The sequence below is a fragment of the Chiloscyllium punctatum genome, chromosome 15 (genome assembly GCF_047496795.1).
Source record: "Chiloscyllium punctatum isolate Juve2018m chromosome 15, sChiPun1.3, whole genome shotgun sequence".
Classification (NCBI taxonomy): domain Eukaryota; kingdom Metazoa; phylum Chordata; class Chondrichthyes; order Orectolobiformes; family Hemiscylliidae; genus Chiloscyllium; species Chiloscyllium punctatum.
This window is the reverse complement of record NC_092753.1, coordinates 63,441,675-63,585,853: the sequence shown is the minus strand read 5'-3', so window position 1 is coordinate 63,585,853 and position 144,179 is coordinate 63,441,675. Positions and strand designations below refer to the sequence as shown.

The window sequence follows — 144,179 nt, the reverse complement described above, 5'->3', positions numbered from 1 at the left end:
GTGCAACTCCAGGGCCAGTTGTGGTCAAAGACATTTTTGATTATAGTTGTGGTTTGGAAACAGTTAATGCACCCTACATTTTAGCAGGGAGGTGTCTAGAAATAATGTGAAGAAGGGCGAGTACCCTAGACTACTGGATTTTTAGCTCTGGTGCAGCTGAGTCCGCTGAATGGTTAAGTGTCTTTCTGTTGTACTTGTTTTGATAACTTACATTGGTAAACCTTGACGAAGCACATTTGCATCTGAATCCTGAGTTTTAATTATTCACTCACTGGGTGTGAGTGTCACTGTCTGGTCAGCATTTATTGCCTGCCCTTGGTTGCCCTTGAGAAGATAACGGTGAGCTGCCTTCTTGAACTGCTACAGTCCATGTGCTGTAGTTGTTACCACATGGGGTAAACACCTCTGCTAATTTAAACCAGCAACACACAAAAAATTCACCCAATGCTGTAATCTATTAAAATTCAAGAGGACAAGAACTATCCCAAAGGTCACTATTTAAAGTAAAAATTAACAACTTTTTTTTTAAAAGACATCTAACAGAGAATAATTAAATAATTATTTACAGCTCCTTTCTTTAACCTATCTTTTATGTTCCCTTCTATAATACTAGCCTGATAAAACTCCCTAATTAAGATTTAGCAAAAAATTTAAATATCAAAACCAGCCAGCTGTCAAATCTTCTCTTTTGTATTTTCCTCAATCATCTTTTCTTAGGGTTTCTGTTTCACAGGTCATTGATAGATAAAGGTACCTTTTAAGAGAGCTATTCTGTGGGCAGTCTGCATGTGTTGGTAGCTTGGCAGTTCTCCCCCAACTGTTTAATTTTTCCTGGTCTTATACTCAAAAGCATCTGATCATTTCATTGGTTTTAATATTCTCAAAATACTAAATTCAAGCTTGACTGGAGTTTAGTATCTTGGGGCATAATTTAAACTGGCTGCATTTGAATCTGTTTTCATCTCCTAGCCACCCAGATATTGTTAGCTGCCGGACCAAATGTTACATTGTAAATTCTCCTGCATTCTGTGTGCTTGCCAAGTCTTTCAACTCTCTTAAAGGTACAGTACCCCTTACACCTTTATAACACCTCCCACCTTAAAAAAAAGAACAATCATAATGAAAAGATGACTTCATTTTTTTCACCCTTTAAGCACATTGCCATAACACACAGATAACATTAATATAAGAAGTTAAGGTGAACTTATAAAACATTGGATAAATACAAATCGTATCTATACTTTATTCTGCGATAACCTATCTATGATTACATTCTTACAACCTGCTACATGTACGATTTTAAAATTAAAAGTCTGTAACATAAGATTCCAATGAAATAGTCTCATACTCTCATCTTCAAAATATTCTAAGAAGGTAAGAAGATTGTGATCTATGTACACAATTGTCTCCGACTTATTGTTCATGACATACACATTAATATGTTGTAAGGCCAATACCAAACTCAATTGTTCTTTTTTGATCGAGGAGTATTCCCTCTAGTGGATTGTTATTTTCTTTGAAAAGTAACCAACTGACAGTTCAATCCCATCCTCATGTTCCTGTAGCAGTACAGCTCCAACTCCAATGTCACTAGCATCGATGGTGACTTTAAAAGGTTTTGAAAAGTTTGGTGTAGCTAAAAGTGGTTTGATAGTTAATCTTACTTTCAAATGGTCGAATGCCTCCTAGCATTGTTTTGACAGTCAAAACTTTGTGTTCTTCTTCAGTAAATCAGTTAATGGTGCCATTACACTGCTGAAGTTCGGAACAAACTTCTGAGAGAATCTGCTGAGTCCTAAGAATCGAAGCACGTCTTTCTTCGATGTGGACGTGGAAATTCCTGGATATCCTCATCATTGCATTCCATGGGGTCAACCTTCCATGACTAATGTTATGTCCCAAGAATGTCACCTTGGCTTTCACGAATTCAGTTTTGTTTAAGTTTCTCACCAGTTTTGCTTCTTATAGTCATTGCTAATTGTACCATGTGATCTTTCCAGGACTTACTGAAGATCACTACATCATCCAAATAGACTGCAAGGTTTGTTAACCCAGCCACAACTCTGTACATGAGTCTTTGGAATGGGTTGGGTGTGTTCTTCATTCAAAGGGCATCACTTTAAACTGATATAGCCCTTTTGGAGTTACAAATGCAGAAATTTATTTTGCCAACTCTGATAATGGTACCTGCTAGTAACCACGCAGTAAGTCCAACTTGATGTAAATGGCTTGTCTGACTTTCTCAATACAGTCCTCCAATCTGGGAATTGGGTATGATTCAGATTTTGTAACTGCGTTGACTTTCTGACAATCCTGCGTTGACTTTCTGACTTATGATGGTGCGATCTGGTTATTTCATAGTCTGGGAAAATACCAGGATAGTTCTGTTTTAACTCTTCAGTTTTTTGGTCTTCCTTGGGCTTCTCCATAACAAGGGGTGTCACTCCCACCTTGGATCCTGTCTATTCATTCCCAAGAACAAACTGAATTCCTGGAACTGACGCTCTGTCAATCCCTCCCACTGTTAGTTCCCCAGTCTTGAGTTAGCACTCCAGCCTGATCTTACATAGGGGAATGCTAAATTACTGTCCATCTGTCCCACAGATTACCACACTCTTGGATAACAGATCAGAAAGAGTGCATAATTGCTCATCCCTTACTCTTAGCAACTGGTTAGATCCTGTGTCTCTCAAAATTATAACTATTTGTCGTTCTCTCTCTGTTCTTTCTGAATGAACTTTACGCACAGGGGTAATCTTTTTGACAAGATCAGGAACTAACTCCATACCAAGCCCCTGCCTAGGCTGTGCACTCTCCTGCAGCTGCTTGGCTCTTCTTGGAGTCTCCTTTACTATCTTCACTAATGCCACTGGCTTAGCTTCTTTGACCACATCTTTTCCCACAATGCCTTTCTTTAATGACCAGCACTGTGACTTTGTGTCTGACCTTCTGGCAGTGAACACACCTTTTCCCAGTGCCCTTCTGAAACCACCAGCTCTGTAAATTTCTGTGTCCCACTCCACCACAATGAAAACACCTGAGGCCTTTCACCTCCTTTCCACCTTTCTTGGGCTTCTTTCTTATCCTGTGGTAAATTCTTACAGTGCTCTCTACTCTTGGTTTCACAGTATAGGATCTCCCCTTCTCCCAACTTCTATCCTTCACAGGACAAACTCTGGCCACAAGCTTGTCTTACGCACCAACGTGTATTCCTCTGCTAATTCTGCTGCCCTTCATTTCTTCAACTTTCTGTTCCTCCACATTAATTCCTATCATCTCTGGAAATGAGTTTTTAAACTCCAGCAGAATAATCTCTCTTAGAGCCACAAAGGGCTTATCTATTTTTAAAGCACACACCCATCTATCAAAATGTCTGCGTTTAATTCTTTTGAACTCAACATAAGTCTGACCTGGTTCCTTTTTTATGTTTCTGAACCGCTGTCTATACACTTCTAGTACCAATTCATAAGCACTTAAAATAGCCTGTTTGACTACTTCATAATCTCTTGACCCCCTCATCTGACAGCACGGCAAATAGCTCACTAGCTCTGCCTATTAGTTTAGCCTGAACTAGCATTGCCCATAAATTCTCGAACCACTCCATCTGCCTCGTCAATTTTTCAAATGAAATAAAGAAGGCTTCAAGTCTTTCTCATCAAAATGTGGCAGAGTTTTGATATATTTGTAGATATCACTACTGTCTCTTTTAATGTCCATCCTGTTAACTTGACTTTGCTGACTAAGTCATTACTTCTCAAGTTCAAATTCTCTCTCTTTTCTAGATTAGATTAGGTTACTTAGTGTGGAAACAGGCCCTTCGGCCCAACAAGTCCACACCGACCTGCCAAAGCGTAACCCACCCATACTCCTACATTTACCCCTCACCTAACACTACGGGCAATTTAGCATGGCCAATTCACCTGACCTGCACATCTTTGGACTGTGGGAGGAAACAGGAGCACCCAGAGGAAACCCACGCAGACACTGGGAGAACGTGCAAACTCCACACGGTCAGTCGCCTGAGGCGGGAATTGAACCTGGATGTCTGGCGCTGTGAGGCAGCAGTGCTAACCACTGTGTGTGTCTCTCTCTCCCTCTCCCTCTCTCTCTCGCGCTCTCTCTCCCCTTAGCTAAGAATCTTCTCTCCCTCTCTCTTTTCCCCCCCCCCCCCACCGACTCTTTCCTCTCTCTCACTTTATTTATCTTCTAACTCCATTCTCCTCAATTGTAATTTGTTTTTCTACCTCTACTGCCCTTCTCTGTTTCTCTGACACACCTAAGTGTTTGAGTAACTCCTTTACAATTTCAGCTTTACTTTTGTCCTTGCTTAAACCCAAATCTAACTTCTTTATTAAGTCTAAAAGTATGGCCTTTTTTCTTTCCTTCGAAACTTTCTTGGCAAATTTGAGAATCATTTTCAAATCCCAGAACCTCTTTAGCAATTTTAAGAGCCATTTCTCTCATTTTTAATTTAATCAACCACAAGTCACCAAAATTAAACTAATTGCCTCACCTACGTTTTATTTAAAGATCTGGGACACTAACCTGCAAGTGTTTAAATCTGCTCGGATATTTTGTACCCACAAATCTGTTCGAATCTATCTAAACCAGTTCATATCTCAGATGAAAGCCCCCAAATTGTTATGACACCAGGTAAACCCTCCTTGCTAATTTTAAACTAGCAGCATAGAAAAAATTTACCCCGTGCTGCAGTCTGTTCAAATTAGAGAGGCCAAGACCTGTCCCAAAGGTCACTGTTTAAAGTAAAAATTAACAACTTTATTTTTTTGTAAAGTCTAACAGAGAATAATTGACTAACAACTATTTATAATTCCATTCTCTAACCTATCTTTTACTTTCCCTTCTATAATACTAGTCCAATAAAATGCCCTAATTAAGATTTACTAAAAAATGCAAATTTCAAAATCAGCCAGCTGTCAAATATTCTCTTTGTATCTTCTTCCACCTTTTATTTTCTTCTTGGGGTTTCTGTTTCAAAGGTCATTGATAGATAAAGGTACCTTTTTAAGAGAGCTATTCTGCGACAGTCTGCATGTATTGGTGGTTTGACAGTTCTTCCCCCAACTGTTCAATTTTTCCTTGTCTTATACCCCAAAGCATCAGATCGTTGCTTTGATTTCAATATTCTCAAAATACTAAATTCAAGCTTGATTGGAGTTTAGTGTCTTGGGGCATAACTTTAACTGATTTAGCTGAATTTGAATTTGTTTTTATCTCATAGCAACCTAGGTACTACTAGCTGCTGGACCAAATGTTAAATTGTATATTCTCCAGCACTCTGTGTGCTTGCTAACTCCTTCAGCTCTCTTAATGGTACAATCTCCCTTGCACCTTCATAACATAGGGGATTAGTTATCCATTGCAGGATTCCTATTCTCTGAATTGTTTTTATAGCTGTAGCATTTATATGGCTAGTCCAGTTCAGTTTCTGGTAACCCTCAGGATGTTGGTAAAGGGAAAGTTCAGTGATGGTAACGCCATTGAATGCCATGGGTTGATGATTGCATTTTCTCTTGTTGGCAGTGCTGCTTGTTTGGTAGTTATGCGCCACAGATGGCGCATTGGCCGAAGGGATGCTGTGGTTCAGAGTATGAAATGAGGGACAGTGGTGAATGCAGGGTTAATGTTGAGATGGACAAATTGTTGAAGTGGAGACTGTCTCCGAATTTGCATTCTCTGTCTGTCCACTTACACCTGGTCCAGGATGCTCCTTCCTTGACCTATTGTGCTAGGTCTTCCTCCAACCTCTATCCCTTTCCTCCTTGCAGAGCTTCCCCTATCAATATAGGGGAAGTTTGCTGACTTTCGGTTGAGCAAACTATGAACGATGTTGCAGGATACCCTTGAGAAGCTCTGGGCCTGCAAGCTGATATAGTAGCCACTGAATGCTGCTTCACAGCTAGGTCTAGCTATGTGGTCCTGGAGCTAGCCAGTACTTGCACAGCAAAAGAATTTGTAAGCTCTGAGTGAAGCCGTGTGCATTGGAGCTGGTCTTTGCTATGGAGAGCAGGTGGTTTGACAGAACCATCAGTGCCTCTTGTATCACAATGTACATCAGCACACTCTAAGACTAGATTACTTAGTGTGGAAACAGGCCCTTTGGCCCAACAAGTCCACACTGACTCACCAAAGCGCAACCCACCCAGACCCATTCCCCTACATTTACCCCTTCACCTAACACTATGGGCAATTTAGCATGGCCAATTCACCTGACCTGCACATTTTTGGACTGTGGGAGGAAACCCACGCAGACACGGGGAGAATGTGCAAACTCCACACAGTCAGTTGCCTGAGGTGGGAATTGAACCCAGGTCTCTGGCGCTGTGAGGCAGCAGTGCCGCTCCTCTGAGTGAAGTCCTCATCAGCATTCTCTGCAGTAAAATTAATTGGTGACATTGCCCACTGAGGCACACTAGTGATCCTTTTCGCTGGCATAGCTGTTGGCCAATTATTCCTGATAACATGTACTCACCCTAACTTCACAACCTCAAACACTTGCAACACCCCACTATCTGTGTTGACACCCAGGATGTAAGATCCACATTATTGTGAAGTTTCTACTGCTCCTTCTCCCATCTGTGCCAAAGCTGCCAGGCAACTGGGCTAACAGGTCCAAAATAAGGGGTTGCCCATTGAAGGCAGAGATGAAAAATTTTGAGAATTGTGCATCTTTGGAATTACTTCCCTCAAAAGGCAGTGAATGAATATGATTTTCCATATCTCTGCCTTAAAAATACTTAGGTTCTTCATTACCAAGGGATGAAAGATTATCGGGGGATTGAAAAATGATGGTGTTCAGGAATGTGATTTTTAAATTAGATCAAGCTCAAAGGACTGAGTGCCACCTTCTGATTTCTTGTAGGTATGTTCATAGCTCTTCTCCAGATGACAGCATTCAAGCAGATGGAGTGTGTTGGGAAGAGGAAAGAGTTGGTAGAGAGAAAAGCAGGAAGTCTGTTGTACCTCTGTTTAGTTCACGCTTCTCTTGAAGCCACATTTTAGAACGAAGTGACGATAGTCCCCAACTAGCATCCTGAACAACTTTTAAGATGCCTCTGGCTGCAGGCTGTTATTCCTGACCCAGGATCCCCAATAATGTCTCCACAAGGGACCTTGTGATGTAGTCTTGCAGCCCTCTCCTCACCACCTTTTAATTTGCTGGGTCTCCCTGATGTTGTACTAGTTCCTTTAATAAAAAGAGGGATTGTCAGTGATTGGGGATATAGCTGTGATAGCTCTCCAGCAGGAGGTGTGCTGGAACAGCAAGAAATGGGAGTTTGTTTGAGGTGTAGAATGTGAATGTTAGAGATAGGGGCTGCTGTTGGGTAAGTGATAGTTAGGAGACATTAAATCAGGTTTTTAGATTAGATTACTTAGTGTGGAAACAGGCCCTTCGGCCCAACAAGTCCACACCGCCCCGCCGAAGCGCAACCCACCCAGACCCCTACATCTACCCCTTATCTAATACTACGGGCACTTTAGCATGGCCAATTCACCTGACCTGCACATCTTTGGACTGTGGGAGGAAACCGGAGCACCCGGAGGAAACCCACGCAGACACTGGGAGAATGTGCAAACTCCACACAGTCAGTTGCCTGAAGCAGGAATTGAACCCGGGTCTCTGGCACTGTGAGGCAGCAGTGCTAACCACTGTGCAACCGTGCCGCCCACAAAATCACGCAGACACTGGGAGAATGTGAAAACTCCACACAGACAGTTGCCTGAGGCGGGAATCGAACCCAGGTCTCGGGTGCTGTGAGGCAACAGTGCTAACCACTGTGCCACCGTGCCACCCACATGCTATTTGGTGAGAGGCTATTTGTGTATTAAACATGACATGTATTGTGGGGATGCATTTGCTCCTATTGACATGAGATTTGCATGTTTTCCTGTACTGCTACCAGTCCTTCATACCTGATTCTAACAAGTGTGATCCTGACAGCATTCTCTCATTTCCTTGTTTCTGGTGGACAGGAAATGTAAGTGGTGATGAGAAGGGAAACTAATTGGTCAACAGAACCTCCAGGAGAAGCTTGTTTCCCTGTGGACTCATCTAAACTACTCTCTGTCATCTGTCCAGTTGATTAACTGGCAGACATCACTTCAGCAGCACAGTTACCATGAATAATCCAGAAAAAGGGCATCAGCTCCATTGGTCTCATTCACTGCTGTTACTTCATTACATAAAAAAATCAGTGGGTTACTGCTTCAGTTTCCCCACCACCAAGATTAAACTGAAAAGCCTCTGACTGGCAGGTTTATCTGATGAAGGGCTTTTGCCCAAAACGTTGATTTCGAAGCTACTTGGATGCTGCCTGAACTGCTGTGCTCTTCCAGCACCACTAATCCAGAATCAGGTTTATCTCTCTCTCTGATTAAATTAGATTCCCTACATTATGGAAGTAGGCCTTTTGGCTCAACAAGTCCACACCGACCCTCCGAAGACTAACCCACCCAGACCATTCCCCTATTTTTGCCCCTGACTAATAACCTACACTACGGGCAATTTAGCATGGCCAATTCACCTGACCTGCACATCTTTTGACTCTGGGAGGAAACCGGAGTACACTGAGGAAACCCGTGCAGACGTGGGGAGAATGTTCAAACACCACACAGACAGTGACCCAAGGCTGGAATCGAACCAGTGTCCCTGGCATTGGGAGGCAACAGTGCTAACCACTGAGCCACCATCCTACCCCCTGTCTATAGCACTAGATGAGAAGAACTGGAAGTTTGTGGCCAGTGTCTTTGCAATTTGTACCTTCAGCAACATAGAATGAATCTCATCCTGACCTGATTACTTATTCACTACCAGTGCTGTCAGCCTTTCTGGTGCCTCTTCTATCTATTTTTAACTCATCCATTATCCTGACAACCTCCCTGTAGCTTTGGCATCTTATCATCTTTTGGATAGTGTTTCAAATTATGGAGTAAGAGTGCAACAGATAGGAAACAAATAACACATTAAGAAAATGTATTCATAGATGGCACTTATTTATAACTTTTTGCTTGAAATTAATGTTCAGTCACAATTGGAATGTATCCAACACAAAAGGTTTCCAGTATAATCTTGATTTTTGTTGCAGTGCAGATGCAATTAGGAAATAAGATATACAATGGAAAAGTAATATCTCATAAGTACCTTCATTACTTAGCAATGTATCTCTAAGCACAGTTCACTGAAATGCTTTGCCATTGCACTGTGGCAGTATATGGAATTTAGGTAGATGTAGATCATGCAGTTCTTTGCTCTTTGGTGCTGCCTTGAAGCCCTGAGAAGGACAAGCCAAACTAAACTGAATGTACAAAGGTATAAAAGATAAGTGTTAATGCTGTCTTAACACACAAAACAGAGATACAGGCTGTATCCACTTCCTCCTAATATCCATTTGGCTTGTTATCATAACTGCAGCATTCATATCTTTTTCTGTGAACTACGTACTCATCTTCTTAGATATTTGTTCTCCCTTCCTTCACTATCATTCACATAACCTCTCATTCTCCATTCACTATATCATTACTTGCCTCAACAGAAGGTTGAGGGAAGTAGAAAGAGGTCCTCTCACTTTCATTTATTTATATTTTGAGAAGTCAGTAGGCATTGCTCAAGTGCCCTTGAGAAGATGGTGTTCAATCAATATCTTGATCCTGTGTAGTCCATATGGTGGATTGGCTACACCACAAGGTTTGGATCCAATGATTGTGAAAATATGACAATATCAAACCAAGTCAGGGTGGTGTGTGACTTGGAGGGAACATGCAGGTGATGGTGCACCCATGTATCTGCTGTTCTAGGTGGTAGAGGTCATGGGTTTGTAGAGTCCTGTTGGAGAAGCCTTGGTGAGTTGCTATAATAGTTTGTAGATGGTACATATTATTACCACTGTGCATTAATGGAGGAGGGAGTGAATGTTTAAGGTGATGGCTGGGGTAGCAACTATGCAGACTGCTATTTATTGTATTTTGTCAAGGGCAGTTATTCTCAACACAACTCTGGAATTTTGCTCATTTCTCAACATTTAGATGAAGACTGAAATTAGGGCAGAAGTTGAATGACTCTGGCAGAAATCAGACTGAGTGTTAGTGAGCAAGTTATTACTGAGTCAGTGCCCCTTGTTCCTTCTAGCCTTCTATCATTTTGCTTATGATCGAAAGGTAGTGTGATGGAATCTAATTGAACAGGTTTGATTTGTCAGGTTGAACATGAATGGGACATAGCTGGGTAATTTTCCACATTGTTGAGTATATGCCAGTATTTGAGCTGTATTGGAGCAGCTAGCTTATGAGACAGCCAATTCCTGAACACAAGGTTTGGCATACTACAGGGAGATTTTCAGGGCCTTTTCTGTACTTAATGCATTCTTCCACTCCCTTGCTATCTCCTTAACAAAGTGTTGTCTACTTTAGAGAAAATGTGGAAAGATATGTCTTATTTGCTTTTCCCTTCTTGTATCATTCTTTGTCTCATTTTCTTTTTTCTTTGTCTAATAGATATAATGACCCAAAACTTCCAATAGGAAGGTAGTTTCCTAAAAGTGTAGACATAAGTTGTGTGTCGGGACCGTCCAAGCATCCCACTGATTACTGCTGAGGAGCAGCCCTGGAATTTGTAAGTTCCAAAGGATAATTACCCAGTGTCTGGAACATCAACCTGGAGATATGAGATGATTTTGATGTACTTAGCTTAATAGTTACCCAGGAAACTTTTTAGAGGAATTAAAACACGATTTAACTCTTAGGGTTATTAAACTAACCTATGACTCGTCACAGACTGACTCCTCCCCCAGAGACACTCAACACCTTGTCCAGATTTAACACCATGTTTCCACCCCTCCACAAAATCTCCCCAAAATACACTCCAATGCACCACTCCCCTCTGACATCACCCCTTATGTCCATGCCCCAAACGCATACTGACCAAATTCCCTCTCCTAACAGTCCCTGATCAGATCCCTACTTGCCTCTGACCCCAACCCCCTGTCAGCCAATATCCTGCCCTAACACCCCACCTTTACAGTGTCCCACCTGATCTGACTCCAAACCTACCAACATTTATCCCAGTGCCCCTCGAACTCAACCGGACTTCTCTGATCCAAATGAAGCATTTGTCCACTTGACCCATCTGCGACTCTGCCACCTTACCCCTATCAAAGTTTGCTATAGGCGGGGAGGAAGGGTGGGGGAGGAAGTGGTAATGTCACTGGTCGAGTAATCCGTAGGCCCAGACTAATTCTTTCGGGACACAGGTTCAAGTCCTACGAAAGAACTGGTGAAATATAAATTCAATTAATGCATATGGATTAAAACTCTCATCTTTTCAATGGTGCTTTGAACCCTACTATCAACTGTCATAAAACCATCTGGTTCACTGTATCTTGTAGGGAATGGAATTTTCATCCTTGATCTGGCCTACATGTGACTTCAGATCCCCAGCAACATGGTTTACTCTTAACTGCCCTCTGAAATAATGCAGCAAGCCACTCAGTTCAAGGGCAATTAGGTTTGGGCAATAAATGCTGGCCTAGCCAGTGATGCCTACATCCAATGAACAAAATAAAAAGCCTAGAAAATGAGGCTAGATCGGTTAAAAAGCAGAACCTCAAAGATAGTAATCTCTGGTTTATTTCCAGTGCCATGTTCTAATGAGAGAAGGAATAAAAAGAGGGCAGATAAATCAGTGGCTGAAGAGAGAATGCAATGTGCAAGGATTCAGATTTTTGGATCATTAGGATCTCTTCTGGGGCAGAAAAGACTGTTCAAGGGGGACAGGTTTCACCTAAACTGGAAACCAATATCCATCCTGGTGGAGAGATTTGATCATTCTATTTTGGCAGCCTTTGATCTAGTAGAGAGGAGGGCATGGGGGTTCCTAAGTATAACTAAAAATAGAAAGACAGACAAGGATAGTTCTGAATCAGGAAAGAGCAAATTAATTTAAAAAAAAACAGATGAGTCAGTCTGAGAACAAGTTAACTCTGAAGAATTAAACTGCATTTGTTTCAATGCAAGGGGTCCTACAGGTCAGGTTGATGAACTCAGGGCATGGATGGGAATATAGGATTGGGACGACATGGCTATTCCAGAAACATGGCTGAGGGAAGGACAGGACTGGCAATCAATAATCTGGGGTTTAGGTGCTATAGGAAGGATAAAAAGAAGGCAAGAAAGGAGGGGACATGGTACTTTTGATTAAGGAAAATATAACTGCTGTATTTAGGATTTTTCTGAGGGATCATTCCATGTAATTATATGTGTAGAAAATAGAAATAAGAAAGGGATGATCACCATTGAGTATAGAAGTTGAGAAGTCATGCTCTGATTGTACAGATGGTCAGTGAGGGCTCTTCTGGACTAGTGTGTACAGTTCTACTATAGAAAGGATATTATTAAATTGGTGAAGGTTCAAAAAAATTTACCAGACATGGAGGATTGCCAGGAATGGAGGATTTGAGGTATGAAAATTGACTGGATGGATGGGACTTATTTCACTGGAGTGTAAGAGTCTGAGGGGTTACTGTACAGAGCTTTTTAAAATCCTGAGGAGCATAGATAAAGTGAAAAGCCAGGGTCTTATCCCTAGGGCGGAGGAGTTCAAAACTAGGGTGTATATTTTTAATGTAGGGGAAAAGTTTTGAAAAGGACATGAGGGGCAACTTTTCTTTTTTCAAAGTGTGGTTTGTGTGTGGAATGAACTGCCAGGTGAAGTGATGGATGCAGATACAGTGACAACATTTAAAAGACATTTGGATAAGTACATGAATGGGAAAGGTTTGGAGGGTTATGAGCCAAGTACAGGCAGGTGGGACTAGTTTAGGGAACGTGATCGACATGGACTAGTTGGACTGAAGTGTCTGTTTCCATGATGTCTGACACTCTGATTCTATCAAGTAAAATGGCATTAAATCTTTCAGAAGTTTTAAAATTATTACTCACAATTCAAGAATAAACATCTAATTAAATGTTTAAAATATACTAATAAAATAAGAAGCTATTTAATACCTACAGAAGTCACTTACCATTTCCCTGTTAATCTCCATATGGTTTGCTGCTGCCCATAAAGACATCTCCAGCTCTTGCTGGAGTTGAGAGAGCTTTGCCTTCATTGCTCTGCATTGTATGTTAGTGGGTTGTAATGGAGGTGTGTAGGAATGCCAGACTCTAGTCTTGCTGCAAATAGCATGAAAAAGACAGTGGGTGTATTTTGATACGATTGCTGTTGGACAGATCTGCTCTAACGTTAATTTAAAGTTCTGGGCCAACATAGTTATTTGCTCCACAATGTCATCTTTGCCAACTTGCCTCTTCCATTTAGGAATGTGAGGAAGGTACCCCTGTTGTTCCCTGGAACGACACCGAGGCAAAGAGGTGAAAACAAGATGATTCCATTGTTTTGCTTAAGGACTTTAGTAAGTCTTGTTGCAAGAAATTGCAGAGGTCTACAGCAACATACCCGAAAAAAATGGAACTCCCTCATGCTGCTCCTCTGACAAACACAGGAAACTTACTCCTGGCCTGGTTTCCCATGCCCCCTGAAAGGAACTGGGAATATTGAGGCCTTGGATGAAAAATTGGAATTTTCCTTTCCAAAACAGCTCCATGCAAATGTGCCACTGGTGGGAGGTCATCCTGTTAGTGACTCTGATCACAGAACCTGCGATGCCAGGGTCAACATTGACAAGCCAAAGGGAGTTTTTATTTCATGTTGTCCAGTAAAGGTAACGTCACTAAAGGACTATAGGGCTGCTCTCTCATGAGACCACTAGTGGTGGTTTAACCCAAGGGTCACCATACCTCAGACAAGGGGAAGAGGTTCAGAAGGATTGTGTTTCATGGTAATCTCAGCAGGTATGAGGATTGAACCCACACTGTTGGCTTCACTCAATATCACAAACCAGCCTTCCAGCCAACTGAGTTAATAGATCCTGCCTTAGCTGCTCCCCACTTCGGTATGTCCTCTAGTTTTCTCATTGGGTAGATAAGGAGAGTTCAGGAACCATGTTGGAATACTGCTGAGGAATGGGAGTTGGAAACATTCTTTTAATTGTTAAGTCTTTTGGCAAGTTCAAATCTTGTTATTTGAGTTAATGCTGTTTAGCAAAGGTGAATTGAGCATTATATTGACCAGTGTTATGAAAATGTTTGAAATTTATTTGACCACTCTTGTAAAACTTCGGTGCAAGACTGCTTGTATATCAACAGTGTAAGCAGCAAGTGATGGAGATAAGCAATCCCACAAGTTATGGATAGGACCTAAGCTTTACAATCCTCCCAAATCTAGTCATGAATGGTGGTGGACAGATTAACGATACGTTAGAGTTGCAACAGGATGAGGCTGAAGCATTTTCAACAATTGGATGATCCAACTCTGCCTCTTCCAGAGGTCCTCAGTATCACATGCCAGTCTTCAGTGAATTCAATTCACTCTGCATGATATCGAGAAACAGCTGAAGGCACTGGGCTCTGCAAAAATGATAGCCCTGACAATATGCCAGCAACAGTACTGAAGACGTTCTCTAGAACTTGCTGCACTCCTACAGAAGTTCCACTACAGTCACCACATTGCATCTCTAGTGATGTGAAAATTTGTCCAGGGATGTTCAGTGCATAAAAATTAGGACAAATCTAATCCGTCAAATGCGACCATATCAGCCTACACTCAATCATCCACTATCATGGTTCTAAGGATTACCATTGAGTAGAAACTTAGGTGGACTACCCGTGTATATACCATGGCTACAATAGCACTTCAGAGGCTTGGAATCTTGTAGCAAATAACTCGCCTCCTGAAGGCACAAGTCAGGAGTGCAATAGAATACTTTCCAATTGTCTGGGTGAGTGCACCATCCATGCCAATTTGCTAGGCACACTATCTAAAACCTTCAACATTCACTTCCTCGGCCATTTGTGCCTAGTCAGATGTATGATCAGTGTTTTACCATTGACGAGTCACACTGTAACAACTCAACAAATCTTCTTTGTCCCTTTAGGTGGCAGAAGTTGCAAGTTTGGAAGGTACTAAGGTAGCAGGTACATGGGAGTACCACCACCTGTAAGATCCCTTCCTAGCTACACACTGGAACTGTGTGACTTGGAACTATATGACCATTCCCATGTAAGTTATGTTGCAAACAGTGGGGAAAGCTGTTTGTAGGCCAGCATCAGGCGATGCGTACAAAATGGGATTCTGCCAGCAACAGGTTGCTGATTGTGAGACAGTTTATAACCTTAAAACTCGGTAGTATCAAAAGCCTTGTAATTAATTGTCAGATTCTGTCAATTATAATGGATTCTTATTACCCCTTGCAAGCGGGGCAGACACAGAGAGAAAAACATTTTTGCTGTTACAAGAACCTGACTTGAGAGTTCAAAAGGACACTACTGGCTGTTGGAGCCAATAGAAAATTAACTCTTAGCGCTTATCTGCTATGGATTGAATTTAATTGCATGTTGGGACTTTATGATGATATTGAGTAGCCATTACTGGTTATTAAATACAAACTCTAAAAGGTAATATTAATGAAGCTTTTCTTGCAGACCACTCTACAGACCTTGCAGACTGCCCCACTGTCAATTCTAATTAATCAGATCTTGTCTTATTTGAATTTGAATCACAACCCTGAAAAGAAATCATGTTTAATTCAAAGACTAATGAGTCAGTTTAAATACAACCTTATGATAACACATCAGCCTCAGGTACAGAATGATTCAGTGCTTAAAAAGCAGGAGTCTGCTCCTAGCTTAGAAATTATTCTAAGCCTAACATTAAAGAGATTCTGGCACAATGTGTCAGGAAGCCATTTTATGATCAAAACTTTGCCCTCCTTGCTAAGAGGCCATTTTGTAAAACAATTGTATCTGACGTGTGAGCTGTGCAAGGTTATCTTACGAACTCTCCAATTAACTCCAACTGGTACCTCTTTATGATAGGAGTTTCTCTCGCTAGCAGGTGCCTAAGTCAGCTGGGTAGGTTTTCCCCACCTGATGAATGGCTGAGGGCCTGTAGCAGTGTACACAGACCTGTCAATTAACTTTTCTTCCTTACAAATTATTGTCTTTCACTGTTATCTGTCTAATTAAGAACATGCAATGTTTTTGTAAACTTTGTATAAAGGAAGCCACTTTGTATCAGTACATCTGAGTAGCCTGCTGGGGTACATGAAGAGCTGGTACCCTACTCTCCTAGGTTAGTTTAGCTTATCGGTATCAGTGTTATGTTGTAACTGTGATGCTATTAGTAAATAAGGGGGATGACTAAAATTAAACTAATCTATCTGTAAGAGTTTTTTTTATTCCAGACTTCCAAAGAGTATGATCTCTGGGACGAACCAAGAGCAGGTCTGAGTCCATAAGGAATTCCCTGGGCCATCTCATATCTCTACTTTAAGAATTAGTCTGTGGAGTTTTAGCCAACTGTGGCTGTCAAAGGCTATCATCCTGACAACGACGACCTGGCTCCTGAGTAGCTGATGAATGTGAAGGATACTGGCAGAAGCTTTTGGACTGTTGGTGTATTTTCTCTCCAGTGAAATACCTAAAGCCTGAAGAAAGTCACTTTATTTTCCCTCATCAGTTATTGTAAGCTGTGGCCTCTAAGCAGTGACTAAGAGACTTTGAGGTTAATGGACCAATCACCTGTGGTTCCTGCGAAGTAGTGAAAGAACCTGGAGAAAAGTGAAACTACATGGACCAGAGCCATTGAACTGTTTCCCTAATTTGTTTCCTTCTGCCATCACACCAAGTATGTGTGTGGATGTTAGGCACTTTGATAAAATGTTTAATTATTGTAATGACTCAAGGAATAGCAGGGATGATTTGCAGTGTACTACCCCAGTGAAGCATAACAACAGTCTGACATCTTTACGTTCCTTTAATGTTTTGGGTATCGATCACAAGATATCTTCCCTGTTAAACAAGCAATTTCCTCCATGTAATATCTTGCATTATTGGATATTTGTCATCCCTTCTCATTGGCTTACATGAAGTTGTGTTTTTTTAATTATTTGTTCATGTGATATAGGCATCCCTGGCAACAGCACTTAATGCCCATCACTAAATGTCCAGAGGGCAGTTGAGAGTCAATCAAATTATTGTGGGTCTGGAGTTACACATCAGGCAAAATGAATATGGGCAGCAGCTTTCTTTCCCTAAAGGTTACACTAGTGAACCAGATGGATTTTACAACAATTGACACTAGTTATATGATCACCATTAGGCTAGCTTTTTATTCTAGACCTTTTATTGAATTCAAATTTCATCTGCCATGCTAGGATTCAAACCTATGTTCCCAGAACTTTAGAATGGGATTCTAGATCACTCCATATCTTTAATCATTGACAGCAGATTTTTTTATTCTCCATCTGCCTGTAGCTTTGTGATGAATCAGGTAAACATTTTACTTTGACTGATGTTGTTTGGATTTGGATTCTCTCATTCCCCTACTATGATTTGCATTATTGGTTAAACTAACATGTTTCATTCCACACTTCTGTGATTTCAGGATTGTTCTGACTTGGCATCATTTCTATCACAGTTGTTGAGGATTCTTCCTAAGAAGATAAAGAAGTCAAAAATTCTGCCTGAACTTGCTTCTTCCAAGTCAACTCAGATTCCAGTCTGATGTTAGATACTGTCATAGGTGTTCATGGAGCTGTGTTGCATTCTGATGTACCTCAATTATAGTTTTGTCAATTGGCTCAAGTGGGATAGGGCTGTTCAGTGACTATCTCATTTCTTGTTCTTCCTTACAAACCTGCTGGGTCTTTTAGTCTGAGTGCTCCTCAGTGTCAATATCAGTGGAAAGCATTTGCGCCAATCCAGTATAATCACAATTATCTATCTTGTTGACAATATGAAACACGTGACTAATGTTGCCATCATTAATCTCAATGGGTTCTGCCATGAATCAATAGTCAATGAAATCTTCAACTTCATACAGTTTAATTCCTTCTACCATTTCAGAAAGATGTCTTCCAATTCTGACTGAGAAATACATGTAGGTTTTCTGTAATTTGGAGTTCCCTTTGTTGAAAAGTTGCTTGTAGTATACCTTTAATCTCAAATGTTATGTTTTCTGGACCATGTAGCTATACTGTTGCCAATTATAGACCATCACGGTTCACTATCTGATAATACACTAAAACTCTCCCTAGGGTCTAACTTGTAATTGGGCATATATGTGAACACTTTAAGTTTTCCTTCTGTTGTAGACTGTTCAAACTCATTAACCTAGGTGTAGGTAGCTATTTGATTTCTTCTATTTCTGACACTGGGACCCTTTCTGCACATTTTGTGCATGTGACCTATTGCGTGACAGATAAAATGATTTTTTTAATACTTGTGCATAATTGTTCCGAAGAAACTTCATTGTTCCATTGTGCTGACAAGTCTTTTAATGTCTAGCGCTATCCTAATTACCGTACTAGATTCTCGGGTATCATTTGTGCTTTTGTACCTTAGTGTTGTTGGAAGTATCTGTTGATCTCTTCCGAGGTTGATCTGCTCCTCTTAGCTATGAATTATTTGTTTCCGGACTTCTGCTACATTCCATATCTGAATGGATTTAGTTAAGGTCAAATTGTCTCTGAACTGTAATAGATCATACAAATGCTCACCCACAATTCTGTCTCTTATGAATTCTAACTTGAAGTCACCATGGTTGCATTCCCCCACTAAATTGTAAAGATCACAATTAATGAAATCATTGGCTGATTCCATGAATACTGTACTTTTTATTTTAAAAATAAATCTTGTTCTTTCAAGAATGTCTGGAGAGGTAAAATAATTGTCAAAGATTTTCATTACCTTTACCACTTGGAAAGCTATAACAATATTAGCTGTACTCCCAATTGTGTATAGAATGGAACTGTTTTGAGTTTATGACTTAGTATCTAATTTGGATGATATTATTTATAATAGAAATTGTTTTTTTCCAACAAATCTGATTCTATGTTCTGTTGGACCATCTCTGAAATTAAATCTTGCTGACAATATTTCCAATGCCTTGTCTTCCCAATATGATTATATATTTTACTTGCTTAAAATACTTTTATTTCACATCAACAGCAGTTCTGCTCTTTATGCTTTACTAGCACATTTTCCATATATTGCAGCCAAAAGGTGGACTCCTGCCCTACACAGATAAATTGAAGGATTTCCACCATTCTTGCAGCTTGTTTGTTTAAGCCCCAAACAGTGATCTTCATACAATTTTCTGCTTTAAGGATTTTGCTGATTTACTATTGCTCCTTGAGATTTAAATTTGATTTCTATTTTTTTTGTGGCTCTAATTAACAATCTCCCACCTTTTTTGAAGCCTAAGTTATCTCAAGCATTCTTTCTCTGTTAGAGCTGGTCTGCTTAGGCTTTCAATCTGTCTAACATTTATTGCTTTAATCAATGACTTTGCCCACATTTGCAAACTTGTATTAATATTTCTTTCATCTCAATCACTCACTATCTGTAGCTATCATTTACTCTTCCCTCCTCTCCCCACTCCTCTTTAATACATAACAATCTTTTCCTAGCTACAGTCAGTTCCTTAAAAGGGACACTGGACCCAAAACGTTAACCCTGCTTTCTCTCCACAGATGCTGCCAGAGTTGCTAAGATTTTCCAGCAATTTCTGATTTAATTTTAATATTTCTTTACTTCATTTCCTGTATTCATGCCTCATGGTGCCTGCTTGTTTTGACATCGACACTCTGTGAGCTGGAAGTAAATTTTAAGGAAGTAATAATAAAGTACATTAGCCAGAATTACTGTGCTATATGTGTGGAGCTGTATTTTACATATAAAAGTCACCAGTATTTGGAACTTGGGGGAGAGCCGTGGAGCTGCTCCCCTCATGCTTTTGAATAAACCAGTTTTGTCTTGGACTTGACTTTTGTATCTAAAGTATCTACTTAGCCTTTCAAGTTCATTCTCTATTTAAGTGCTAATGCGAGTAGGATGGGCATTTATTTGGGAATTTCATAGGAGAACATAGAAGCAGTTTTAAACCCTTCTATCATAGAGTCAAATTTAGTTTAATTAATCCAAGGAGCATGACTACCTCTTGAAACAATGTCCTCCTTGATGTGTTGCAGTATCAACATTGCAGACTCCAGCTCATTAACTCTAAATCAACGCTCCTCCACTTGCTGCAAATGTGGTCATCATGTATTGCACTGGCATCCATCAGCCCCCACATACAGCAGCTGCACCACATCATGCCCACCTATCTCAATTCTATTGTGCACCCATCAGTGAACATCCCTACTTCTGACCTTATGACGGAGAGAAGACATTTGTGAAGCAGATAAAGATGATTGGGCCGAAGACAATAGCCTGAGGAACTCTTCCAGAGCTGTCTTAGGGCTGAGAAGACTGACCTCCAACAAAGATAACCATCTTGCTTTATGCCAGGTATGACTCCAACAGGTAGAGAGTTTGCCCCTAAATTCCATTGACTTGTTTTGCTAAGGCTCCTTGATGCCATACTCAATAAGATGCTACCTTGAAATCAAGGCAGTCACTTTCAGCTCACCTCTGGAATTTAGTTCCTTTAAACGTGGACAAACGCTCTATTAGATCAGGAACTGAGTGGACCTGATGCAATCCAAACTGAGCAAGTGCTTTTTGATAGCAGTCAATTACTTCATCGATAACTTTACTGAAAATTGAAAGCTGACTGGTGGGGCAGTAATTGACCAGGTTAGACTTGACTATTTAATTACGTGATACACATGGGAGGTTTTCCACAGCATTGGGTAGATACTGGTGTTGTAGTTGTAACAGCTTGGCTAGCAGTGTGGGAAGTTCTGGAGCATGTCTTCAATATTATTGCAGGTGGAAGTAAAGCACTCCACTACCTGTGGTGCCCATCTCTCATTAAAGAGGTTAAAGAATATTGATAGACACCATACTCCATCTCCAGGGACACCCAAGCCAGAACATAAACACAGGCGAAAGCAGTCGGCCAGAATGACCACCCTCCACAACCTGCTACCTGGACCTATTAATGGCCAGCTGGCCCGGCCCAGGAGCAGATCCGCAAGGAGATTCTCTGACCTGTCCGCTGCCCTCTGCACAAGGTGCTCAATGACCAGGAGCATGGGACTGAAGTGCAACCAGAAACAGAAAAGATCCTTCCGGTAACTAAAAATGAAGTGCAAATGCCCACATACAACATATACATGGTCCATAGACTCCACAGTGCCACAAAACAAACTTTTGGGTTGGGAGTCTGAACCACTGCAACTTATGTGCAATACCCTCCACACCCGCATAGAGAGCCCTCCCCTGGGATCTCCACCATCTGATCGAAAGTGGGCACACCAAGGCATGTTAGTTGGTGGATGAAGGAGGAGGAGTGGATGGTGTGCAGCAGCAGTCTGTACAAGGCTTGTCTTTTTATTTCCCTAAAAGGACATTAAGAAAAATTATGGAGGTGGCTCAGGTTGTGGGGCACAGCCTCCTGGGGGAAATGCAGGATCCTGGGGCCAATGCACGGATGGGATTCCACTGCAAAATAAAAGAATTGGCTTAACTATAACAACTGGAATGCTTAATAAAATTATATTAAGTATATCATATATATTAAATATATATATTATATATAATAAATAGTTCGTTCTTTCGTTCTTTCTTACGTTCGTTCTTTCTTACGTACGTACCTACTTACGTACATATAATGGTCGCTACCCCCTGATGGAGGGTGGGAATAACATGAGTGGACCATGTTCCAGACAGTGATCAGGTCCTGGTAAAAGACAGGCAGCATCCTGAGGATGAACTCTAAACTGTAGGGGATGTTGCTTTTTTTTTTCTCTTTCTACCAGTTAACAAACAGGCTATATAATTCAGCCAGTTCAGGAAGCAGGTTCTCCTCCCCCACCCCCCAAAAAAAGTAATACACTGACTGTAGCACCAGTCAGTGTCCTAAACTGAGGAGACCCTAAATCTCCTGGTTATATATTTTTTCTGTCTCTTTTACCCCCACACTGCCGCCTAACTGCAATAGTGCTTATATTTTTCCCCAGCTTCCATGTTGTGTGTGTGCAGGTGTGAGACACAGTGAGAGGCAACTTTCAAATCATTATTCAATTCTCACCACCAGGCAGGAAGGAAACACCCAAGTGGCCAGTGACAAGCAGCACCCTTCTCAGAGGGCAATGCTGCATGATCAAATAGTGAAGGACAGGGCAGGGATTAAATCAAAATGGTTGAAGGGGGAAATAATACACTCCACTCCCTTCAGTGCCCACCTTTCCCTGAAAATCTCAAGGCTGTTGGTGGACACCGCATACTCCTTCTCCAGGGACACCCGGGCTCTGACATAACCGCAGAAGAGGGGCAGGCGGTGGGCCCTAACGACCCCCTCCACAGCCCGCTGCCTGGACCTGTTGATGGCCAGTTTGGCCAGGCCAAGGGGATGTTGCTATATTGAACAGTTAATTAGTAGTAGTTTATATATATTTTGTTAAGCATTTCAATTGTTACAGTTAAACTAATTATTTTTACTTTGACTTTTTAACTGTAGTGTAAAAAATAGTATGTTTTGTTTAAACTCAAGTAATCTGACAAATCAAATTGCATCTGGAAGGGAATGTCTTGCACTCACCTTTTAAAAATATGAAAAAATTATGGTCTAGGCTAGCTTCTTAATATATTTTGAGAGTTTGGTCTGGTCCATAATAGAATCGACTTAGCTGAAGACTGGCATTTGTCAAGCTGGGGGAACTACAGGAAGATGCCAAAATTGATCGTTCACTCAGTAATTCTGGCTCTCAAGATTGTTGTGAATGTTTCAGCATTGTCTTCTGCACTAATGTGCTGGGCTCCCAATCATTAAAGATGAAGATACAGAGGAACCTTGATTATCTGAATATCAATTATCCGAATATTGGTTTATCCAAAGGAGATCTTGAGGTCCTGATAGAAACATTACATCATTGCACCTTTTGTCTACAAAAAGCTGACTGAAATGCTGCCGAGAAGAGTCTTGGACATCAATGGGAATCCAGGCACCGTCTCCAAATGACTGCCTGCCCCCTCTCTTTCTCTCTCTGCTCCCAACACCTTCCCCAGATAATCTCTCTAACATTGTCCTGTACAGGGCAAAGGTGGAACTTGACAAAACGTTGTAATAAAAAGTTGTGTGTGTGTGGCTGAGTGTGTACACGCACCACTTGGAGACTCACCCCACCCCAAGGCAGCAGCAGTCTTACTGTTGAGGTTCAGTCTGGCTGCCCTGAGGGATGGGGGGGGGGGGGGGGGGGGGGAAGGGGGCAGTGGAGCCAGCCAGATGAGTTGGACGGGGCAGTGGTGCAGAGGGGGACCGAATGTAGGTGGGGGCGGACGGGGAAGGCAGCACGGACGGGAGCAGGGATGGGGGCACATGTAGATGGAGCAGCATAGGTGCATGGGTTTGGGGGCAGACGGGGGGGTGCTGGGGCGGTCGGGGGTGGGGGCAAATTAGGGCCGGGTTTGATGTGTGCACGGGGACAGAGGTGGGACGCATGGGGTGTTGCTGCCTAGTCTCCTGAATGGGGAGCGAGCTTAGCAAGTGCTCGCTTTGTCAATCCTATTGAACTGTTTTGGAGGTGGAGGGGTTGGCAGGAAGGCTTCAGCAGTGTTGCAGGTCCCTTACACACAAGCGTGTGTCTGCCCAGAAACAAACCCTGAGACAGGGAGGGAGCAAGGAAAAAGGAAATTTCAGAAAATTCCGAGCCCCAGAGGAGAGGTATTGAATCAATTAACTGAACAATCAATTATCCATATAAAATAGTGCCTGCCCATTTTGTTCAGATAGTCAAGGTTCCTCTGTATGTGTGGAGCTTCTCCTCCAGTGAATTGTTTAATGGTCCATGATTCACAACCATAAACGAGATTGCAGAGCTGAGATGTGATCTACCTTTGGAGAATCACTTCGCCCTATCACTTGATGCATCTTCTGTTTGGCATGTAAGTAATCTTGTTTTGTAGCTTTACCAGGTTGACACTCATTTTCATGCATACCTTGTGCTGCTCCTGGAATGCCCTCCTGAATTGTCCAGGACGGATTTCCTGGGCTCTATGCTAATGATGGAGTGAGAGATGCCAGACAATGATGTATGGGAGTACAATTCTCCTGCTAATGACCATGGATGCCCAATGTAGCTCTATTCAAAATCTTTCATATTTAGCACAGTGGGAGTGTCATGTATGGAGGATATCCTCAGGGTGAAGATGGGACTTTGTCCCCAAAAGAACTGCAGTGGTATTTCCTACCACCAGATGAATTTGTTGCAGACAGATTGGTGAAGGTTAGGTCAAGTATCTTTTCCTTTCATTGGTTCCCTCATCACCTACAGACCTAGTCAAACAGATCAGTCTCTTAGGACTTGACAAGCCCAGTCAGAAGTGGTGCAGCTAGGCCTGGTGATGGACATTTATGTCCTCTAGCCAGAGTACAGTTTACAGCCTTGTGACCCTGGAGGAGCATCCTAATTCATCAGCCAAGGGTGGGGAGAAGGCAGAAGGATGCTGTCATCCTTGATATTCTCAGTAATTATTGGATGCAGCCTATGTTGATGAGATATTTCTTCAAGAGGCACTGGCATCCTTAGCCCTTGCCAACTCCCTTCTGTTGTTTGCCCCCCAAATGCTGGCTGCACGATGAAAGATGAAAGATCACAGACCTGAAAAGTTAACTCTGTCTCCACAGATACTGCAAGACTTGATGAGTATTTCCAGCATGCTTTTATTACATCATGCATGAATAACAATGAAATAACCAAGAACAAGCTGAAAGATTCCTCCGAATCTTGCTTGATTCAGGATGTTCAATCAATTCAGAACAGCAGTTAATAAAACCAACAGAATTCAGAATTATACTATATAGCTAAAATACAGAATACAAGAAGTCATGATCAAGTTTATGCAGTGTGTTGGCCAGTTTCAACCTTGAGGAATGTGTCCTGTTCTAGTTGCTGAGAAACAAGGGAATCAGTCAAGCAAGTACAGTAAAGAACTATGAGGCTGATCTATGGTGTCAGATCTGAGATATTGTGAAGACAAGAAATACTGGTTTTCTTAGCCTGTAATAAAGCATCTAAGACATGATTTTATCAAGTATGAAGAGATAAGTAATTTGGAAATAATTAATGATGTATAGCATGTAAGAATAAGACAAAGGGACAGAGTCAAACTCATGAAAGATAACTTTAGGACGCAGAGAGTGAACACAAAATTGAATTCTACAGGTTCAAATGCAGAAATTACAAAGAAATATCTAGATGTAACAATGCAGTAAGGATAAGGTAGCTCTGGATGGAAGAACAACCATTCACATCTTTTATGTGATCTTGTGATTACATTAGACAGACCCCAATTTGGTCCTTGGAACACTTCAACCCCAGGGCATCAATGTGGACTTCAACAGTTTCCTCATTTCCCCTTCCCCCACCTCACCCTAGTTCTAAACTTCCAGCTTAGTAACTGTCCCCATAACTTGTCCGGACTTGTCCTACCTGCCTATCTCCTTTTCCACCTATCGACTCCACCCTCTCCTCCTTGACCTATCACCTTCATTCCCTCCCCCACTCACCCATTGTACTCTATGCTACTTTCTCCCCACCCCCACCCTCCTCTAGCTTATCTCTCCACGCTTCAGGCTCATTGCCTTTATTCCTGATGAAGGGCTTTTGCCCGAAACGTCGATTTCGAAGCTACTTGGATGCTGCCTGAACTGCTGTGCTCTACCAGCACCCAATTTGCTGGCATCTACTTCACAGTCGGTTTGAGGTAATTAACAAAAGACTTTATTTGTAGAGTGGCGATAACATGATAAATCGTCTTAAGATACTTCACAGGAGCATTTTAAAACAAAACATGAGACCAAGCAACAGCTAGGTGGTATCCAGGACTGGCAACAGTTCCTTTCTGTACATGCCACTGGGAATAGTAGCAGCTATAGTAATGCATCATGCAGAATCTATAAGGAACAACAGGCCAATGATTAGTGAAGGCACGTTGGCGTTAATGGAGCTGGGGTAGCAGAGTTTTGGAAACAAGGGGACCTTTGATCATGCACGGAATGCTTAATAAAGAGGCATTTCACCCAGAATGATTGGTTTGCTGGGTAACTTTGGGAAGTGTGAAAAAATATAGTGACTCTCATCTGAGATGCCAAGGAACTGCAGTGCTAACTGGTGTCAACTGGTTCATTAGTGAAACTAATTGACATTCCATTTTCAGCCTCATCTGCCACCCAACTTATTTATGGGTGGTTTTGCTACCAGGAGACTGATGGATGACCTCACTTGATTAAATAGGCTCAACTTGATTAATTTTTGCTCAATAGGTCAGATGACCAAAAGGGTGGTTAAAGAAATAAGTTTTAAGGAATGTCTTAGTGAGGTGGAGAGATTTATGAAGGGAATTCCAGAATTTAAGGTCTGGGCAACTGAACATATGGTATAATACGGTGATTGAACTGAGGATAGTCAAAGGGTTGTGGGAAAAATGTAAACAACAGAAAGTGAAGTGTGAAGGTATAATGATGATGAGTATTTAAATATCAAGATACTGCTTAACAGGGAGCCCATATAGGGAGCATATGCATGGTAGGTGGAAGAGACTTGCTCTGGGTTAAGACTTATACATTTTTGGATAACGTTAACTTTACAGAGGACAGAATCTGAAGTATAAGCCAGATTGTATTACAGTGGTCAATTTGGATAAATAAAAGGTACAAATGGGAGCTTCAACAGAAGAGGAGTTGAGACAAGGCAAAGTTGGGCAGCATTACAGAGGTGAAAATAGGTGGTCTTCTGTGTTTGTTACACCTCATCTAACAAGTGCACAACAATGCTAGTTAAACATTTAGCTTTATTTTTTGTTCACATTCAGTATAATTATCAGAAACTTATGTCTACCTAATTAAGTATTGTGCAGTAGTGATAAAGTGCATGTGAGAAAAAAGAAATTATTATAGTCACTTCTCAGATTCTTCCTTTTTTCTTAAATATTCACGGTAGTGAATAACATTGTCACAGTATATATCTGAAAGAAAAGAACAGTTTCAATAACATTTTAAAATGCTCAAAAACACTTGCATTAATAAACTAAGCTGCAAATATGTAGCAATGATATCTAATATTTAAAACTTTTTTAAAAAAATTATGCTTTCCTTTAAAATCAGTTGAAAACTGTGTTTCTTTTTATTAGGAGTTATGAAACTGTAAATCTAAATTGAAAGCTCAAATAACACCATAAATGTTTTTTGTAGGATTATGGAACTCCCTCTTGAATTTTGCATGTGACTGGAACATTTTGTCTTGCTTTCATCATAATAAGTGCAAGAACATCAACTTTCAAATGAACAACAATTTATACTGCATGAAAAAACAATAGTGATAGTTTGACAAGTCAACTCTGGTTGAGGTTTTTCATTGAAAAATGTGGCAAGAAAATATTGTGCCACACACTGGTTTAATTTTGAAAAAAAAGACAATGCCTGGACATGTTCCTTTTTCCTGCAGAGAATAGGTTCTTGCATATGAATACATGTTTCTGAAACTTTATGAGCTTTTAGCCAATGATGAAGTGGTAAGCGGTGGGACAATTCAGGAAAATGAAAATTCAAAAGCAGCAAAAGGAATATCAAGATTATAGGATACAGGAACAATTTAGGGAAAATTAAATAGAGCAGAGGTCAGGAAGGGCAGAAAGCTTGACAAAGGTAAAAATGTACCAGTGACTAAGGTGACATTAAGGGCAAAGAAACAGGAAAAAAACTTTAAAACTTTAAAGGCACTGAATCTGAATACACTAAATAGTATAACAAAATAGACAAATTAAAAAAGGAGAATTATTGGCATTGAACTAATACACATTTGATGTGGCTGCACTGCCGGCAAGGTTGGGAACTAAATATCTCATGATGTTCAAACCCTGGAAAACATTACCATCATTGTAATTTGTTGAAATGACCATATCTCAGCAATCAATGTGTAAAATCAATTTGTGTGGCACCAAGAAACAACAAAGTGAATGAAATACTGGTGATTACTTGCCCGTAAAAGGAATTGCAATGTTGGCCAGAATTTAAATCAGGGAATTAGAGGTCCATGTAACAAGGGAAATATTCATGAGAACTTTAATTAAGAAAAATTTTCTCAAACCAAATTTGTATTAATAATGTGAAGGGGAAAAGCTTATGGAATAGGTATATAAAATGTTTCTAGTGTTCTATATCAATATGTGAAGGAGTGAATTATGAAACGGGCTATTTTATCTAATATTGTACAATGAAAAATAAAATAATAAATTAAGTACCTAATAAAGGAGCATCTTTATCCATCCAGGGATAAATATTTTCTGTAAACTCGTTCATGGAAATGTCATGGGTGTTGCTGGTGAGGCCAGCATTTATCACCTCTCCCAAACTGCCCAGATGCAGTTAAGAGTCAACCACATTGCTGTGGGGTTGAAGTCACACATGAGCCAGATCAGATATGAACAACAAATTTCCTTCTCTAAAAGGCATTAATGAACCAAATGAATTTTTAACACCAGGCAGCTATGGTTACATGATTAGTTCAGTTTTTAATTCTAGACATTTTTTCATTGTTGAATTTAAATTTCACCATCTGCTGTGATGGGATTTGAAACCATGGGCCCAGAGAATTAGCCTGGAGCTGTGGATTATCTGCCCTCTTAAACAGAATTTAATGAGTCTGATAATGATTTAGTTAAATCAGATACTAAGGTCTTCAATCTGAACCAAGCAAACAATGTAAATATAAGGATCGAATTAGCTGAGGTAAATTGACAACTCCATTAAAAGGTGCAGTAGTAGATAAGCAATAGTGAACACTTCAGGAAGAGTTATTATATAGACCAGCAAGTGAAACATGTACAGTAGGTGTGAGAGTAGGAAGATTTTAGAATTCAAAGGATGACCAAGAAATTAATAAATGAAAACAGAATGAGTAAGCAAGAGGCAGCAAAATATTGGAATGGTTTCTATAGCAATGTAAAAAGGAAGAGATTTGAAAATGTAAACACGGACGCATTAGATAAACCCCTTTAATGCTATAGAAATTCATTTTTGTTGCCCCCTGCCACCTCCCACCACCTGAGCAGAGGATCCTAAGTGGGTCTTTTTAAATGCCCACCTCAATATGTGCTGCCCTGGATGCAGATTAGATATACCACTCTAACACATAATCGCTCCCACCCTGACTGAAGGTTGCACCATTCACAGTCATCTTGCAAGGCAGGAGTGACAAGCTGGGAAATTTCCTGACTCGTGCTAATTGCCATGATTGTGCTCTCTCTCTCTCTCTACAGGTGGTGCCAGTCCTGACAATCATGCTTTTTCTGAATTTTCTGTTTCAGTTTCAGATTTTCAGCATCTGCAATATTATGCTTTAGTAAAACAAAAACAAATTCTATAAGCTACTTGTCATACCACAAGTGAAAATTGCACGCTATTCCCCTTTCCTCATCTCAGATGCAGATTTAAAACTTTATTGTACCTCACTTAAGATCCTTGTGTCTCCTTCATCATCTCTTTTTCAACTTCAGTCAGTACTTGGTCCAGGATGTCTGTTGCAGCACTGCTGGATGCTGATACAGCTGGAGCTGCATTGGTCATGATATGTTCAGCCTCATTATGAATAATGCGGTGGGCAACAAGGAGATGCCTACTTTGAAAGTGCTTTACTGTTGGATGAAAAGACCAATTATTCTTGTTTGAAATTCTAAAGCAGCATGTAACATATTTATGAAATGGCAAAAACCTTCCTTGATAAAAAAAAAATCTCAATTACATCCAGTTAAGTTTACTGCATTGGGAAAACTGTCCACTTCCAATGGCATTTATGATTGCTGATCCTTTACAAAGAAAGCAGCTGCTTATAGTTTTACCTGCTAATCTCTTATAAAAGCCATCCAATGATATAAGTAGTACACAACACTAAAATAAAAACACATTCTAGTGTTTCATTTTCAGTCAATTCTCATTAATTTTACTGGGACCATCAGCAACGATATAAAGAAAAATATTTAGGAATGATAATAGTTTCCTAATGATATTGAAATAAAGAAAATAAATTGCATGCATTATAAAATGGTCTCGCTCTCAAAATCACAATGTAGGATTCTTGGATCTTATACCAAATAGGAAGATAGGAGGCAAGCTATCGAATTCAAAAATCCTTTTGTTAATAAATCCAAACTGAATGATTTTCAAAAATAAACAGGTATATAATGTGACAAGTAAAAGTGCAAAATATCTCAGGAAAAATTTTAAACAGTACGGCTCATGAACCAGGAAGAGCAGGAGTATATCCCTCAGATCACCTGTAGTCCCTGCAGTAGACAAACTCCACCTTTGGACTGATTTCTTTCTACACGTATCCTCCATTGGTACTCCTACTACTTTCTCTCAATTTCTACCAACCGCTCCAAAGAGCCCCTTGTTAATGGAACCTCAAGTCTCCCATCATTCCCAATTTTCTGTCCTGATGTCCCTTTGAACTAAAATCTTTCTCAACTTACTAATCAATATCCTTTCAGAAGGTTACCTTGCCAGCCCCACTGACCTTGTTGCTCCCCAGCCTCTTGTGACTCATCCCTGTAATCTTTATGCCAAGCATCTCCCCTATGATGTTGTATTGCGTGGCACTATCATATGTTCAGTGGATTCATAACACACATTGCAGCTCAAAGTTGAGCAAACCATGAAGTTCTCAGGGCCATCGACAGCAGCAAAATTGTATTCAACCACAATCTGTAGCCTTATGGCTAGATATGATGGTAATGGTTGAGTAAAGGGTATGCGAAGGTATCAACCCTCATCAAAGAAGGGTGCAGGAGGATATGTCAGTAGTAGCCTTGGTCATACCTGAAAATGAAGGGTCAACCTGGTGAAAGTACAACACAGGATTACTTACACATCAAAAAACAGAAATACTATGCAACAGAAAGAGCTGACAAGTACCCTACCAATGGATCAGCTCAAAGTTCTGAATAATGATGGACAATTATAGAAGTAACAGCAAAAAGAGGCTCCACAAATATCCTCACCTTCAATTATGGGGGGGGCAACACTGAAATGGAAGGTACAAGCCTGAAGCATTTGCAACCACCTCAGCCAGAAGTGTGGAGCAGATAATATCTGTCCGCCTCTTCCTGCAATAATACAGCTAGTGCTGAAGACTTGAACTCCAGAAGTAGCTACACCCCTAGCTAGATTGTTCCAGCACAGCTGCAACAGTGGGAGCATTCAACAAAAATATACCTGGACTATACATTCAGGGACAGTGGCAGGTTCAAGGTTGAGAATTTACTGCCTCCACTACCAATTCAGTACTGTCCGATGAAGGGAGGTGAGACAAATGGAGTTTTTCTATGGAGTTTTGAAGAAAGATGGTGATCTTATTGAACCCCACAAAATAATTAAAGGATAAATTCTGAAGATGCAGGTAAGTTGTTTCACATTGTTTTAGAATCTAAACCCAGGAGACGCAATTTAAACATAAGGAGGATGCCACTTAGGTCCAAGATGAGGAGAAATTATTTTACTCAGATAGTTGCAAATGTTTGGAATTCTTGCCACAGAAGGCTGTGGGCATTCAGTCTTTGTATACGTTTAAACTAGAGCTTAATAGATTACTCAATACCCCTGACATATAAGGTTATGGGGATAGGATATGAGGACACCATCACTGACAAAATCTCCACCAACCTGCGCAGTATCTTGACTGGGAATCATAATCACTGTTACAGGATTATAATTTTGGAATTGCTTTTCCACCTAAACTGTGAATGTTCTACACAATGACATGGGCTGCAGTGGTTCAAGATGATGGCTCACCAACAGGTTTTCAATGGCAATTAGGGAACGGTAACAATTGCTGTTCCAGCCAACCTACTCACATGCCATGAAAGAGATGTTTCAATGTAAAGGAACACCTCCACTTTCTCCCACAGTTCCAGTTAATATGAAGGCTAAATTTCTCAGTCTCAATTTACACAAATGAACATTTCTTACCTCTTTCCCTCATTATTATTTTGTGTGCTTCTGGAATTAGAAAGCCATGGACCAATTCTGAAACAATCTCTTCCGCTTGTAATTCAGTTCGGCTAATGAAAAAATAAGACCAGATTTCTGTTAAGCAAAATAAATCACTACGATAATAAAATTCAGACCCACAGTGCCACCCGAAGAAGGTGAAAATCACATGGCCAGTGACTGTGAAGGAGAATGTAGTCATTAACCTCCATGTGTTGAGCTCCTGCTAGGCCAAAGCTAGAATATTTGCAACATTTTATAGTTTTCCACCCACTGTTATGTAAGGGAGCTAACTCTAGTGCACAATTCAAAGACAGCCAACAACAATTCACTTTCTTTTGCTAAAAAGCAGCACGCAGAATAAACAAGCCTGGAGTAGGCAGGATTGAGTACATCACATAATCTCTAGAGCGTGGAAAGAGGCCATTCGGCCCATTGAGACATCACCAACCATCCAAACAGCATCCCACCTAGATCCAGCCTCCAACCTTAACCCCCCCGTAATCTCACACTTACAATGGCTAAACTATTTAATTTACACATTCTTGAACACTGGGGCAATTTAGCATCGCCAATCCACCCAACCTGCACATCTTTGGACTGTGGGAGGAAACCCACGCAGATACAGAAAGAAGGTGCAACCTCCACACAGACAGTCACCTAAGGCTGGAACCGAACATCGGTCCCTGGAGCTGTGAGGCAGCAATGCTAACCAAGTTCAATGCAGAGAAATATGAAATAAAAAAAATTATATGAACCAAATCCTAAGTGATTAAATTAAAGAGGGATTTACATGAGCAAACAGATTTTAAAAGTATGAATGCAGTAGAAAAAGGTAAACAATTTTCTGATCTAACTTTTCAGTTTGTCTTTCCATCATAATACAATACACAGCTGAATTTTAACGAACTAAACAAGTAATAAATAACTACATACTGTTGTTCAAGGTTATAGGCAATATCATTGATTTCATCAGCCATTTTACGGATTTCTTGGCGTGCTTGATCCTCTGCTGTATCTTGCACAGACTTCAATAAGATATCCTCTAAATATGAGTCCACTGTGGTCTGGTGTACTTTAACAACCTGCTCCAGATAAAGATAACAGAAAATTACTTGAATTAAATGCCATAACTTGGCAAAAACAAATGAGTGAAAGGTTATATTCAAAATTTCCTGATAGAATTCTCACGTTTTGACCATGAAGATTGACATTAAACTTTTAGGCTTGGGAACTAGAATGTGTAGCATTCTGCAGTGGAAGCTTTAAGGTCAGCAAATGTCCCAAACAATACTTCTGGAGTGTTGCTCTATGTTGAGATGAGTGCTAGAATGCATCTGCCTGAATCATCAGAAGGAAAGCTTAGATTGTGATGTTAGTCAGCAGTTTTAACTGATTTGACTGTTGGATTGAAACTTGGAACTGTGCACCCCTAAAAATGATAGTGGCAATTACTTATAGCTGAACAGACTGCACAAGAGATCACCACCTAGTCTTGTTATTTAAAGGCACTGTTATTCAACTCTCAGATGAGATGTTTTCTAATTGATTTTACAGGTAAGCCTTAGGCATGTAGACAGTACATATAATAATATTAATTGATGATCTAAAAATAAAAATTCAAAATGACATTAATAATTACTTTGTTGGAATAAAGTTGTATATTACATGTGCCTGACCTGTTTGAAAATTTCATCTTCTTCCCTTCTGCGTCTTTCTTCTACTTGACGTAAACCACTTTCTTCTGCCTCTCTGATCCGACGGCGACGCTCAGCCAACATAACAATTGCATGGATGCGTCGTTCCTCTTGCAGCCGCAGCAGCTCCTTATTCAGGAAGTCAAACATGTCTGCGAGTATATGACCTTCGACATGTGAGAGATAATCTTCCATTGTAGAAAGCTGTAGCAAGAAAAAAAGCATTCATAATAATTGTAATAAATTAGTACAAGTCTGTTACAAAAGCAATTAACAGTACAGATTAATAATCTATGTTAACAGAATTTAACTGACTCTGACCCTTGTTTTTCTTGTTTAAATATCAATTTTAAATGAGCATTGTATGAATTGCTCATAAGAATTATGTATACACACAAATGTACTTGATAATTTATAACAGAAGCACCTGAAATAGAATAACCTGGGAATTCAATAATGAAGCATTCATTCTACACACTTAACATCGAAATCAAAGCCACCCAACTTGTGAATGGTGCTTGCATGTGTATTCTACATAGGAAGTGTACATATTGATATTGGCACACCTAACTATAGAGTGTATATAGAGTTCACACCTAAAACAGGATTAGGCACTTTGCATTTGCAAATACTGTGCCATTTCGTGTCTCTCTTACCAAATTGGTTTGTCCGGAATGCAACTGGTGCATTTCAGATATCTGTGGTCAAACCATAACCATAAAGGGTTCACAATAGACCACAAAATTATAATATTTTAAAATATTATTTAGCCTAATGTGTAGTCTTTATTATTTTCAACATCATTTAACAGATTTCATAAATATTTGCACCAAATAAATCAATAAGCCATTCATATTACATGACCATTATTTATATCTTTGTGGTTGGTCACCTAACGATAAAAAAGAAAGTATATCAATGTCTCAATAGAATTTATTTTCACTAAATATTATAAATATTACAAATCTGTTTGAGTTACCTTTTGCTGCTGTAGATTTCGTTCATATTGCAAGGCCAATATAGCCTGCATTTCTGCTTGCTTCAGAAGTTGTTTGTCCTCTTGGAGTGCATGGGTGGTGCGGAGTTCCTGAATCAGCTCTATACGCTTCTCTTTGCCTTCAAACATCTACGAGATTACGGACTACATTACTATTACTTCTTTTGATTTAGCCCCGGCTATCACATGTCAACATATTGGATGGCTGGAACAGCCAAACTGTGCAGACCAGCGAAACTTTCAGCATTGATGCCATTGTCAGAAATAGAAGTTAAGTGAAATAAGTTGGATGCTCTTCACACCCATTATGCAATGTTTTACTGCTGCATAGCTTTACCCAACTTCAGAACTGAAAATCCTCTTGCTTTTGTTTAAGTAACTAAGGCACTAAGTAGAGCACATGCCCCTGCCATGTTCTGTTAATTTAATGTTTTTAAAATTACACAGATGTTTGTGGAGGATTTCCCTGCCTATGTTGATATTCTGTAATCAAAAAATCTAAAAACAATCCAGTGTTTCCATTTCACTGAGGAAGCTACAGGCAGGGCAACCTACAACCAACAACCTGCTCTGAAAATTCTACTGAGATTTGACAGCTGTAACAAATTCTAACAGCAGCTGAGAAAATCCTAAACATTCTAAAACAATGACATTCTAAATCAAACAACACGTAACATTCTAAAAGATAAAGTCAACTGGCCCTATTTCCTAATATTAGCAAGTGGATCATTTAAAAACGGAATCTAGGATCTGGCTCCCGATCAGTATAAACGTTTGCCAAAAACTAACCACTTTTCCTTGGGCCACATTTTACCTGTGTACCAAGTTTTATTAAAATCCATCCATTTCTTCATTTTTTTGAGATATGTTATTTACAGTTAAAGATAATGAGACAGGAAAATGTTACCTCCACTTATTTCAGTGACAGAGGTAATAACATGGCACACAGATCTGCTGTGCTCTTACCTCAGTTTACAGAGTTCACTTCCTCAAAGTACACAATGCTACATGAATTGATAAATTTAGTTCATGTTTATTTCAATCTATAAAGACTCCATAGAAGACTTACCATATTCTGAACAGTCCTTCCTCTTATTAATTTCTGCAGATAAATGATAGCTAGATATCTTTCCTCTTCACCCTTAAATAGAGAAATTAGAACAGATACTGTATGTCTCAGTGAAGGTGTTGCCCATCATAGTGAATCTCTAAACAATAGCATGGAGTTTAAAACAGCTTGCAGGATCCACTCTGATATTAACTGGATTTACTTATATTAATTTAAACATCATTAAATATTTGCCAATATGCTACAGTATTGCAAAACTACATTGATTATAAAAAGAGGAATAAAGTAGTAGAAGTTATTATTGACCAGACCAAACCACTTCAAACTATTCAGAAGATAGGGTGGAGATTAACACTTTCTTATTTTAAAGGTAAATGTAAGGTGTTGTGTTCCAGATGCAGTTCAATTAGTTCAAACTATTGGATTTAAAGCAATATTTCAAGCAATTGGATTTAAACACATTTTATTCATGCACTATAGCTATAATACAGTAAAAGGAAGGAAGGAATTGGAATAATTTAATTCTATTGAAAAACTTAACAGAACTATAGATACAGTAACTATTATTAATTAGCTATTCCAATATAGAAACATCCTGTAAACAAGCCATTGGCAAAAGCCAAATTCAGAAAACAGATAGTCTCACATGTTCTCCAATCCAGAAGGAAGGAACATTAAAAGATGATTCTGAGAGAGAGAGAGAGAGAACTGCAGCTTGCAGCTGTAGCAAAGTGTTATGACACGGTGGTGAGTCCTTCTGTTAATTAAACCAAGCACCCAGAATAGCTCATCTCGCCTTGTTACCTGTTAAAGTATGAGTGACAGAGAACTCCCAAGTTCCACTACCTAAAGAAAATAATATCAATTTATTCTTAAACTCTCATAGTGAACATTAAACAACTATTCACAACTTTAAGCTCCCCTTTCTCTGAGCTGCTATTACCTGCCTCCAACATTATAACAATATACTGTTCCAACAAAACACTTAAAATTACATCAACTTAATTTCAAAACCATACAACAGCTGTCATCTGCAGTATCTGTCTTCTTCTGGCTGAAGATCTCCCGGGGTCATCTTCTTTCTTTTTACTATGCAGATGTTTAATATGAAAAAGGTACCTTTAGAGAGACTTCTGAATTTTTCCCCATTTAGAAAATAGTCCATGCTTCTATTCATCTTACCAAAGTGCATGACCTCACACTTTCCCACATTGTACTCCATCTGCCACTTCTTTTCCCACTCTCCCAATCTCCAAATCCTTCTGCAGCCTCCCCGTTTCCTCAATACTCATGTCCCTCTACCTATCTTTATATCATCGGCAAACTTAGCCAGAATGCCCTCAATTCCTTCATCTAGATTATTAAGTGTATAAACTGAAAAGTTGTGATCCCAACACTGAGCCTTGCAAAACACCACTTGTCACTGGCTACCATCCAGAGAAAGAACATTTCATCTCCACATTTCATCTTTGCTTTTTGCCAGACAGATAATCTTCTACCCATGCCAGCACCTTGCCTCTAACACCATGGGCCCATATTTTACTGAGCAGCCTACCCTGTAGCACCTTGTCAAAGGCCTTCTTGAAGTCCAGGTGGATAGTATCCATTAGAATTTCATGGCCTAAACTGCTCTTTACCTCCTCAAAGAATTATAGCAGATTTGTCAGGCATGACTGCCCCTTGATGAAACCACGCTGATTTTGCCCTATTTTACCATATACCTCCAAGTATTCAGAAATCTCACCCTTCACAATGGACTCCAAAATCTTACCCACAACCAAAGTTAGGCGAATCAGTGTGTAATTTTCCATCTTTTGCCTTACTTCGTTATTAAATAGGGGTATCACATTAGTGAATTTCCAGTCCTCTGGGACCCTTCCTGACTCTAGTGATTCCTGAAAGATCACCACTAATGCCTTCACTATCTCTTTTAGGCCCCTGGGGTGTAGTCCATCTGACCCAGGCGATTTATCCACCATCAGCTCATTCTAATCTTGCAAGTTTGACAGTGTTTGCAAAAACTTGCTTCCACAGCCATATCTCATTCCTCAGTTCTTGCCTCCAGCTCAGACCCACTGCATGTGGTTTCCAACTGAAGTTTTATCCTACGTGTTTTGAATCTGCTCAGGATTGTAGGAATGCCCATGACGTATAAGGTTCCTCAGATCACTGTTCTTGCTGCATCCTGTGATTCATACTCAATGTCATGTGTTGCCATATGCTCACTCTTGACCTCTCTCTGTCCATCAACACTACTTTGTGCTATCTCAGAGCTGCCATGGCCCACCAATACAGTGGAGAGTATTGCAAACAATTTGACAATGAGATCTGAGGCCTAATGTCAGGACCCAAAACTTATTTTTAAGTAATAAGATTTATACAATTTGTCTTCATCATTTAACCCTTTAAACCAGAGAATAGTGCTTGTGAATTTATGTCTCCTCTTCTCAAAGCCAGCATATCTTTCCTCAGTATCTAGTGTATGACTGAAAGATCTCATTCACATTTGCAATTCAACCTTCTTAAGTTAAAGTAGCTGAGGAAGGATATGAGTGGAGTGATGTACAGCACAGAAACACATCCTTTGGTCTAACTCGTCCATGCCGACCAGATATCCTAACCTAATCTAGGTCCATTTTCCAATACTTGGCCCATACCCCTCTAAACCCTTCCTTATTCATATACCCATCCAGCCTCCACCACTTCCTCTGGCAGCTCATTCCATACAAGACTACCCTCTGTGTGAAACTGTTGCCCCTTAGTTCCCTTTTATATCTTTCCCCTCTTACCCTAAACCTATGCCCTCTAGTTCTTGACTCCCCCACCACAGGGAAAATACCTTGTCTATTTATCCTATCTATGCCCCTCATGATTTTATATATTGCTACAAGGTTATCCCTCAGCCTCTGATGCTCCAGGGTAAACAGGCCCAGCCAATTCAGTCTCTCCCTATAACTCAAATCCTCCAACCCTGTCAACATGCTTATAAATCTTTTCTGAATCCTTTCAAGTTTCACAACATCCTTCCAATAGGAAGGAGACCAAAATTGCACACAACATTCCAAATGTTGCCCAACCAATGACCTCCCAACTCCTATACCTAATGCTCTGACCAATAAAGGAAAGCATACCAAACACCTGCTTCACTATTCTATCTACCTGTGACTCTACGTTCAAGGAACTATGAACCTGCAGTCCAAGGTCTCTTTGTTCAGCAACATGTCCCAGGACTTTACCACTAAGTGTATAAGCCCTGCTCTGATCTGCTTATTCAAAATGCAGCACCTTGCATTTATCTAAATTAAACCCCTCTGCCACTCCTTGGCCGATTGGCCCATCTGATCAAGATCCCATTGCACACTGAGGTAACCTTCTTTGCTGTCCACTACACCTCCAATTTTGATGTCAACTGCAAACTTACTAACTATAACTCCAATGTTCACATCTAAGTCATTTATATAAATGATGAACACACTGATTCTTGTGGCACAACACTGGTCCCAGGCCTCTAGTCTGTAAAGTAATCCTCCATCACCATCCTCTGTCTTATACCTCCGAGTCAGTTCTGTATCCAAATGGCAAGTTCTCCCTGTATTCCATGAGATCTAAACTTGCTAACCAGTCTTCCATGAGGAACCTTGTTGACCGCCTTACTGAAGTCCATATAGATCTCATCTACCGCTCTGCCCTCATCAATTTTCTTTGTTATGTCTTCAAAACACTTAATCAAGTTTATGACACATGATTTCCCACGTACAAAGCCATGTTGACTATCCCTAATCAGTCCTTGCCTTTCCAAATACATGTACATCCTGTCCCTCAGGATTCCCTCCAACAACTTGCCCACCATTGACATCAGGCTCACCGGTCTATAGTTCCCTGGCTTTTCCTCATCACCTTTCTTAAATAGTGGCACCACATTAGCCTATCTCCAGTCTTCAAGCGCCTCAACTGTGATTATTGATGATACAAATATCTCAGCAAGGGGCCCAACAATCACTTCCCTAGTTTCCCACAGAGTTCTAGGGTACACCTGATCAGGTCCTGGAGATTTATCCACCTTTATGCATTTCAAGACATCCAGCACCACCTCCTCTGTCATATGAAGAAGGAAATGGATATGGAAGGGAATGCTGTAAGAGGATGACCAAAGAGTTAAAGAGAAATGGAGGAGATAAAACAAGGAAATACCATGTGCCCCAAAGCCTGTTTAAATTCCAGGCTTCGATTGTTATGTGGCAAATAATATTTGTGCCATACAAGTATCAAGCAATGACCGCTTCTTAAAAATAGAGACTCTAGGCACCACCTCTTGACATTGAATGGCATTTCCATCACTGAATCACCCATAATTAACATCCTGGAAGTTATCATTGACTAGACACTGAACTAGTCCAATCACAAAGAACAGGTTAGAAGCATAGAATTTTCCCAGAAGGGAATTCTCCATGCAACTCACCTCCTGTCTCCCAATGTCTGTCCACCATTTGCATGCATGAGTTCCGAATGTGAAAGAATATTCGCCACTTGCATAGATAACTGCAGCTCCAAGAACACACAAGCTTGACACTGTTGAGCAGGGGTCTGTGTTGAGACCATAACTATTTATGTTACACATCAACAATCTGGACAAAGGAACCAAAGGCATTGTTGCTGAGTTTACAAATGACACGAGGATAGGTGGAGGGAAAGGTAGTGTTGAAGGACTTGGAGAGACTAAGAGACTGGGCAAAGAAGTGACACATGGAATACAATGTGGGAAAATGTGATATTATGCACTCTGATAGGAAGAATAGAGGCTATTTTCTAAACAGGGAAAGGTTTCAGAAATCTGCAACACAAAGAGACTTGGGAGTCTTAATTTAGGATTCTCTTAAGGTTAACGTGCAGGTTTGGTTGGTAGTTAGGAATATTATGGACTCCGCCAGACCACATTCTTAAGCAGGCAGCCCAGACCATAACTTTCCAATTTATTTCAGTAAGTGTACAATGAAAATTACCCGGAATAAGTTAGCGAGGTTGACTACCAGATTTAAAACAGACAAAAATTTTATTCACAAAATTACACAATGAAACGTGAAGAATAGAATAAAGAACCTCTACAGGACTCAGTCTATCCAAATGAGACTTAAGTACACTGTTCCAAATACAGTGGAAACTCAATTATCCAAACGAGATGGGCGGGCACCATTTCGTTCGGATAATCGATTATTCGGAAAATCAATTAAATGCCTTTGCTCTGAGGCTCGGAGTTTTAAAGTCTGCTCTCCATTCAGGAAACTAACAGCAGCAACACAGCGTGCGATATCCCACCCCCAACACCGGCCCTCTTGATTCCCCCCACTCCCCCACCAAAACCTTCCAACACCACCCCTGAACCCCCTCCAACCCCGCCCCCCTGCTCCCCACCCGGTCCAACCCTGCCCCCTGCCCCCACCCCGCCGCGCCGCCCCCACCCCCCCCCCCCAGCACTAAGCACGCGAGCTACCGCTCCCCCGTCCCCTCTCCAAGGCATCCAGACTGGATACTAACAAGACTGCTGCTGCTGCCTTTGTGGGGTAAGTCTCCAAATAGTGCACAGACACGGGGCGTGTTAGGGTACAGCCCTATATAGAACTCCAGAGAAAGTGTGGGGAGAGAGGGAGGGCAGGGGATCAGTCATATGGAGACTGTGCCTGTTTAATCACTGTCAACAAAAGATGCGTTCACTGCTAGAAGCACATCTTTGATGTAATGTTTCTATCGGGACCTCGAGATCTCCTTCGGATAATCCGATTTTTGGATAATTGGTATTCGGATAATCGAGTTTCCTCTGTATACACAACTGTCCCAAGAAGCAAACCCCCTTTAAAACACAGTACAACAAAAGGATCAGATGCTTACAGGTTGAAGGTAGAAGAGCAAAAGAGAGAGTTTCCACACAGCTCACTGTTGAACTCCCAACCAGTACAGGACTGAACTAAACCGCTCAGCTAGAGCGCTGACCACTCCCCTTTCATTCTACAGGTCACTTCTAAAATAAGACCACTTTGGTTTGAAGTCTCATCTGTTTACATATAAACAAAGGACTTAAACATTTAATGGTAAGGTCCTAGGGAGTGTTGCTGAACAAAGAGACCTTGGAGTGCAGGTTCATAGCTCCTTGAAAGTAGAGTCGCAGGTAGATAGGATAGTGAAGAAGGCATTTGGTATGCTTTCCTTTATTGGTCAGAGTATTGAGTACAGGAATTGAGAGGTCATGTTGCAGCTGTACAGGACATTGGTTAGGCCACTGTTGGAATATTGCATACAATTCTGGACTCCTTCCTATCAGAAAGATGTTGTGAAACTTGAAAGGGTTCAGAAAAGATTTAGAAGGACATTACCAGGGTTGGAGGATTTGAGCTATCGGGAGAGACTGAACAGGATGGGGCTGTTTTCTCCGGTGCGTCGGAAAATCAGGGGTGACCTTATAGAGGTTTACAAAATCATGAGGGGCATGGATAGGGTAAATAGGCAAAGTCTTTTCCCTGGAGTCAGGGAGTCCAGAACAAGAGGTCATAGGTTTAGGGTGAGAGGGGAAAGATATAAAAGAGACCTAAGGGGCAACTTTTTCACGCAGAGGGTGGTACGTGTATGGAATGAGCTGCCAGAATAAGTGGTGGAGGCTGGTACAATTGCAACATTTAAGAGGCATTTGGATCGGTATATGAATAGGAAGGGTGCGGAGGGATATGGGCCGGGTGCTGGCAGCTGGGACTAGATTGGGTTGGGGTATCTGGTCGGCATGGACGGGTTGGACCGAAGGGTCTGTTTCCATGCTGTACATCTCTATGACTCTATAAAAGGCCTCATAAAATCCTTTACATCTCAGTAGCAAACCAGACTGATCAGAGCCCAGCCTGGTTTGTTACCCCTCTGAAGAAAATCAAGAATAGAGCATCCTTGTGCCAAGGAACAGCTTTTAGAAAAAAAAGGAACTAGCTTTGTGTCAGGAAGGCAAATGCAATGTTGACTTCATTTTAAGTGGGCTAGAATACAGGAGCAGAGATGTACTGCTGAGGCAGTATAAGGCTGGTCAAGCTGCATTTGGAATATCGTGAGCAGTTTTGGGCCCCGTTTCTTAAGGAAGGATGTACTGGCCTTTGAGGGGGTCCAGAAGAGGTTTACAAGAATGGTGCTGGGGATGAAAGACTTGTCATTTGAGGAGCAGGTAAGGACTCCAGGTCTGTACACAATGGAGTTTAGAAGGATGAGGGGGGAATCTCATTGAAATTTACAGAATACGGAGAGGCCTGGATAGAGAAGATGAGTAAAAGAGACTAGAACCTAAGGGAACAGCATCAGAGAGAAGGCATGACCCTTTAGAACTTCAATGAGCAGCCATTTCTTTAGCCACAGGGTAGTTAATCTGTGGAACCCATTGCCAGAGGACTGTGGGGGCCAAATCATTGAATATATTTCAGCGAGATAGATAGGTTCTTGGATTGGTAAGGTGATCAAGGGTTATGGATGGAAGGTAGGAGAATGGGGTTGAAAAATATTTTGATTGAGTGACGGCCTAATTCTGTTCCAATGTGTTATGGGTCTTCTGGTCACTTGACTGGCACTCCAGTCAACCCACCTTCAACAATCACTTCCTTCTCCACCAACATGCAGGAGCAGCAGGATGCACCATCTGCAAGCTGCACTGTTGTAACTCATCAAGGCTCCTCCAATAGCACCTTACAAACCCATGACCTCAACCGCTTAGGGCACAGATAAATGTGAAATCTATTATCTGCAAGTTCTCCTCTAAGTTACCCACGATCCTAATTTAGAACTATATCACCATTCCTGCACTGTCACTTGGTAAAACTCCTTGAACTTTTTTCATAACAGCGCTGATGATGTTCTTGCACCCCAAGGACTGCCTCGGTTTAAGAATCAGCTCAATACCACCTCCTCTAGAGCAATTAGGGATAAGAAATAAATACTGGTCCAGTCATCAAAACCCACATCCCACACAACAAATAAATATATGACATGTAAATAATGTAAAATCACCATAGCCTTACCAAACTATAGAGCTGCTCTCTCAGAGAGGCATGATAGGTAGTGGTTGAACCCAAGTGTCAGCAAGAGGGGAGACTGAGAAGGACAGTCCTTCAGAATAATCTCAGGTGATGTTGGAATTGAAACACTCTATCACTCTGCTTCGCAAACAGGGAGTAATTCCCCAGTTCTTCTTTGAAGTTCTAACTCATTACTGGATTGGAACATTATTGCTTAAGTACTGGTGTGAGATTTGGAAGAGGATGAGGGGAAAGCAGAGATGATTAGGGGGGCAGAGATGATTAGGGGGGCAGAGATGATTAGGGGGGCAGAGATGATTAGGGGGACAAACATGGGAATAGAACAGCAAAGTTGGAATGGGGGAGTGATCAGATTTTACCTTGCAGTAAACTGAGAATCTTTTTGGTGCTGCTTTCAGTTTATTGTGAACATTATTTGCTTCTTCCTTTCATCTGTTCAGTATGTTTAGAAGGGATTTCAAATTACTCATCAGATCCTGTGGTTTCCTGTGCTCATAAGGCATAATTTCACCTTACCTACAACTTCAGTTTATCTTTCTGAAATCTCTTCTGAGTTCCTTATTTTGCTTTGCTGAGTTCATGTCACCATCCATGTCAACTAGTTTTAAAATTTTTAATTAATTTGTAAGATTAGGCATTTTGAGTAATTTTTAAAAATGGCTCCTCAGATTGACAGTCACAGAGCCATACAGCACAGAAAAAGATCCTTTGGACCAAACAGTCTACACTAAGCATGTTCCCAAACTAAACTAGCTCCACCTGCCTGCCCTTGGTCCATATCCCTCCAAACCTAAAAAGGGTGTTTTAAAAATTGTTGCATGGATCCAAGGTGAATTACTATTCCTTTCCTTAAGGTGGCCCTCTCATGCTACATTATGCCATATGATATTACAGTTCTTCATCAACTGCAATACCTTTAGAGTCATGACTGATGTGCATTTTAAATACAGGTATACAGTAAGAGATTCAGGACTCAATTAAGTATTTCCTAAATGTTTTTCGAAAAGTTTTGCATTATTTCAAATGATACCACCCTGGAGTACAATCAAAGGACCAAATGGCCTACTCCACTTCCTAAGTCCTATCTTCCTAAAATACAAATTTAGTGGTAAGGTGCAGTTTGCTGAAGAATATTAGGGAGAAGAAAGGTAGATGGATTACAAGTTTAGAAATTACATTAGTTGACATCAAACAAAAAATTAGCACTTTTATCAATAATGGATGGTTGATCTAGTTATTTTGAAATGGCAAATAGATTAGCTTGATATGAATGTATTGCATAAGATCACTTACAACCCTAGTAAACCCAGTTAGAAATTAAAACCAAGAACTGTGAATGCTGAAAATCTGAAACAAAAACAGAAATTGCTGAAGAAACTCAGCAGGTCTGGCAGCATCTGTGCAGAGAAAGCAGAGTTAACCTTTCAGGTCCAGTGATCTGGAAATCAAGTGTTGTGAAGAAGTATCATTGGACCTGAAAAACTTGCTCTGGTTTTTCTTCACAGATGCAACCAGACCTGCTGAGTTTCTCCAGCAATTTCTGTTTTTGTTCCAGTTACAAAATATCCAGATTAACTACCTCAGTTTCCTATGGATTGATGGTACCTTTATCGTCTGGCACAGGATACAATGGGGACCATTTTACTCTCATTTTCAACTGAACAACAATGCTCAAAAAATAATTTTTTGGGGGCTCTTCTTGAGATTGTTCAAGATTACATTTTGAAGTTCAGTAGCCACATTTTCATTCTCATTAACTCTGCATTAAATGAAACGCAGTCATGGATTATCATTATCTATTGTATTGGTGTTGATAAATGGACTGACAGGAGAAGAACTAAAATAATTAATTAATATCTTCAGTAGTTATCAACCTGCCATCAAATTTATAGCCACAGCAGACAAACAAATCACAAATTTCATAAAAAAACAATATTTAAATTGGCACAGGACAACACTCAGAAGGGGGCAAAAGTTTTTCTCAGTAATTGACATTCATTTTATATAAAATACATTCATTTGTAAACAGTTAATTGGCTGTGCCTTAATGTTTTCCTGGCACCAAGTTTTGCTATTCCTTTGTTGACACTCCAGACACCCCCCACATCCCCTTTGTAACTACTCGCCTCTTGCCTATTTCCCTCTTTGCAGTCACCTGCTTTCCTCCTCCCCCTTTTGTAACCACTCACATCTCTTCTATTCACCCCCTTTTTGCATGTACTCGCTTCTTTTTATTTTGAGCCACTTGCTTCTCTGCCTTTCTCTTTCCAGTCCTTTTTCAACCTTGCAGCATGTAGGCCCTGGTCAACAGGTTCACTTGCTGTCCCCACCAACCACAACCACAACCCCACCACCCCCTCCGCCCCACCACAACCCCACCACCCCCTACCACACTACCCTAAACACAACCACAGCACCCCCTCCATCCATCCACAACCACAGCACCCCCTCCACCCAACAGCCACACCAAATCCCAACCCAACCACAGCCAAGCCCACCCCACCCCCTCCACCCGACCACAGCCACCCCCCACCCCACCCCCTCCACCCGACCACAGCCACCCCCCACCCCACCCCCTCCACCCGACCACAGCCACCCCCCACCCCACCCCCTCCACCCGACCAGCCACCCCCCACCCCACCCCCTCCACCCGACCACAGCCACCCCCCACCCCACCCCCTCCACCCGACCACAGCCACCCCCCACCCCACCCCCTCCACCCGACCACAGCCACCCCCCACCCCACCCCCTCCACCCGACCACAGCCACCCCCCACCCCACCCCCTCCACCCGACCACAGCCACGCCCACCCCACCCCCTCCACCCGACCACAGCCACGCCCACCCCACCCCCTCCACCCGACCACAGCCACGCCCACCCCACCCCCTCCACCCGACCACAGCCACGCCCACCCCACCCCCTCCACCCGACCACAGCCACGCCCACCCCACCCCCTCCACCCGACCACAGCCACGCCCACCCCACCCCCTACCCCCCACTGAACCACAACCACCCCCTACCCCCCACTGAACCACAACCACCCCCTACCCCCCACTGAACCACAACCACCCCCTACCCCCCACTGAACCACAACCACCCCCTACCCCCCACTGAACCACAACCACCCCCTACCCCCCACTGAACCACAACCACCCCCTACCCCCCACTGAACCACAACCACACCGCCCCTCCACCCAACCACAACCACACCGCCCCTCCACCCAACCTCATCCACCCCACCAGCCCCTCCACCCAACTGCAACCATCCCCACATCAGCCCCTCCACTCTACCACAACCACCCCCCATGACCAACCCCTCCATCCAACCACAACTACCTGCCACAATCACCCCCAACCACCCCTCCACGCATCCACAACCACCCCCCAACAATCCTGAGACTTGACCTGCAAACCTGCACCACCAGCAGCCCCTCAATGCAACCGCAACCATCCCCAACCATCCCCACACCAGCCCCTCCACCCAACCGCAACCACCCCCCACCACCAGCTCCTGTACCCTACCACAACCACCCCCCACCACCAGTATCTCCACCCAACCACAACTACCTGCCACAATCACCCCCCACAACCAACCACAACCACCCCCCAACAATCCTGAGACTTGACCTGCAAACTTGCACCCTTCTGGACTCATTCTACTGACACACACTCAACCAGACTTGGCCTCAGAAGACCCACTCACTTAGGCAGATTCACTCTCCACAACTGACCTCACACTGTAGACCTGTTTCCCTAGCTTCACTCTACTACCCCACAACCACTCACCACACCCCCTCTTCTCCTCCCACCTCACCTCCGTTCCCCCTCCCCCCCCACAAGATCCTAGCCTTATACACTCTCCTCCTGCCACCACCCTATAGGTTCCTTCCCCAGTGGACCCCAGCAGGACAGACTCCCTCCCCTCACCCCAGCCTGTTCCTGCAGACACATTTTCACCAACTTGTTCAACTGCTGCTACTCACCTTCTCATCTCGATGCAGCTGGTGATTAGAGGAACAGCTCCTTTCAAAATTTCTCAGTTCCATGTAGGGTGACTTGTGTTTCTGATCAGCCTTTCCTGTGATAGATTTTTCCCTAAGTGATTCTGCTCAGTGCCCCATGTATTTTCAGTGCTTCTGAACACCATGACATACATATAAATTATCAGCACATTGGTGCATCTTACAAAATACAGAGTCATTTGCACCAGCATCCATCAAATTGAACTTACTTAAATCTACTGAGCTATTACGTTCCATAAAAGTCAGCAGGTCAGTATTACATCCAATGTAAGATGTGGTATGTACTAAAATATGAACAATCATTAATTTGGGACCCCAACTGGTGAATCTTTCTAAAGCCACAATTGAACCTTCTGGACAGTCTTTTCATAGACATGCATTAAAATCCATTTTAATTTTTTTATTCAAGTTGAAGATGAACAGTAGAAAATAAATTGTTAAAAACATACTTTCTTCTTTGAAAGGTAACATTATTTCCCTTACCTCAGGTGGTTGCTCAACAGTTGGCGTTGGGGGACGACGAACAGGTTTTAAAATCTTAAACAGGAAGCGAAGTGGCTTTTCTGGTTGTGCCCCTTTAAATTTCGCTTCCCGTATTGCCTGAATATTTTAGATATAAGATCTGTAAGTTTACAGTCTTTACTACTATTCTTTAAATCATCTATTCATAATTAGATTAAACAACAGTGATTCTTAAGGTATTTCTACTTCTTAATGTAAAAGATAAATCTTTTAGTCAATGATTAGTAGCACTACTAATATTTTCAAATCCTTTTTCACATGTGGTTATTAGAATAAGACAGACTGAGGAGAATAAGGAAATCTACAGAAGTAGATGTAAAATTAAGTGGAAACAGTGTTGGTGTCATGGTGCAATGATGACACACCCCTATCTGCATCAATGGAACTGAGGGGGAGAGGGTCAAGACTGTGAAGTTCCCAGGAGTGACGATAATCAACCATCTGTACTGGACCGCCTACATAGATATGATGATCAAGAAACTACAACGCCTGTTCCTCCTCAGGCAGCTTAGGAAATTTGGCATGTCCATTAAGAACCTTCACCAACTTTTATAGATGCACCACATGCATTCTATCTGGGTACATCATGGCTTGGTACAGCAACTGGTCTGCCCAGGACTGTAAGAAACTACAGAAAGTTGTGAACACAGCCCAGTCCTTCACAAGTGCCAACCTCCAGGTTGGGAGAGTGGTCCAGGAAATGGCTGATGGAATTTAACGTGAGCAAGTACGAGGTCTTGCACTTTGGCAAAAAGAATATAGGAATGGACTACTTTCTAAATGGTGAGAAACTTAATAAAGCCAAAGCACAAAGGGATCTGGGAGTGCTAGTCGAGGATTCTCTAAAGGTAAACATGCAGGTTGAGTCTGTGATTAAGAAAGCGAATGCAATGTTGTCTCTTATCTCAAGAGGGTTGGAATATAAAAGCAGAGATGTACTACTAAGACTTTATAAAGCTCTGGTTAGGCCCCATTTGGAGTACTGTGTCCAGTTTTGGTCCCCACACCTCAGGAAGGACATACTGGCACTGGAACGTGTCCAGCGGAGATTCACACGGATGATCCCTGGAAAAACAGGTCTAGCATATGAGGAACGGCTGAGGATACTGGGATTGTATTCGTTGGAGTTTAGAAGATTAAGGGGAGATCTAATAGAGACGTACAAAATAATACATGGCTTTGAAAAGGTGGATGCTAGAAAATTGTTTCTGTTAGGCGAGGAGACTAGGACCCGTGGACACAGCCTTAGAATTAGAGGGGGTCATTTCAGAAGGAAATGCGGAGACATTTCTTCAGCCAGAGAGTGGTGGGCCTGTGGAATTCATTGCCACGGAGTGCAGTGGAAGCCGGGACGCTAAATGTCTTCAAGGCCGAGATTGATAGGTTCTTGTTGTCTAGAGGAATTAAGGGCTACGGGGAGAACGCTGGCAAGTGGAGCTGTAATGCGCATCAGCCATGATTGAATGGCGGAGTGGACTCGATGGGCCGAATGGCCTTACTTCCACTCCTATGTCTTATGGTCTTATGGTCTCCCATCCATGGACTCCATCTACACCTCTCGTTGCTGTGGAAAGGCAGTCAACATCATCAAGAACCCCTCACCCCGATAATTAGATTAGATTAGATTAATTACAGTGTGGAAACAGGCCCTTCGGCCCAACAAGTCCACACCGACCCGCCGAAACGCAACCCACCCATACCCCTACATCTACCCCTTACCTAACACTAGGGGCAATTTAGCATGGCCAATTCACCTGACCTGCACATCTTTGGACTGTGGGAGGAAACCGGAGCACCCGGAGGAAACTCACGCAGACACGGAGAGAATGTGCAAACTCCACACAGTCAGTCGCCTGAGGTGGGAATCGAACCCAGGTCTCTAGCGCTGTGAGGCAGCAGTGCTAACCACTGTGCCACCGTGCCGCCCTCCATAATACTCTCCAACCTCTTCCATCAGGCAAAAGCTTAAACACACAAATTAATGGATTCAAGAACAGTTTCTTCCCTGCTGTTATTAGACTGCTGAATGGACTTTTCTAACTTCAAATCTAATATTAATCCTGCTTTTGTCATCTCCTGTGCCTCCCTCTGTCTAAACACCCCATGATCTGCATGTCCTTGTTTGTCATGATCAATCTATACTGCATGCGAAGAACAACTTTTCACTGTACTTAGGTGCATGTGACAACAATAAATCAAATCAAACCAAATGACAAGCCGACTCAGTGAAATGGTGTTAAGGTCGGAGGGGAGGCATCCCAGAATCCATTCCTCGTTCTGGCAATATTCACCACCGTGACAGTGAACAGGACATTGGTTTTGCTTTCGTCCTAATGAAGCCAATTAAATTAGAATAAATACTTGTTCAGAGTTTGACTAAGATGACAAGGGGTAATATCCCTTTAAGAGTTTGCTACTCGTCCTCTCCAAGAGTCTCAGGCAGAGGCACAGACCTGTCCAAATTCCAAGTATCCTGTCATACAAACACTGAACAATTCATTGACCATGTGTAGATGCAAATCCAGTGCGGCTGCTCAGGCCACACTTGTCAATAGCCTCCTGCAAATGGTCCTGCACAACAGTCAGAAGAGTATCCCTCACAGTTGGTGTCATGTTAAAGCAGTCACGGAAGGGTGTCCTCAGAGTCTGCATCATGGTGAAGCTGTCTAGGACAGGTATCCTTGCAGTCAGCATTACAGTGAAGCAGACTGGGAAGAGTGCTTTGTAAAGAAGCTATGCCAGGGAAATGCCAACCAATCAAGGTTTTGCCCCCAATTCAATTGATTGTAGTTTTGCTAGGACTCCTTGATGCCACACTTAGTCAAACACTGTCTTGACGTCACTCGACCTCAATTTGGGAATATCGTTTTCAGCCATGCTGAAACCAAGGCTGTAAGGAGGTCAGGAGCTGAGTAGCCTGGAGGAACCCAAACTGGAACTCACTGAGCAGGTAGTCACTTAGTAGGTGTTGCTTGTTAGCACCTTTGATGGCACCTTCCATCACTATTTGTCCTTCTTTTTGTGTACAGGACATACCTGGGCAATTTTCTACATTGTTGAGTAGATGCCAGTGTTGAAGCTGTACTAGAACAGCTTGGCTAGAGGTGTAGAGAGCAGCAGGTCAAGCAGCATCAAAGGAGAAGGAGAATCGACCTTTCGGGCATTATGCCCAAAACGTTGATTCTCCTTCTCCTTTGATGCTGCCTGATCTGCTGCGCTTTTCCAGCAACACATTTTTAAGCTTTGATCCCCAGCATCTGCAGTCCTCACTTTCTCCTTGGCTAGAGGTGTGCCAAGTTCTGGAACACAAGTCTTCAGTATTATTGCAGGCACTTAATAGATTATTGAAAATGGACAGCTGGCCATGAGAGCACTGTTACAACGAGCTTTGAGAAACAGTATCTCAAGCAAAATATAAATGCAACAGGATGTTCACAGTTCTTGAATAGTTCTATCATTGAAAATCAGTAGCCTTCCCTCAGCCATTCTATAACTTCTGGAATAATGGGGAGTAACAGCACAAGATCAGACAAGAACACTCACTTGCAGGACAGGCACTTAGGAATACTTAGGATGCCTAAAATGGGCAAATGTATGGAAATCAGGGGGAGGGGGGGTGTTAATCTGAATCAAAACTTGATATAGCCCCTCTTGCTCTTTTAATGTGATAGATTTGTTCCCTTGGTTCTCCCCCATACCCCTTTCCCTCTTCCTACACCCTCTCAGTGGCTGGCTCCTGAATAGAACATTGCCCTTCATAATTTGAATTTGTGGAGAGTATAGCATATTGTCACAAACATGTCTTTAAAGTGATCTTTGCAGCAAATCTCCACTCTGGGAGGTGTAGGTAGGATGGGCTGAATACAATCATAGAAACAGACACTACATCCATATCAACCAGGAATTCTAAACTGAACTTGTCCCATTTGCCTGCATTTTCTTTTAATTATTTTCCTCTAAAGTCATATCCCTCTAAACCCTTCCTATCCATGTACCTGTCCAGCTATAATTTAAATGTTGTAATTCTACCTACATCTAGCACTTTCTCTAGTAGCTCATTCCATATACACACATCTGTGAAAATATTGCCTCCAGATTTATTTTAAATCTTTCCCCTCTCACCTTAAACCTATGCCCTCTAGTTTTGGACTGCCCTACCCTGGGGAAAAGAGCTAGACAATTCACCTTATCTATGCCCCTCATTACTTTATAAACCTCTCTAAGGCCATCCCTCAGACTCCTACGCTCCAGGGGAAAGAAGTCCAAGCCTATCCAGCCTCTACCTATAACTTAAACCCTCCAGTTTCAGTAACATTCTTGTAAATCCTTTTTACACCCTTTCCAGTTTTACCCACCACATCTTCCTATAGCCGGGCAATAAGAATTGTATGCAGTACTCCAAATGTTGCCTTATCAATGTCTTGTATATGATGTCCGACTCTCACTGATGAAGGCAAAAGTGCCAAACACCTTCTTCACCATCCTGTTTACCTGTGATGCCACTTTCGAGGAACTATGTACCTGCACGCCTGGGTCTCTCTGTGTGACAAGATGGCCTTACCATTAACTGTGAGAGTCCTGCCCTAGTTTGTTTTACCAAAATGCAACACTTCGCATTTATCTGAATCAAACTCCATCTGCCATTCCTCGGCCCACTAGCCCAGTTGAACAAGATCCTGTTGTACTCTTAGAAAACCTTCTTCACTGTTCACTATATCATGAATTTTAGCATTATTGCAAACTCACTAACCATGCCTCCTATTTATTTATTCAAATTGTTTACATAAATGACGAACAACAGTGGACCCAGCATTGATCCTTGCAGCACATTCTGGTTTCAGGCCTGCAGTCTGAACAACAACTCTCTACTGCCACTCACTCTCTCCTACAGTCAAGCTCTGGAACTATTGCTCCCATAGCTATGCAAACCATTTTATATGTTCTTCCCATCATTGTTAGCAGAAACCTTAAAAAAAGCTACTAGCAACTCAACATAATGTTTGCGTCAACTTAGCATCAGCACACAGGTCAAATGTACCTCAGCTGCAACCTATTGTTAGCATTTTAAATAGCCCAGAACAGGACCCATTGTGTGTTCGGTATTGCTTCAGGAGTGAATAAGGATGACAGTTGCTGGACTTTCATTAGTCAATCTGTGCATTGCATTAGCCTGTTGAAGATAGAATGGGCTAGAAATGGCTAATTATGAATAAATTGCATTGTCAGTCAGTCGGGTAGATATAACCTATTTGGGTAAGATTATGCAGACAGTGACACCTTCCAGCTGTAGTTCCAAACAAGTGTGTTCCAATCATTTTTAACAGGATATGACATCAGTATTAACTATTATTTTACTCATATATTTCTCTAAATTTATAAACCAAAATTCAAAAACAAAAGCCAGCAATTTCTATGACTCTATTTATTCATGAACATATACCTTGTGAATTTTAGCAAGCTCCATCTCTCTTCGTGCAGCATAATTCAAAGTGCCATCTTTTGTTGTTTTTTTTGGTCTCTGAATTCGTATTCGTGGTTGAGTGACAAAATCTGGTAGAGTTTCCTCTAATTCTAATATACCTAAAAAAAAATTGAAAGCTTAAAAGAAGTCTAAAGACAATTTTAAGTTGTAAAAATCCCTTTCAATTTTTTAAAAGAGGAACTTGCTTGCATAAGTATACTTTAGTGTAACTTTTATAATCACAGATTAGACCACAAAACATATGCTCTGATCTGGTTCAGGACCAGAAAGCTTCTTCTTTACAATAAGCAAAGTTTGATATTTTGGATACTTACTAAGAAAACAAAAGCACAAAATTTTGGAAAAAAATCAAACTAACTGTTACTATGCAAAGTTACAACAGCCAGACAATCCACAATATTATACACTGGGTGGAATCTTACAGGGGCCTGAGCAATATTGGCTGTGATGGGATTTGTGGCAGAATTGTACAAGAAGTCAGGCAAGACTTATCTCAACATTGGGACAACTCATTGTATCTTTTATGCATTTGCTGAGCGGTGAGGCGAGTTTCTTGTTACATAGCAGCAAGTTGCCAAAGAACAGGGATTATTATAGCTTGTTAAATGCCTGATTAAAGCCACAACTTGCCTCATTAATTTTCAGCTTTCTATCTTACCAAATGTGGCAAAATTTTCCACAAGTAAGTCAGAGCAGAACCTGGTGATTTCAGCTTGCCACTTGCTCCAAAGGACTTTCATGTTGAACACTGGGCACAAACATCTCATAGAAACAGAGTAAACACAAACAGTAATAGTCCAGTCAGTCTTCAAGCCCACTCCACTGTTCAACATGATTATGTTGATCATCTAACTCAGTACCCTGTTTCTGCTTTCTCTCCATATCTTTTGGCCCTTTAGCCCTGAGAGCTATACCTAACTCATTCTTGAAAACATTCAATGCGTTGTTCTCAAATGCTTTGTGTGGCAGAGAATTCCTCAGGCTCACCATTCTCTCTGGGTAAAAAATATCACATCTCAGTCCTAACTGGTTTACCTCATACCCCTAGACTATGATCCCTTGATCTGGACTCTCCATTCATCAGGATCCTGAGATTTGTACTAACTAGTCCATTTAGAATTTTATAGGCATTTTATATAGCATTCCTTCCTAGCATTTCCTCACCTTGCCTTTGTGCATTGTGTCCCCACAGCCAGAGAAAACAGGCACATCTTCTCCTGTTTTTCCTTGCTATTTAGATCAGTTACATAACCAGGAAGCTTAACATGGTTGTCAGTAGTCCTCAGCTGAAAATGTGTTGCTGGAAAAGCGCAGGTCAGGCAGCATCGAAGGAACAGAAGAATCGACGTTTCGGGTATAAGCCCTTCTTCAGGCTGCGCTTTTCCAGCAACACATTTTCAGCTCTGATCTCCAGCATCTGCAGTCCTCACTTTCTCCTGTCAGCAGTCCTCAGTCAAGGGAGATAGCCTTCAGTCAGGGCTCACGATACAGTAGCCAACAACAGGGGCTTGGACATGGTCAATCAGCTGCTTGGGGTAGTCAAAGCCAGGTTGCTCTCCATGTAAGGGATGAGAAGCCAAACATCTGGCAGTCCTCCACCTGTCTTGACTCTTTCTGCTGTTTTCCTACTGGAATAAGGATAGCAGAATAATAAGGGAGATAGAGGTGGGAGATACAGGTGCATGTAGGGATGTGTCCTAAGCAAATGAGTAGACAGTGCAGAGAGCATGCAGCATTAGTGGTATCAGAGATTGGGATTGGTGACACTGAGCAAGGAATGATGTTGCAGGCAATAGTAAGATAAGTATAAAATGAGCCCAGATGGAAGTGGGTATAGTTGCAGGGATAGAGTGAAAAGTGTACTGGAAAAAAGTTATGGCATACGCTGGAGAAGTGCAGAAGGTCATCGACCTTCTCCATACATTGCTGTGCATTCCTCCAGATAGCTGAAACTGCACAGGTTACTTCAGACATGGTCCATTGCCTCCTTTGCTGGTGCTGGGACAAAAGGATGGTCCAGCCTGTGCACTACTCCATCCAGCAGGAACTACCCTGTCTGCAAAGTAAGGACCAAATTTCCTTGACTGCCAAGACAGGAGAAACTAAGAAAACACACAAAATCATGCGGCAAAAAAAAACCTCCATTAAAAATCTCAATGCAACTCACGCTTAGGCAATAAAACATAAGAATCAGCCCAAAGTTTCTACTCCAAAGTCCAGAAACAACATGAGATAAATATGGGTAACAGACAACCAGTGATCAAACATCCAACAGAACAAATTAAATAGCAAATGCAATAATGTCAGATCCTCAAAAACCTCAAAACATTTGAGATATTGTGGGTCATTAAATCTTTACAAAGGATTCCAAATTCTTCACTTTCAAATGTCTAGCTTCAGAAATCTCTCCAAAGCCTAATCTTTGTGGACATCAATACCCCTTAGAATAATTGATTCATCCAGTACAGAACAGCCCCATTGAATCTACATCAACAAAAAAATTCAATCTATATTACCTTCCAGCACTTAGACCATAGCCATGTATGTGATGACATTTCAAGTGCTGATCAAAGCATTTTTTTAAAATTAAGATTTCCCACCTCAACTACCCTCTCAATCAGTCTATTTCAGATTCTCGCCACACTGAGTAAAAAAATATTTTCCTCAAATCCCCTCTAATCCTCCTGCTTTTCACTTTAAGGTAATACCTCTTTGTTAATGACTCTTCAATGAATGCAAACAGCTGCTTATCGTTTATTTTCTCCTGGATTCACTCATCTGCATTCTAGAAGCAACACAATTCCAATAAATGCTCAGACAATAGGTTTTGCCCCTGGGTTTTCCTGAACTTCAATCATTTTCAGTTGCCTCTACCAAATACTACTCGTGAGCTTCCTTGACCCCACTTTCAGCTGTGTATTATTAACTCATGGGCTTCTACTGAGACCCCACAGTTTCAAGAGCTTTTCCTGAGCTTTAAGCCAACATAGCAACACCTACTGGTGCCCAGCACTTCTCCAAGCCTTAACTACATGGGTTGCTCTTCAGAGGGTCAGTGTGGACTTGTTGGGCCGAAGGGCCTATTTCCACACTGTAGGGAATCTAATCTATAAAATGGTTTCTGGGACTTCTTCCCAACAACAGAGAGCTAATGATCTTAGCTACCATCTCAGCAGCTCATCTAACAACAGCACCTTTCTAGCATGGTGCTTATTCCTCTGCTTCTGGCTCTCTCTCTCTCTCTCTGAATAAGATCCTTTTAGTAAGGTTTGAACTATTCTGAGTGACCTATTGAAATTTTTCTAACAAGCCTCACAGTACAATTGGACACACAAAAATAGATTTCATTACACAACTTTGTACTGTTCATTTGTACAAAGTCGAAAAATGGGTTGTGCTTTGTGCTCTCTCCCACACTGAAATAAGATGATGAGGGCATTTAATTAATAAAGACGGCAGCAGAAAAGTACATGCGACATTTCTGCCTCACCCCAAGTTAATTCCATGGAAGGAATACCCTTGAGTAACATTCCTGTGCCACCACCAATTCAGGCCTATAAATGAGCAATTAGCATATATTTAAGGGCTTCATTCCACTGTCACTGATATTACTCCGGCCTGTTTTGTTGTGGGCTCCTGCAGTTGGGTGGAGGCTCGTTAAAAGACGCATTGTACCTGAACTAGGTTATGAGATATTGAACGCCACCCCGTATCCTTACTGATGGCACCCATCCATTTCCCCCTTTAACCCCAACTGCGATCTCCATCCCTGGACCTACACATATCAACACTGACCTGAACCTGGGTCCCTCCTCAGTTCAAAACTTCAGATAGTTACCAGAAAGTCACCACTTCCTTAGTGATGCTGCTGAGTACAGCAGAGCCTCTGGCTACAGATTGGCTGGCAGCTATAGGTGAGGGATCCCATTCTATGAACCTTGATCGCAGGAGAATGCCAGCCAGTGGTCTGTTAAGTGTCTGAGTAGGAGAAGGTGCAATAGACCAAGGGTAACCACTATCCCATATTTCACAGGTTAGTCCTCAAATTTTCCAATTTGTCCTGGGCCACACTTTTGCTCCTTGAGATGCCACTCTCTTGAATTTCTCTGGACAGTGACTTGGAGATTGCTAGTGTTTCCTTTTGCTAATGCCTGAGCATCTTTGGTGCATTTGCATGTGCACTGCTGCTGTGTATGCAGAGCCCACTCCACTTATCCAACAGGAGCAGGGGACTGGTAGTCTGGAAGCAGGCCTGAGTACTTGGGGGGACAGTTAGGTAGAGAGGCTATTGATTAAGTGAGGGCAGGGGTTTTGGGAAAAGGTGTTGCTGGAGTGAGTGTGGCAAGTGGGTTCTGGAAGAGAATTTCTGAATGGGAGGTTGTAAGGAATGGTTGAGAGGCTTCTGTATGTGTTTGTTGGGAGAGAGGAGTTAGACAGAGATATGTGTTTATATGCAGAGGAGTAGTGAGAAGCATCTGGGATCAAAGTAGAGCTATGAAATAGCATGCATTGGCTCATCAAGGTTTTGGGACAGAATATTGCATACTTTTGTACAGTATATGGGCAATTCTTTTTGGGTTTCTTTGCATCTGATTTAAAAGTTGTTCCCTCTGACCTCCCTGTCTCCCCTACAGGTCTTGCTCCCTCCCTGCTCCTGTCCTGAGCAACATCTCACAAGAAACCAATCTTTACTTCAGACTCTGGTCTCAGCCAGCTTTCATGATCCCTGTTGTCTCTACAAGATTTCACCCCTTGTCTTTGGCAATTACATTTGATGAAAACTGGAATAATTTTTAAACTAATTTATGAGGGATTATTTCAGTGAAAACTTGTATGCAATCTAGCTTCCACGGTACAAGTAGCATGTACCTATAATGCTTCCCAAGATTCACCTTCATATCAACCATGGTTATGCAGCAACAAGATACCAACCTCTCTTAGTTAAAATGGATAAAGTTTTATTTCCAAATATAAGGGTTAATACTGAAGAATGTTTTGTGGACTAAAGGCAGTACAAAGAGATTTGGAACTCATTGTAATTTTTATAAAATGATTGTATTGTGTATAGTTGAAGATTGCCTGTTGGATATTCAGCTGACAAAGAAACCCAAAACAGACTGCAAATTATACAATTTGGTAGTTTCTGTAGCACTAAATTACCATTAAGCGTGGAAAGAAAATGACTTTTTACAATGAAACATTCTGCATTCTGGTCTGGAAACCGGCCATTTCGAGAGACTGGTGCATAAACTTGTGATCCATAATTGGCATAGTCCTGGATGCAGTTACGCCGCTCAAGCTTCCCTTCCACATTTCTTCTTTTAGCTGTTAATTTTCTTATTTCTGTAAGTACATTTGTTAAAATGTTAATGCATACCGGTGTACATGTTTATATAAAACTTTTATAGTTAAGTAATATTCAGGCCACACAAGTGCCAGGCAAAAATCATCTCCAACAAGACAGAATCCAACCATTATCCCTTGAGATATAATGGCATCACCATTCACTAGCAACATCCTGTTGTAGAAACTGAACTGAACGAACCATTCAAATATTATGGTTAAAGATGCTGGGAATTCTACAATGAGAAATTAACCTGTCGCCCTAGTGTGTCACCACAATCTACAAGGCACACATCAGGAGTGTGATAGAATAATCTCTACTTTTCTGGATGGATTCTTCAAACTATGCTCAAGAAGCTTGACATCATCCAGGTCAAAGCAGCCCACTTGATTGGCACCTAATCCACACCCTCAACATTCACACCCTTTCCCATCGAGGCACAGTGACAGCAGTTTGTACCACCTACAGGATACATTGCAGTAACACCTTAACTCTCTCTAGACAACATCTTCAAAACCTGTGACTTCTACCACCCAGAACAACAAGACAACCAGATGCATGGGAACACCGCCAACTACATGATTCCATTCAAATTACATACCATCCTTATTTGCAATTAAATTGCCTTCACTGTCAATGGGTCAGAATCCTGAAACTCTCTTCTCAACAACAATGTGGGGATCTCTACAGTCCAAGAACTGAAACAGTTTAAGGAGTGAGATTATCACCACCTTTTCTAGGGCAATTAGGGATGGGTTAGGGCAGAAAGTGATGCCCACATTCCGTTACTGAATTTTAAAAAATATTCAATTATTAAACTTTGATAAGTAGAATTTAACATATGTAAAACTGCACTGAATGGGAAAGCTGGTAGTGGGTCAGGAGTCTGCAATTAAAGCAGGCTTTACCATGGTTCATCAATTCAGCCACTACAATAGCATCCATCTTTTAAGTTCCCAATCTAATCAGGGGAGGTCCACGAGGAATGGTCTATCAAATCTTTCAAAGGAAGGATTTCTAATGAAAGGACCCTTGGTTGTTAGAAGAGTCATGAGAGACTTGAAAATTTAACTTTGTTTCTTTCTCCACAAATGCAGCCAGATCTGTTGATTTTTTTTTCCAGCATTTTGTTTCTATTATGTTAAAATGGCTGACTTGTATTTAGATTCCAAAGGCTGCTGCGATCGAAGAAATGGAAAAGAAATTTGTGAAGACTTACCCCTGCCTCGTACTACAACTGCTTTGCTTCCTCCCTCCACCTCAAAATCCCCAGGTCTCTGATTCTTACCTGGAGGTCCTGTTCAGAGTCTGAGAAACTGAAAAGTAATGACCTTCCTAGAATTCTGCAGACAAAACACTTCTCAAACCATGCAGCTGCATTCATTCCTCAATTACATTTCCTCTAATCTTTGCATTATTTCACAAATGTGTGTCACAGCCAGTCAACATAAATGTTGGCCTTCACTCCTATCCACACAATCCATTTGTCACATTCACAAGCTTCTGCTTTCTGTCTTTACATTAGAACACAATTCTAGGCTGAGACAGAAAATCAGGACAGGAAATGAGAAGGAGGCGTACTTTCAGGTTGGCACCTTTACAGCCATGGAAAATGCATTCCCACCTGTTCAATGGGAAGCAGGTCCTGTTCCAGGCACAGCAGATAATGACTTGCCATGAAAACATAAGACTTCTGAAGAACTTGTGCTCTCACATGTTGAGTGAATTGACTCTTTGTCCACCTGCACAGGTACTGTTGAGGTTTTGCTTCTTTTGAGCCATACCTCTGTAAGCATCCCTCTGGAGTAGCGTGTTGTTGAGGAGAAGGCAGCTCGTGCTGTGTTGGCTCTCCTCTTATGTCTCAATAGAGATAGTTAGCACTGCTTGAGCCAATGCCATGTTGCAGTGAAGGCTGGCAACAAGGAATGTAGATCAAGTTGAGTGAAATCCAAGATAGGTGAACTGACTTTCAACAGTTTACAACGTCTCCATCAGTGAAAGTACAACCTCTGAAGAATTGCTCTGAGCAGTCTCCTAGGCATGGCCGCAGGTATTCAGTTTTGCTATTTGAAGATTCCCGTCTGTCACATTCACTCAAGAATGATGTCTCTCCCCCCCCATCGCGTTCTCTCAGCTGGGCTCTCACTAGTTCTCAGCAACTTGAAAGACTCATGCACTGCCTTTTAAATCCAGACTGCTCGGTTAAACTAAATTCTAAGTTAATTGGGATTTAAATATTTTAAATCACTTCCTTGACAGCTTCACAGATGTTCCCAATCCACCCAGGTTAAATCTGGAAATGGGAGGGATCTAGTCAGGCTCCCAACCATAACTCATTATTTTTAGGGATTTAAACATCCAAGACTCTTTCTATCCACTTTCCACCTTCCATCACCCCTTGACAGTTAGAATTCTGTCTTCAGAATCATAGAACCATCTTCTCATCAATTCTTGTGCCATCACCAAAATGGTCCCAGTGTAATTTTGGTTCTTTTCCCAAAATTAATTCAAAAGATACCAACTCCCCAAATCAGCAATATCTAATTCAACAATTATGTAGTATGAAACATTTTGTATGACTAGTTGAACCTACTTTTATGGTGTCCTGACTTCACACAGAAAATGGAAGCTTAGTAAATTTCATTATCTCCTTGTTTCTCTTGAATTCTTATTTCATGCTCTGATCTGCATCAGACACAACCTATAGCTAACATTCGTAGTTTCACCTCACCATTAAATGCTTAGCACTGCTGCAAGTCTCACACCCTTGTCTCATACACTTAACTATTCAATCATGAGAGCCGCATCACCCAAACAGATTGCATCACACTTCCCTTTCTCTTGCGGGACAAGTTGACTCAACCAGAGGCAGCAGGAGCTCATCAGTGGGGGAGAGGACCAGGTGCAGGGCTCTTCCCTCATGAAAGAGACAATTGGTACCATCATTGAAGCAGCCATGGATGAAGTTGCATACAACAGTGGAGCTGAAACCATTGAAGATGACAGTATCCTCAGACTTAACCCTCTTTCTCACCTCTGTTTTCTTTTTAGCATATCTCTGAATTTTTACCTTCTTGCCTCACCACAGCCTTACCCTTCTACTCTTTTCTTTTCAGTTATCAAAAATAACCAGTGGTGGAATAGCAGGAGGTACAAGAACAGCAAATCAATGATAAAGAAGAAAATTTATCAATAGTTCTCACACTTGCAGCGATCAACACAGATAGTGACACTGCGTGAACTTCAGAGGTTGGCTTCTAGGGGTATAGGCATATGATAGACATTGGGCACTATTGACCTTCAGACAATCGGAGACAAGAGTGCTGTAGGTGCCAGCTCACAAGGGTGAGGTTCTACACAAATTCTTCTGCAGAGATCTCAGAGGAGGACTTCACTGGGGCAATTAACATAAGGTGGCTGATGGCTACACACAATTACATCTTGGCATTTGGTAAGTGATGATTAGAACCAGGTGGATCTCATTAATGAGATTCTTGATTAGCCCAGGTTAACAACCCCAATCATGAAAGTCTTGGTTGACAAATATAACTATGAGATTAGAATCTCCTCAGTTAAGGACTAACACCAGGCTGGCTGGCTACAGCCGGTGTACTGTGCACTAGAAAATAAAGGGTGATGAGACACCAGTCTCTGTGTACTTATTTCAGTGGCAATGGGAGAAAATGGGATGGGCCTGAAGAATATTAGTTTGCAATTGTTGTCTTAGAGTTGGTGTAAACAGTTCTGGTGTTGTGCAACTATTTGGGAATCTTGACCCAGTTGGCCCTGCTGTTGAAGTTTGGGCCCAGTATGTCGAAAGAATGCAATATTTCTTCTGGGCAAGTGACATTGGGGCAGACGAAAAGCAACGAGTAATCTCTCTGACTGTGTGGACCCACTGCATTTTCAGTTATAAGGAGCTTAACTTCCCCTGAGGCACCAGAGACTAAAACCTTCCAAGAGTTGACAGAGTTGGTTAAGGAATATTATGACCCCAAACCTCCTCTAATCCTGAGACACTATCTGTTTTATTACAGAACCCGGGGAATGCCTTTGACGGGATTACATTGACTGGCAGAGGCACATGATTTTGGGTAAACACTGAATGAGATGCTGAGACACCATTGGTTTGTGGGAATAATGACATAGTCATGTAGAAGTACCTATAGATGAAGCCCAACTTGATTTCCAACAGGTGCAGTAGCTGGTCTTGTCATTAGAAAATATAGCAAGGGGAGTATGGGGACTGCTAGAGCATCCCAAATGGAAGTGAACACCCTCACCTGTCCAACTGAGTTTGAGGAACACCACGCAAGTGTAGCAATCACAGGGCTCATGGAGGGCACATCATGAGCAGAGCGACCCTAGGCAGTCCACAGCAGAACTCCATAGCAAAGCCGAGACTCAGCCAAGCAGCTGAGCAGTTCTTCAGGAACTAGGCCAGCGAGCCATTGTAGTCACTGCCAGTATGTGGGTTTGAGACAGCAAAGGAGTCCTACAAGGCCTGACTTGAGTAAGAAACAAGGAATTTGCCAGAGTTGAGGACTTGAGCTCTCGGGAGAGGTTGAATAGGCTGTTTTCCCTGGAGCATTGGAGGCTGAGGGTTGACCTTATAGGAGGTTTATAAAATCATGAGGGGCATGGATAGGATAAATAGACAAAGTCTCTTCCCTAGGGTGGGGGTGTCCAGAACTAGAGGGCATAGGTTTAGGGTGAGAGGGGAAAGATATAGAAGAGACCTGAGGGGCAACTTTTTCACAAGAGAGTGGTACGTGTTTGGAATGAACTGCCAGAAGAAGTGGTGGAGGCTAGTACAATTGCAACATTTAAAAGGCATCTGAAAGGGTATATGAATAGGAAGGGTTTGGAGGGATATGGGCAGGTGCTGGCAGGCGGGACTAGATTGGCATTGAGATATCTGGTTGGCATGGACGGGTTGGACTGAAGGGTCTGTTTCCGTTCTGTACATGACTGAAAGCTCAGAGGCCTGTACCCAGGAGAATGCACACCTTAGAAAGGTTCCCTTCATGTGGATTGGAACAATGAAATCACTTCATGATACCCAAGTCAGAGTCAATTAAAATTAATGTTTGGTTAAATGGTCAGCCGGTTCCCAAGGAAGTCGATACTGGTGCAGCTGCATCTGCGGTTGCAGAATCTGTCTGTAACTCCAACCTTTAAGTTTATGCAAGGTCTCAGCCAGACTGAGGACATAGACTGGGGAATCATTGCAAATTAAGGGTACGACTTCTGTTCTAGTCTCCAATGCACAGTTACCACAGAAGATATTAAAAGGCTCAGGCCCAAGTCTCTTGGGGTGGAATTGGTTGAGAAAGATTCACCCTGATTGGCTCAAGATTTTTAAATGAGACAATGGCTGACTCAGTGAAGTCCGAGCAAGATACCCAGGAGATTTTCAAGAAGGATGTGGGACTATCAAAGGGGCCAAAGCCTCTTTATACATTGACCAGCATGCAATTCAGAGATTTTGCATGGCTCGCCCAGTGCCATTTGCCTTGCAGGCTAAAATAAAAGTAGAAATCAGGAGGCTGGACAACAAAGGAATCATCAAACCATTGGCTGTTCACAGAATGGTTAACAACCCCAATCAGGAAAGCCTTGGCTGACCAATATAAGTAGAAGGTTAGAATTTCCTCAGTTAAGGCCTGACCTGCTGCGCTTTTCCAGCAACACATTTTAAGCTCTGATCCCCAGCATCTGCAGTCCTCACTTTCTTCTGACTGGCTATAGCCAGGATACTGTGCACTAGAAAATAAAGGGTGTTGAGACACCAGCCTCTGGATAGTTATTTCAGTGCCAACAGGAGAAAACAGGATGAATCTGAAGAACATTCATTTGCAATTATTGCCGTGGAGTTAGGGTAAGCATTTCTGGCATCATGCCTCTATTTGGGAAGCTTGACTCATTTGACCCTGCTGCTGTACAGATTATGAAGCCTGACGGCTCAGTTCATCTTTGTGGGGATTTCAAGGGAACAATAAACTGCTTCTCACAGCTAGATAAATACCCAATCCCTTGCACAGAGGACTGTGCTAGAGGACATGGGGGAGGTGTCCTTTACAAAGCTAGACATGAGTCACACCTACCTGCAATTGTTACTGGATGAGCAGTCCCAGAAGTATGCTACAATTAATAACCATAAGGGTTTATATCAATATACAACATTGATCTTTAGGGTATCATCAGCCTGTGCTCTTTTCCAAAAGACCATGGAGAACATTTTACAAGGACTACCCCAGGTGGCCATTTATCTGGATGATGTACTAATAACCGGGAAGACCAATAAAGAGCACTTAGAGAATTTGGACAGTGCTTAAACATTTCTCCCAGACTTGTGTAGGCCTTAGACAGGAAAAACATGTGTTCTAGACGCACCAGGTGACCTACTTGGGTTATAGAGTCGACAAAACCGGATTACAGCCATTGGAAAAGAAAGGAGCCCCATCTCCCATGTCTGTCTATACCAGAGCTTTAGGTCGTTGCCTGGGTTAGTGAATTATGATGGAAATTTCATGTGTAATCTGGCCTCCATCTTGGCATCCTTACTCCCTTATTAAAACATCAGCCATGGAAATGGTTGTGAAGCCAAGAAGCAGCTTGGCTTAACGAAGTGAAAAAGTAGCTATCGTCATCCAAGGTGTTGGCCCACTACAATTCGAAACAATAAGTAGGGCTCCCTGGTGTGGTATCGGAGTAATGTTGGCTTACCAGTGGCCCAATGGAGATGAACACCCAATGATGTATACTTCCTGGACTCTGGCTGATGCTACACCCAAGTATGCCCAGATAGAGAAGGAAGGTTGGTAGGTCATCTTTGGTGTGAAGTTCCACCAGTACCTTTTTTATGGAAGGAAATTTGTCATAGTAACAACTTGCTATGGCTACTGAAGGAACACAAGACAGTGCCACTCAACTTCTGTTAGAATTCAGCTTTAGGCCCTTATTCTCAGCATGTACTGGTCAGAACACCATCTAGGATGCAAGTGGCTAATGCAGATGCCTTCAGCCACCTCCCACTGGCAAATACTCTACCAGTGATGTCTCCCTGGGAAGAATGTTTTGATTTTAAATTTTCTGGACACACTTCCAGTCACCGCAGACAATATCCGACTGTGGACACAAAGATCCCGTCCTAGCGAAACTGAAACTGGTGGTAATGGGGGCAACAGAAGGTCCATCACAACTAGGATTGAAACCTCTTTGGACCTGGTGAGACCAGATCACCGTACAGGTAGTTCTTGGATAAAGCGCATTCCAGCAGCACGATTTGCTTATAATATCGCTGAGGAATTAAGGAACTATATTTTCGAGAACGCTTATCACTGTATGGAATAGCGCAATTCCAGCAATGACCGTTTTGCATGATTTGTTTTGCAAATATTCTGATGTCTGTGCCATTTTAAGCATACGCTGATGTCTATGCCAGTCTTCATACCATTCTGTGCCTGCACTGACGTCCTCTGCTGACAGAGCAGCTTTGAGAGAGGTACAATACAGGGAGCGGCTTTCTGAGAGACACATTGAGCAGCTTCCTGTGAAAGGTAAACTACTCCTAGATTATCCCTGTCTTGAAAAAAATGAGGGGCATAGTGACAAGAATATTAGCAAGAAGCATCCTGGTGAGAAAATTGCAGGCAAAAGAAAGGCTATAACACTGGAAGAGAAGCCAGATATTATAAAGCATTTTGAGCGTAAGGATGTGATATAGCTCACTTAACAGGAATGAGGGAATCTACCTTATGCAACAAGATGATTCTCTGTCCCTACATTAACATTTCTTTTAAAATATGTACTGTGTTAAATTTACTTTTGTTTCATTTTATAAAAATGATGCATACCTTTGTTCAGGCTGTGCTATTCTTTGTGTTAGAGTTAATGGTGATTTTTGAGCGATAGTGAGTGATATTTTCTGCTGGTGTCCCTAATCCCACTTTTTCCATAGGTCCCATTATTTATATTAAGTTTTTTATTCTATTTAAGCAAGGTTTTGCTGGAACACAACTATGGCATTCCATGAGAGCTACCTATATAGGACAGCATACTATTTTGGGAAGCAAAGGTGATTGTCCAAGGTAAAGATCGCCACCAGCTCCTGGCCAAACTCCACCAGGCTTCCAAGATGAAGATGCTAGCAAGAAGCTAGGTCGGGTAGTCAGGGTTGGATGCCAGTGGACCAGTGTGCAAAGTGCCACCAAGGACAAAAATTGCCACCAACAGCACCCCCACATTCGTGGAAATGGCTGGGTAAACCATGGACTCTGTCGCATGTTGACTATACCAGTCCTTTCATAGAGTCATAGAGATGTACAGCATGGAAACAGACCCTTCGGTCCAACCCGTCCATGCAGACCAGATATCCCAACCCAATCTCGTCCCACCTGCCAGAACCCGGCCTATATCCCTCCAAACCCTTCCTATTCATATACCAATCCAAATGCCTCTTAAATGTTGCAATTGTACCAGCCTCCACTACATCATCTGGCAGCTCATTCCATACACTTCAGAGCATTAATGTTCAATGTTCCTGATCTTTGTGGATGCCCATTCCAAATGGTTGGACATGCATAAAGTTTGTTCAGAAAACTTAGGTATGACTATTGAAGAGCTGCGAGCGACGTTCACGATACATGGACTCCCGGAAGACAAGGTTAACGTGAGGTCAGGTCCCGTGACTTACAAACTTCGGGTAGGTGATATAGTCCGGAACAAACACACGGATCACCTGAAAATCATTACCTCACAAGCAGGGCAAAAGCAAAACATACCTGGCCCCTCGGAACAGCCTGACGGCCTCTCAGAAACTGCAGGTGTTTTCCCTCCGTCTAGTGTCAAAGAAACCTCAGAGTCCAAAATGGATGCAGCCTCAATATTGGTGCTGCTGGAAGCAGAGGAGGAGACTCTTCTGAGACATTCTGGATGCAAGAGATGGGCCACGGTCTGGTACACACTGCCTGTGTCTGAATCTAAGTCGGAGGAACCGGTCCTGGGGCGAAAGCGTCACAAGAAGCTACAAGCGAAACACCAGGCCTACAAACCTGGACTTAGGGAGAAAGGGATGTAGTGACCAAAACCAGGTTGACCTCTAATTATGAGATTCATAATTGACCCAAGTTAACAACCCCAATCTGGAAAGCCTTGGCTGACACATAAAAACCAGGAGATTAGAATTTCCTCAGTTGAGGACTGTCTCCAAACTGGCTGGCCATAGCCAGCATTCTGTGTACTAGTAAAATAAAAGGTGTCTTGATAACAGGACCCAACCTCTGTGCTGCTGTTTTAGTGTAGGCCCCAGGCTATGCCAGCCAGTGTGGACCAACACGTGTGTGTGTGTGAGAAAGTGTGTGTGTGAGTGCGAGAGAGAGAGAGAGAAGACTGAATATTCCTATATGGGAAATACAAGTAAACTCCATTCATTTGATGATGATATTGTCAATACCATAGTGATTCCTTGTATTTTGTTTAAAAAAAAGGTGATAATGAGCAAGAATAGTGAAGGTCGCATGCCAAGTACATCAGAACCACCACAAGGACTATGAGCATATTGTCAACAAGCATTTCAACCTGGACCTCTTTACCTCTCCATGTCCTCCTTACTTTTGACCAGGATAATGTTGCCCTGCATCACTTTGCTAAGTTCTTCAAGGAGTATTCTCATGAAGATTGGGAACACTGAGAAACTGATGGCATTCCAGAATAAACGTGAAGGCAGAGTACTCCTGCAGGACATCATGGAGCCAGAGCAAGATGAGTGGAGCAACGTTTGAGGTAATTCAGAGAGCTCTGCAAATGGAGAAGCATGTGAACCAGACGAATCTGCACAAAATCTCCTCTGACCACAGAGATCTCATCTTTGTGACTTCCTGAAGAGACACTATTTGGACGGGCAAGTGAAGATCATCAAGAAACTGGGAGATCACATCATCAATCTGAAGAGACTGGCAAGCCTCTGAGAATGGCATAGGAGAGTACTTCTTTGATAAGCTCACTCTGGGAGAGCAGTGACAAACCTGTCTGCAGGGAGCCAGCTTCTTTATGTGCAAGATGGAGACCAATTTCTTTGGAGTATCTGAGACCTGGGCATTATTGTGATTGTGGATAAACTGTAAAAAAGCTGCTCAATATTGGACTACAAAAAAAAACAGGAGATTAGATTCTCCTCAGTTGAGGATGGACTTTGAGGTGGATAAAGGGTGACTCGGTGACAGGACACTTGCTTCTGCGCTGTTATTTCAGTAGACCTGTCAGAAAACATGATTAAAATGTTAAGAAACTGGGAGTAATCCAGCCCCAACTTGATATAGGACTTTGGGACTTGAGGACCCAGGTGTCACTTCAGATTGTCCTGCATGGCTATCTGCAATTTTCTCATTAAACTCAGCAGCTGTCTACCAGCTATGCTGAAGCCAATGGAATTATTTTGTCAGTTCAACTAACTGTATTTAAATTCTCCAAATAATAACAAATTTAAAAACAATTTACACAAGAGTTAGAATTGAGCCATATGTCGGTGGATCATTACTTCAGGCCTTTGGGTTACTAGTCCAATGACATAATTACAATGTTATTATAATGCATAATGGGCCTGTACTAAAATTAGAAGGATGTGATTCATGCTGTACAACTGTACTGAGCTCTCAGCTATTTGTAATATTTATTGTCATAAATAATTCAATATAGCCAGTACTCCAATTTGCTAATGACAAAGACTAATGGTAAATTAAGTAGAGTCGACTAATATAAAATTAAAAAGAACTTTAAATGCAGATAATAGAATAGTCTAAGCTGTGGTAGATTAAAATGCCAGTGAGAGGTCTTCACTCTGGAGCAAAGAATGATAGATTCAAGTATTTCTTGTTAAAATGGTGAAAAGGTAGGGGTCAGTTGGAGCCAAAAGAAATTGAGGTCTTTGTATAGAGATCACTAAATTGTAAATGCAGGCACAAAGGAAAATGGAAATGCCTAAATGGAAAGTTATCCTTTATAACAAGCAGCTAAAGAAAGCAGCTTGAAGATACACATTTAAAATAAGAGCCAGGCTATTCAGAAGAGATAAAGTGTTCATGCAAAGTGTGATAGAAATTTCGACCTCGCCCATAACAAGAGCAAGGGAAGCTAGTTCATATCAATAACGTTGATTTGATAACAACACTTGTTTCCTACTCGAGGATATTAAGGAATATGTAACAAAGACAAGTGCACAGAGCTCAAGCTATTATGTCAGAGATTGGTGGAATAACTACTGGAGTCTGAATAACCTACACCTTTTCCTTTGTTCCCTGATGCTCAGTGGAGTTAATAAATATTAGTAATTTAAGTAATTAGCATGATAACGTGTACAATTAGGTGTAACCGGTTCCTTCATTATGTGATGGAAAATTTTTAGCATTACCTTGTCACAGTGAGGAGGAAATAGATAACCTCAGTTCCTCATTAAGCGGAACAAAACGGACAGTCTTTTTCCTTCTTGGCACACCGTGCCTTTAATAGCGTGAGCCAAATCTAAGATCCAGAATAGAACCCATGCTTGCCAAGAGCATGCATGGAAAATGATGGATATTAAAAGTGAAACCTTTTTGTAATTCCCAGGAGAACACTCCAAATATACCCTAAACTACCAATTGGAGATAGGGAGAGCAAATCCAAACTCTAAAATCACATTACCCCACCACAACTACATTATTTCCGCCTTCCCTACGTCTGAGGGGTCATAATTATTAAGCTTGCATTTTTAATCATAGTCTGCACAAAAGAGTAAACATTAAAATTCAAATTAGAAAGGAAACCAATTAATATCTATTTTCTAGATAGGCTCTTTACAGAGATAAAGAAATATGCCAATGTGCAACAGAATACATTTAACCCTATTATTGTCAGGAAGAGGATTTTATTATATTTCTGTTGTACTTAGGGAACATTCAGCCCTTTTGACTTTGCTTTAATATTCAATTGAATGATAACTGGGAGATCTGTAACTCCTTCATTTGATATTGCACACATTTCTCAATAATTAGATGGGACTACTCTCATTATCTCAGATATTGTTTCATTGCAAATAACACGGCACATATTCTTCAGTTGCATAATTACATCTGTAGAATAACTCTACCTTGCAAGTGATGAACACCGCACAGCAAACCAATGTTTAGATTTCCAGTCTCTCTTGTCAGTGGGGCATTTTGTTACAGTAAGTATTCAGTAAGGATTCAGAGGAGATTTACTATGATGTTGCCTGGTATGGAGAGAAGGTTTTATGAGGAAAGACTGAGAGACTTGAGGCTGTTTTTGTTAGAGAGAAAAAGGTTGAGAGGTGACCTAATTGAGACTAACAATCATCAGAAGGTTAGATAGGGTGGACAGTGAGAGCCTTTTTCCTTGGATGGAGATGGCTAGCACGAAAGAATATAGCTTTAAATTGAGGGGTGATAGATATAGGACAGATGTCAGAGATAGTTTCTTTATTCAGACAGTAGTTGGGGCATGGAACATCCTGCCTATAATGCCAACTTGTAAGGGCATTTAAATGGTCATTGGATAAACGTATGGATGAAATTGGAATAGTGTAGGTTAGGTGGACTTCAGATTGCTTCCACAAGTTGGCACAACATCGAGGGCCCAAGGGCTTGTACTGCACTGTGATGTTCTATGTTCTATCATTTGGAAACGGCGAACAACTAGATTAGATTAGATTAGATTAGATTACTTACAGTGTGGAAACAGGCCCTTCGGCCCAACAAGTCCACACCGCCCCGTCGAAGCGTAACCCACCCATACCCCTACATCTACATTTGCCCCTTACCTAACACTATGGGCAATTTAGCATGGCCAATTCACCTGGCCTGCACATCTTTGGACTGTGGGAGGAAACCGGAGCACCCGGAGGAAACCCACGCAGACACGGGGAGAACGTGCAAACTCCACACAGTCAGTCGCCTGAGGCGGGAATTGAACCCGGGTCTCAGGCGCTGTGAGGCAGCAGTGCTAACCACTGTGCCACTGTGCCGCCCACGAACTGTGGTTCCTGCATTGATCCTTGCATCACACTGCTAGTTACAGGCTCCCAGTCTGAAAACACAACACTACCACCAGCCTCTGTCTTCCATCATCAAGCCAGTTTTGAAAGTTCCTTCAAATAATACCATCAAAATTGGCTTTGCCCAAATTCAGAACTTTAAATTATGGACCAGACCAATGCTACTGAATTAACGATCTTCCATGGTCAACAAAAACATGAAATCATTGCCAAAATCCAAAAAACATACAAATGTCACCTCAGTCCACCTTTTGTGATTTGGGGCTCTTCCTTCACAGAATTTGTTTCTTTTTGCCTACATTTTCCACCCTAGATATTTATGCAGAACTGTGACATCTGTCCTATTTGTGAATTAATTTCTGCATGTTTGGTTTTAAATTTGGTATAATTTAAGATCATTTTGCTGACTTGTGGGATATGGTTGTCATTGGCTGGGTCAGCATTTATTGCCCATCCCTAGTTGCCTTTGAGAAGGTGGTTGTGAACTGTCGTCCATGTGCTGTAGGTAGACCTACAATGCTATTAGGGAGGGAATTTCAGGGTTTTGTTCCAATGATACTGAAGGAGCAGAAATATATTTCCAAGTCAGGATAACAAAGTGGCTTGGAAAGGAGCATAATTGCATAGTAGTTAATAACCTGATTTGCCACTTGTGAAAGGTTAGGTTTTTTTATAGTAAGTTTTGCTTTCTTGTTTATTGATGAAACCTAGCATGAGTTTCTTAGATATTGGTCAAATTCAGGGAAATTTAACAATCATAGTGATTCAATTGGTCACCTAAGCATCTGGGATAGCTCACGGAATATTACCACAGCACTCTTCCCATCAGAATCTTGACAACATAAAGCAGCAGTGACAGAAATGTCTTATGAGGATATTACATAAAATTCACAAGATAAATTGATAAGACTTTGCACTTCATGGGCAATGTTTTTAGAAAGAAACAAAAGAGCAGACATTGAGGTCAGCAACAAGAAAACTATAAAAACTATGTTAAAGTGATTTGACAAGATTATTTTCTGCCGTTGTTTTTTTAGATTAGATTACTTTTCTTTTAGATTAGATTACTTAGTGTGGAAACAGGCCCTTCGGCCCAACAAGTCCACACCGCACCCGCCGAAGCGCAACCCACCCATACCCCTACATCTACACCTTACCTAACACTACGGGCAATTTAGCATGGCCAATTCACCTGACCTGCACATCTTTGGACTGTGGGAGGAAACCGGAGCACCCGGAGGAAACCCACGCAGACACGGGGAGACTCCACACAGAGTCGCCTGAGGCGGGAATTGAACCCGGATCTCTGGCGCTGTGAGGCAGCAGTGCCACCGTGTTGCCCACGGTGAAGAGTGATAAATGGCAGACATGCAAAGATTGGTGACCAAGGCCACACTACTTCTCCAAGATAAGTTGAATGATGAGTCCAATTTGTTTTGTGAAAATTGTGGTGAAGGGAAACCAAAGAAGAGAGAAAATATAAGACATCTGGTAACTCATCCTCATCTAAATGAATCTAACAATACCTTTGATGTGCTTCAATCTTATCTTCTTTATAGCCACTCCTTTCTTCTGCTGAAGTTTTGACCAAATTGAATCAACCCGTTTTACATTCATTTCCTGTTGCTTTGCTTCACGTTGGCTTAACAATTTCATCAGAACATCCAGTCGAATTTCCTGAAGCCTTAAGAAAAAGTGGAAAATAAAAAAGGACACATTTATTATGTACAAGGGTAGCCAAAAATGTAACATGTGGGGGTCATAATTCAATTTCTTTTCCCCCCAGGTGGATGGGTGAGCAAATTTCAGAAAGATATGGTTTGCTACAACAATACACATTAACTTTATTACTTTTTTTGATGAACTGTTCATTTAAATCAATAATTAATAGAAATTACCACTAAATTGTGCAAAGCAACAAAGCTTCATTATAGTCTTTGGCCAATACGATTCATATCAAGAAATGGTTTGGAGGCACTGGATACTGCAAAGGCCCAGACAACATTCTACCAATAGTACTGAAGATATGTGCTCCAGAACTTGATGCTCTCCAAACCAAGCTTTCCAGTACAGCTACAACTTTGGACTCTATCTGACAATGTGGAAAAATTGCCCTGTACACAACAAGCAGGACAAATTCAACCCAGCCAATTGTCACCCCATTAGTCTATTCTTAATCGTCAGTCATGTGAGAGAAGGTGTCCTTAGGGGGAGGTGATGGCCTAGTAGTATTATCGCTAGTCTATTATTCCAGAAAGCCAGCAAATGTTCTGCGGACGCAGGTTCGATTCCCACCATGGCAGATGGTCAGAAAAAAATCTGTCTCACTAATATCGCTCAGGGAGGGACATCTGCCATCCTCACCTGATCTGGCCTATACATGATTCCAGACCCACAGCAACATGATTGACTCTCAATTGCCCTCTGAAATAGCCTAGCAAGCCATTCAATTGTTTGAATAGCTACAAAGTCTCAAAGAAATGAAACTGGATGGATCACCTGGCATTGACCTGGGCTGCAGAAAAGACTTCGGCAGAAACAGCCTTGTCAACCTTGCAAAGTCCTCCTCACTAACATCTGGGGGCTAGTGCCAAAATTAGGAGAGCTGTCCCACAGACCAGTTAAACAACAGCCTGACATAGTCATACTTAGGAACTATACCTTACAGACAATGTCCAAAACATTATCTTCACCATCCCTGAATATGTCCTGTCCCATTGGCAGGATAGACATCACCAGGGGAGTGAGGGGGTAAATCATCTTTATCCCATGATTACCAAGTACCATTCTCCCTCAGCTGATGAATTGGTACCCCTCCATGTTGAACATATAGAGGAAGCACTGAGGATGGCAAGAACACAAAATGTACTTTGGGTGGGGGATTTCAATGTCCACCACCAAGAATGGCTTAGCAGCAGTACTACTGATCAAGCTGGTCAGGTCCTGAAGGACATAGCTGCTAGACTGCATTTGCAGCAGCTGGTGAAGGAAAAACATACTTGACCTGCTCCTTACCAATCTTCCAGCTTCAGATGCAAATACGAATGATAGTATCAGTGAGAGTGACCACCGCACAGTTCTTGTGGGGACAAAATTCTGTCTTCACATTGAGAATAATCTCCAAGATGTTGTGTGGCACGATCACAGTGCTAAATGGGACAAACTTCGAACAGATCTAGCAACTCAATACAAAGCACTACAGGCCATCAACAGCAGCAAATTGGTACTCCAGCACAATCTGTAACCTCATGGCCTGGCATATCCACCACTTAACCATTATCATCAAGCCAGGGGATCAACCCTGGTTCAATGGAGAATGCGAGGGCATGCCAGGAGCAGCATCAGGCATACTGGAAGACAAGGTGTCAACCTGGTTAAGCCACTAAACAGGACTAACTTGCATGCCAAATAGCATAAGCAGCAAGTGGTAGATAGAGTGAAGCAATCCTACAACTAACAGATCAGATCTAAGCTCTGCAGTCCTGCCACAGCTCGTTGTGAATAGTGGTGGGCAAATAAACTACTCACTGGAGGAGGCAGCTCCACAAATATCACCATCCTCAATGATGGGATCGTCCAGCACATCAGTGCAAAAGATAAGGCTGAAGCTTTCGCAGCAATCTTCAGCCAGAAGTGCCGAATGGATGATCCATGTCGGCCTCCTCCAGTGGTCCTCAGCATTACAGATGCCAGTCTTCAGCCAATTTGATTCACTCCACACGACATCAAGAACTGGTTGGAGACACTGTATACTGCAAAGACTATGCATTCTGACTATCCCGGCAATAGTACTGAAGAGTTATACTCCAGAACATGCTGCTCCCCTAGTCAAGCTGTTCTAGTGACATTACAACATTGGGATCTACCCGACAATATGGAAAATTGCCCAGGTACATCTTGTACATAAAAAGAACGACAATCCAACCCAGCCAATTACCGTCCCATCAGTCTACTCTCCATCAGCAGTGAAGTGATAGAAGTGCTGTCAAACAGCACCTGCTCAGCAATAACCTGCTTACTGATGCCCAGTTTGGGTTTTGCTAGGGCCACTCAGTTCCTGACCTCATTACAGCTATGGTTCACATATGAACAAAAGAGCTGAATTCCAGAGGTAAGAAAAGAGTAACAGCTCTTGACATCAAGACTGTATTTGACAGAGTGTGGCATCATCAAGGAGATCTTGGAATCAATTGGTATTGGGAGCAAACTCTCCAGTGGTTGGAGTCTTAGCTGACACTTAGGAAGATGCCAAACAGTGTGGTGCTGGAAAAGCACAACAGGTCAGACAGCATCTGAGGAGGACAGTCGACATTTTGGGCATAAACCCTTCATCGGGAATGTCATGATCGTTGTGATTATTGGAGGTCAGTTATCTTAGCTCCAGCACATCTCTGCAGGAGTTCCTCAGGGTAGCATCTTAGGCCCAATCATCTTCCGTTGCTTCATCAATGATCTTCTCTCCATCAAAAGAACAGAAGAGGGAATGTTCACCAATGATTGCGAAAATGTTCAGCACCATTTGTAGCAACTCAGATACTAAAGCAGTTATTGTTCAAATGTAACAAGACCTGGCAATAGCCAAGCTTGGGCTGGACAAGTGGCAAGTAAAGTTCACACCACACAAATGCCAGGAAATAACCACATAATTGTTGCCCTTTGACATTCAACAGTGTTACCATCACTGAATCCCCCATTATCAACATTCTGGGGCTTATCATTGTCCAGAAGCTCAATGGACTAACGATATAAACACAGTGCTGACTCCCCAAAGCCTGGTCACCATCCACAAGGCACAAATCAGGAATATGATGGAATTATCCCCACTTACTAGGAGGAGTGTAACTCCGACAATACTCCAGGAGCTTGACACTATCCAGGATAAAGTAGCTCGCTTGATTGGCACCACATCTTCAAGCAACTACTCCCTCCACCACCCATGTTCAGTAGCAGCAGTGTGTACAATCTATGAGAGGACTGCAGAAATTCACCAAAGATCTTCAGGCAGTATCGTCCAAACCCACAACAAATTGCATCTCGGAGAGCAAGTGCTACAGATACTTGGAACACCACCAAGTTCCCCTTCAAAATCACTCACCGTCCTGATATGGAAATATATTGCCCTACCTAAACTGTCACTGGCTCAAAATCCTTGAATGCCCTCTCCAGCAGCATTGTGGGCGTACCTACAGAAAATGGACTGCAGTGGTTCAAAAAAAGAGGCACGGGGCAGCATGGTGGCTCAGTGGTTAGCACTGCTGCCTCACAGTGTCAGGGACCCAAGTTCAATTCCACATTCTCCCAGTATCTGCATCGGTTTCCTCTGGGTGCTCCGGTTTCCTCCCACAGTCCAAAAATGTGCAAGTTAGGTGAATTGGCGATGCTAAATTGTCCATAGTGTTCAGGGATGTGTAGGTTAGGTGTATTAGTCAGTAGTAAATATAGGGTAGGGGGAATGGGTCTGGGTGAGTTACTCTTCGGAGGGTCAGTGTGGACTTGTTGGGCCGAAGGGCCTCTTTCCACATTGCTGGGATTTTATTCTATTCTGAAGCAGTTCACCACCACCTATTCAAGGGTAACAGGCTATAAATACTGGCCAGCCAGCAAAACCCACGTCTGCTGAGTGAATAAAAAAAAGACTTCCCTGTTCACAACTCTGTGTATCATATAAACAATTCCCTTAAAAAGCCTAAATAAATCTGATTATTTTTGGTACATGGGTTGCCCACTCAACTATAACTCCGTGGAAGCACTAAGTTTTAGGGTACATTTTAATGCTTACTTTTCAATTTCTTGTTCCCGGAATGCCCACTCATTTCTTTCCATTGCCTCCATCATCCTCTTCCTCTTCTCAAGTTGTGAGCGATCACTCAGTGGAGGCAGAGTAGCTTCCCAAGCACGCTTTGCTCGTGCACGTTCAATCATCTCCACTTCTGCTAAGCCTGCTGGTAAGCCTCGGCCTGCAGTCACAAGAAAATTTAAATTCATTAAGTAGCTGAAAGAAAGTTCTAAATATCAAAGCTTCTACAAGTATTAAAGGATTCATATGACAAGATTCCTCTTTGCTTTTTGGAAGCTTAATGTATACTTATTTATACAACACTGTACGTAAGTTGTACCAATATAATTTACATGGAACACGGGGTAACAGATATCTGTTGAATAACACATTTTCTATTCTGCAGATCAGAAACATCTTTGTGAAATATATGCTAATTTATGTCATTCAATTAGTAATTTTATACCACTCTCTTCAGTATGTTTGTTCTTAATTTTTTTCTATTTAAATTAGCCTTCAAGTAGTTAAACTGCAGTTCAGAAACTCATTATATAGCATACTTCTCAAGTGTTTCATATTGTCTCGTACAGCTTATTCCAGCAGTCAAAAAATACTTGCCCCACCTGTACAGACTGCACCAATAATTGCAAGTTTCACAGTCTGACATTTTCTTTCCTCACTTTCTTTCTTCTTCTCTCCAAGCCTCGTAGTTTTAATAAAACATTATAGGCAGGCTGTGAAGAGAGAAAGAAGATAGAAAATAAAAGGTAAAGAAAAACAGAGAAAAAAAGACGGTTGTTGTAATGTGCAATATTACCATGTCAACATTCACAAGGCAGGAATGCATAGAGCTTTACAATGAGCTACTCTATTTAGACAAATAAGAAAGCTACAAGCGGATATTAACAATTCGCCATTGCCTGTCACGTCAGCCTAAGAGGTTTAAAATGATATACAATAATAGGAGAGGTGTCTGAGAAATTACCTGAATGCACAATTTCAGTACACAAAATATCAAGGTTTGTGAAGGTTTGTAGCTCAGGTCGAGGTTTAGGGTGTAGGTTTGCTCGCTGAGCTGTAGGTAACAGCATCAGTGGCGACCTCCAAGTGAAGCGAAGCTGTTGTCTCCTGCTTCCTATTTATATCTTTCTCCTGGGTGGGGTTCCTGGGGTTTGTGGTGATGTCATTGCCTGTTCGTTTTCTGAGGGATTGATAGGTGGTATTTAGATCTATGTGTTTGTTTATGGCGTTGTGGTTGGAGTGCCAGGCCTCTAGAAATTCTCTGGCATGTCTTTGCTTAGCCTGTCCCAGGACAGATGTGTTGTCCCAGTCAAATTGGTGTTTTTTTTCATCCGTGTGTAGGGCTAGGAGGGAGAGAGGGTCGTGTCTTTTTGTGGCTAGCTGGTGTTCATGTATCCTGGTGGCTAACTTTCTTCCTGTTTGTCCTACGTAGTGTTTGTGACAGTCCTTGCATGGAATTTTGCAGATGATGTTGGTTTTGTCCATGGGTTGTACTGGGTCTTTCAAGTTTGTTAGTTTTTGTTTGCGAGTATTGGTGGGTTTGTGTGCTACTAAGATTCCGAGGGGTCTTGGTCGTCTGGCTGTCATTTCTGAAACTTCTTTGATGTATGGTAAGGTGGTTAGGGGTTCTGGCTGTGTTTGGTCTGCTTGTCGTGGTTTGTTCTTGAGGAATCTGCGGACTGTATTTTTTGAGTATCCGTTCTTCTTGAATATGTTGTATATGTGGTTCTCCTCTGTTTTCTGAAGTTCGTCTGTGCTGCAGTGTGTGGTGGCTCATTGGAATAGTGTTCTGATACAGCTTTGTGTGTGTGTGTTGGGATGGTTGCTGGTGTAGTTAAGTATTTGGTCAGTGTTTGATGGTTTTCTGTATACGCAGGTTGTAGTTCTCAGTTGTCCTTTCTTTTGACTGTGACGTACAGGAATGAGAGGTTGTTGTCAGTTTCTTCCTTCTTGGTGAATTTATGCCTGTGAGGGTGTTGTTGATGATGTTAAATGTCTCTTCCATCTTGTTTCGTTTTGTGATGACAAAGGTGTTATCTACATAGCGGACCCAAATTTTTGGTTTGATGGTTGGTAGGGCTGTTTGTTCTAGTCTTTGCATTATCGCTTCTGCTATGAATCCTGATAGCGGAGATCCCATAGATGTGCCGTTGGTTTGCTTGTAGATTATGTTGTTGAAGGTGAAATGGGTGGTGAGGCACAGGTCCACTAGCTTCATGATGTTTTCGTTGGTATTGTGACAAAATATCAACTTGGATTTACCAATTAGTTTAGCATTATAATTAATAAATATAATGTATGACTACTTCACAACTCAGGTCAAAAGGAACAAGAACCAATGCTTACCTCCATAACTTTAGACAAACATGTGTACACGATGTTGCTACTGGCCTCATTCTTCATTAATTTATTTTCTTTACTCAAATTTTCTCTCCACCTATCCTGATTGTATTAACTCCTTGGTGAACAATAATTACAGATATATCAAGTGCCTTTTGCTGTCTGGCCCAAAGGAGCATTATTTATTTGTGATCCTAATTGCAATTGTTGGAAAGCTACAGAGTGTGTAGACATCACACCCAAGTTTAATTCTATCCACACTCAAAGGTGAACTACATGCACAGTCAGCCAGAACCATGGAAACAGCAATGAAAAGCACAGCTGTCCCTGTAATCTAACTGTTGTTTCAGTATAGTGAGAAGCACCAAGTTCAAATGAAGTATTTCTTCCCTCAGCTTGCTTGAGATAAACCAACTCAACATAAATACAGAATCAATCTTAAGAACTTCCTAATCTGTATGGTTCACTGATTCACTACTTGAATATTTTCAAACATTAAAATATATCTCATTTTAAGTTTTGAAGGGATACTTTATTTGACAACACTCACATCAGTTGCTTTTAAATCAAAACTAAGTACTCTCCCCTTTTAATGGGGCATTGAGTGAGTTTTGAGAAGATTTGTAGCTCAGGTTGAGGGTCACCATGATGCCAAGGAGCCTGAGTACTCTCAAACCCACCAACACACTAAAATAGCAGCTAATGAACTTGAAAGACCCTATACAGACAACAAGCAAAACTAATGTCATTTACAAAATACCATGCAGGGACTGTAACAAACACTACGTTAGACAAACAGGCAGAAAACTAGCCACCAGGATACATGAACATCAACTAGCCGCAAAATGACATAACCCTCTCTCACTAGCATCCTTAGATACAGATAAGGAAGGACTCCACTTCAATTGGGACAACACATCCATTCTAGGCTAAGCCAAACAGAGACATGCACGAGAATTCCTAGAAGTATGGCATTCCAACCGGAACTCTATCAACAAATACATCGAATTAGACCCCACCCTTGAGAAAAAGAACAGGAAATGACATCACCACAGGCAATGACATCACCATATGAAATGACATCACCAACCCAAAGAAACCCAAATATATAAATAGAAAGTGGGAATCAGCAGCAGTACTTCACCCCGAGGCCAACTGAAGATGTTACCTAGTAGAGTTACGAAACATCTGGAAATGAACCTTCCAGCTCAGCGAGCAAAGCTACATCCAGAATGGTGCATTGAATTACATTTCTTTATTTTATGCTGCACATTTGATATTCAGCTACTGATAATGACTGCATTGCAACAATGCAATGAAAAAGCAAATCAACTGACATTATCAGAAGTCAGAGTTATAAATGAACCGGAAGCTTAACAGAACAGTTACCACACGACAAAGAGATGAGGGAACAAGATTTAAAATAGATATGAACTTGCATGGAGTAAAAACAAGCGTCTCTAAATTTTTCAGACATGCATTATGGACCGACTCTAGTTAGTGAGTTGAATACTAATTAGAAAGATGAACCCCTAGGGGTAATTACTTATACTAACTTTGCTTATTAGAATTAAATAAGCAGCTTTGAGGGCTTCTCAAATGATCAGACATTAGTACATTGCTTTAACTGTTGTGAATTTATTATGTATTTACAGAAGTTGGTCCAGCTTATGACTCACCAAATTTCAATGCAGCAAGTGTAAGGAGTTCAGGAGCTGAACCAGGTCGCACAACATATTCTGGAGAGTATGGTTCAGTTTGCGTTTCACTGTCCCTGTAATCTGTTTGCACGGCCACAGTCCGTACAGGTAAAAATTGATCATCAAAACTTATAATGTTGGCTGGTGTGCCACCCCTGAAAACAATTACATAAAAATAAAGAGAAGAACAGTCATGGCAATAAACATAAGTTATATCCTTTATTTTGACTTAATGGTGCACTTAGTTAAACCCAGAATGGAACTATACTATTAGTTGGCTCTCTAGATTCCTGAAGACCCAGGCTGTCTAGTAGCAGATAAATGTTTAAAAATGTATTGCTGGAAAAGCACAGCAGGTCAGGCAGCATCAAAGGAACAGGAGAATCGACATTTCGGGCATAAGCCCTTCATTTCCCCTCCCTCCACCTTTTCTCAGTCCCAATCCTCTGACTCAGCACCGCCTTCTTGTCCTGCAATCTTCCTCCCGACCTCTCTGCCCCCACCCCCTCTCCGGCCTATCACCCTCACCTTAACCTCCTTCCACCTATCGTATTCCCAATGCCCCTCCCCTAAGTCCCTCCTCCCTACCTTTTATCTTAGCCTGCTTGGCACACCCTCCTCATTCCTGAAGAAGGGCTTATGCCTGAAACACCGATTCTCCTGTTCCTTTGATGCTTCCTGACCTGCTGTGCTTTTCCAGCAACACATTTTTAAACTCTGATCTCCAGCATCTGCAGTTCTCATTTTCTCCTAGCAGATAAGTGTTTCCCCATTTTATTCAAGAAAACCTGCATTCCTAAAACAGTTTACAAAGCCTAGGATATCCAAAAATGTTGAGCAGGCCATCAAGTATTTTTGAAATATATTCATTGTTTTAATATATGGAAATATAACTGCTAATTGTGTATTATTGCAATCAAATAAATTAACAGATAATCGGCTTTATTTTAATCACATTGTTTGAGGACAAATAGTGAGCAGGTCACACGGAATTTCATTAAAATAAAAAGCAAAATATGTTTGAGATCTGAAATAAAAGCAGAAAGTGCTGGAGAATTTTGGCAGTCTGACAGTATCGATGAAGGGACAAACAGAGTTAATGTTCCAAGTTCAATATGGCACTTCTTCAGAACTCATCAAACATCTTTAAAGGGTAATTGGACTTGAAACACTGACTCTTTATCTTTCCACAGATGATGACAAAACTGCTGAGATTTTTCACCAGTTTAAGTTTTTATTAGACAGAATTTCCTATTCTTTTTTACATAGTATTCCAAGATCATTAATATCCAAACTCAAAGGGGTGACTGGGTCTTGGCTGAATGTACCACCTAAAAGATAGAAACTCCAAAAGTCCAGCAGTCCTTGAGTACTACATAGAAGAGGAAGCATAAACTATATGCTCAAATCCCAGGTGTGGTATGAACCCTCAATTTCAGACAAAATCATGAGCCTTACAGTGAGGCAAGGCTGACAAATACAGGCAAAACTCCACAAAAGAAAATAACTGCAGCAGAAGTTAACGCTCTCTTGTGACAGCTTTGGTAGGAGGGCATTTAATATGCCAGGAAAGTAGCACATGGGGGCCCCAGCATACTCCCACCTTTGCCTTGATCAAGTCAATTGCAGGACCTTAAATGGATAGCCTTGTTGCCACACCACCAATTGAGACCTTTACTTAATGGCACTTCCCATCTGCCTTCACTCATGTGGACTGGATTCATTGGCAATCCTGGGCCTCTGATGGGTGAATTATTGGCAAAAACCACTGCTGAGCAATGAAGAGCTGCCTTTGATTGGCTGGCAGTTCTTGGCAGATAAGCCTTTCACTCCTGAGTACTTGATTCTGGGAAGGTCCACTACTGTTCAGCTGAGTGCCTGATTGGCATTTACTACTGTGGATCTTCCTAAAAGGAGTTAGCATGGGGATTCTCATCTGCTCTGCAGCCATAAATGTCATTAACTGGAATAAATTCATCCCTGTGTTTTTCTCCTTTTAAAGGTTAAGATAAGTAACCATTTCATTCTTTTGCTGAAAGACTGATTGTTTGAATCTCTCCAAGGATAATGAGTTAACATACTGTCATTTTCCCTATTAAGTTTCCATTCCTATTTTCATTATATTAGCTATTATGTAAGAATTCATTGCTAACTTTTAAAATCTACAGGAATTTTAACATTTGCACCAACATCATTGTTAGGTTTTCACTTCAAAGCAACAAAGTATTGTCGATGTATGAGTAAGAACAAACTGGTCAACCTTGATAGCTTTGCTATAAGTAGCAATTCTTCATGTCTGAGCGGAGACAGTAGAAATGGGATACTGTTCAGCTGTGGAGTATAGCATAGCTACACTTTATGCTCTGTATTTGTGGGAACAGGTACACTTTTCAGAATAAACATGTTGGACAGCAATCAAGTTCTTACAGTAAATTAAGATTTTTCCTCTCTTTAGGCCTGTGCAGTACCTGCCCGTGCGCATGGTGGCAAAATAACAGAAATAATGCATATATCACCACTAATTTCCTTTGTCAGTCACCTTAAATCTGAGTACTCTAAATAACAACACTTCAAACAATTAAAAGCTTCTGAGTTTGTTTAACATAATAAATATTACTATAGACAAGAGTTTAATCATGTTCATAAAATATTGATGAATCATTTACTTTTCATTTTCATTAATGCCAATCAGGCACTCAGCTGAACAGTAGTGGACCTTCCCAAAATCAAGTACTCAGGAGTGAAAGGCTTATCTGCCAAGAACTACCGGCCAATCAAAGGCAGCTCTTCATTGCTCAGCAGTGGTTTGGATGAGTTGGATCGAAGGGACTGTTTCCATGCTGTACATCTTTATGACTCAATGACTATATCTGCTGTGATCTGGTTTAAACCTTCAGCCTTATCTTTGCTAACCTAATGACATTGCCATTACACCACCAATCCTCCTCTATAGAATCCCTACTGTACGGAAAGAGGTCACTTGGCCCATCCAGTCCTCATCGACCGTCAATATAGCATCCCACCCAAACCTTCACCCCTATCGCAGTAACCCCTCAGCTAGTACCATGCCTACTCCACCTACCCTACCCTGCACATCTTTGGACAATAAGAGGAAACCTGAGCACCTGGAGGAAACACAAGCAAATTCCATGCAGGCAGTTCAATTCCATCCAAGGCTGGAGTTGAACCAGTGTCCCAGGCATTGTGAGGCAGCAGGGTTAAACACTGAGCCATCATGCCACCATGTTCATTGACTATTGTACAGCACCAATACTAAAATATAGCTGTAGCTTGACCAATTAACCAACATGCAGTAGGGGAAGCAACAGTTTAAAGGCAATAGCTTCGAATAGGCTAAACCAGCATGAGGAACTGCCATGCAGACAAAACCAAAGAACAAAGTTACAGCTACAACCACACAAGATGACATATCACAATACTCCAAATGGGTAGGTGATTTGATGAAGAAATACACAATGTTCCAGACATTATACACTTAGTGGTAAGCTCCTGAGGAATGTTGCTCAACGAAGAGACCTTGGAGTGCAAGTTCATAGTTCCTTGAAAGTGGAGTCGCAGGTAGTCGGATAGTGAGGATGGCATTTAGTATGCTTGCCTTTATTGGTCAGAGCACGGAGTATAGGAATTGAGAGGTCATGTTGCAGCCGTATAAGACGTTGGAATACTGCACGCAATTCTGATCTCCCTGCTTTAGGAAGGGTGTTGTGGAACTTGAAAGGGTTCAGAAAAGATTTACAAGGATGTTGCCAGAGTTTGTGCTTTAGGGAGAGGCTGAATAGCTGGCGCTATTTTTTCTGCTGAATCAGAAGTTGAGGGCTAACCTTATCGAGGTCTATAAAATCATGACAGGTTTGGATAGGGTAAATAGACAAGGTCTTTTAACTTGGGTGGGGGAGTCCAAAACTAGAGGGCACATGCTTAAGGTAAAAGGAGAAGGATTTAAAAGGGACCTTTGGGACAATTTTTTTTCCACACAGAAGATGGTGTGTGCATGGAATGAAATGCTGGTACAATAACAACATTTAAAATGTTATCTAGATGGGTATATACATAGTTAAAAATCACACAACACCAGGCTATAGTCCAACAGGTTGAACTATAACCTGGTGTTGTGTGATTGTTGACTTTGTGCACCCCAGTCCAACACCGGCATCTCCAAATCAGGTATATAAATAGGAAGGGTTTACAGGGACATGGGCCAAATGCTGGTAAATGGGACTAGGTTAATTTAAGATATCTGGTCGGCATGGACAAGTTAGACCAAAGGGTCTGTTTCCATGCTGTACAACTCTATGACTCTATAACATGTGAGTGATTAGATCAAAAAGTAGTCTGACCAAATTATCCATAGTTAGTTAGTACAAAGTGACCAGAGAAATACAGGGGTACAAAAGAATGCTTTATCATTTAAAACCGGAAGGAACAAGCATAGTAATAGTGAGGACCTAGCATCAACATAAGGATAACCCAAGTCAGGGGCTCAGAGAAGACAGTGACAACTTAAGAACAACTGTCAATCATGTGCCCTAGGTCAGGGAGCTAGGGAACAGGAGTACCCTCCAAACCAGAGCCTGATAATCTGTTGACTGGTATGTTCTGTACAAGTAGTAAGGATGACACATTAGTGATTCTCATAAGTAGTTAGTATACCTGATATTGCCTCTTAAGCATTTATTTGATCACTGCCATTTCACTTTGTGCAAAGAAATATTCATAAAAGGCACAACACCCTGTTATCTCTTTATGTGGCTCAATACTAAATTTATGTCTGATATCCCATTAACTCTCCTTTAAAGCATCTGGGAAAGATTTTGCTTTATGAAAGATGCTACATAAATACAAATTATTGGAGAAATATCAGGATTTCACTTTAATCTAGAATTCACAAATACTAGTTAAAACCAATACAGTACTGAAATTAATAATTTTGGTTCAGTAACTATTTCCATTCTGAAGAAGAGTCTTATCAGACTTAAAACATTAACTCTGTTTCTCTCTCCATAGATGCTGCCAGACCAGAGTTTCTCCAGCACTTTGTTGATTTTCCCGCATCCACAATATTTTAATTCTATTATTAAGTCATTTTCCTTCCGAACAGCATCCTCCAGAAAGCAGGTTACATGCTAAATCAAAGTTTATCATGAATGTCTATAAAAAATTAATATGAACTTACTTGGAAACGTCCAGAATTGCATTCACAGGTAACTGTTGAACAAAGGGAATAATAGGTCTGTAAAGCAACAGCAAAATATTATTATTAACAATTACAATTTAAGTCAACTGATAGTATTCAAAAGTCATTTTCAAAACTTTCTCTTTCATTATAGCCTCCTGCCACTGAATTTATTTATTCATTCAAGAGAAAAGAAAACAAAAATATTATTTGACTTCTATCAATGTACTGCATTCTGTGACCATAGGACAATAAAACACAGGAACAGTACTAGCTCATTCAGCTCATCAAGTCTGTTCTGCCATTCAATGTGATCACATCTGATCTGACAATCATCAATGCCACTGTTTGGGCATGTTCCCTGTATTTACTCCATTTATTATGAACCTGTCTATTTTACCCTACAATATACGCAACAACTCAGTCTCTATAACCCTCTCAGGTGAAGAATTCCAGATTCACTCCACCCAGAGAAAAAATTCCTCCTCAGTTTTGTCCTAATTGGGTGACTCTCTACTCTGAGATTACACCCTTTGGTCCTAGGATCGCCCACAAGGGGAAACAACACCTCAGCATCTACCTCTAACTTGTAGTCCCCTAAGAATCTTGAATACTTCAATAAGGTCAACTCACATTATTCTAAATTTCAATGAGGATAGGTCTAATCTGCTCAATCTCTCCACAAAATCCCTCCAAACTCAGGATCATTCATGTGTACCTTCTCTGGGCTGCCTGTATAGAAAATAAAGAGCATGAAAGCATAGGAAGGGTTAAAGCATGAAGACCACTGGCAATCTGTGGTCTGTGGAAGGCAGGATGGGATAAGAATAGTGGAATGCTCTTACACCAATTAGGAGAGTAAGGTTAAGGCTGAAAGGTCATTATGGCGAGATGAGATAACACAAGTAATAAGCTGAAAATGTATTGCTGGAAAAGCGCAGCAGGTCAGGCAGCATCCAAGGAACAGGAGAAATCCTGAAGAAGGGCTGATGCCCAAAACGTCGATTCTCCTGTTCCTTGGATGCTGCCTGACCTGCTGCGCTTTTCCAGCAACACATTTTCAGCTCTGATCTCCAGCATCTGCAGTCCTCACTTTCTCCTCCAACACAAGTAATAAATCAAGTTTCTCTGTTAAGTGTTATAATGACAGGATTGGGACCATAAATATTTGGGACATGACAGTAAAATATCTAATTAATAGTTAGTAGAGTCAGCTTGAGGCAGGAGATTATTGTAATAGATGGAATAGCTAAATATCTCTCATGAAAGGTTAGTCTGGAATGGAAGTTCACTGTAGCAGAGTTAGCAATAAATATTTAACCGTGACATTAGAATAACATTAAGTAGAATGTACAACTAAAGAGATAATGGGAACTAATATCACTGGTTTATTGTGTAGCTAGAGTGAGGTACTTTGATTAATATAGTTGGACATGCTGATAAGCTAACAGAAACAAGATATAAAAATCCACGGACCCTGAGGTTCGTGGGCATTCGAGAATCTGCTTTCTCAGTGTCACGGTTTTTTGTTTGCAAATAAAAGACCTACTTCTTGAGGAACTCTCTGCGTCTCCTGGTGATTCTCTATATTTTCTCCACAACACCTCCATATATCTTTCCTTAGATAAAAGACCAAAACAGTTTCCCACATTGTAGGAGTGGTCTAACTAGTACCTTGTATAGTTTTAGCAAGACTTAAACATGTTTATATTCTATTATATTTGAAAGAAGGCCAACATTCCATTTGCCTACCCTATTACCCACTGACCTTATCATATGTTCCATTTATGTTTCATTTCAATTAATATCTGAAGATTTGTCTGAAAATGTAATCTGCTGTATACTGTATAGGGTAACATGGTGGCTCAGTGGTTAGCGCTGCTGCCTCACAGCGCCAGGGACCCAGATTCGATTCCAGCCTCAGGCAACTGTCTGTGTGGAGTTTGCACATTCTGTGTCTGTGTGGGTTTGTTCCAGTTTCCACCCACAATCCAAAGATGTACAGGTCAGATGAATTGGCCATGCTAAATTGCACATTGTGTTCAGGGATGTGTAGATTAGGTGTATTAGTCAGGAGTAAATGTAGAGTTATAGGATAGTGAAATGGGTCTGGATGGGTTACTGGGGAGATGATTTGGATGCGAGCATAAGAGGTACAGTTAGTAACTTTGCAGATGACACCAAAATTGGAGGTGTAGTGGACAGTGAATAGGGTTACCTCAGATTACAACAGGATCTTGATCAGATGGGCCAATGGGCTGAGAAGTGGCAGATGGAGATTAATTCAGATAAATGCGAGGTGCTGCATTTTGGGAAAGCAAATCTTAGCAGGACTTATACACTTAATGGTAAGGTCCTAGGGAGTGCTGCTGAACAAAGAGACCTTGGAGTGCAGGTTCATTGCTCCTTGAAAGTGGAGTCACAGGTAGATAGGATAGTGAAGAAGGCGTTTGGTATGCTTTCCTTTATTGGTCAGAGTATTGAGTACAGGAGTTGGGAGGTCATGTTGCGGCTGCACAGGACATTGGTTAGGCCACTGTTGGAATACTGCGTGCAATTCTGGTCTCCTTCCTATCGGAAAGTTGTTGTGAAACTTGAAAGGGTTCAGAAAAGATTTACAAGGATGTTGCCAGGGTTGGAGGATTTGAGCTACAGGGAGAGGCAGAACAGGCTGGGGCTGTTTTCCCTGGAGCGTCAGAGGCTGAGGGGCGACCTTATAGAGGTTTACAAAATTATGAGGGGAATGGATAGGATAAATAGACAAAGTATTTTCCCTGGGGTCGGGGAGTCCAGAACTAGAGGACATAGGTTTAGGGTGAGAGGGGAAAGATATAAAAGAGACCTATGGGGCAACTTTTTCATGCAGAGGGTGGTATGTGTATGGAATAAGCTGTCAAAGGATGTGGTGGAGGCTGGTACAATTGCAACATTTAAGAGGCATTTGGATGGATATATGAATAGGAAGGGTTTGGAGGGATATGGGCCGGGTGCTGGCAGGTGGGACTAGATTGGGTTGGGATATCTGGTCGGCATGGATGGGTTGGACCGAAGGGTCTGTTTCCATGCTGTACATCTCTATGACTCTAGAATCTCTACAGCGCAGAAGGAGGCCATTAGGCCCATTGAGCTTGTCCCAACCATCCAAAGAGCATCCCATCCACATCCAACCTCCTACCCTCTCCCTGTAGCCCTGCATTTACTATGGCTAATCCATCCAGTGTGTATATTCCTGGACACCATGGATAGATTTATCATGAACAATCCAGCTACCCTGCAGATCTTTTCGTTGTGTGAGGAAACCACAGCATCTGGATGAAACCCATGCAGACATGGGAAGAACTTGCAAACTCCACACAGACAGTTACCAAAGGCTGGAATTGAACCCAGGTCCCTGGCACTTTAAGGCAGCAGTGTTAACCACTGCACTAAGATAGGAGGTGTAGGTCATGCAACTCTGAGTCTGCTCTGCCATTCAGTATTATCTTGCATTCTACCTTTTTATGATTTATAAATGAGAACACAAAATCCTTCGATACAGCCATGCTCTGCAGTATTTTTCAATTTAAATAATATTCAGCTCCTCTATTTTTCTAGCCAAAGTAAATAACCTCACAATTTCTCACATTACATTTCATTTGCCAACTTGTTGCGCACTCAAACTGTCCACATTCCTTTGTAGGGTTGATGTCATCCTCATCATTTGCCTTCCTCACTATTTCTGTATCTTTTGAACAACCCTACCCCCACTAATTGTGAAACAATTCCCTTCACAGAAGGGCAGAGGCCTTAATTGTCTGCTTAAATGGGTCACTTGGGCTCTCTGTTGTTGGCAGATCTGCCATCTTCCCTGTCACAACATTAATAAAGCAAACTGCCAGTATTTCTCTGCCTCTCAGTCTCCAAATACCTCGTACAATTTTGCTCACAATCTCTGGGTTGTTAGTTCATTATCATAACCACATTACTATGCTTTGTCATTATGCTGGCTTCCTTTTTAAAATGGGACAAATATCAGTTCATTGTCAGACATTTCACTGGTTGGTGTTGATAATTGATAATCTATTAGATGTTTCTTTAAGTGATTAATAGAAACAGAATAAACATTTATGTTGTTTATCGTAATTTAGAGCAGAATCTTCTTAGCCTTGAAGGAGGTGGGCAATGACAAGCTAGTTAGAAAATACTGAGAGATTGGAAACATTAGCTTCTCAATGTAGAGAAAGAAAACAACTAAATTTCCCACCCAGGTTTTTACAGGAAGTTGAGAATCTCACTAGTGAGTGGAGAGAAGTCTATTTGCATTTTTTAATTATTCATATGGGGAGTACTAGCTCGGCTAGCATTTATTGCCCATCTCTAATTGCCCAGAAGGCAGTTAAGGGTTAACCACAACCAAAGATACTAGACAGCAACAATTCACAATATGAAAGTCTAACAGGTACCTGGTGGTTCCAGGTTGGACCAGATATTTTAGAAAAGTAAAGAATTACTAAAAGGAGGGAAAAATTAGAGTATGAGAGAAAATTAGTCAAACATATAAGAACAGATAGGAAATGATTTTTTCAGATATTTAAGAAAGAAGTTAATAAAATTAGTGTTGGTCCTATAGAAAACAGTCTCAGAAATTAGTAATGGAGGAGAAAAAGATGGCTGATGAATTGAACAAATATTATACATTGATCTTCACTACAGACAATACAAGTAACATCCTAGAAATAACTAAATCAGGAATTGAAAGGGATGGAGGAACACAACAAACTACAATTTCCAGGGAAGTTTTACTGAGTAAATTGTTGGAACTGTCCATTGAGAAGTCCCAGGGCCTTTTGGATTTCATCCTAGAGTCTGAAAAGAAGTAGCTAGTGAGATCTTTTCTGAAACTCATTCGATTAGGAAAATGGCTAACATGATTCCTTTAATGAAAAGAGGGGAAGTGGAAGAAATCAGGAGTCTGCAGGCCATTTAGCTCATTATTTGGCAGAGGGAAAATGTTTGAAGCTATTATGAAAGACATTACAACAGGGTAGTGGGTTGGTTAGCTTGGTTGGCTGGACAGCTGATTTGTGATGCCAAGTGACAACAAAATATGGGTCCAATTCCAGAACTGGGTGAGGTTACCATGAGGGATTCTTCTTCTCAACCTCTCTCCCACATGAGGTGTCAGGACCCTCAGGTTGAACCACCAGTCATCTCTCTGTAATGAAAGAGCACCTCTATGGACCAGTAGGATTATGTTGACTGTAACAGGGCACTGGTTATGTTCAAAGTAATCAGGTACAGCCAGCATGATTTTTCAAAGGTAAATCATGTTTAACTAATTTATTGGAACTCTTTGAAGTAGTGACTTCAAAGATAAAGTGGAACCAGTGAATATATTGTCTATAGATTTCCAGGAAACATGTACCACATCAAAGGTTTTTGTGGAAAATATAAGCTCATGGTGTTGAGGGTAACATATTGACATGGATACAAGATTGGTGAGCTAACAGGAAGCAGAGAAAAAGGTTAGGTTTGCAGGATGTTGCAAGTGGTGAGTTAAAGAGGTCAGTGCTGGGACCTCAATTATTTTCAATTTATATAAATGATTTGGATGAAGGGGCCGATGTGTTGGAAGCTGAATTTGCTAATGACACAAAGATAGGTAGGAAAGTGAGATATGACGAGGACATAAGGAGCTTACAAAGGGATATTATTAAGTTAAATGAGTGAGCAAGGATCTGACAAATGGGGTACAATGTAGGACAGATGAAATTGTCCATTTTGGTATATATTAAAAACAACATGCTATCTAATTGATGAGAGCTTGCCAAACCTTCAGATGCAGAGAGATCTGGGTATCCCAGTGCTTGAATCACAGAAGGTTGCAAGTACAGCAAGTAATCAGGAAATCAAATATCACATTATGTTTTATAGCAAGGGGGACTGAATGCAAGAATAGTGAAGTTATGCTTCAGGACATTGGTGAGGCCTCATCTGAATACTAAGTACTAGCGATTATACATACAGTAGGATGTTAATGGGTTGGAACCAGATCATTGAAGATTTACTAGACTTAATACCTGAATTGAGCAGCTTGCCTTAAGAAGAAAGGTGAGACAGGCTAGCCCTGTATCCTTCAAGTTTCGAAGGTCAGAGGTGACTTAAGTGAAATATATGAAATTCTGACAGGACTTGATTGAGTGGATATAACATAATGTTTCCTCTTGTTGGAGAATGCAGAACTAGGAGTCAGAGTTTAATAATAAGAGATTGCCTATTTAAGACAGAAATGAGGTAGGACATTTCATAGATGGTCTTTGGAATTCCCTTCCTCAAAAGGCAGTGAATGCAGAATCTTCAAATATTTGAGGCAGAGGAAGATAGATTCTTAATTACCACAAGGATAAAATGTTAACAGAGGTGTACAGGAATGTAGAGTTGACGTTAAAATCAAATAAGCCATGATCCTATTGAATGATGGGTTAAGCTCAAAGAACCGAGTGGCTGACTCTTATTTTTGTTTGTATGCTCATACAGTTCAGTTCACAGTATTTCTGCAAGCTTCCATCTTGGCCAGAATTCCATAACATCTCAGGACGCATTCTCTGGTAGTGACTGCCTATATCCTTCATCTTGGAGGTTAACTTTCGACATGCTCTAACCTCACTGCATCAAGACATATCTGCAGACTGTGGCCACTACACTGACCCGATGGCAATTTCAGACCAGGCTGGCTGATTTGTCTGGTGCCATTGTTTCCTCTGGCAGTCGTAAGGTCTGGCCCTCCTCTCAACCGCTCTATCCACCAGGACTTTTAGGTCCCTGCTAGCAAAGCAGAGTGCTAATTTCCCTTTCTCAACCATAATAATTGCTTTATAATTGCACAGTAGCATACTGTGAATGGCAGTTCCTGGCTTGTCACATCTGACCTGATAAGGTAAAAACAAGGACTGCAGACTCTAGATTAGAGTGGTGCTGGAAAAGCACAGCAGGTCAGGCAGCATCTGAGGAGCAGGAAAATCGACGTTTGGGCAAAAGCCCTTCATCAGGAATAGAGGACCTGATGCACAGATAAGATCAAACATTGTGCCAGCAGCATGAATTCTAGAAGGTCCCATCACCAATAAGTAGTTCTGTTGATGATGAATGTAAGATCCATGAGCAGTGTTCTAGGAGTGTGGTACATACATAATGAGTTGAACAATGCAGAGTTGTGTGAAATAACTTGTAGGAGATGACAAAGAGAAAACTCCCATAAAAACTCCCAAAATTGACAACTGGTTGTTATTTGGAAAAATTCAGCCCTTAGAATCTGCATTCACAGTGCCACTCTTCTTGCTCCAACTCAGTGCTCTGATTTTTGTTAAGTACCACAATGCAATCAAAATCCCAATTCCATCTTTACAGTGCTAATCCATAACCATTCAATGTTCCGTTTTGCTTTCATTGAATGGGAGTGTCATTTGTTGCCCATTGTTAGTTGTTCTTGAATGAGTGACTTGCTAGGCTATTTCAGAGGAAAGAGTTGAGTGTGTTGCTAGAAAAGCACAGCATCCGAGGAGCAGGAAAATTGATGTTTCGGGCTGAGGAATGAGCATTCCTGATATCTGATGAAAGGCTCTGGCCTGGAACTTAAATTTTCCTGCTTCTCGAATGCTACCTGACCTGCTGCACTTTTCCAGCAACACACTCTCAACTCTGATCTCCAGCATCTGCAGACCTCACCGTCTCCCATTTCAGAGGACAGTTAAGAGTTAACCACATTGCTGTGGATCTGGAGTCACATCCTTGCCAGATATGGTGAGGATAGCAGATTTCCTTCTCTAAAGGATGTGAGTGAATGAAATGAATTTTTGTGACAATTGATTGTGGCTAGTTTTTAATTCCATCTTTATTAATTCAAATTAATTCCACTAGCTCGCATGTTCCCAAAACAGTAGACTGGGTTTCTGGATTTCTCATTACCAATACAACACTACTTCCTGATAAGTCCCCTTTTCCAGATTCAAGTGCTCTGTTCCTCAATCTAATAAAATGCAGTGCTTCTCCTACAAATATGCCTCTCATGTCCTCCAGTCTATTTCCTGCCTACTGGCTGAAGTTTACAGTTATGTGACCGAGTTCCACTCCAAGCATAACTAGACTGGTTGTCTTCTTTACTCAGACCACACTTCTGGTATGCAACCAGACTTCCCACTTTAGTCCTTTCCTCCTATTTTTTTCCTCTCAGTCAGAAACACTCAATTCCTAGTCAGTTAGTGTCAGAATGTACTGTTTCTCCAAGCCATATACCCAAAATTCCTCATCTGTCCCATGATCTGTGTATTTGGACTCTAGAAACCTCCTACTCACATAGTGCATAATGACTCCGATCATGCCATAAAATTACTCAGCTGTGAACATGGTTGCTAATATTTAATTTTATTAAAAATCCTCTTGGTAGAACAGTGAAATGGAAAACATGGAAACAGGCCACAGTATAGAATGATGTCAACAGATCCTGGGAGATAATGTCAAGTTTTAAAAGTTTGCTGCAGCTGGGGGAAACTAAACCTTGAAGCTAACGCAGGGGTGCTATGTTTGCGATTAGAAGCAACAGGATATAATGGTAAGGAAAAACAGGACAACAATAAATGATGTGATTAAGTGAAGTTTGCATTGCTCACATGAACTTTTATTTGATACAAGGAGTCTATCATATAACAGCCAGAAAAACAAAAAGAGATCTGTTTAAGGCCATGAGGTACAGAAAACAAGAAACCAGAAAACTAAAACAAAGGGACAAAAGACACACACACACACAGAGGGGAGAGAGAGAGAGAGAGAGAGAGAGAGAGAGAGAGAGAGAGAGAGAGAGAGAGAGAGAGAGAGAGAAAAAAAAGCAGGATGCTTGATGATCAAAACCAAAGCTCCAAGAAGTGATTGCACTCTGCCAACTCTCAATACACATGTTTTGAGTCTAGCACATTGGCAAAATAGTTCAGTCATGAAACTAATGCAATCTGTTCTCATATTAGTAGAGACAAATAAAATAAATGTCTACACTGCTGCACGTGAGCTTTAAAGGCATCAGACATTCGGGCTGAGTAAGTGAAAAAGTCTATAGCTTTAAAACTTGCCTTTAAACATTTAGACTAAAACGTAATGCTGAATTATAGAACACATTTACTGCACTAGAAAATAGTCAGGCAGGAAGGCTCAGAAAAAGCAGGGAACTTAGTGAATGCAGAAGATAGGGACATTTGGGCTCACCAAGTGATAACAGGATGCTGTAAGGCATTTAAGAACATTTGCCTTAGCATCAGTGCATCTGTGTGAACAGGACACCAAGTGATAACATTCACAGCCATTTCCTTGTGAAATTAATAACAGCGTTCGATTCTGACCCTGAAACAAAACTCAGTACTATTAAAAGCTTTGTAATTAACGGCCAGAGACTGCCAATTATAATGGATTCTTATTACCCCTTGCAAGCGGGGTAGACACAGAGAGAAAAAAAACTTTGCTGTTACAAGACCCTAACTTGAGAGTTCATCAGGACACTAGAGAGAGAGAGAGAGAGAGAGAGAGAGAGAGAGAGAGAGAGAGAGAGAGAGAGAGAGAAAAAGAGACCATTTTAGTGCTGAGGCTGTTGGAACCAGTAGAAAATTAACTCTTAGTGCTTATCTGCTATGGACTGAATTTAATTGCATGTTGGGACTTTATGATGATATTAAGTAGTCATTACGTGTTATTAAAATACCAACTCTGTGAAAGGTAATAGTGATGAAGCTTTAACTTACTTGCTGTTCTTGCTGATCACTTTACAGACCTTACAGACTGCCCCACTGTCAATTCTAACTAATCAGATTTTATGTCTTATTTGAATTTGAATCACAACTCTGAAAAGAAAGCATGTTTATTTCAAAGACTAACAAGCTAGTTTAGATTAGATTAGATTCCCTACAGTGTGGAAACAGGCCTTTCGGCCCAAGTAGTCCACACCGACCCTCCGAAGAGTAACCCACCCGGACCCATTTCCCTCTGACTAATGCATCTAACACTATGGGCAATTTAGCATGGCCAATTCACCTTACCTGCACATCTTTTGGACTGTGGGAGGAAACCAGAGTACCCAGAGGAAACCCGAGCAGAGAATGTGCAAACTTCACACAAACAGTTGCCCGAGGCTGGAATTGAACCTGGGACCCTGTGCTGTGAGGCAGCAGTGCTAACCACTGAGCCACCATGCAACCTTCTGGTAACATCTCAGCTTCAGGTACAGAATGATTCAGTGCTTAGACAGCAGGAGTCTGCTCCTAGCTTAGAAATTATTCTAAGCCTAACATTGAAGAGATTCTGGCACAATGTGTCAGGAAGCCATTTTATGATCAAAAGTTTGCCCTCCTTGCTAAGGAGCCATTTTGTAAAACAATTGTATCTGACGTGGGAGCTGTGCAAGGTCACCTTATAAACTCTCCAATTAACTCAGACAGGTACCTCTTTATGATAGGAGTTTCTCTCGCTAGAAGGCGCCTAACTTGGCTGGGTATGTTTTTCCCACCTGATAAATGGCTGAGGGCCTGTAGGAATGATTAGTCAAGCATATACAGACCTGTCAATTAACTTTTCTTCCTTACAAATTATTGTCTTTTACTGTTATCTGTCTAATTAAGAATATGCAATGTTTTTGTAAACTTGTGTATAAAGGAAGCCACTTTGTATCCTGCTGGAGTACATGAAGAGCTGGTACCCTACTCTCCTAGGTTATTAGAACCTAGTTAGTTTAGCTTATAGGTATCAGTGTTATGTTGTAACATTGATGCTATTGGTAAATAAATGGGATAACTAAAATTAAACTAAACTGAAAGAGTTTTTTTTATTCCAGACATCCAAAGAGTATGATCTCCGAGACGAACCAAGACAGAGGCTAGCAGGTCTGAGTCCATTAGTGATTCCCTAGGCTTTCTCAAATCTCTACTTTCACATAAGTAATTAGAACTTCTGCTATTTAAGATGGAGGTAGAGGTAATAATTTGACAGCAAACAATCAAATCACATTAATTTCTGCTCCACTCACTATACTGGAAAGCCTGTACAAAGCAAAAGCAACATTGTACAATGCAAAAATAACATTGCACAATGCCTAAAGCCTGTTTGGAACACACAGAGTCATTAAAATCCTATTCTACAAAAGACTTTCAACATTGCTGTGAAACTAAAGCATTTTGATACATTCGCTGGACAGTGAAAAATATATGCAAGTGGTAATACTAGTTAGCTCAGTTCATTATAGTAAATAGAATACATTGCTGTGCTTTTATAACAAAGGCATACTTGCATAACAAACTATTAGGGGTGCAGTAAAAGATTTGGATTATCCAATACTGTAATTGAAATGGTATAGTACTGGACACCTATATGAGACAGTTCAAATTCATATTATTCCTAATGCAAATTAAGCATCATGAGAAAAAAAAAGGATGTTCTTCATTTTATATTCATGCTGTTTGTCGATTAACTTACCTTGTGAAATACTTATACCGGTTTTTACCGCTAACTTGTGGATCTTGCTCTATTTGTAATTGCATTTTAAGAGACGGGTCATGCCTGAGAAGAAAAGGAAATATGCGTGTGATGGGTTTGAAAGAGTTTCTGGCTGTGATAGACAAAAACGTAAAATACAAACATTCTCTAAATGTCGCTGAGTATCAACGTACTTATTAATAATTCTTGTTGAAACACTTTGCTGACCCCCTAAAACAATATTCATGTTGAATTGCCATTAGTTTTCTCTGAACTGCATAAGAGCTGAAAAATGTGCTGCTGGAAAAGCGCAGCAGGTCAGGCAGCATCCAAGGAATAGGAGAATCGACGTTTCGGGCTTAAGCCCTTCTTCTGAACTGCATAACCTTGCTTCATATTGTATCTTTACAAGGCAACACAAAGGAGACTTTCATGCTATAAACTTGACTTACATTCAAACCTAGGTCCAATGAAGGAAAGTGTGCTTTTCCACTCCTCCAGCACAAATCTCCCCTAATTTTCTTTGCTGTATGTTTCAATTGATATTTTGAAAATTGCAGTCTTATCAACATGAAAGTAACTGGCTATGCCGAGATTTATACTGAACAATTTGACAAACCTTACTTGACACATTCTCCTAATCGCCCATTGTAACTTCATAAGAATAACAGAAGAATTCCCAAAGAAATTCAGTTAATGGTTAAAAACAGGTCATTAAATGGAGGCTATTTAATGGGAGGGCAGGGTATTGCTGCAGGTGGTCTGCCAATCTTTGCCAGTGTCACAGCGAGAGATCGGGAAAACGATGCAGAAACTGCTTCCAATTGTTTTCAGCCAATTCTTTAACTACACCAATATTAAATTAGATTAGATTAGATTCCCTACAATAAGGGCATTGTTATTGACAATTTATAAAATTATCACAATTAAAAAACTTAAATTAACAAATAGGATTCAAAAATAATAGCCAGTATTTAATGCTTTCAACTAAGGAGAGTTTGGAGGTGGGGCCATTTCCTTGGGGTTGGGAGAGGAATCTGTTACTTGAGGTTGGTGGAGAGGAGGAGGAAGTTCCAAGGCATCTTTCCCCATTGTGTTGCTGCTGCCGGTTGAGGATCAAGTGGGCAATTAATTAACAGCAACTTAAAGGCTTCACCCTTCAACAGCATTCAACCAGCCCTGGCAGAGGAGTTATTAGCAGAGCTGAAAAAGCAAGCCAGCAGGCTCTAGGTTGCAGAAAGGGTTGCTGTAACACTGCCAAAGATTGACAGACCATCTGCAGGAACGTCCCACCCTCCCCTTTAATGGTTCCTTTTCTCCTGTATCTGTGGCCTAGGCTTCCTTACTGATTTAGGGTCTCTGATAGTTGCACTGCCAACAGCTTTTGCTTGCACTTCGTGAAATGGACACTGGTGACATCTGATTGGCTAGCAGGATTTAGCGATTGAACGTCTGCCCCCAGTTGATCGAAAGAAGGCCACTTTTGCCTCAAGGGCACATAATTCTGCAGACCTTTCCGCAGGGAGATGGTGCGAGGACCTTGTTGCTTCTCCAGCCAGCTGGTGAGACCATATCACCTGCAATACAGTAAAGACTGCTCACATTGACCAGGAGACCACAAGAAATGGGAGCAGAAGTTGGCCATTCAGCTCATTGAGTGTGCTCCACCTTTCAAATTAGATCATAATTAATCCAGTAAGCCTCAACTCCACTTTCTTGCCTTTTCCCCATAACCCTCGATTCCCTTTCTGATTAAAAATCTTTCTATTTCAGCCTGGAAAATACTTAAATACGCAGCCTCTATGATAAAGAAATGCACAGATTAATTTTATATGAGGTGACCGCTTATTCAGATTATGCCCTCTCATCCTAGAATCTCCCACAAGGTGAAACAACCACGCTGCATCGACCTTGTAAAGTAGCCTAAGAATGCCTTTTATGTCTCTCTCAGTCTTGTAAACTCCAGTGAGTACAGCCTACTCAACATCTCCTCCTAGGCCAATTCCTCAAGACCTGGGATCAATCAAGTGAAACTTCTCTGAACGGAGTCCAAAGCCTTAATATTGATTTCCACAGATAAGGAGTCAAAACTATTCATAGTATTCTAGGCATAGTCTAACTAGACTCTAGTATATTTTTAGCGAGACTTGCCTATTTTTATATTTTATTCTCTTAAAAATAAAGACTGACATTCTATTTATAGTGCAGCTTTCTGCAGAGTTTCTTCACATATAATATTCAGCTCTGTTATTCTTTCTGACAAAATGCATAACCCCACATTGTTTTCCATTTGCCAAGTTTTTTGCCCACTTGCATAACTGTATCATTAACCCTCTGCAGACTCTTTGTCATCCTCATCATTTGCTTTACCACCTAATGTTCAGTCATCTGCAAATTTCACTTTCCTCATCTAAGTCATAAATATATATTCCATATAATTATAGCACCAGTACTAATGTCTCTGGCACTCTACTAGGTACAGGTGGCCAACCTTAAAATGGCATCCTAAGTCTAAGTCCCTTTTGTCTATCAGTTAGCCAATATTCTAACCATGCTAATATACCAACTCCAATGGAAGGGTTGTTACCTTATTACGTAGCCTAGTATGTGGTATTTGATCATGTGTCCTCTGGAAATCCAAATAATATACTACATCCAATGCTTCCCTTTATCTATCTTCTGTTTTCTCTTCAGAACATATCTAATAATTTTTTTTAGGTATGATTTCTCTTCCACAAAGCCATATAAAATCTGTTTGATTGTATTATTTTTAAATGCTTTGATATCACATCCTTTATATTAAGGCTCTAACATTTTCCCAATAGCACATGTTGAGCTAACTGCCCTATTGTTACCTGCTATTGGTCTCTCTCCCTTTTTGAATAAAGGTGTCACGGTGGCACGGTGGCACAGTGGTTAGCACTGCTGCCTCACAGCGCCAGAGACCTGGGTTCAATTCCCACCTCAGGCAACTGACTGTGTGGAGTTTGCACATTCTCCCCGTGTCTGCGTGGGTTTCCTCCGGGTGCTCCGGTTTCCTCCCACAGTCACAAAGATGTGCAGGTCAGGTGAATTGGCCATGCTAAATTGCCCGTAGTGTTAGGTAAGGGGTAGATGTAGGGGTATGGGTGGGTTGCGCTTCGGCGGGGCGGTGTGGACTTGTTGGGCCGAAGGGCCTGTTTCCACACTAAGTAATCTAATCTAAAATTGGCAGTTTTCTAATCCATCCACACTTTTCCAGAACCGAAGGACTGGAAGATTACTACCAGTGTTTTGGCTATCACTGTAGCTACTTCTTTTAATATCGTAGAATACTAATCATGTCTAGCGGACTTATCAGTCTTTAGCCTCCATTAGTTTCCTACTATGTTTTCTTCTGATACTTCTTGCATCTATATCCTTTCCCTCTTTGCCCTTGGATTATTTAGTATTTTTGGAATGCTCTTAGTGTCTTCTGAAGTCAGAGTTGATGTGTTTTTCAACTTCTCTGCCATTTATTGGTTTCCCATTATTATTTTGCCAGCCTCATTCTCGAAGGAGCCTATGTTCACTACTCCCTCTCAAACTGAATGCTAAATTGTACCATGTCATGGCCATCGTTCTCCAGAAACATTTTTACTCCAGGATCATTCATTGAACCTGCCACATTACACATCACCTGATCGAAAATAGATCCAAAATCCCTGGATGAATCTAAAACATACGGTTCTAAGAAACTATTCAAAATAACTATGAATTTTTCCTCATGGCTGCCTCTGCCAATCTAACTTTCCTAATTTACTTGAAGACTAAAGTCAGCCATGAATAACATAACCTTTGTAATATGGCCTCATTATCGGATTTATTCTCTGTCCTACAGTATAGCTTTGAATAAGCCTTTCTTCAAGAGTTAAAATTTTTCAAACAGGTAGCCAAAGCAAGAAATGCTGTTTATAATAAGTAAAACTCAAACATATTTAAAGTTTACATGTAATTGACTATTTAGATAATTTAGAAATAACACAGCAATTACATTGCCAGTTGCTTGATGGCTTCTTGTTTTTTCTCTCCATATCCTCTCCAGCGTTGATCAACAAATTTTGGGACGGGGTCATTGCAATCCAGCTGAATGGTGTAGCTTGGAAAACGTTCCAAATTACTGAACATGGTCTTATAGTCAGGCACCTTCTTCTGCACGATTGAAAGAAATGTACAGAATTTGTCATACTTGGTCACAGACAACTATTCAAAGCACATTAACTTATATAAATGAATACGACAATACAATAATGTCACTTCATATAAAAGTAAATTATGAAAAGCCAATGTAGTAAGCATTCCTGCACTTCAATCTCCATATTTGAAAAACATACTGTTCACTTTAATGGCAGTAAATTTTACGTAAGTAAATATCAGTAAGTAATGATTTGCCACTGATTCGATCATTTAGCAGCTCACTACTTCTTCAAAATTATTTTATTTGCCAAATGGTATTTCAGTCACTTTATAAGCTCCTGGTCTCCTATGCAGCATGGTGGCTCAGTGGTTAGCACTGTTGTCTCACAGTGCCAGGGACCTGGGTTTGATTCCACCCTAGGGCGACTGGCTATGTGCAGTTTGCACATTCTCCCTGTGTCTGCGTGGGGATGCTCTGGTTTCCTCCCACGTCTGAAGATATGCAGGTTAGGTGGATTGGTTATGCTAAATTGCCCAGTGTCCCAGCATGTGCAAGTCAAGTGGATTAGCCTTTGGAAATGCAAGGTTACAGGGATAGGGTAGTGGAGTGGGTTTGGATGAACTCAATGGCCGAATAGCCGCTTCCACACCGCAAGGATTCTACAAAAGGTATACCTATATTTCTGCAGAAAATTTTATCAAATTTGCTTTGACTTCTTGATATGATAATAATTTATGGCATTACCTAAAAGCATGACATTTAAGCATATTTTCAAAAATAACCATAAATCTCAAAAAATATAGTCACAATTTACAGTTTGTGAAAGTCAAAATCTAAAGTTTTGAAGGTACATCTATACAAAAACATATGTATTATATGTGAATTGAATAAAAGAAATGGTTCCCTTTTTGGCAAATTTCAGAAAAACTCCACTGGCATAGTCAAAACAAAAGTAAACAGTGGTGTCAGTGGTGTCATGAACTATAGCAACAACATGAGGAGGATATTCCTAAAATTGTCAATAAAATATTATTACAAGATTTCCACCAACGCAAATTTCGAAATTGCATTTTCTGAAACAGGTGTTACTTTGTGTGCAATGGCAGATTTCAACAAGGATTTCACTTTTGATTGACAGAGAGAAAAAGCATGTCAAACCACAGCCAATAATTATAATGTTCACAAGCACAGCAGGCCACTTAGGATATCTAGAGAGACAAAGAGAACTGGAGTTGCACCAGAATGTTGAGAAGTAACAGAGCAATTTACACGGACCAAAGCCATGAAATTCACAAATACTGCTAAGGATTAGAAAATAAAAGGTCTTTAATACAAAGTTAAGACTGTAGAGAAAGGTTTGCAAATAACTTTGAAAGGGGTGGCACTAGCAGTCACTGTCTTCTCAAGCACCTCAGTAACAGCTATTCAGTGTCATAAACAATTTAGTTACATTGTTAGATGGACTAAATGAAGCCATAAGTGTCCTTACAGAGGCTGAGATACTGCTAGAAACATGACTCATCTTCACATACCCAGAATTACAGGTCCCAAGGTAAAATTAGTGAGACCCTTATTGGGTCTAAAAGACCCCCACCATCCTTTGATGAGTACACCTGTCACATTTCCTGTTTGAGTCAGTATAGCAGAAAAAGCTGGTACATTGTTAACATACTATTAGGTGCAAGCAAAGGTCAGAGGCTGTGATGTTTGCTGATGATTTCACATTGTCCAGAGCCATTTGCGATTCCTCCGATACTGAAGCGCCCTTGTCCAAAAAGATTAGATTCCCTACAGTATGGAAAAAACAATGACTGCAGATGCTGGAAGCCAGATTCTGGATTAGAGTGGTGCTGGAAAAGCTCAGTAGTTCAGGCAGCATCCGAGGAGCAGTAAAATTCCTGATGAAGGGCTTTTGCCCGAAACGTCGACTTTCCAGCACCACTCTAATCCAGAATCCCTACAGTATGGAAACAGGCCATTTGCCCCAACAAGTCCATTTAGATTTAGATTTGGACTGATAAGTGGAAACTTACATTGAAATCACATAAGTGCCAGACAATTAATATTGAGAGAATCCACCATCACCGCTTGACATTCAATATCATTAGCATTACCGAATCCCCAATTATCAACATCTTGGGGGTTATCACTGACTGGAAAGTCAACTGTACCAGCTGGCTGTCAGCTCAGTTTTTTGGATAGCTGGTTTGCAATGAAGAATGATGCCAGCAGTGTGGGTTCAATTCTTCCACTGGCTGAGGTCACCACTGAGGGTCAGCCTTCTCAACCTCATCCCATATCCAAAGTGACCCTCAGGTTAAACACTCCAGCGTAATCAGTCTGTAATGAAAAAACAACCTCTGGCCCTCTGTGACTATGGCAACTTTCACTTTTCAGAGAAGTTCAATGAAAGAGGGTATGTAAGAAGCAGCATTAGGCAAATGTGAAAATGAGATATCAACCTGTTGAAGATACAGCACAGGACCACTTGCATACCAAACATAGGCAGCAAGTGACAGACAGAGGTAAATGATTCCACAACCAGTAGATAATCTGCAATCCAGTCACATCCAGACATGAATGGAGATGGACAATTAAACAATTCACTGGAAGACAACATCCACAAATATGGGGGAGGCTGGGATATCAGTGCAAGAGATAATGTAACATGAGATTTGAACATGCACACAGCCCAAAGATTCCAGTGATTTTTCGCTCCATTGAAATCAGGTCATTTCAAACAGGAAAGGAAATTAAGGATAAACCAGATATACTATATACATGGAAGGACTGTAGGCTGCATCAGGCTGTGGAATTCCTTTGTCTATGGCCTCCCGTCCCTCATCTATCACTACACCCAATACATTTTTATTTCTAGCAAAAGTCCATTTGTCCTCCATCACTGTTGTTATCTGTTGCTGCAAGTCATACAGGACTGCTCAGCTCCTTTGATTGGCACGCCCTCAATGTCAACAATTAGACCGGTGGTCCCATAATAATAAACCTGAAGCATTTGCATCTATCTTCAGCCAGAAGTGCCAAGTGGATAATCCACCTTGGGCTCCAATTGAGGTCTGCAACATTACAGATGCCAGTCTTCAGCCAATTCGATTTATTCAATGTGATATCAAGAAACACCTGGAGGACAGGATTGCAACGGCTATGGACCCTGTTAATACTCTAGCAATAGTACTAATGACTTGTGTTCCAGAATCTGCCATACCCCTAGCCTTACTGTTCCAGCATTGCTACGACACTGGTATCCACCCAGCAATGTGGAAAATTGCCCAGATATGTCCTGTAAACAAAAAAAAAGTCCAACCTGGCCAAAGACCCATTACCCATGGTAAGAAGAATTAAACAGTTGAATACTTTTTGAATGTAGAAAGAATGCAGAAAACTACAGAACAGAGAGATTCAAGAGTCCTTGCCCATGAAGCATAAAAAGCTATCATACAAATTCACCAGATAATAGGGAAGGCAAAAAGTAATTCACAGAGAATGAATACAAAACTAGTAAGTGCTTGCAAAAAATATACAAGGCTCTAGTCAAACCACAACTGCAAAGAGTCTTGGGTCCATTACCAAAAGAGAGGTATACTGGCACTGGGGCAGTTCAGAGAAGGTTCACAAGGTTGAAACCAGGTGTGAAGACACTCTCTTGAGGTAATGAGGAGAGATTGAGTAGGTTGACCTGTACTCATTGAAATGTAGGAAAAACAGAGGCAACCTTATTGAAATATACAAGATTTTTAAGAGGACTTGACTGGTTAGATGTAGAAAAGTTATTTCTCCTTATGGGAAAGTCTGGGAGCAGAGCGCATAATCTCAGAGTAAGGGGTCATACATTTAAGACAGAAAAGAAGAATTTCTTCTTTCAGTAAATAGTGAATCTTTATTGCAGAAGCTGGGTCATTAAGTATATTTAAGGTAAGCCTTGGCAGATTTGTAACTAGTTAAGGGTTATCGACAAAAGACAGGGAAATAGATGTGAGAATTATCAAGTCAGCCATAATTTCACTGAAGGGCAGCGTGAACTCGATGGACTGAATGGCCTGCTTCTGCTCCAGCTCCTACACCTTATTATCTTAATTGATCTACTCTTAATGATCATTAACTTGAGGATGGGATCATTGATTATACAATCAAGCAGCACTTGCTTAACAAAAGCGGTTCACTGACTTTTACTTTGGGTACCACCAGGACAACCTTACCCCTAACCTCAGTACAGCCCTGGTTCAACATAGACTGAATTGAGGTGAGAGTGACTGCCTGTGAAATCAAGGCACCACTTGATTGAGTGTAGCATCACGGATCCCTAGCAAAACCACACTCAATAGGAATCTGGGCAAACTCTACAAGTTGGAGTCAAACCTGACAGAAACAAAGATGGTTGTAGTAGTTGGAGGTCAGTCATCTTAGCTCCATCTCATTTCTGCAGGCATTCCTCAGGATAGTGTCCTAGGCACGACTGTTTTTTTTTCTGTTTCATCAATGAAATTCCTGCCATCAGAAGATCAGACAGTTGGATATTCGCTGATGATCCCACAATGTCCAACACTATTTGTGACTCCTCAGATACAAAGCAATCCATGCCCAAATGCAGAACGACCTAGGGAACATTCAGGCTTGGGTTGACAAGTGGTAAGTAATATTTGCACTTAAATACTATTTAACCATTGCCCATTGACATTCAGTGGCATTGCTGAATCCTCCACAATCAACATTCTGAAGTTTGGCATGGAACAGAAACTGAACAAGACTAGCAATATAATACTCGGAATACAAGAGCAGATCAGATGCTCAGAAGTCTGTTACATTAGTAAGTAATTCACCTCCTGACTCCACTAAGCCTACCCACTGTCTATAGGGCACAATTCAAATGTGTATTGGAACACTCCCTACTTGCTTGGATGAATGCAGCTCTAACAATGCTCAAGAAGCTTGACACCATTGAGAACAAAGCTGTCTACTTGACTGGCAACCACATGCACAAAGATTTGCTCCCTCCACCACTGATGTACTGCAGAAATTCACCAAGACTCCTTATATAACACTTTCCAAAAAACAGGACCGTATCATCTGGAAGGACAAGGGTAGCAGGTGCATGGGAACACCATCATTTGAGAAATCTCTTCCGAGCCACTCACCATTCTGATATGGAAACATATCACTGTTTGTTCACTGTTGCTGAGTCAAAATCTTGCAATTCCCTCCTTAATTGCATTGGCAGTGTAACACCAAATCGACTGCAGTAGTTCAAGAAGCAACTACCCTTTTCAAGGGCAACGAGGAATGGGTAAATAATGCTGGTTTGGTCAGCAAGGTTTACATCTAATGGATGAACAGAAATCTTTCTGCATGCAGGCATGGACTGCTTTATTTATCTCAGAATTTGCAAATGACATTGAACTGTGCAATCATCAGTGAACAAACCCAATTCTGACTTTACGATGGAAGGAAGGTAATTGATGAACTGCTAAGGATTGTACAGCATTCAACACCACCCTCAAGATTCACTGTAGTGGTGTTCAGGTATGGAGATGATTAGCCTCCAATACTGACTGCTGTTTAAATACTGAAAGAACTGTGAATGCTGTAAATCAGAAACAAAAACAGGAATTGCTGGAAAAGCTCAGCAGGTCTGGCATCATCTGTGGAGAGAAATCAGAGTTAATGTTTCAGGTCAAGTGATTCTTCCTCAGAACTTCCTTTGTGCTAGGAATCCAACTAGTGAATTCACAACTTAAGAGCTGAACTCAGGGAAAGTAACATCAGTGAAGCAACATAACATCTGCAGAGTGCTTTCTTCAACTAATTCACTGACAATATTCCAGTAAGGCACCTCACTTATGCACTTACCAACCCAGACACACCCACCTGGATTGATGGCAATGCTAAAGCAGATAACATATTTCACAGGGTGGTTCACAGAGCACCAGTGAACCGGGAGAATATGGAGGAAACATCTACTCTTGAAGGAACAAAATCTTAGGAAGTATTCTTTAAGAGATCTATAATTTAATAGTATGGATCATGTGTAGGTAAGTGCCTAATGAAAAGGCATGCATTATGGAAATGTTGGAGAAGTTGATAACCTTGCATCAGTTATTCAAGTCAAAGTCAAGGTTAGAAAGATACATCTGGGGAAGGTGAGAATTCAATTGAAAGACAAAAGCAAAATCAGTCCTTGTTAGAGAAAGTTAAAAATCACATAACACCAGGTTATAATCCAACAGATTTATTTGTTTTCTCTTGTTACAGGAAACATCTTGTCAGTCTTAGGCCAAGATGGGTCAAAGTCCTGCATTAAGTTCAGAAAGTTTTAGTCAAGAAAGGAGGCAACCTGTTAGGAATAGGAACCAGTAAGATATTTGTTGAGATAATTGAATTATCTATAGTCACAAGTGAGGTGCTGGAAGACTGGAGGTTGGCTAATATGATACCACTATTTAAGAAAGATGGTAAGGACAAGCCAGGGAACTATAGACCAGTGAGCCTGACATCGGTGGTGGGCTAGTTGTTGGAGTGAATCCTGAGGGACAGGATTAACATGTATTTGGAAAGGAAAGGACTGATTAGGGATAGTCAATATGGCTTTGTGCGTGGGAAATCATATCTCACGAATTTGATTGAGATTTTTGAAGTAATAACGAAATGAATTAATGAGGGCAGACTGGAGATGCAATCTATATGGACTTCAAGGAAGTGTTTGACAAGATTCCTCATAGTAGACTGGTTAGCAAGGTTAGATCTCATGGAATACAGGAAGAACTAGCTATTTGGATACAGAATTGGCTTGAAGGTAAAAGACAAAGAGTGGTGGTAGAGAGTTGTTTTTCAGACTGGAGGCCTGTGACCAGCAGGGTGTCACAACAATCAACGCTGGGTCCACTGCTTTTCATCATTTTATATAAATTACTTGGATGTAAACATAGGAGGTATAGTTAGTAAGTTTGCAGTTGACACCAAAATTAGAGGTGTAGTGCACAGTGAAGAAGGTTACCTCAGATTACAACGCGATCTTGATCAAATGGGCCAATGGGCTGAGGAGTGCCAGATGGAGTTTAATTTAGATAAGTATGAGGTGCTGCATTTTGGAAAGGCAACCAGGGCAGGACGTATACACTGAATAATAAGGTCCTGGGCAGTGTTGCTGAACAAAGACTGCAGGTTCATAGTTCCTTGAAAATGGAGTTGCAGGTAGATAGGATAGTGAAGAAGGCACTTGGTATGCTTTCCTTTATTGGTCAGAGCATTGAGTATCAGTGTTGGGAGGTCATGTGCAGCTGTACAGGACAGGGCCCCTCAAAGATCAGTAACTTATAGATGTTTATAAAATCATGAGGGGCATGGATAGAATAAATAGACAAAGTCTCTTCCCTGGGGTGGGGGACTCCAGAACTAGAGACGTAGCTTTAGGTTGAGAGGGGAAAAGATATAAAAGGGACCTAAAAGGCACCTTTTTCATGCAGAGGGTGGTACGTGTATGGAATGAGCTGCCAGAGGAAGTGGTAGAGGCTAGTACAATTGCAATATTTAAAAGGCATCTGGATGGGTATATGAGTAGGAAGGGTTTGGAGGGTTATGGGCCAGGTGCTGGCAGGAGGGACTAGATTGGGTTGGGATATCTGGTCGGCATGGACGGGTTGGAACAAAGGGTCTGTTTCCGTGCTAAACATCTCTATGACATTGGTTAGGCCACTTTTGGAATATTGTGTGCAGTTCTGGTCTCCCTCCTATCGGAAGGATGTTGTGAAATGTGTACGGGTTCAGAAAAGATTTAGGAGAAAGTGAGGACTGCAGATGCTGGAGATCAGAGCTGAAAATGTGTTGCTGGAAAAGTGCAGCAGGTCAGGCAGCATCCAAGGAGCAGGTGAATCGACGTTTCGGGCATGAGCCCTTCTTCAGGAATGAGGAAAGTGTGCCAAGCAGGCTAAGATAAAAGGTAGGGAGGAGGGACTTGGGGGAGGGGCGTTAGAAATGCGATAGGTGGAAGGAGGTTAAGGTGAGGGTGATAGGCCGGAGTGGGGGTGGGGCGGAGAGGTCAGGAAGAAAATTGCAGGTTAGGAAGGTGGTGCTGGGTTCGAGGGTTGGGACTGAGACAAGGTGGGGGGAGGGGAAATGAGGAAACTGGAGAAATCGGAGTTCATTCCTTGTGGTGGGAGAGTTCCTAGGCAAGATTTACAAACATATTGCCAGGGTTGGAGGATTTGAGACAAATGGATAGGCTGATTAGGCTGGGGCTGTTTTCCCTGGAGCATTGGAGACTGAGGGGTGACCTTGTAGAGGTTTATAAAATCATGAGGGGCATGGATAAGGTAAGTAGGCAAGATCTTTTCCCTTGGGGGTGGGGGGGTGCAGTCCAGAACTAAAGGGCATAGGTTTAGGGTGAGAGGCCGGTGCGTTTATGGAATGAGCTGCCAGAGGAAGTGGTGGAGGCATTACAACATTTAAAAGGCACCTGGATGGGCATATAAATAGAAAGGGTTTAGAGGGATATGGGCCAAGTGCTGGCAAATGGGACGAGCTTCGGTTAGGATATCTGGCCGGCAAGGATGAGTTGGACAGAGGGTCCGTTTCCATGCTGCACATCTCTATGGTTCTATGACTCAGTGGTGGTTATACTTACAAATAAATGTAAAACAAGAGATATGTACAAGTTGAATGGAATTTTGAACAGTTTGTGTCTCAATGAATAGACTTCACAATGCACCTACCTTTGACCATTTATGTACAAGTACACATCAGAATAAACCCATTGAATGCCTTTAAAATGTTGCAATTGTACCAGCCTCCATCACTTCCTCTGGCAGCTCATTGCACACACGCACCACCCTCTGTGTGAAACAGTTGCCCCTTAGGTCTCTTTTATATCTTTCCCCTCTCATCCTAAAGCTATATCCTCTAGTTCTAGACTCCCTGATCCCAGGGAAAAGACTTTGTCTATTTATCCTATCCATGCCCCTCATAATTTTGTAAACCTCCATAAGGTCACCCCTCAGCCTCCGACACTCCAGGGAAAACAGCCCCAGCCTGTTCAGCCTCTCCCTATAGTTTAAATCCTCCAACCCTGGCAACATCCTTGTAAATCCTTTCTGAACCCCTTCAGGTTTCACAACATGTTTCTAATAGGAAGGAGACCAGAATTGCACGCAATATTCCAACAGTGGCCTAACCAGTGCCCTGTACAGCCGCAATGTGACGTCTCAACTCCTGTACTCAATACTCTGACCAATAAAGGAAAGCATACCAAACACCTTCTTCACTATCCTATCTCCCTGCGACTCAATTTTCAAGGTGAAATGAACCTGCATTAAGTGTATACGTCCTGCTAAGATTTGCTTTCTCAAAATGCAGCACCTCGTATTTATCTAAATTAAACTCTATCTGCCACTTCTCAGCCCAATGGCCCATCTGATCAAGATCCTGTTGTAATCTGAGGTAACCTTCTTCACTGTCCACTACACCTCCAATTTTGGTGTCAGAGAACATAGAATATAGAAAAATACAGCGCAGTACAGGCCCTTCGGCCCTCGATGTTGCGCCGACCGAAGCCTACTTAACCTACACTAGCCCAATAACCTCCATATGCTTATCCAATGCCTGCTTGAATGACCATAAAGAGGAAGAGTCCACCACTGACACTGGCAGGGCATTCCATGAACTCACAACCCGCTGAGTAAAGAATCTACCCCTAACATCTGTCCTATACCAACCTCCCCTTAATTTAAAGCTGTGTCCTCTAGTAACAGCTGACTCCATACGCAGAAAAAGGTTCTCACTGTCAACCCTATCTAAACCCCTAATCATCTTGTACACCTCTATCAAATCTCCCCTAAACCTTCTCTTCTCCAATGAGAACAGCCCCAAGTGCCTCAGCCTTTCCTCATACGATCTTCCTACCATGCCAGGCAACATCCTGGTAAACCTCCTCTGCACCCATTCCAGTGCCTCCACATCCTTCCTATAGTATGGCGACCAAAACTGTACACAATACTCCAAATAAGGCCGCACTAGAGTCTTAAACAACTGCAACATGACCTCAGGACTCCGGAACTCAATTCCTCTACGAATTAAGCCCAGTATGCCATATGCCTTCTTCACAGCACTATTGACCTGGGTGGCAACTTTCAGAGATCTGTGTACATGGACACCAAGATCCCTCTGCTCATCCACACTACCAAGTAGCCTACCATTAGCCCAGTAATCCATCTTCTTGTTACTCCTACCAAAGTGAATGACTTCACACTTAGCTACATTGAACTCCATTTGTCACCTTTCTGCCCAGCTCTACAACTTATCTATATCCTGCTGTAACCTGCCACATCCTTCTTCGCTGTCCACCACTCCACCGACTTTCGTATCATCCGCAAACTTGCTCACCCAGCCTTCAAGCCCCTCCTCCAGGTCATTTATAAAAATGACAAACAGCAATGGTCCCAAAACAGATCCATGTGGAACACCGCTAGTAACTGCACTCCAAGATGAACCTTTACCATCAACTACTACCCTCTGTCTCCTTCCAGCCAGCCAATTCCTAATCTAAACCTCTAATGCGCCCTCAATGCCATACCTCCGTAATTTTTGCAGTAGTCTACCATGGAGTACCTTATCGAACGCCTTGCTAAAATCCATATACACCACATCTACTGCTTTACCCTCGTCCACTTCCTTGGGCACCTTCTCAAAGAACTCAATAAGGTTTGTGAGGCACGACCTGCCCTTCACAAAACCATGCTGACTATCCTTGATCACATTATTCCTATCCAGATGTTCATAAATCCTATCCCTTACAATTCTCTCTAAGACTTTGCCCACAACAGAAGTGAGACTCACTGGCCTATAGTTACTAGGGCTGTCCCTACTCCCCTTCTTGAACAAGGGGACCACATTTGCTATCCTCAACAGCAAACATACTAACTATACCTCTTACGCTCACATCCAAATCATTTATATAAATGTCGAAAAATAGAGGACCCAGCACCCATCTTCGTGGCACTCCGCTGGTCACAGGCCTCCAGTCTGAAAAACAACCCTCCACCACCACCCTCTGTCTTCTACCTTTGATCCAGTTCTGTATCCAAATGGCTAATTCTCCCTGTATTCCGTGAGATCTAACCTTACTAATCAATCTCCCATGGGGAACCTTGTCGAATGCCTTACTGAAGTTCATATAGATCACATCTACCACTCTGCCCCCATCAATCCCCTTTGTTACTTCTTCAAAAAAAAACTCAATCAAGTTTGTGAGACATGATTTCCCATGCACAAAGCCTTTCCAAATACATGTACATCCTGTCCCTCAGGATTCCCTCCAACAACTTGTCCACCACCGACGTGAGGCTCCCTGGTCTATAGTTCCCTGGCTCTTCCTTACCACCCTTCTTAACCGGTGACACATTAGCCAACTTCCAGTCTTCCAGCACCTCACCTGTGACTATCGATGATACAAATATCTCAGCAAGAAGCCCAGCAATCACTTCTCTAGCTTCCCACAGAGTTCTCAGGTACACCTGATCAGGTCCTGGGGATTTATCCACCTTTTGCGTTTCAAGACATCCAGCACTTCCTCCTCTGTAATATGGACATTTTTCAAGACGTCACCATCTGTTTCCCTATATTCTATATCTTCCATGTCATCTTCCACAGTAAATACTGATGCAAAATACTCGTTTAGTATCTCCATTTTCTGCGGCTCCACACAAAGGCCGCCTTGCTGATCTTTGAAGGACCCTATTCTCTCCCTAGTTATCCTTTTGTCCTTAATGGATTTGTAAAAACCCTTTGGATTCTCCTTAATTCTATTTGCCAAAGCTATCTCATTTACCCCTTTTTTGACCTCCTGATTTCCCTCTTAAGTATACTCTTTCTTCCTTTATACTCTAAGGATTCACTCAATCTATCCTGTCTATACCGTACATATACTTTCTTCTTTTTCTTAACTAAACCCTCAATTTCTTTAGTCATCCAGCATTCCCTATGCTTACCAGCCTTTCCTTTCACCCTAACAGGAATACACTGGATTCTCGTTATCTCCTTTCTGAAGGCTTCCCATTTTCCAGCCGTCCCTTTACCTGCAAACAACTGCCCCCAATCAGCTTTTGAAAGTTCTTGCCTAATACTGTCAAAATTGGCCTTTCTCCAATTTAGAACTTCAACTTTTAGATCTGGTATATCTTTTCCATCACTATTTTAAATCTAATAGAATTATGGTCACTGGTCCCAAAGTGCTCCCCCATTGACACCTCAGTCACCTGCCCTGCCTTATTTCCCAAATATGTTACATTTCTGTCAACGAAAGACTACAGATGGGAGGTGGAAGACCTGGTGCACTGAGAACAACCTAACTCTCAATGCCAGCAAACTCAAGGAACTCATTACTGACTTTCGGTGGGATGTTACTCATGCCCCCCTACACATTAGCAGCACAGAGGTGGAATGAGTGGAGAGGGTCAAACTCCTGGGAGTAGTCATCAACAACAAGCTTTCTTGGACTCTTCATGTGGACGCACTGGTTACAAAGGCCTAATAACATCTCTTCTTCCTCAGGCAGCTGAGAAAATTTGGCATGATGGCGAATACCCTTGCCCACTTTTATAGGTGCGCCATCGAGAGCATTCTGTCTGGATGTATCACTACCTGGTATGGCAACTGTACCATTCAAGATCGGAGACGGTTACAGAGTGGTGAACTTAGCCCAGACAATTGTAAAGGCCAACCTCCCATCTATAGAATTAATCTATCAGCCCGCTGTCAAGGAAAAGCTGCCAACATTCTCAAAGATCCATCTGACCCTGGCAATGCTTTTCTACAACCTCTACCATCAGGGAGAAGGTACAGAAGCTTGAACACACGCACCAGCCTGTTTCACAACAGTTTCTATCACTGTTGTTAGAATACTGAATGGACTCAAACTCTTAGCATTCACCTGTACCTGTGTTTTTTGTTTTTGCCACTGTTTACCTATTATTTACTTATCTCTACTATTTAACTATGTGATCTGCCTGTGTTGGTCGCAAGACAAAGCTTTTCACGGTTCTCTGTATACGTGACAATAAATTCAATTCCATTCAATTCTGACGAAAGAACATTGACCTGAAATATTAATTCTGCTTTTATCCATGGATACTGTGTGACACGCTGAGCATTTTTGTTTTTTGTTTTTTCCTCCTTGAATTCCAAAAAGGGTGTCATCAGCATTGCTAGGTCCATCTAGAACTGAATGAAGTCAGACTACCATAAAAAGGACATCCATAACCTACCTATTGTACATTAAACCTCTGATTATATAATATGAATAAGGAGGTACTGAAGCATGTGGATGCATAACAGTGCTTTTGCTAAAATTACAGGCAAGGTAGTAAAAGTCCCTATTTTAAAGAGATTAAAACAGATCAGGTTACAATAGCAAGCACATCTTTTTGATGGTGTCAACTTCTTGGATAATTCTGATGTCAAAACTCCAGATTAATCTGTAATGCAACTACCAAAAGGTCAGGAATAAAAACAAAAAGTGCTAGAAAGATTTAGCAGATCTGGAAATGTCCAGAGAGAGAAAAACAGACTTAACATTTCAAATCAAACCACTTTTCTTTTATGGCATCCATAAAATTGGCAGTTTTCTTAAGGACAATCCAGAGCAGTCTCTGAGAGAACAAAATAATTTGCTTGGGTGGAGGAGCATAGAATATAGTCAGCAGTACACATTATTGTTTATACATTTCAGAATATCTCAGAACATGATCAGAGCAGATAATGCTATCCGAGGAAATCTTAAAACTATAGATCAAACACTTCTCCAGAAAAAAATAACAACAGAAGAAGATTCCATACAATAATGTATTTGATTTGATTGCTACTCCATGCATGTCTGCACATTTCAATCATAATTTGAAGAAAATACCAGCAAGATCATACCTTCAACACATTTTAGTGAATAATTTATTTTTAAGATTGCATCATATTGCTAAAATGCAGTACTCACAAATCTGTTAGCAGATGTGAATGCTTTCATGGACATTTTGGCATGATCCTTCTCGCTTGCTACCGAATACAAAGGATCTGTGGTGGACAAGATTAGATTAGATTACATTACAGTGTGGAAACAGGCCCTTCGGCCCAACAAGTCCACACCGCCCCGCCGAAGCGCAACCCACCCATACCCCTACATTTACCCCTTACCTAACACTATGGGCAATTTAGCATGGCCAATTCACCTGACCTGCACATCTTTTGACCGTGGGAGGAAACCGGAGCACCCAGAGGAAACCCATGCAGACACGGGGAGAACGTGCAAACTCCAAACAGTCGCCTGAGGCAGGAATTGAACCCAGGTCTCTGGCGCTGTGAGGCAGCAGTGCTAACCACTGTACCACCGTGCCGCCCAGGAGTTATTGATTATTCAATAGCTCATCAGGATTTTATTTCAACCTAATAAGAAGTTTATATATAAAAAATTGCAACTTGAAAGACTACTTGTAGGAATCATCAACATGAATCCCCCAGCTCTAACTCATCAGCTTGTTCCTAAGAACTAATTCAAGTTTAATATCAATTTTCACAAACTCTCAATTTTGGTAATATTTTCATTGTGCTGTAATTCATTTAAAAAAACGTAAATTACCTTAACATTTTGGAAATAAAGTATTTCTGAATACCATACGGCCAGTTTAAAAACAAATAAAAGCTGAATGGGTAGAGACCTAGCATGGAAATTGGTGGCTGGAAATTCAAGCTGGGCCACTGCATTGCAGAACATAACATGGTGGGACTTTTGATTACCAGCATGCTCCAGCAGTGATATTGCAAATCTCATCCCTACACCACTTGCAGGTGTCCTTGGAAGTTTGGGGTCAAGGGAAGAAATTTTCACCCTGCCGTGTTCTTATATGTCAATGCCATTGAAAATTTTGTTTGGCCACAAAGAGGAGGAGAACAAAGGTCAAGGTTGTTGCTCCTTTTGGTGTTGAACAATATGTGTTTTACAAAACAGAACCCAAAAGGTAAGCAACATACAAAAGCATAAATTGCTGGAGAAACTCAGAAGATCTGGCAGCACCTCTGAAGAGAAAACGTAATTAATATTTCAACTCCAGTGACCCTTCTTCACAACTGATAGTAGCAGCTAGGAAAAAGTGATACTTATGCTAATGATGAGTGGGGCAGAAAAGGAATGAGCAGATAGGTAGACTTGCAGCCCAGAGAGAGACAGAGAGGAAAAAAAAATGTTAGGAGACAAAGAATAGTAAGCCAGGGAGGAAAAGAAGCTGGATAGATGATAATGGAAGTGAGTGGGTGAAAATGGGTTGGCTGAGCTGAAAGCAGCACATGTCATGACAAGACCTGAGGTATGGCAGTGGGTAATACTTATAGAAGCAGGTGTTAATGCTCTAAAATTATTAAACTCTACATTGAAGGCTGTAATGTTCCCATGCAGAAATGTAATGTTCCCATGCAGAAAATGAAATATTGCTCTTCCAACTTGGACTGATCCTCACTGGAACACTGCAGTAGGCCAGAGACAGAACTGTTGGTGTGGGAAATGTCACAGTGGTATGATAAAGTGGCAGGCAAGCTTGGTTATTATTACAGACAGAACATACGCATAGGCACTACAAGACAGTCATTCAGTAGGTATTTCATGTCCCCAGTGTTCAGGATACCACATCGTAAGCAGAAAATACAGTAGACCAGTGAAATGCAGGTAAATCACAGCTTTACCCAGAAGGTGGTCAGGGGCCTTGGTTAATGAGGTGTGGTGAGAGAAATGGGAAGATGCTGTGGAGGGTTCTTTTCTTCCCTGGTTTACTATTCTCAATTCAGTTGTCTGCCTAACCTTTTTTCTCCCTTGCAGAGTCCCTTCTCCACCTGTTTGCTCACTCATCTCCTCCATAAGCACAAATATCACATTTTCCTAGTTACTATTATTTCTTAAGGAGGATCACTGGAGTCGAGGCAACCCTGGTTCTCGCCACAGCTGTTGTCAAACCTAATCAGTTTCTCCAGCAACTTCTGTTTGTGTTTTTTTTTCCAGATTTCCAGCATCGGCAGTTCTTTGTTTTACAAAAGATAAACACTCCATTACTTCGGGTGTCACACACTTGTGAGAATAGGAAGGAAGAGCAAGTAGATGTGACCCAGATGGGAATGTTTCAGATTCCTGGAGCGTTGGGACCAATTTGCTCAAGACGAGATGGTTTGCATGTGAACCGAACTGTCATTGAAACTGCGCCGATCTGATACTGCCCGATTCCTGCCACTTTCCGAGATGAATTTGTACCCCCCGAGTCCAGAGAAAGCAGCAGCAGCAACAGCAGCAACAGGCTGAGGGCTGAACAACTTGCCATTCTCTCCGCCGACAAGATTCACACACATAAGGAAAGGGGCCATGATTTGGAGATGCCGGTGTTGGACTGGGGTGTACAAAGTTTAAAAAAAAAATCACACAACACCAGGTTATAGTCCAACAGGTTTAATTGGAAGCACACGAGCTTTCGGAGCGACGCTCCTTCATCAGGTGATTGATTGGAAAGGGGCAGCACTGAACGATAAGAAAAAGGAGAATGAGAAATGCGAATAAATTAATGGGGAGGAATTTTTTTCTTCACAAAAGAAATGAGAAATGAAGGTAACTGGAAAGGGTAACAGTACAACAGCGGTGGAGATATGAAGTGAGCTGCCTTACCATACAGATAGTCATGGGGTCTCTCGGGTTTGAACCGTTGCTTCTCCCGCACGCTCTGGGCGATGGTGAAACTCATGCTGCTGCAAAGCGGTAAGACGCCAATTCCCCTTCCTGGTTGTTTCTTTTTTTTCACTGGCGCCCGTCAAGAGGCATTGATCGCGGTTTATCCGTTTCAATTCCCCTGTTAATTTTTTTTTGCGCCAGAGGAATCGGTTTAGCCACAGCGACCTTGTTTGTAGCGTGCGGTAACCATAACAACCGCTGCAGCTGAGGAGGGGAACGGGATCGGGATCGGGATGATGGACCTGCTGCGAAGTTAACATCCACAGACACCGCCACCTACCGACCAGCAACACACTTCAGGTCAGGTAGCACCTGAGGAGCGGGGATCCTGGTAAAGGGCTCATGCCTGCCTGAATCATCGATTCTCCTGCTTCTCGGATGCTGCCTGACCTGCTGTGCTTTTCCAGCACCACACTCTCGACTTTAATCTCCAGCATCTGCAGTACTCACCTTCCTCTACACACTTCAGGGGAGGCGAATCGGACAAAATAATTCCTCAGTTAATGTCAACAACCCCATCATCTTTAAAAGGATGGGGTTCTAGTTGTTTTGGTTCTAGTTGTTTTCCTTCCCCTCCTGAATACTGAAGGAAAGAATGATGGACTGTGTGTAATATTCACCTACCAGGATTAATTTAGTCAATTCAACAGTCATGAGTAGGGTTAATGACCGTAGGCTTGTTCCAGATTCTCTCGGAATTAAAGAATAAAATCTAAAACATAGTTGTGAGTAATTTAGGAGAAACGCGATATTTGCAAATAGTGAAATTTAAAACATTACTTCAAACTAGGGATGGGCAATAAATGCTGGCCCAGCGAGAGACTCCCATATCGCCGTGAATAAATTTTTAAATGCAGCAGATTAGGTATAAAAGTGTTGAAGACTTTGTGATAGGGTCACCAATCTTCGCACCATACCCAGTAATCTCTCGAGACTGAGGAACAATTTCCCTGGCACTGTTGCTAACGCTACAGTTGTACAACTGTGTTTGGTGAAAATCTGGTCTGTTACAATGAAACGCGCTAAATTTCAGATGTCAATATGCATTTTCACAGCCCAAAAAATGCACAAAAATGGATTGACCAGAGCGGTCACTGGCGAAGCAATGGCACTTACTATTGAATTCGACTAAATCAACTTTTCAGTAATTATATCGTTAGCACATTCAGTTCTTACTTCCCACATAAGTTTAAAACCTGCCTCCAAGTTAGGTAAAAACAATGACTGCAGATGCTGGAAACCAGATTCTGTGCTGGAAGAGCACAGCAGTTCAGGCAGCATCCAAGGAGCAACCTACCTCCAAGTTAACCCGTCCTCGTACATTCAACAATTATATTAATAGGCAAGGTAAACCATCACATTAAAGTAAACCAGGAGTAAAAATGTTAAATTTCAGACAGCAAAATAGTTGTGATTATATATTAAGATAGAAACTGAAATATCGTTAACTACATTTTTAAATACTTGGAATTTTTGTAATGCCGAAAATTGACATTACAAAAGTATCAGGAAATGCAAATCCTTTCAAACGGAATAGATTGATATTGATTGTCATTGATATGACATTGTAATCTAACAACATATTGTTATTTCTAATGCATTATTATTGGTTTGAATATTGTTTCCATGTGCGCTGTTTATACGTGTTGTTGTGTCGCAATAGTCTTACCAAACCATAGGGGCTGCTCTCTGATTACCTGTAGATAGAAGCGACTGGTGGTGATTTAACGTGAAGGCAACCAGACCTTCAACCAAGGAAGAGACTTCATAGTAACCTCAAACCGGTGACAGGAATTGAACCCACACTGCTGGCATTACAGATTAATTAAATGGAAACAAAACTTATCGAAATAAAATATTTTGTTTAATAACTAGATAGAAAATAAAGATCACTTCCATGTTACTTTAGTTCACTTATTAATTTTCAATTTAAAAAAATTTTATATGTCACAAAAAAGTGTCTAGAACATAGAACAGTACAGCATGCCATAGGCCCTTCGGCCCACAATGCTGTGTTGAGCATTTATCTTAATCTAAGATCAACCTAACCTACACACCCCTCAATTTACTGCAGTCCATGTGCTTGTCCAGCAGTCACTTAAATGTCCCTAGTGTCTCTGATTCTACTACCACTGCTAGCAGTGTATTTCATGTACCCACCACTCTGCGTAAAGAACGTACTTCTGGCATCCCCCCCAATCATCTTAAAATTATGATCCCTCGTAACAGCCATTTCTGCCCTGGGGAAAAGTCTCTGGCTATCCACTCTAACTATGCATCTCATTACCTTGTACACCTCTATCAAGTCACCTCTCTTCCTCCTTCTCTCCAGTGTGAAAAGCCCCTAGCTCATTCAACCTATCTTCACAAGCAGCATCCTGGTAAATCCCCTCTGCACTCTCTCAAAAGCATCCACATCCTTCCTCTAATGAAGTGACAAGAACTGGACACAATATTCCAAGTGTGGTTTAACCAGGGTTTTATAGACCTGCAGCAAATCCTCATGGCTCTTTAACTCAACCCCCCATTAAGGAAAGCCAAAACATCATATGCCTTCTTTATAACCCTATCAACTTGGGTGGCAACTTTGAGGGATCTATGTACGTGGACCCAAAAATCCTGCTGTTGCCCCACACTGCCAAGAATCCTGTCTTTAACTCTGTATTCAACCTTCCAAACTGGATCACTTTGCATTTATCCAGGTTGAACTCCATCTGCCACTTCTCAGCCCAGCTTTGCATCATGTCGATGTCTTGTTGTAGCCTGCAACAGCACTCAACACTATCTACACCACCAATCTTTGTATCATTGGCAAACTTACTAACCCACCCTTCCACTTCTTCATCCAAGTCACTTATAAAAACTATAACGAGCAAAGGCCCAAGCACATATCCCTGCGGGACATCACTGGTCACCAACCACCAGGCAGAATACTTTCCATCCACTACCACTTGCTGTTTTTTTTGGCCAGCCAAATCTCTATCCAGACAGCCAAATTTCCCTGTATCCCAAACCTCTAAACTTTCTGAATGAGCTACCGTGGGGAACCTTATCAAATGCCTTACTGAAATCCATATACACCACATCCATTGCTTGACCTTCATCAACTTGTATTGCCACATCCTCAAAAAACTCAAATAGGCTTGTGAGGCATGACCTGCCCCTCACAAAGCCATGCTGACTATCTTTAATCAAACTATATAGTCATAAATCCTATCTTTTTCTTTCCAGTACTTTGCTTACCACAGATAAGACTGACTGGTCTGTAATTCCCAGGGATTTTGCTATTCCCTTTCTTGAACAGAGAAACAACATTTGCCTCCCTCTAATCATCCAGTACTACTCCCGTGGAGAGTGAGATGCAAAGATCATCACCAGAGGAGCAGCAATCTCATTCCTCGCTGCCCGTAGTAACCTTAGATATATCTGGTCTGACCTTGGGGCCTTATCTATTTTGATGCTTTCCAGAATTTCCAGCACATCCACTTTCTTAATATCAATTTGTTTAAGTCTATTAACCTGATCCATGGTGTTCTCACTATCAACAAGGTCCCTCTCTCTAGAGAATACTGAAGCAAAAACCTAATTTAGGGCCTCCCCTACTTCTTCAGACTTAAGGTACAAGTTCGCTCCACTATCCCTGATCGCCCTACCCTCTCTCCGATCATTCTCTTATTCCTCACATAAGTGTAGAACGCCTTTGGGTTTTCCTTAATCCTTCCTGCCAAGGGATTTTCATCCCCTCCCCTAGCTCTCCTCAGTCCATTTTGAGTTTTTTCCTAGACACCCTGTAATCCTGTAAAGCTGTGCCAGATCCTTGATTCCTCAACCTTAAGTAAGCTTCCTTCTTCCTCTTGACAAGAAGCTCCTCTTCTCTTGTCATCCAAGGCTCCTTCACCTAACTATTCCTTGCCTGTCTTAGTGGGACATGCACAACCAGTGCTCCTTAAATAGCCTCCACATTTCTATTCTGCATTTCCTGTAGAACAATTGTTCCCAATTTATACGCCACAGCTCCTGTCTAATAGCAGTATAATTTCCCCTCACTTATTAAATACCTTCCCAGACTGCCTGTTCCTATCCCTTTCCATGGCTATGGTCAAGGTGAGACAGTTATGGTCACTGTCACCAAAATGCTCTCCCACCAAGAGATTTGACACCTGGCTTGGCTCATAGCCTAGCACCAATTCCAATATGGCCTCCCCCAGTCGGCCTATCTACAAATTGATAATAGAAGGTTCTGAAGAAGGGCACATGCCCGAAACATCGATTCTTCTGCTCCTTGGATGCTGCCTGACCTGCTGCGCTTTTCCAGCAACACATTTTCAGCTCTATCTACATATTGAGTTAGGAATCCCTCCTGAACACACCTGCCAAAATAGGTTCTATACAGACCATCAGCACCAAGTTCCAATCAATATTGGGGAAATTGAAGTCACCCATAACAGTTCTGTTACATCTCCACCTTTCCGAGATCTGCTGTCCAATCTGCTCTTCCATCTCTCTGCTGCTATTGTTGGGTCTATAGAAAACATCCAGTAATGTGACTGCTCCTTTCCTGTTACTGACTTCCACCCACACTGACTCAGTAGACAAACCCTCCTCAACAATCTCCTTTCTGCAGCTGTGATGCACTTTCTAATTAACAATGCTCTTTTACCTCCTGTCCTTTATCTTTTTAAAAGATCTAAACCCTGGAATATCCAGCAACCATTAGAGACATCCCGGACCCTAGCACCTGGGGAGTCAGGACTACCTTCTGGGAATCCTGTTTACAATCAAAGAACCCTTCCTCTAACTATTGAGTCTCCTACCACTCACACTTTTCTATTCTCCCCCCTTCCCTTCTGAGCCACAAAGCCAGGCTCAGTGCCACAGACCTGTTACTGTGGCCTTTCCCCTGGTTGGTCATTCCCCCCAACAGTATCCAAAACAGTATACTTATTATTGAGGGGAACCGCCATAGGGGATCCCAGCACTGTCTGCCTGTTCCCTTTCTATCCCCTGACTGTAATCCATTTATCTTTCTCCTGTACCTGAGGTGAGACTACCTGACTGTAACTCCTCTCTATTACCCCCTCCGCCTCCCAAATTATCCAAAGTTCATCCAGCTCCAGCTCCAGTTCTCTAACGCGGTTACTGAGGAGCTGGAGTTGGGTGCACTTCCTGCAGATGAAGTCAGTGGGGACACTAATGGTGACTCTTAATTTCCACATCCTACAGGAGGAGCATGCAACTTCCCACCGTTGCGAATTCCCAAAGACACTATAGAAAAAACTAGTAACCTTACTGAATCGGCGCACAGAACCTTTTTTGTTTTAGTTAGAGGAGGAGAATGGGTGGGAGACACTACCTAAGTAGTGTTTCAGGTAAAGCAACCGCCCAAATATATTACCTCACTTACTCAGCAGTCCCATGTCCACTCCTGCTCAGTGTGCGCTCCGCCTATTCATAAGTTTTTAAGGGAGGAATTTACCTTCCTAGCAGCCCCCTAGTCATCGCTCTCACCGCTCTTGCTGCTGCAGCAATAATGGATGCTGCAGATCCCACGAGATAAGCAAAGAATTTTGTGCATACAGTTCTGTTGTTGCTGTAAGGGTTATTTGAAATGTAATGTTGACTTCAAAATGCCTCTGTAAATTCCAGAGGCTTGTTCCACAGTGACCCTGTAAGCTCCCAATGTCTCACTGAACCAATATATTTCAAAAATGACTGCCTTAAATCAATCAGATAACTAAGCACTCCTGAATTTCTCAAACAAAGTAGATGCATTATTTCTAATCTAATCCACAATTCCCGAGATTCTGAAAAAAATCTCAGAAGATTGGAAAACCACAAGTGTAACTCTCCTCTTCGAGAAGGGAAGAATACAGAAAGCAGAAAATTGTAAGCCAAATAGCTCAACACATGCCACAGGAGAATTGCTAGAATCTATTATTGGGGATGTTATTGTAGGATATTTAGAAAACCAAAATTCGATCAAGCAGAGTCAATATGATCTGTGAAAGAAAATTGTGCTTGATAAATTTATTATATTTGAGGATGGTCCATCATAAAGAAGTCCAATAAATTAAATCTTTTAGTAAAGGTGTCCTGTATCTAAGTGTATTTGGACTTTCAATAATTCTTTGGATAAAAAGGTTACTGCACAAGATAAGAGGTCAAGGTGTTTAAGTAATATATTAGGATGGCTAGAAGATTTGTTAACTATCAAGTTAGATAAACAGGTCATTTTTCAAGTTGACATCACAAGAAATAGTGCTAGCTACTAGATCCTCAAATATTTACAACCTGCATTCAATTAAATTAAGGACCAAGTCTGTTATCAAAGTTGCTGATAATAGAGATAAGTAGTATATCAGTTGTGAAGAGGAAGCAAAGAGGTTGCAAATGGCTTTAGATAAAGTGCGTGGGGTAAAAATTTGTATTTGAAATATAATATGTGAAATTCTGCAATTGTCTACTTCAGAGGAAGAGTAGAAAAATGGAATGTTATTTAAATGAAGAAAGCCTACATATTACTATGCTACAAAAGGATCTGGATGTCTTTGTAGATCAATTATAAAAAGTTAACCAACAGGTTCAGCAATTAGGAAGGCAAGTGGAATAATATTCTTTATTGTGTGGTGTTGGAAAGGCACAGCAGGTCAGGCAGCATCCAAGGAGCAGGAGAATCGACATTTCGGGTATAAGTTCTTCATCAGGAATGTCCTTTATCAAAAGACTCTGATCTCCTGCATCTGCAGTCCTCAGTTTCTCCTAATATTCTTTATTGCCAGGGACCAGTGTGTAAAGATAGGGAGATCTTGTTACAGTTAGCCAAGGCATTGGTGAGACCACATTGAGTACTGCCTGTATTTTGCATAATTATATAAAGAAAGGAATGCCTTACACTGAAAGCATTTCAGATAAAGTTCACTATGTGAACAGCTGGGGCTGAGAGGTGACCTTATCGAGGTTTACAAAATTATGAGGGGCATGGACAGGATAAATAGACAAAGTATTTTCTCTGGGGTGGGGGAATTCAGAACTAGAGGGCATAGGTTTAGAATGAGAGGGGAAAGATATAAAAGAGACCTAAGAGGCAACTTTTTCACACAGAGGGTGGTGCGTGTGTGCAATGAGCTGGCAGAGGAAGCAGTGGAGGCTGGTACCATTGCAACATTTAAAAGGCATTTGGATGGGTACATGAATAGGAAGGGTTTGGAGGGATTTGGGCCAGGTGCTGGCAAGTGGGACTAGATTGGGTTGGAATATCTGGTAGACATGGATGGGTTGGGCCGAAGGGTCTGTTTCCATGCTGTACATCTCTATGACTCTATGTTGTTTCCTGGGATGAAGGGATCGTTATATGACAAAGTTGAATCGGTTGGGCCTATATTCATTGGAATATTGAAAATGAGAGTATTTTAAATTTTAAAATCTAAGATTCTGGGGGAGTTTGACAGGGTGGAGAATCATGTATCCAAAACAACGGGGTTACAGTTTCAATACAAGGGATCTTCCATTTAAGACAACAGATATAGAGGGATTTCCTCTCTGAGGGTTGTTAATCTTGGGATTCTCTTCAAAATATATTCAAGGCTGAGTTAGATTTGTTTTTTCTACTACAAGGAAATTGAAGGTTTTGAGTGAGTTGAAAAATGGAGTTAAGGACACAGTGAATGAGTGAGCAGGTGGGGGAGGTACTATTGCTGGACTGGTAATCCAGAGACCCAGGTAATTCTCTGGAGATCCAGGTTTGAAATTGTTTTAATAAGTCTGTAACCAAAAGTCTTTTAATGACCAATGATTCTCATTAAATCACATACGGCACACTAAAGCCTGGTCTAGGTGTGATACCAGGCCCACAGTAATGTGGTTGATTTTTAACTGCTGTTTGAAATGGCCAAGCAAGTCACTCATTTGTACCACACTGCTAAAAAACTCAACATTGAGATTTGATTTGTAAATGAGAGACAGGTCTTTTACCAAACAGCAAGCAGTGACAGGATGTGTACCATAAGGATCAGTGCTTGGAGTCCAACAATTCACAATATATATTAGTGATTTTAACAAGGGAACTAAATTTCTCCAAGTTTGCAGACAATACAAAATCATGCAGAGACGCTTCAGTGTGATTTCATCAACTTGAATGAGTGCACAAAAACAGATGAAGTTTAAAATGCAAGATTATCCATTTGGAAGCAAAAGCAGGAAGGAAGATTATTATCAGAATGATAGATTGGATCAATGACTTGGATGAGTAAAGTGAATGTACTACAGCTAAAATAGATGGGACAGCAATGGTGGGGATGACACAAACAGTCTGCAGAGAGATATGATATATTAAATGGGCAAAGATTTGACAAATGGATTATAATGTGAGGATATGCATTTTGGCAGGAACAATACAGCTGAATATTAGTTAATTGGAGAAAGTCAGTAGAAAACTACAGAACAGAAGGATTTAGGTGTCCTTATCTATGAATCACAGAAAGTTAGCTTCCAAGTTGAGCAGGTAATAGGGAATTCAAAGGAATGTGGACCTTTATCTCAAAGGGAATAGAGTATAGAAGAAGGGAGATAATGCTAAAACTATACAAAACACTATTCATACCACAGCTGGAATACTGTGAACAATACTGGGCCCCTTTTCTAAGGAAAGATATCCTGGCATTGGAGGCAGTCCATAGAAGTTTCATGAGGCTGACACTACGTATGGAGTGACTGTTTTATGAGAAGAAGTTGAGTAGATTGAGCCTGTACTTGTTGGAATGTAGAAGAATGAGAGGTGACCTTATTGAAACATACAATATTCGTAGATGTTTTGATAGGGCAGATGCAGAAAGTTTGTTTCCTCTTGAGGTAGAGTCTAAGACTAGAGGTATAATCTCAGATTAAGGAGTTGCACATTTAAGACAAAAGTGAGGAGGAATACATTCTTTTAGATCGTTGTGTATTTGTGGAATTCTATATCACAGAAGGCTGTTGAGGCCTGGTCATTACGTATATTTAAAGCTCAGATAGACAGATTTTTATTCTGTAAGAGAAACAATGGTTATGGGGAAAAGGCGGGAAAGTGATGTTGAGGATTATCAGATCAGGCATGATCTCATTGAATGGCTGAGTAGACTCAGTGGTCTGAATGATCTAATTCTGCTCATATGTCTTATGGTTCTTGACAACATTGTTGAAAACTTGTGCCTCAAAACTGGCTGTACTTTGGGCCAAGCTGTCACAGTGCAGCTACAATACTGGTATCTACCAGGCAATATAGAAAATTGCCTGAGGCATGTCCCACACATAAAAAAAAGAACAAATTCAATCCCGTAATTAACTTTTCAGTTCAATCTTGATTATGAGCAAAGCAATTTAATGGATCATCAACAGTGCTATCAAGCAGTACCTACTTAGCAATAACCTACTCATTGATATTCGGTTTGGGTTCTGCCAGGCCCACTCCAGCAGAAAAGAAAGGCCTAACTCTTCCTATTTTTATTTGCTATTCATCACTCTACTTGCGCACTCAGGAAATTAAATTCTTCTTATCAGAGAAGTTGATCAGGATTTCAAATAGAGCTTTTAAGGCTATGTAGGTAGCAATAATGCCACAATCTAATTACAGAAGTTCAGTATTCGGAAGAAGTTTTTGCCTTTATTTCTTTGCTGCATTCATGATGAACTGAACAAATTCAGAGCCATTCTGAACGGCATGTTTAATGCAGAAATAAACTACTGACTATGGACTCCAGCTCTCTTCCTGGCAACAGTCTACGGTTACCAATTGGTATGAAAGTTTGATATCCCATTTGAACTATTGTGAGCTATGCCCTAACAGGTCGCCATGACAAAGACACCTTTTTCCACTTCTCAATAACATTGCTCAACTTTGCCTATCACAGCTCATCAGGTGTTTTAACCTTCTTGATGTTTTTGTTTCCAGTAGATTCCACTATTCCAATGAACTTCTAGGTGGTCTTCCATATTACACCCGCAGTAAACTCGAAGCCAAGTTCAAGCTCACGCTAAATCTTGTTCTCCTGTCACCCCTCTGCTTACTAGTCAACACTGGCTCCCCATCAAGCAAAATATAGATTTTTTTAAAAATTCTCATTCCTGTTTTTAAATCATTGCATTTTTCCTATTTCTTCAATCTCCTTCAGCCTTTCAATCATCAGAGGTAATTGCAATGTTCTAACTCTGGCTTCTTGTACAATCCTATTGGGACCCAAGTTCTAGAGTTTCCTCCTTCTACCATCTGCCTCTCTGTTTCACTTTCCTCCTTCGTTGCACTTTGACCAAGCATTTGGTCATCTTACCTCATTTATCCTTGTCTTCTTTCCCTATTCATTTATGGGAAACAGACATCGTCGTCCATTTATACCTATCTTGAATTGATCCTGAGAAACAAATTGGAATATTTGCTATCTACAAGGTGCATTATAGAAACTCACTAAGTTTCATTATGTTAAAGGTACTATATTAACATAAGTTGTTGAAACATTTTAATATATTATGTTGATAACAATTTCATTTGAAGCTAACATTAGGTAAAATTCCAAGCATTTGTGCTTTATTTTCAAGTTTCTTGATTTTTAAAAAAAAATGTAAATTCCCAAAGTTGCTTCTAATAATTGTTCAGTTTTGCTTCCAATCCTCATTTATCTACAGACAGCAGTAAAAGAGATGAGAATTATGATACCAGATCCTGACATGCTTTGAATTCTGTCCTCTAAAGCCTAGTTTATATTCACTAGTTGTTAAGAATGAGGATGACCAGAATATCAAAATAAATTATCCATTTTTTAATATGACCATACAGGCATCAGTGTCTTGCTGATGACAGCTATCATTCAAGGAAGAGCTTTAGACTTTGCACAAATAACCTTTATCAAGATAACAAGCTATAAGCATGAATCAATATGATCAATAGTGATATAAATGTTATCAGACTTAACATTATTAACAAACATCACAAATCTATAACTAAATCATATATTCATTGTATTCAGCTTTTAGGGTACAAAACAGGCAATATGATGCGATTCTATTTGACAGGTTAAAACAGTGTACAGTTTTGCACTTATATATTACCTTTCACCACCAGAGAATGTCCTAGAATGCTTTATGGTTAAGCGCTATTAAAGTAAAAAGTCACCACTGTCCCAGAGGACTACATTAGACAGAGATGACGAGTGGTGGTTTAACCTGACAGTTACCATGCCTCCGGTGAGGGGAGAGATCTTCATTGTGCAGGAATTGAACCCCCCACTACATACTCTACATCACAAACTAGCTTGTCCAGCCAACTGAGTTAGCTGACTCCTTTTCTGCAATGTACTCATTGTTGTAAGATAGGAAACATGGTAACCAATGTCGTATAAACCATGCTCCACAAACAGCAATATCATATTGACCAAATACAGTTGTTTATTTTTGTGATGTTATGCAATAAATATTAGCCAGGACATTGAGAATAACTCTCTTGGTCACCTTTGAAACAGAGAGATTTTTCACATCTACCCCTGAGGGGAGATGGTATCTTGTTTTAATCTTTCATCTAAAATGTGGAACTTCCAACAATGCAACACTCAAGTGTCAGCCTTTGATGCGTTATGTTGAAGTCCTGAATGGGACTTAAATTGGCAACCTTTTGATTTGAAAGAGAGTGCTCCCAACTGAGCCTTGGATGACACTTGTTAAAAATTTCTTTTTTACAATTTTTATTATTTTTAAAAGCTCACTTGTTTTAATGAAGGACAAGCAATAACTATAAATTGGTTTTGTTGTAGCTGATTTTCAAACAATATTATACAAATAAAAAATATACAGATTTATTGATTATTCTTGTCCACTATGAAGGCTTCCAGCGATCTAGGGCTTCTGTAACAAAACAAAAAGCAGATTAGAAAATACAACAAATAATCATTGTTAATAATATATATAACTAAAAATAGGAAGTTCATAGGATTTGAAATTAATGTTGAGCACAAATAAGTGAAAGCAAATAAGCAGTTTGTTCTACATAACAGTTCTTTTTACTTTCAATTGACCAACACTTCCACTAAGCTCAACTTTTAATTCTTTGTCCTGATCAATGTTAGCTCCATGGATTGAAGGACATTCTCATTACAAATGCTCAGTGTCAACTTCAAGGATTCAGATACACAGTAAAGCTCCTTTTAGTCTATTCCAGCAACATGCCTTAATTTGATACCCCACTGAATTACTACGTCATTTCAGTTTCCAACATCCTGTCAGTGTGAATGCAAGTTAGCAATAATTAATGCCAAATTAAAGAATACTTTGTTTGCTGAATCCAAATTTCAAAGTGAAATGTATGTGTCTAACTCATTCCACTATGTAGGATCAGTATAATGTTTTATTTACGCTTTGGTTGTTTATTTTCAGATGGAATTGGTTTTAATAATTTTTTTGGTCAGGCCATTTTGACCTTTTTGGTGCAGACAAATCACTATGCAGTGAGGATTTTGTGTTAAATGCTGGCTGCTACCATCTATGTAACATTATAGACTCATTTTTAAAATTAGTAATGACCTACTTCAAAGGGTGTCGTTCTACTGTCAGTGGGAATGCAAGTTAATGGTAAATTAATGAAAAGTTAGTTTGTTGAATCCAGATTTCAACGTGTCCAACTCATTCCACTCTGTAACTCATGTTTGTTTACATAAATCACCACATTATGAAATCAGCAGTGCTATGAAGGTAAGTGCACAGCACTGGAAAATCAATGGTGATCAACCTTTCCTGCATGTTTGCAAAATCAATAACATAGAAGGGGACGTGTGAGCAGGTCTTTCTCCAATTTATTAAATGGGATTTTAAAAAGTAGTTAAATGAAAATAATCAAATATATTCATAAATTAGATAAATTGCAGCTCAGGATTCAGTCCCTAGCCCTTCAGCTTCAACAGAGGAGAAAAGGAGGCAGCAACAGGATAAATTGAGGCCCAGGAATGGGTAACACACTTGTTCCTCTAATCCTTTACCCCCATATTGTGTTGTACCAGTTTAAATAATATTTATGGTAAAATGCTATTTTCATGTAAATTCTTTAATCTGGAATATTATATGAGCTGTTCACAGTTCAGTTAGTTAATACTGGAAAACTGAACAAGGTGGAATGAATCTATACTCAGCTCTTTGAATCTTACCAAAAGTATGGCACTGACATCACTATGGATTTATAATTTTACCTCTTCCCCTTGATTTTCATTGTGACCTTTCCATCTCTGGCCCTCATTTTGCTCCAACCAGTTCAAAGCAAAGTTCAGGTGTGTAAGACTTTTATTTTTAATCACTCTTAGGACATGGGAGCTACTGACTGGCTAACACAGATTATCCTTCCCAAGCTGCCCTTGAGAGGTTGTAGTGAGCTGCTTTCTTGAACTTCTGTAGTCCATGTGCTGAAGGTAAACCCACAATGCCCTTATGAAGAGAATTCCAGGATTTTGACCCAGTGAGACTGAAGGAACGGTGATATACAGAGGAACCTTGATTATCCAAAGAACACGGGCAGGGTGTATTTTGTTCGGTTAATTGAATTCTGGATAATTGAATGCCAGATAACATATTTTAGCCAAGATTTGGGATCTTACAATCTTGCCAGATATTCCAACATTCAGGTAATTGACTGCTGGATAATCGAGGTGAGTCTGTATTCCCAAATCAGGATGATGAGTGGCTTGTTAGGGAACTTGCAGGTGGTGGTGTTCCCATGTATTTGCTGCCTTCATCCTTCTATATGGAAGTGGTTGTGGGTTTGGAAGATACTATCTAAGGATCTATAAATTTCTGCTGTGCATTTTCTAGAAGTACTGAGTGCAAGCTGTGGAGGGAGTGACTGCTTATGGATTTGATGCTAATAAAGTTGGCTACTTTGTCCTGGTTGGTCCCAAGCTTCTTGAATGTTGTTGGAGCTGCACCTATTCAGACAAGCGGGGAGTATTCCATCACTTTCCTGACTTGTGCCTTGTAGGTGGTACATGGTATCTGGGAAATCAGGAAGTGAGTTACTTGCTGAAGAATTCCTAGCTTCTGACTTCGTGTTGTAGTTACTGCGTTTATGTGGCAGGTCCAGTTGAGGTTTTGGTCAATGGTAACCCCCAGGGATGTTGATAGTGGGGAATTCAGTGATGATAGCACCATTGAATGTCAAGGGACAGTGATTAGATTATCTCTTATTGGTGATAGTCATCACTTAGGATTTGCGAGCTGCTAAAGTTACTTCTAACTTGTCAGACCAAGCCTGGATATTGTCCAGATCTCGTAGCACTTGAATATGGACTATTTAAGATTCTGAAGAGTCTGTGATAATGCTAAACATTATGCAATCATCAGTAAATAATTACATTTATGACCTGGAGGACAGGTCATTAATGAAGCAGCTGAAGATGGTTGGGCATAAGACACTAGTCTGAGGAACTCTTGCAGAGATGTCCTAGACCTGATGACTGATCCTCAACAACTACAACTATCTTCCCAGTACTAGATATGACTCCAACCAGCAAAGAGTTTGCGCCCTGATATCCATTGATTCTAATTTTGCTTGGACTCTTTGAAGCCACACTTGGTTGAATGAAGCCTTGGTGTTAAGGGTCACTGTCACCTCACATCTGGAATTCAGCTCTTTTGTCCATGTTTGAACTAAGGTTGTAATGAGGTCAGGACAGGCTTTGGAGAGTCAGGAGGTGGAATCAAACCTTTTGGTGAAGGTGAGTTACTCGCTGCAGTATTTCTAGCATCTGATCTGCTCTTGCAGTCATTGTACAAAAACATTTCAGACATGTCAAGCTACACTAATAGTCATGGGAGTGGGTCCAAGCACCAACTAAAGTGCTGGTATGGCCATACTGGAAATCCAAAGCAATTAAAAGTTCATTGGACAACTAGGATCATTGAATTCCTACAGTGCAGAAGGAAGCAAATTCAGCCCATCAAGTCTGCACCAAACTGCCAAAGAGCATCACACTCAGATCCAGCCCTGAACCCCCAAATTTACCGTGGTTAATCTATCTAGCCCATACATCCCTGGGCCCTGCAAGGCAATTTAGCATGGCCAACCCATCTAACCTGTATATCTTCAGACTGTAGGAGGAAACTGGAGCACCCAGCAAAAATCCACACAGACCCTGGGAGAACATGCAAACTCCACATAGATATTCAGCCAAGGCTGGAATTGAACCCAGGTCCCGAGTACTGTGAGGTAACATTGTTAACCATTGTGCCACCATGTACCCTTTATAACTACCTGGTTAGCATTGAGGTCAGCAACTGTTCTGTACCAGCAGCACTACTGGGAGTAGTTCCCACAACTGGTTCTCAGCAGGCTGTCCAAAAGAAGTAGCCTGGGTAAAAGGTTAAGTGTAGCACCTCACTAGGGTAAGTCAGAGATTCAGTTTAAAAGGCAGGATGTGGTCTTCCTGCTGGGGTGGATCTTGACATTGGTCACAGGATGCCTGAGAGGACGGACTCTCTTTCCCACCCCACCCAGTCAGGAAGGGAACAGGGTCTCTATCACATGTCTTTCCACCCAATATAGGGGTCCACCCCCCAGACTGCTCCTGGGTCATTAAATCCTACCCATCTGACTGCAAAGGAAATTATAGGATTATCCTGCTTATAAATTACAAACAATGTTCTCCTAGAATGTCACTTACTTTTGAGGGCGTTTTGCCTTTTGGCTACCACTAACAGTATTTCCTCTCTTGCAGCAGGAAACTGTTTCAATAAGTTACTAAATTTGTCTGATGACAATGAATATAGTTTGCAGAGAGTTAATGCTCGCACAGATGCTTTCCGGTAACCTTTAGTAAGAAGACAGATTTCTGAAAATAAATAAGAATTCTAGTAAATAACATCAGCTTTACTGTTTCTATCTACTGTCCTACTGATATTCTACAATTTGCAATTTGTTTGAAAAATGGTATGGATTTATTGGCTAAAAATTTATAGGACCAAATTTCCCACTGGTAAAGGAAGTGGTGCTTTTGCCTTTTTTATGTAACTTTGACCAGAGCCTTCTCACAGGCTTGACAATGGAATTTCCTGCTATTGTACTGCTATGTGACATTTTAAAATAGTGGTTATGATTTGAACTACTAATCCAAAGGCCTGATATGATGATCAAAAGATATGAATTCATAATCCCGCCACTGGGGAATTCAAATTCCGTTAATCAAATAAATCTGAAATAAGAAGTTGGTATTATTAATGATTGCTGCAAAATATCTAGATAGATTTTTTTAAACAATCTGGTTTACTAATGTCTCCCAGGCAAGAAAATTTACTCTACTTCTCAAGCTTTTGTGACTCCAGACTCATAGCAATGTTCTGCCATTTTCAAATTACCTAGTATCAAGTTACTACTAAATGAATCGAGTATAAATAAAAAAAGCCCTTGTACTGAACACATAAATAGCATTGCCTTTCCCATCCACCCTGTATTCCTCAGTATCATCTGTGAACATGTGCCAAAATTCGAAAATTTATCTCATAGACTACACAAGCAACAGCCCACATTGTCTGAAAGGTGTGATTTTGTGAGTATGATGATGTCCTAGTCTTTTCTATCTTTGTTTTGTCCCACCAGGTGAATCCACCAGTTATTTGCAAGCAAGTGAAATTCAATGAGAAGGAGTGCCATTGGAGTCCTCAAAGCTGTTTCCAGATCACTTGAAGTCTCATGACATCAAATCAAATGTAGGCAAGTAAGCCTCTATTGATTATTGTTTTCTTTGAGGTGACAGATAAGTATACTATATTGCCATGTTGAACACCACTTGGAAAAAAACACTGACAGTAACATTTTAGATATGAGTCTTCAAAGTCTACCACCAAGCATTACTCAGTAACACCACAATAAATGCAGCAGGTTAAGTGATGAAAGCCATTTCTACCGAACTGGGACTGACAGGTGCTGAGAGCCAACAAGAGGGAAAAATTGACCTTGTCCTAATCAATACACTTGTGGCAGACAAACTGGACAGAATTTTACCTTCATTGAGACAAAGCATGGGAGTGGGCCTAAAAGCAAGAGGCAGTTCTCCTTGGAGAGAGGTCAGGTTTTCTCACATGATTATGTTCTTCTCAGGTTACTACATATTCATGCATGAGTAAGATGCTAAGATTTATGGGTAGGTGGGGAGAACGTTCCTTGCATCATATTTAAATTGTACCCAGATAGCCCTTCACTTTTTGTAACGCAAGACAACTTAGCTCCAGTGTTGCAAAAGGATGAATGATCACTTGAACTCTACCAAGTTATGTACTGCTATCTACTCAATGTTTAATGCCTTATAATTTTAAGCTAGAATTATAAGGTTGTCACTGCACAGTACTATCACAGACAAGACCATCAGATGCCTGGCGTGCAATCTATATTTGTCAGTCTAATGTCGCACTACTTGCACCACAGTATCTGCCAGAGTTCACACTTAAAGCATAAAAAGAGCTTATGCATCATCAGCTCACTGATCTTTCATCACATTTTAACACGTGTCTCCTGAAGAAGAAGAACATGCATAACTAGTGTGAAGGTGCACAGGCATAGGCTCTGCACCTGCTTTGAGAAGCAGGGCCTGAGCTGGCAGGAAGTGGAAGCATGGCTGTGCTAATAAGGAGGTTGGATACCTACAGCTGCCCATCAGAAAGTAACATCTTAATGAAACATTGGATAAAAGTGGAGGCTCATGATACTAACAATTCCTTGTTTTCTTTGCTGCCTCCAGATGCCAGCCTCAAGCCAGGAGCAAAAGAAGAGGCCCCTGGGTGCTAACACCCTGTAGCACAATTCTGATAAGAAACAATAACATGCCTCAGAGGACACACTGTCAAGGCTTTTGTTCCCACCATTCATCTGCAGAGAGATAACTGACTCATTGGATGATCTGTCTAAAGTATGCTTGGAGTCATATTCTGGTGAACAGAACACTAATGTGGCCCCATGGATAGACAAAGGAGAAATGGTTGAAGTTTCTGATTCATGGAGGACATAGAACATAGAACAGTACAGCACAGAACAGGCCCTTCAGCCCACGATGTTGTGTCGACCACTGATCCTCATGTATTCACCCTCAAATATCTGTGATCATATGCATGTCCAGCAGTCTCTTAAATGTCCCTAATGACCTTGCTTCCACATCTGCTGCTGGCAATGCATTCCATGCTCTCACAACTCTCTGTGTAAAGAACCCGCCTCTGACATGCCCTCTATACTTTCCTCCAACTAGCTTAAAACTATGACCCCTTGTGTTAGCCATTTCTGCCCTGGGAAATAGTCTCTGGCTATCGACTCTATCAATGCCTCTCATTATCTTGTATACCTCAATTAGGTCCCCTCTCCCCCTCCTTTCCTCCAATGAAAAAAAAGACTTTACTTTTAATTCACTTGTGGGACTTGGGCATCACTGGCTGTGCCCTGCACTTATTGCTTGTCCTTAGTTGACCTTGAAAAAATGGTGATAAGCTGCCTTCTTGAATGGCTGCAGTTCTGTAGATAAATCCACAATGCTGTTAGGACGAGAATTCCAGGATTTTGATCCAATGACACTGAAGGAAATGTGGCATATTTGCAAATCAGGATGGTGAGTAGCTTAGAGCAGAACTTGCAAGTGGAAGTGTTCACATGTATCTGCTGCCCTCGATGTTCCATATGAAAGTGGTCAGGGATTTGGAAGTTGCCATCTGAGGATCTTTGGTGAATTTCTACAGTGCACCTTGTTAATGGTAAACAATGCTGTTACTGAGCTTCAGTGGTGGGGGGAATGGAATGTTTGTGGGTGTAGTGCCAATCAAGAGAGTTGTTTTGTCCTGGATAGTCTTAAGCTTCTTTAGTGCTGCACCCATCAAGGCAAGTAGGGAATACTCCATCACACTCCTCACTTGTGTCTTGTATATCGTGGACAGGCTTTGGAGAGTCAGGAATCAAACCTCCTGGTGGAGGTGAGTAACTCACTGCATGATTCCTAGCCTCTGACCTGCTCTAGTAGTTATTTTATTTATATGGTTAGCCCAGTTAAGTTTCTGGGCAATGGTAAGATTGTCTCTTATTGGAGATGGTCATTGTCAAAAAAGGTGCCGCTGGAAAAGCACAGCAGTCAAGCAGCATCTGAGGAGCAGGAGAGTCAATGTTTTGGGCATAAGCCCTTCTTCAGGAAGCCCTCGCTTTCTACTCCTTGGAAATGGTCATTGCCTGGCAGTTGAAAGGCATGAATGTTACTTGCAACTTTTCAGCCCAAGCCTGGATATTGTCCAGATTGTGAATTTGGATCTTAGTTGCTGGAGAACAGGTCCAAAAAGAAACAAAAATTCCAATTGGAGGACTCACCACGTATGGTGAGTTAAAAATGTTTAAAGATGCAAGGGTGGGTGGCGTGTCAGAAAGTCAGACAGAATATAAAAACAGGAAAGTTTACCTAATTGCTTAATGAGAGAAAAATAGAGTACGAGGGAATTCTAATTAAAAATATAACAGGCAAGTAATTTGAACTTCTATAGATATTTAAAAAGGGAAAGAGTTAACAAAGCGACCACTGGTCCCATAGAAAGTACATCTGGGAATGAATGATTGAAAATAAGGAGATGACAGATGAATTAAATAGGTTTTTAGCATCACCTGAACTGTAGAGAATATAAATCACACTCCATAAATAACTGTAAATAAAGAAGTGGAAATGTGGGAGAAGCTAAAGAACATCACAATCTTTAATAAAATATTACTGAGCAAACTGTTGCAAGTCCTTAGTTTCTGATGGATGTCATCCTAGGAACTTTAAAGAAGTTGCTTTTGAGATAGCCAAGCATTGGTTTAATTGTACAGAATTCCCTTGATTTGAGAACAGTTCCATTAGAATGGAAAATAGCAAATGTAACTCCGTTATTCAATAGGGAGACAGAAAGCAGGAAACTAAAGGCCAGTTAGGTTAACATCTATCATAGAGAAGATATTAAAAACTATTATTAAAAATGTCATACCAAGGCTCTTAGAAAAGTTTAAGGTAGAGTTAGAGTCAACATGGTTTTGTGAAAGAGAATTTATGTTTAACCACTTTGTTGGATTTCTGTGACATAATAACTTTATGGATAAAGGAGAACCAGCAGATGTATTATATTTGAATTTCTGGAAGGCTTTTGATAAGTTATTGCAGAAAATAAAAACTAATAATTTATATGGTAATGTATTTGCATGAATAGGCGATTGGCTAGCTAACAGAGATGGAAAGTAGTCAAAGATGTTTCATTATCAGGCGGGTATAATTATTAAGTCGTGTGCAGTAGGGATCAGTGCTTGGGGATTAACTCTTTACAAATCAAATAAATGACCTTTTGAAGAGGCTTACACATGGATGGTTCAGTTTAATTTTCCATAAAAACCATATACATAGAAGACAGATTTCTTTTTAAGTCATGGAAGAAAGTTTTTAAATGAAGTTGTGTTTACAGAGCTTTTGGAGAGGCCTACAGGTGAATGGTTTTGGACTGAGTTTTTTGAAATCAGAAGATTGAAAGCTGTCTTGCTGGACCATTTGAGCAGGAGTTGTGTTTTTTTTAAAATTCGATTGTTTAACTAAGTGGTTGAATTTATTCAAGATTCATTCTTTTGATATTCTTTAATTCTTATTTTTGCATGCTTATCTTAACTCTTTGGGTAAAGAAAGGTTGGTTATTTTATACATAAGGTGTTGAATCAAATAGATACTGTTTGGGTACTGTTGAAAAGGATAGTCTCTCTGAGGAAAATAGAAGAGACAGTCAGATCTTGGGCACCAAGAATGAATTCTGTATTAAGTGTTATGAAGGTGTAGAAGTGTACTGTACCTTTAAGAGAGTGAAGGACTTGGCAAGCACACCGAGTGCTGGAGACTTTAAATGTAACATTTGGTTCAGAACAAATAGTACTGGCTGAGTTGCTACGAGACCAAAACAACTTCAAATTCGGCCAATCAGTTTAAATTATACCCCAAAATACCAAATTCCAATCAAATTTGAATTTAATATATTGCCAATCTTAAAAGCCAATGATACAATCCGATGCTTTGGGAGTGTAAGACTGGGGAAAATTGAACAGTTGAGAGGAGAACTTGCAAGCTACCAGCATGTAAGGAAACATAGTTCTCTTAAAGATGCCTTTATTGATCAGTAACCTGTGAAGCAGAATCCCCAAGAAGAAACGAAGACAGGAATACATCGAAGAACCAAAAGCTGCCTGGTTTTGAGATAGGAAGTTTTGTTTTGTAAATCTTAATGCTGGGGGGGGGGGGGGGTTATCGGACTAGCATTGTGGAAGAGGAAGGCAAAAGTTAGAGGAAGGAATTGTAAATAGTTGGTAGTTATTTATTCCTTCAAGAATTAAAGTTGTTAGTTTTTACTTTAAATAGTTCTTAACCTCTCAAATTTTCACAGATTAATGTATGGGATAAATCTTTTCTGTGTTGCTGGGTTAAATTGAGCAGGATGGTTTACCCTGTGTCATAAAATAAGCAGGGCTTGACACAATTTTTAAAAAAATAATTGTTATAGAGGATTCTCCTGTCAAGGGCACAAATAGGAATTCTGCGACAGTGAACAGGAATCTAGGATAGCATGTTGCTCTCCTGGTGCCAGGATTAAGGACATCTCAAAATGTTTGAAGCACACTATTAAGAGGGGAGTGAGAATCCCAGACATTTTGTACACATTGGTAGGAATGACATAGTTAGGGAAACGATTTAAGCTTTACAGAGTGAATATGAGATGTTAGGAAGAGGATTGACAAAAAACAGAATCTCAAAAGTTGTAATCTCTGGTTTATTCCTGGTGCCAAGTTCAAATGAGGGAAAGAATAAAAGGATAATGGAGATAAATCAGTGGCTGATGAGGTGGTGTAATATTCAGGGATTCAGGTTCTTGGATCATTGAGATCTCTTTTGGAGCAGAAAAGACCTGTTCAAAAAAGATGGAGTTCACTTGTACTGGAAAAGAACCAATATCCTCCTGGGAAGATTTGTCAGTTCTATTAAGGGAGACTGTATTAGAGAGAGGGGATGGAGGGATCCTAAGTAGCAGAGTAAATAAAAAGATAGATGAGGATGGGTTTGAATCTGAAAAGTACAAGTTAATTAGGAATGGCAGACAAGAGCAAATTAGAGAATGAAGTAATTGAAGAATTAAACTTCATTTATTTCAATGCAACTGGAGTTACAGGTAAGGCTGATTGAACTCAGGGCATGTTTGGTAACATGGGATTGGGACATTATAACTATTACAGAAACTTGGCTAAGGAATGGACAGGACTGGAGACAAAACAACTGCAGATGCTGGAATACAAAGCAGACAGGCAGGAGGCTGGAAGAATACAGGAAGTCATGCATCAGCAGGAGGTGCAGAAGTCAATGTTTCGGGTGTAACCCTTCTTCAGGACTGGGGGGGGTTGGATGTGGGGGTAGCTGCAGATAAGGGAGTAGGCGACGGCAAGGTGGTGAAATGGGGATAGATGAAGACAGGTAGAGGGTTCAACTTGGTTGGTGAATGGGAGGAATAAATCCGGTTGGTGGAAGGGACCAGTGGAAGGGAGAGGGAGGGGCAGGATTGGAGTCAGGGGATGGGGAGGGAGGATATTTGAAATTGGAGAACTCAATGTTGAGTCTTCCAGGCTTGAGGATGTCCAGGCAGAAGATAAGGTGTTGTTCCTGCAACAGGAGCTGTGGTTTGTTTTAGCAATGGAGGAGGCCAAGCATGGTCATGTTGGAAAGGGAGTGGTTGGGGGAATTGAAATGGACGGTGACTGGGAGGTCTGGTCTGTCTAGCCGGGTCCGCAGGGCCGACCGGACCTCCCAGTCACTGCCCATTTCAATATCTGGTGGCCCTCAGGTTAAATCACCACCAGTCACTACTCTCTGATGAAGAGAGCAGCCCTGATGGTCTGGTAAGACTATGGTGACACAACTGATCCCATAGGTGGGATAGAAAAAGAGACAAAAGAGGAGGGGGAGTGATGGTTTTGATTAAGGAAATCATTACTGCAATAACTAGTGAAGATATTTCTGAAACATTATCCAGTGAAAATATATGGGTTGAAATTAGACATGAAAAAGGAATGATCACCTTGATAGGACTATAAACCTCCCTACAGTCAGAGGGAAATTGAGGTATAAATATGTACAGGGTTCTCAAATATATGTAAGAATAACATGATTGAAATAGTAGGTTATTTTAATTTTCCAAACATTGACTAGGATTACAATAGTGTTAAAGGTTTGGATAGTGAAGAATTTGTTAAATGTGTTTACAAAAATTTTCTTTATTAATATGTAAATGTTTCTACTGGAGAAGGAGCACAAACTTGACCTCTGTTATAAGACAGGCTAAGTGACTGAAGTGATAGTAGGGGATTTTGGTTCTAGTGATAATAAATAATTTGTTTTAAAATAGTTTTAGAAAAGGATAAGCCTTCCATAAAAAATAAAGTTATTAATTGGAGTAAGGCACACTTAAATGGTATGAGACAGGACTTTGAAAAATTGATTGGAGTAGATTGTTTGAAGGTTAGGGGACATCTGATAAGTGGGAGACTTTAAAAGTGCGATAATTCAGAGTCACTATGTTCCTGGTAGGGTGAAAGGTACGACTAGTAGGATTAGAGAACAATGGATGAATAAAGATATTGAGGTTCTAGTCAAGGATAACAAAAAACATATAAATAAGATATTAACAACTAAGTTCAAATGAATCTCTTGAACAGTATAAAGGGTGTAGGGCATTCTTAGGAGTGAGATCAGGGAGGCAAAGAGAGGATATAAGATAATCTTGCCAAATAAGGTTAAGGATAATCCAAAGAGATTCTACAAGTATATTAAGAGCAAAACAGGGTCTACAGAGAGAATAGGGCCTCTTAAAGATCAGCGAGGTCATCTTTGTGTTGAATCTCAGGAGATGGGAGATATAGTAAAGAAACATTTCATGTCTGTTTTTATTAGGAAGAAAGAAATGGAGGCTAGAGAACTCGGGGAAATAAATATTGATGTTTTGAAAACAGTGCACATTACAGAAGAGGAAATGCTGGAGGTCATAGAAAATATAAATTGTGGATACATCTCCGGGATCTGATCTAGTGTATCCCAGGACTTTGTGGGTAGTTAGGGAGGAAATTGTGGGGCTACTTGCAGAAGTATTTGTTTCATCAATAAATATAGGGAAGGTGCCAAATGACTGGAGTGTGACAAACATTGTGCCTTTGTTTAAGAAGGGATCAAAGGAGAAGCCTGGGAACTATAGATCTGCGAGTCTGACTTTGGGGGTGGGTAAGTTGTTGGAAATGATTCTCAGAGATGGGGTTTATATACATTTCAAGAGGCAAGGAATGATTAGGGATCAACAGCATGGTTATGTATGAAGGAAATCATGTCTCATAAACCCAACTGAGTTTTTTGAGTAAGTAACCAAGAAGATCCATGAGGCAGAATGGTAGACGTTGT

The 144,179-nt window shown here is 41.1% G+C and overlaps 1 protein-coding gene across 1 annotated transcript; it reads right to left on the bottom strand.

Moving 5' to 3' along the window:
• Positions 1–25,650: 25,650 nt before the first annotated feature.
• On the bottom strand, positions 25,651–119,895 carry cfap91 (cilia and flagella associated protein 91). The gene is made up of 18 exons (XM_072585303.1): positions 119,662–119,895; positions 116,962–117,038; positions 102,831–102,988; positions 98,819–98,902; positions 87,335–87,391; positions 82,120–82,295; positions 78,083–78,260; positions 73,830–73,987; positions 59,069–59,251; positions 53,867–54,006; positions 48,388–48,504; positions 35,829–35,900; positions 34,742–34,888; positions 33,745–33,966; positions 33,002–33,150; positions 32,045–32,136; positions 29,526–29,712; positions 25,651–27,045 (listed from the first exon to the last, which is right to left on the bottom strand). The coding sequence occupies exons 1-17, from the start codon at positions 119,735–119,737 to the stop codon at positions 29,531–29,533; spliced, it is 2,268 nt and encodes a 755-aa protein (XP_072441404.1). The 5' UTR covers positions 119,738–119,895; the 3' UTR covers positions 25,651–27,045; positions 29,526–29,530.
• Between the last annotated feature and the right edge of the window lie 24,284 nt (positions 119,896–144,179).

Coding starts and splice junctions, on each gene's coding strand:
- cfap91 (XM_072585303.1), bottom strand. CDS start 119,737: ATGAGTTTCACCATCGCCCAGAGCGTGCGGGAGAAGCAACGGTTCAAA. Junction 78,261..82,119: donor ACTTGCTGCATTGAAATTTG/GTGAGTCATAAG, acceptor TTGTGACTGCAG/GCCGAGGCTTACCAGCAGGC. Junction 32,137..33,001: donor GCCTATAACCTTGAACAACA/GTATGTAGTTAT, acceptor TTTTTTCATTAG/CCGAACTGAATTACAAGCGG.